At 45.9% G+C, this 144,179-nt stretch overlaps 1 long non-coding RNA gene across 1 annotated transcript; it reads left to right on the forward strand.

Annotated features, from left to right (window-relative positions):
* The first annotated feature begins 27,150 nt into the window (after window positions 1-27,150).
* Window positions 27,151-98,151, forward strand: LOC144828929 (uncharacterized). Its single transcript, XR_013610558.1, has 3 exons — window positions 27,151-27,346; window positions 45,388-45,611; window positions 97,977-98,151. It is a non-coding gene; the product is annotated as an uncharacterized LOC144828929 (long non-coding RNA).
* Window positions 98,152-144,179: the final 46,028 nt, after the last annotated feature.

Genomic DNA, 144,179 nt, shown 5'->3' on the forward strand with positions numbered 1-144,179 from the left:
GTTAATCTTCCCCAAGCCTCATGCTCCTTATGCCGTGGATCTCACCTGTTAAAAGTGTGTCATGTCACCTAGTATCATACACGTTTCTGGAGACGCATGTCCTTTTTTGCTCTTCATCCTCAAACCTGTCATTGTTGGGACTAGTGGGAGAGCCTGCAGCTTCATTCGTAATTTATAATCACATTACAGGCCAGATGTACAAATTTGCGACAAGTATTTTTTTGACCAATATGACGTTTTGCGAACCAGTCCATGTGCTAATAGGCAAGTTCTCAAAATTCCGAATCATGGTAGAATGCAACCTGCCTCATCAATATTCCTGTGGTAAGTGACAGATTGGCGATTCAGGGCGAGGCCTGCTGAGTCAGCAGACCATCATGTCATTGACTGCTTTTTAAATATGTTTTTTAATCACTGCCCTTTCCCTAGTTTTAAGCCTATTAAAAGTTTGTTTGAGAGAAGACAAGGATCCCCTGGACCACTGTCTACTCTCCCTCAAAAATGTTTTACATTCACAAATGGGACAGGAGTCCACAGGGCCTCATCTATTTTGGAATTGGCGAATCAGCCCATTTTGGGAGTCAATAACATTTCAATGTTTTGTGACTGGATTTTGGTTGCAAAACATTAATACATGCAATAATGAATCTCTGTTTGGAAGGGTGCCCCTCCCTTTAAATAATGATTCATTATGCTTTTCTAAACCATTTTGCAATTTGGTAACTTGTTACTGAATTGCAAAATGCATTTAGTACAATCCAAAACGCATTTACCAGTTGCAAACCCTGGCATTTAGCTAATGGCAGGGTGTGTGACTGCTAAGCAGCATATGTACAAGTACTTAACACCACCAGAACGTCACTTTTTAAGACGTTCTGGTGGCTTTAATTCCATCGCCTTATTTACAAGGCGATGTTAAGCCACATTAAGTGCATTTGTATAAAGGGAGGGGGGAGCCCGTGATTTTGACCAATTACCCTGCATGTCCAGAAAAGCTTGCTGATATCTATGAAAGCCAGACATATTTAGGCCACCACTAGTTTCGTTCAGTTTTAGGGTGGGACTGGCAATCATAGCCCTTTTTCATCTCCATATGAACTTCAAAATAGCCATGTCTACAGCCTTAAATAGGTGGTTTAATAGGTTTAAGGGCAGCATACTTGAAAAAAAGTTGACTGGGAGGGCTATCATCATTTTTGATGATTCCGTCATGCCCCACCAAGTTAAAAGTTTGGGGACCAGGAGGATAGTAGATCAGTAACTTCGGAGAGTGTTCTACTCTCGTTGATTGAGATGGAGGTGTGTAGGTCTTTGCCAACCCAGATGCCTATGTATTGTAGCACCACATGTTGCCATTTTAGGCCACAGTCACACAGGATCATGGGAGTACAGTTGATATTCATGGGGAAGATTTTTGCTATAAGGCAGGTAAGAGTTTAGCCAGATACACTGGAGTATTTCTAAATTTCAGTCATGTGTGGGATGGCTTTGTCTGCCTCTTCAGTAAAGATAAGGACATCGTTGGCGTACGCTGCAACTGGTTACATGCCTGATTGGAATTGGACGCCTTTGATATATTTATTCACTTTTAGGGAGTATAAGAAAGGTTTTATAACTAAAAGGAATAGGAGAGGAGAAAAGGTCATGCCTGTCTGATGCCTTGGGCTAAGGGAAAAGATTTGGATATGCAACAGTTTATCTTAGCCTTCACCACTGGAGCTGGGTAGAGGGCCATTACCATAGGGATAAAGCACTCGCCAAGTTAGAATTTGCAGAGAGCCTCATGTAGGAAGGTCCATGAGACCTTGTCAAAGGCTTTTTCCACATCGAGAGCCATTGCCATGGTGGGCAAGTGTGATGACTGAGATTTTTTAAGGGAGTGGCAGAAAACATGGATACTGTCGGAGCCTAGCTTTCCTTTCAGAAATCAAGTTTGGGTTGGGGCAATGAGTTTCATTAGCACTCTCTTTAGTCTTTGTGCCAGGAATTTGGGGTGTAATTTACAGTCAACATTGCTCGGTGATATCGGACTATAATTTTTGACATCCAGTGTATCCTTCCCATCTTTCAGAAAACACCTTTTGTGGCCTCAGCAGCTGTGCCAGAGATGCGGCCAGAAGTGTAAGACTAGAACAAGGCAAATAGGGGTTCTTCTAGGATGGTGGGGAATGTTTTGTAAAAGGTCACTGTGTACCCTTCTGGACCAGGGGCCCTTGCCTGATTTGAGGGATTTAATGGCCAAGTGGATATCCTCAGCAGAGATTGGATGTTAAGCAGGCATCTGTCCTTTGCTGAAGCTGATACGAGTGAGCAGGAGTTAAGGTATGAAACGCAGTCTTTGGGGACTATTGTATTGTTTGGATATAGCAGTTTGAGTAGAAGTTATGGAAGACCTCCAAAATTTCAGTCGGGGAGGTCATTCGGTAGTGTGATTTGTTTTTAATGGCCAAGGTGGTAGTTTTGTTTTTAGAGTAATTCAGTTAAATGGCGAGGGCCATCCTGGCTTTGCTTCGAGTGTTTGATTTTCCTCATTGGCAATGTCCACCCATGTCTGTGCTCTGATACTTAGTATTTGATTGTACTCATATTGTAGTGTGTGCAGCTTAGGGATGTAATGAGAATGAGCGGAGTGTCTGATGGACTTAAGGGTGCTTTCATCTCCGACTCGATAGACTCAAGACGTTTATTCATGGATTTGTTTCTGGAAGCTGCTGAGTTCATTAGAGTGCCCTTAAGAGTGACCTTTAGTGCGTCCCACCTAACAGAGTCCGAAGTGTCACCTGCTCTGTTTTCTTGCAGGAATTGTTATGTTAAAGGAATTTCTTAAGAACACGTACACCAAGCGGTTTCATGGCGGTTTCAATTGTTTGATTGTTTTTGCTTATTTTAGATTTGGATACTTCATCCTCCAGGAGTACGCCATTAAGGCGCCACACTTTTGAGGGCAACAGGGTATCTGTGAGTGAAATTTCAAGCAAATGCATTCATGGTAACTAATTAGTATTGGCTCAATATTGGGTTCTGTGCCACAGGAACTAGAGATTTTTCAACTCCAATGTAATAAAATCGCGTGAAGGTCTAATGTGGGTAGGGAGTCAAATATGTAGTCATTGCCGCTCAGGTTAAATATTCTCGATTCAATTTATGTTTTTGCAGCATAATTTAATCTGTTTATGAGACCTGCTGCAATGAAATATGTGTGTGGATATTCTATGCAGGACACCTTCCATTGGAAGGATGAAGTGCCCGTCCCGTGATGATACCAACATTTTCTAGGATTTCTCAGAGGCGCTTGTCCAAATCCTGTCAGAAGGTGACTGAGTTATCGTTAGGAGCGTAGATGTTCACAACTGCTATCTCTCTGTTATTCTTTAGTATCCTTGTGATTAGCCATGTTCCTTGGTGGTCATGTGAGAGGTAGAGGATGGATAACCCGGATTTTTCTTTGCGATTAAAGTAACTACACAGTTTTTTTGTTGCTCTGACCTAGGACAGAATTGTGCCCATGACCCAGGGCCATCGAATTTGGCATCTTTGACCATCTCAATATGAGTCTCTTGTAGTAGAATGATGTCTCCTTTCAGTTTGTTACAGTAATCGTGATTTTTTTTCCGCTTTACTGGGTGTGAGAGATCTTTAGTGTTTAATGATACAATTCTGATATCAACCATAGGATAGTGGAGAGACTGAGAGGTTGATGAAGAGTTGATGTTTGACTGTGAGGGCTGTTGGCAAGTGGCTCTTATAAAAGACCAGGGCCATGTCGAGCCGCCAGAGAGTGTATGAGGAAACGTTATGATTTGATGGAGAGGCGTGCTAGCGATCCGACTTAGTGCTGACACGAGTGGGGGACCCCGCCATGATAGTCTGCGGAGCAAGGTGCTACGATACAAGCCGTTTATTGAACTGTCAAAATGAAGTTGAAAAAGGAGCACAAGTTCTGGGTTAACAGTGCCGCTATTCATGTTTGAAATGTAAGAGGATCTTTTTTTGACGGAAATACTCCCACTGATTTAAGAAATCCGAGGGTGCGACAGTTGGTCTCCCAGGTGTTAAATTCTTCGCATCAAAGGAACGGGAGAAAGAAAAAAAATACTGTTTGTAGGACCGGGCAGACATTTTGAAAAATGTACAGAGTGTTGGGGCTAGCCAACCTATTAGTGATAAACAGTGTGCTCTGGGCAATATAATCCATTACAGTCATCCCAGGGTGTTGAGAACTCTTGGTGTGATAATCTGCGGGTCCTAATGAAAGTGGCCTTAGTGTCTTCTTATGCCACTGAAACGCGTTGACCGTGTCCTTTTTCAAACCTACTAATTAGCAGTAGCCCAATATTGGGCCATTGAGACTATAACCAGCTAAACGTGCAATTTGGGATAACCATGTGGAGTTTTGGATGTGTTATGAATGGAATGTATATATGTGTGTGAGTGGTATGTTTGGGTTGTTCTCGACCTGGGTATGAATAGAAAACTTCTTTTGTATATAGTATGAATATGTATTTTTTATAATGACTACAAAAGAACTTAGTAAATGAATCAAGACATAGTAAAAATAAATAATGAAAAAAAGTTTAAATGATTTTGTAGCAATATGTCATTGTTCTTTCGGTTTAATAGCCTAGAATCAAATGTGTTGTAAAATGGAAAATAGTACTATTTAGGTAGGAGGGAGATTTCCTTTTTGTATTGCTTGTCTTTTCCCCTCTTCTCCCTGGCCTTGGCAAAGTAATTTATGTGGAGGGGGTCCCTGTACTTGTTGCATCGGACCCCGCCATGATAACATAAGATCTGAGTCAATGTCCGGCGAGTGGGGGAATGAGAGCTTGGGTCATGGAAAATACTTATTTGTAAACCTACTTAGGGGATCGTGCACCCCGGAAATGCCATACGGAGGGAAGAGGGTTGGGATGCAGGGTATGGGAGAGAGAGAAAGGAAGAGAAGAAGAAAGAACAAAGAGATAAACTAAAAATAGAACCCGAAAACCGTTCCCGCCCACCATGCATCCCTTGAAATGCATCAAGCCTAATTTCCCCGCCATATCTTGAAAAGAGGAGAGGTAGGCCATGAAAAGGCCTTGGCAGTAGAGCTCCAGCCCAATGGTAGAGCATCCTGACGTAGAATGTACTTCACAGCATAGTCACAAAATAGACGCAAATTGTATTGACTTAACCATGAAGTGGTCCTATAAAACATAACCCAGAGGAAACAGTAACATGTGTGCGTAAGCAACCTATTCACAGTGTCTATAGTGCAGGAAAGCACTTTAGCCAGAAGTGGGAAGAACCAAGCTAAAGCATGCTGGTGAGTGCGAGCGACAGAACATCGAAGCAAGTAACCATGCACATAAGCGAGCAAATGCAGCAGGGTACTCAGAAAAGAGTAGTGGTGTAGGGTACCTTAGCTAAAAAGGGGAGTAACCGTGCTAAACAATGCACAGGAGTGTTAGAACGTTATATCAATGAAGTAAGAAGACAAGCATCTAAGCAAGTGTATGTGACAGAGTGCACAAGAGGCATAGTGGTGCAGAGCACCCAGAGGTCATTATAGAGATAAACAGGACAGTACTGTTAGTCAGTTTCATGACAGCTTTCTCTATGATGAGCAATTCAAATAGCAGTGGTAGAGACTGTGTAGCAAAAGGTACTAGCAGTGCGGCACAATAATGTTTGTTAGTGGGAATTGAAGGACACCTGCGGCTTGGGGTACACAGACAAGTGATAGCACAAGCACTTGAGTATGTTAAAATCATAAAGAATACTCAGAGTGACTGGTATGATGTGAGAGGCCCAGCAGCCTGTACAGACACTTAACAGGAAGGAATGTGCAAGCGAGATTGACGCAGGGGGCTGAAAGGATTTTGTATTCTGCTACAACTGGGTGAGGATACAGAGATGATCAGGGCACACCGTACAGGCAGTGTGAAGCAGAATGAGCACAGGCCGGGCTAAAAGCCATTAAAGTATGGCAGCCATTTTTGCTCAGGCACCGTGTGTTGTGTAACATATGGCCTGTACACATGGTCTTCAAGATACAAACATCCGATTGTCTCTATTTGAATTCAGCCCTAATCAACCCCATACAGTCTAACATCCAGAATCAGGAGCGCTTGCTATATCAGAGTCTTCATTGTTTTCATTGGTCGCGCAGGTGGCCCAGCGATCAGGGCGCCATGGAATGCAGACATTGTGAAGGATTTAAATGGTCCCCACGTGGCCAGAGTGAACACTGGAAGTAGGGAGGCAGAATCTGGGTGTTGGTGGACTTCAGGGCTCGTGCGGGGGGGCTAGCAGATCGATCCCTGTTCTATATAGTGGTTGAGCAATTCTCTAACATCCATGTGGCCGATGCCGCAGTGCATTCTCTGGGGAGCAGGTACTGGGTGCACAGTCCCATGGCACACAGTTGACAGCAGGGATAGCAGAGAGGCACTACGTGAGGCAAAATTTGGAGCCCGCTACTTATCTTGCTAATTTAAAACAAAATTTAGGACAAAATCCTAACTTAGGACAAAATCCTACCTTAAGACAAAATCCTAATTTAGGACAAAATCCTAACTTAAGACTGAAGCAAGGGAAGAGGATGGGGGAGTACACATTGCAAGGATATCTATTTTGAAAGGAAGCCCCCCCAGCACATTTGATGCATTTCCTGCTTCTCGCAGCTATGAAGCCAGCATTTAAATAGTTCGGACAGACGTGACTTTTCGGCTTCGCCCCTTAAAAAAACACTGTCTAATAAGGCGACCAGCAGGGCAGCAAGGCGGGCCCTTCCTGCAAGCTTATAGTAGCCAGAACTTTAAACATGATCCTTTTTGAAAACTGACGTGAAAGGATATTTTTTTTTTGTATTTTCTAGCCGTCTGGGCAGTGGACTATTAGTAGCGCACATTTATAATGAGATGCACGTATGAAGATTCAGAAGAGCATAACAACTAGTGTGGGTATAATAGCAAGTTGCCCACAGCCTGGACGCCTTCTGCTACTGGTGAACAGACCATGTGAGGTGGCATGGAACAACCGGTAAAATGTACATTCTGAGAAAATTCACCTCAAAACTACGACTAAACGTGCAGTTGAGTTCCCAAAGCTGATCGATGAAATACCTCCACAAAAGCGCAAGTGGAGGAAGTCATAAAGGTATATTTGCCAATGACTAAATACAAATAAACGTGTAGCAGCAGGGGAGGCAAACACGCAGCATAATCACCCTGCCATGTGAGGACATGGAGACTGCCTGGGAGCTCTTACATGTGGTAAACCTGAAATGCTAGCTTACACTTTCAAAGATACCTGTTGAATTAAGCAGGTCAGAGGAACCTCAGCGAATCTTTCATTTTTATTTTGCAGTTTTGTATAGCATGGACTCGACCTGAAGGCATTGGAGTGCTATACATCAGCACTAGTTACATTACAAAAGGCCACATTCGTTTTCTTTTTAAGGCATGGGAAGATTACGTGATGTGATCAGAATCGCAGGATGTGAAGCCCACGCTGAGACTTCAACCTGGTTCCTTCGTTCCAGCGTCCACAGTCTAGCCGTAGTGCCACATCCCAGCACAATATAGTGTGAGAGAGTGTGGGTGGAGGAGGGCGGATTTGGCATAGCTTTAGGTTACTCAAGGTTCATGTGCAGTTGTGCGAGTACACATGTTCAAACAAATAAAAGGGATGCGCAATGTAATACAAAGGGTCCATGTGCCCACAACGGTTTTCAAAGTATTCAAGAAAAGATGGGAATCACATGGGGTCAAGCAAGCAGTCTAGCACCACTGGACAAAGTCATGAGGAGTCAAAGTGGTTGAGCCTCGGAGGGAGGGAGACCACCCCGGTACATTAACCTCCATAACTCCAACAGCCTTTCCTTGCATCCGCTGGAAGTAGGACTGCCCCAACTGTATTCCCCCAATGGTGTTTGTAATGCTCATAAATTACAGAGTGGTCACGTGCCCGTTGTGAAGCATGCTTCCGAAGCTGACCCCACCTTCCACTGCACATGCGTTGTGGTTTCAAGTTTGAGGAAGTGAAGGGAAAGGTGTAGAGACAGTGTTACCTGTTATCTATGAAGGGGCCAGTGATCTCCATAATCATACCTAAGCAGACCCCCCAGGATATTGAGTACAGGGAAACAAAAGGGAGAAAGGGGTTAAGGTTGGGTGCATGGTGGGTGGGTAACTCAGTGAGGGAAAAGGAGCAAAAATACCAAAAAATGCTGATTTTTTTAGAGAGGGGATGTGGCCTAACTTCTAGCACTGCCGAGTTTGGAACTGGGGGACCAGGCTTGAGTCTGGTGTCGCTCTCCCCATGCCAACAAAAATGCAGAGAGAAATGCCTATCTGAAAGATTTAGATAAAACAATGGCGTAAGCAAACAAAATGCTGTTTGCAAACTACATACGGAAAGGAATAAAAATGACAAATGACAATCCAGAAGTTTATTAGCACAATGGCAATCGGGGCGGGTGAACGCATACAGGAAGAAAAGCTGACATTTCAAACACACGCACAGAAATAAAATAAAAAATAGTGCATTTCAACAAACCCACGTTCACAAAAGCGCAACCCTACAAGTAACAGGGGCATGCTCCAGGGCAGGGGTCGACACACAAAAACACAAAAAGGAGGGACATATGACCAATATTAACCACACATAAGCAAGCCTTTGTGACGGACACACAAAGCAATACATTAAAAGCGATGGGATGGCTGTAAGTCCACAGAGTAGATACAGCATGTCTCGAAGAGACAGTGCGGTAAACAACGTTTACCACAAATTTTTTACAACGCGGTACCTTTACCACGCGGCCGTTACAACGCAAGTCGTTACCACGACTTGCGCTGGAGGGCGCTGTGGGATAAGGAATTTTATAAATTTATATTCCAACACCTTCCCTAGTATCCACGGGGACTGGTGTTGGAATATAAAATTATAAAAATCCTAAATCCGCGCCCTCCAACGCAAGTCATGGTAACGACTTGCATTGTAGCGGCCGCGTGGTAAAGGTATGCGTTGTTACAACCTGTGTTGTAACAACGTACATCCGACAGTGCATGTGCTGCCTAGGGGAGACCTAAAAAGGAGTCAAAACCTATAAGTGTGCCTGTTTGTCATTTGGTAACAGAGTGTGGCTATATTATATCCAACTTGCCTGTGCTTTCACATGTCTAGTTAAATGCTGAACAATATGGCTATCTACAGATCACAAGTTCAAATCATACCAGTACTAGCTCTGCCTTACAATATTCTAAATTCAGTCAATTGAGTACCATTACATTGGGTAAAAACTGCTTTTATTGCTTAGAAAGGGGAGTGGTGTGATGTGAAGAACTTTACATAAAGAAAGCTATTATTATTAACAGTCTGCAGAGAAGAAATTCTGCACTCATATGGTAAGCATAAAGTTACCTGCTGAGAGGGAGAAATGTCCCCTGCAAGGGTCTAGAAACATAGTGGCCCTGTCTTGATTCAAGCTATAATGTGTTGCCCCTCACCTCAGCACGCATAACAATCGTTTGTGCTCTGATGTTTTTTTGTGAGATGTGGAGAGATCTAAATGAGGGCTTTGTGGTCAGAAGAGCTCACAATGTGCGCCTTCCTTTTTGGAGAGAGCGACTACTGTCATCTCACTGGGCTGTAAAGTACTAACAGTGGTGGCAGGGTAATGATTATAATAGTAGGACAAGCCTTTTTACCAATCGCCTGCTTCATAGAGTAGCCTATAGGCCTCCCCATTGTTTTAATTTTTCTGCTAATCCCCTACAACCGGATCCTTCATCTATTCGGGTTGGAAATGTATGTGATGAGCATGTACATCACTTGTGTGTGAAGAGGATGCCTGTGGAAAGCATATGAAACGTGTCACTGTGGCCACAATGGGTTCCATTAGGTAGGGGCTATACTTGAGTGATGCCTACAATGGAAGATTGACGGGAGAGCCCCAGACAGCAGATGAGGATTGCAGGGCTTCCCACAGAACTTTCTAGGGATCCTTTGCAGGAAGTCGGACGACGGAGGGTGAAGAAAGGAGACAGCGGGCCCTTTGAAGCTAGAATTTTACTGCCAGAACCCCCTGCCTTCCTGCTCACACCGTGACAAAGACCACAGCTGGACCAGTATGCGTGGAAACACACAGAACTGATCATAACAGAACTGCAATGCTGGAATACACAAAGACTGTCAGCACCTAGATATGTGCCTAGATTTTCTGACCAGAAACCTAGGGTCCAACACCAGTGGGGACTAGAAGGTTCCTTAAAGTGCAGAGGCTGTGGTTTTCACTACCAAATCCCCATGGCAGGATGGGGATCACTATCCTGGGACAAACTTGTCAATTCTGTCAGGAAATGCTGCTATGAAGCTTCTTCAAGGGTGAAAGCTGATTGACTGATGAACACAGGCTTGGAAACAACCTTGGGCGCAAAAGACACTACTCTGAAGAAAACAGTGCTGAGAACGAGTCTAGACTAAATGACTCAAGCCTGTCGCTGCGATACTAGGAGGGATCTGCACCACTGTGCCTGAAGTGAGGTCTGGAAGACCCTGGTGCGCCTAGATAGCATGGGCAACTGCATTAACACCTGAAGGAGAAGGGTGCTGTGGAACTCACCCTGGTGTGAGTACCAGAGTAGGTATCTAGCTCCAAGAAGCCTTCGGGCATCGGGGACCAGTGATTGATGTCCGCAGTTGAAACTATGAAGAAATACCAGAGCAAAAAGACATCAGCAGAGACCAAAACTTACCAGTTACTCTTGACCATGACCTAAGGTGGGCACTGAACTTGTATGGTTGGCAAGTTTAGTGATTGGTCCTAAGGAAGAATCCTAGCTTCAGAATCACTGTGCCACTTGCTCTGCAACTTCAAACAAAACCTCCTGTCGAATAGTGCTGGCTCTGACTCTTCTCACCTTGTTGCAGGCAGTGGTGTTCATCTTTCCAAGCAAAAACACATGGGTGGGGCCAAAACTGACATTGGTCTGCTTCATAAAGTCCACATTTGTAAAGCGCACAATCACCCGTAAGGGTCTCTGACGCTGGGGGCCGTCGGGAAGATTAAGCGAGCTATTGCCCAGAGTCACATGGTGCTGGGCTAACCTGCCGCCGGAGCCGGGGATCGAACCGTGGTCCCCAGATTCCAGCGTCAGTCGCCCTGGCCGCGGCGCCACACCTCTTCATGGGTCATGCAGGGTGGTGTAGCCAGATCCGACTGGCTACCACTGTAGGTGGTGCCTGCAGATGAACTCTATTTGAATTACTTCACAGTACCCCTGTGTGAGAGACACAAGCTGACTTGAGTGAACCAAATTGCATCATCTGCCTAGCCAGACTCATTGAGACTTCCCCATGGGACCAGGGCAAATGTACCGTACCATTAAATACATCCCTGAAATTACCCGGGATACTGTTCCTATTAGTGTGTCATTAAATAGTGATTGCTGATGTTTGTTCAGTTCTGAGTCTCTAACCCCACAACACCTTCATGAGTTAGGTTTGGACTGCTAGTATTTGATACCTAGACAAGCGGTAAAGGGGTGCACCTGGTGAGCAGATTTAGGTCTAATAGATTCAGGGGCACAGAGGCAGTTGAGTGGATTAAGGAGAAGTGGAACAACTGCTTTAGAAGTGGACACCGGCTTTGTGAGCGGTAGTTGGGGTTTAGGGTGAGATCTGAGAGAGAATGCCGATGGGAGTCATGGTCGAGGAAGTGCTTCATTTAAGTTTTAGTAGGCTTTAGCACGAGATAGCACAGAGCTATGTGTTGAGGACTGACAATAAAGTAGATTGTGCCAAAATGATGGATTTGAGGCAGAGGGATGGAAAGAGGATAATATTTTGTGTGCCATTGGTAAACAGATGGTAAGAAAAACAGAAACAGTAAATTATGTTGCCAAATGCACTGGTACAGAGGGAGAAAATGATTGGGTGAGGTTGCGGGTGAGACCCAAGATATGGCTAAATCTTCTCGGCGGGGTAGGAGACGAGCCAAGAGAGTGCTGGGTTCAAGGTCAGCGAGTGGTGTGAGAAGAATGTCATAATCCAGTGTAATTTCAAACCACTTGATATACCAGCTGTCTAACTGATACTGCCCTTCCCTGAGGCTTATACTGATGCAGAGGCTGCCACTTGTAAATGCTAATTATGGGCAGGCATCAAAAAGTGTTCTCAAGAGGTGCACCCTCCCTTGCTCCGACAGCAGCATGGGTAACCAAACACAAACGACTTTACTAGACACAGGGGGGGATATGTACAAGGAAGTGGAGGAGAGAGGTGTTAGCCTTCCTGGCTTAACGTTTCTGTCCTCCACTTCTGAAACGCAAGACTGCACCATATTTACAGGAATGTGGTGCAGCCTTGCATTTCCCCCTCCGATGGCCCTAAGTTTAGCAACTTAGCACCAACGCTGTACCCTTGCACTTGAGTGAAAGGGTGTCTGCATGCAGGAGAGGATTGTTTATGTGTAGGAAGGTGTCCCTTCCTGCACATAAACAATGCTAGAAATGCCATTTTGTCACTTTCATGTGTGTTGCTTAATGCAGCACACATGAAAGGCACAAAATAGCATTTAAAAAAAAATGTTTGTTTATGTACAGGAATGGACACCTTCCGGTACATAAACAAACAGTGGCATTTTGCTTTTTCCATGTGTGTTGAACAAGGCAGCACACATTGGAAAAGCAAAAACGAGGAGAAATAATGGATTTCTTCTCATTTTGCCATCTTAAGATCAGTTTTTACCTGGTCTTAATTTTGGCGCTGCCTCCTATGTACGCCACCCTTGCACATAGGGGGCAGCGTCTAAATAAATGGGTTTTGCGGTAGTACGCCTACTGCCACACCAACAGCCCACGCCTTTCACACTAAGTATAGCGTGAAAAATGGGCCTTCTATACAAGGCAGCGTTTAGCCACATTAAGTGGCTTAACGCTGCCTTGTACATAAGGCGCAGTCTCTATCGCCACCACAATGTCACTATAAGAGATGTTATGGTGGCGATAGTGGCTTAGACATACAACCCAGGATGTTAGAGTTTGCTGCCTCCTCGTACCTAAATTAAATGTAATGCTCCATCTGTTGGGGGAAGGGGAAGGGAGTTAACTGTTTATTCTTGTTCATTTGGGTCGCTATATATACAAGCTCACAATAGTAGGCATTGGTATACTGTACTTATTTGATATTTTACCTGATAATAGACTGTACACAGTCGCGAGATTCAACATATTCCGAAGCATTTTCATGTGAGCTAATTCAAGACATCTGACTGGTATGGTAATTCTGTGTTCTATTTTCTATTTTATACCAAAATAAAACAATAAAATTTGTTTAAAAAAAAAAATCCATTGTGATGAAAGCTACAGAGAAATTTAGGAGTATAAAGATAGACTAGAGGTGATTGGGTGGGCTGAGATTATAAAGCTTGAAAAGTGGGGGGCATATTTACAAAGAAGTGATGGAGCGCGACTTTAGCCTTCTTGGCTTAACGCCGTGCTCCGCCACTTCTTAAACGCAGGGCTGCACTGTATTTACAATACAGTGCAGCCCTGCGTTCCCCCTGCGCTGGTGCTAAATTTAGCTGCCCAGCCCCAACGCAGGCACCCTTGCACCATAGTACAAGGGTGACTGCGTTGGGGGGAATTATTGTTTATGTGCAGGAAGGTTTCCCTTCTTGCACACATAAACAATCTTACATGACAATGTGTAACTTCTGTGTGTGCTACTTAATGAAGCACACATAGAAGTTGCAACTCATCATTTTTAAAATGATTGGTTATGTGCAGGAATGGGCACTTTCCTGCACATAAACAATCATGCATGGCGTTTTGTCGTTTTATGTGTGCTGCACAATGCAACACACATAAAAACAGCAAGAACGAGGAGAAATAAAGCGTTTCTCCTCATTGCGCCCTGTTAAGACCGGGTTTCCCTGGTCTTAATTTTGGCGCTGCCCCATATTTACGCCACTCTTATAAATATGGGGCAGCATCAAAATCAATGGGTGTTGCGGTGGAAGGCCCATTGCAACACCCATTGCCCACCCCTTTTACACTAGTATACTTTGAAATGGTGCCTTATTAACAAGGCTGCGTTACGCCACATTAAGTTAAGTTGTTTAACACTGCCTTGTAAATAAGGTGAAGCCCATACTGCCAGCACAACGTCAAAGAAAGTGCCGTTCTGGCGGTGATAGTGGTTTATGAGTATGCCCCTGAATGAGAACCTGTTCAGTTAGTGCCTTTCGCCTTGATTGTAGTGTCTGAAGAGACGGTTAGAGGTGCGATACAGGGTGATCTGGTTAAAGACCAATTTTTCAAGGACCTTAGAGAAGAAGGCATCAAGGACCATTAGTTAATAAGTTGAGCGAGAAGAGGTAAATCAAATGGTTGAGTGTTAGAGTAAGAGTTTGTGATTATTTGCGGGTAAATAGATCAGAGGTAGACGATGACTGCCAAATCTTGGCAGTCAAAACTGGATTATTGCAATGGACTCTACCTAGGTATGCAGAAGCAATATCAAAAAAAGCTTCAGACGGTTCAAAATACAGCTGCCCGGCTTTTGGGAAATATTCCTAAGTATGACTCAATGTCCAAGGTGATTTGTAGACTCCACTGGCACAGCAAATTACATTCAAATCTCTTTGTTTAGCATACAAGGCTTTGAACAACACAGAACCTCTTTGTCTCAAGAAATCACTTAGCCTGGTACCAACCGTCCAGACAGCTGCGCTCTACAGGCGCGAGACTGATGAAAGTGCTGAGAGTACGATCTACAGGTTGGGGTTGCCGACGTTTATCGTACGGCTCCGCAAAACTGTGGAACACGCTACCTGTTGAGCTTAGAGGGGCTACCTCCCTCATCATTTTCAGGAAGAAGTTAAAAACATGGCTTTTTCAGAATTAATCACCGGCCTGGGCGTACTGCATTCATAGCGCCGAGACACCCTTGGGTATTTGCGCGCTCAACAAGTTTCATTAACATTAACATCAAGAATGAGGTGGAAGAACATGGGAAAGGCATGTAAGCAAAGAGACAATGATGAGCCGAGGGTTTTAGAGTTTGGTGGTGAAACAGGTGTACCACAATCTCATTAGCATGCTCTCCCTTGTCACCCATCTTTCATAGCTCCAGTGCTGAATCAGCAATCAAGTCAGAGGTCCAGGGCCACTGTCAGAAATAATTGCTGATAGGACCTGTTGAAATCTGGCAGTTTTTTCTGCAGCATGATTACATTTTCTGAGCAGTGGGTCAGGCTGTTTTGGCAAAGGTTTCTTCATCTTTTTGCTCCTGACAACACCTAAGTGCCACAAGGCCAGCTGAATCGACTGTCCTTAGATTCTCTATACTGGAGAGGTTTGTTCCAGTGACTGGCCGGCCTACAATGTTCAGCAATGTGTTATTGAGAATTCCATTTTACGCAGCTGTCAACTGGATTCATGATTCTATTACACACTTTTGATTTTGTTGTGTATGTAATTAGTTTCTACTGAAGTGTTTCCCTCTTTACTCCGTTACCAGAAGAAGAACTGCAACAAACCGTTTTATGCTTGTCAGAATCACTGAGCTAAAATGTATCTGACTGACAGTAAAGTTCTTATGAAGGGAAAAAAAGCACTGGCTCTGGCAGAGACTTGTATCATGCACGGAAAGGTCATTTAAGCACAACCCATACACGTGAAGAAAGGGAAAAGAGGTTGTTACGAGCGACGTAGAAACAGTAGCGGCTGCTGCCAGGATGGGAGTGGTGAGGCGGGGAGAATGAAAAAGATTGAAAAAAGAAACACTTATTTGGAATCGCGCCGGCCGCCACCTCTACTGGTCCTCTTTATCTTCCTAGAGTCCGGCAGCAGGAAGCACCCGGGCTCCTAGGCTTTCCACAGCCAGTCACAATGCTGCAATGCAGCGTTGTGATTGGTCTGAGCGCCGTGGTTCGGTGCTCAGACAGGGGCTGAGTGCCTGGGCATTTTCTCCACCCAGGCTGTAATGTAGCCTGGGTGGAGAACATGCAAAGTGCGCATGGCTCTCTGGCTGGCCCGACCGGGTCGGCCAAAGCGTCATGCGCACTCACAGAGTGCGCTCACCACTCCTCCCCCTGTAGTGTTCTGGCATCACGGAGCCCAGCTCCACTCCAACTGAGCCACTGCAGTAGGAAAAATAAAATGATAATAACTCTACGTTATAATCATTATATTTTTCCTCTTTCAACTTCTCCAAGAGCAGTGGGGCGACTCTCCTACGCCTTAGCAGAGGAGTTGCCACTCTGTAGAAATAAGAATGAAAGTGTCATGAAATTTCTTAAAAATGTTTGCATTCTAAAGTCAAACTTGGGCACACAAACCCTGCTATCCACGTCGGTACATGTCAAGTCTTGATTCACAGAACGAGGACCTGTAGATTTTGATCTGAGCAGGGGGCACTTGTAATGTGGAAAACCGCAGGCCTGCCAACTCACGTGGTCCCACCGTGTGTCCCGTGATTTCGGTTCTCTTCACATGATCACACAGTGAGGAGCCAAACTCACACGGTTTGAGGCAATAGGAGCTGGGAACCACAGAAAAATGTGGATTTCCAGCTCCTATTTGGAGGCTGGGAGCAGCGAAAGTCTATCAAGAGGTGTGAAAATGTGTAAAATCACCCCAGGACACAGCATCAGCACCAGCAACCTTTGTGCTTATGTTTTTCAGAGGCGGTAAGAAGGCCTATGTGGGCATGACAAGGGAGTAGATGGGCATCAAAGGTGGTTTTCAGCATTAAGCCACGCCCACTCCAAGGCCACGCCCCCTACTCACTCAGAGAAGTTTATTTTCAAATTGATAGGTCTAACAACCTGCCATCTGGCACAGATTTAAGTGAGTGTGGGTGTGAGGTGTGGGAGCTGGGGAGGTGGTAGTGTTGGAAAGGAGGCGAGAAAATTGGTATTTCTATGGGATTTGCATAGGAGGATGCCATGAACAATCACAAAGTTATGACTTTGGGGGTGTTCACAAATTGTGGTGTCTTTTTCCACAAGAATTGTTCTTTTAAACTTACATCTACCAACCCATTAGTATGGCAACAAGATTGTGAAAGTGCACATACAACATAATCATTTCATGGAGTTTAGTAGTAGGAACTTTTATGGGGAAATAACTGAATTTCTATATTTTGCACAAGGAGAAAAGAACATTTTACAATGGTACTGTGAAACCTTTTTCAGGAGTCTTGGGGGTAGTCAAGGGATACTGGGGTTAGGGTGGGTGAACTAGAGCCTTTTACCACTGGCGTCCTGGGCCTGTATTACAGATAGGGCGCACTTTCCAAATGTGCGCTACGGTACACGTTAAAACAAAGCCGCCAGGAAAGTGTGCCCTATCAGGAAGAATACGCTGCCCTTGGGGCTGCTCCGAATTCACACTGCCCCAGGGCATCACATTCATGAGAAATACTGAGCACCTGTTTTAAAGCTATTCTGTGTTTCTCTCTGTAGGCGGCAACCCACCAGCACCCCTTACAAAGGGATTAAATATCCTCATGCAGGCGGGTGCAGTGAATGACTGCACCTGCCTGCAAGGGGATGTCTGGAGAGTCCATGGCACCCCTTTTCATCCCTATAGAGGACAGCATTTAGAAGGTGCACTGAAAGTGAGCCTCCTTTTTGGGGCGCACTTTCTATGCACCTTCTAAAGGCATGCTTGCCTCTGCGCCCAGGTCAGTAATACAGCGTGGGCACAAAGGCAAAGGAATTCTCTCATTTGCCTGGGGCCACACCCCCATGTTAATGAAGGTCGCCCTCTTACTATAGCACTGGCGGTACATGTGCTTCAGCGCTATCTGTATTACAGAACGTGTCGCACAAGCATTTGCAACCCTTTCTGTAATAGCAAAGTGTCCTGGTGTACACAAAGTGGTCACAAACACCGGTTGTGCCCCAGACGCACTTGCGTAATGTGTTCAGTTACCCATGCTGCTGTCGGAGCAAGGGAGGGTGGGCCTCGTGAGAACAATTTTTGATGCCTGCCCATATCTAGCATTTACAAGTGACAGCCTCTGCATCAGTATAAGCCTCAGGGAAGGGCAGTATCAGTTAGACAGCCGGTATATCAAGTGCTTTGAAATTACACTGGATTATGACATTCTTCTCACACCACTCCCTGACCTTGAACCCAGCACTCTCTTGGCTCGTCTCCTACCCCGCCAACAAGTTTTCGCCATATCTTGGGTCTCACCCGCAACCTCACCCAATCATTTTGTCCCTCTTTAACAACGCATTTTGCAACATAATTTAATGTTTCTGTTTTTCTTACCATCTTTTTACCACTGACACAGAAAATATATCCTCTTTCCATCCCTCTGCCTCAAATACATAATTTTGGCACAATCTACTTTGTTGTCAGTCCTCAACACATAGCTCTGGGCTATCTCGTGCTAGAGCCTACTAAAACTTAAATAAAACACTTCCTCCACCATGACTCCCATCAGCATCCTCTCTCAGATCCCACCCTAAACCCCAACTACCGCTCACAACGCCAGTGTCAACTTCAACAGCAGTTGTTCCACGTCTCCTTTATCCCCTCAACTGCCTCTATTCCCATTTCCACCTTCACAAGATCCTTCACTATGGCCAAGTTTCACCTTCAGAAGATCCCTTCCCAGAGCCAAGTGCCACCTTCACAAGACTCTTCACCGTTGCCCAGTTCCACCATTTCATGATTTGCTGCAACGCAATGTGTTCAAAGTACTGATCACCACCATAATACTAAGCACGTGTAGTGATCCTACCTTCCAGGTACAAAAGACCACAGATGATGCCGCTTCCCTGCATCTAAGCATTAAGGAAAACAAATATATAATTTGTCATTGACAGGTCGCATTGGAGCACTGTTTCTATGTGTGCTGCAGAATGCAGCGCACATAGAACAAGCATTTACAATGCAATGGTCTCGGCATCATTAAAGGTAGAGCTATTGGCATTGCTCATGACATTTCTTTTTTTTTCTTTAAATCATAAATAAATGCCATTGTCATTTACATTGCCAATACACAGCACTCTGCACCTGCACTCACTACTCTGCACTGCACTCACTACTCTGCACTCTGCACTCACTACTCTGCACTCTGCACTCACTACTCTGCGCTCGGCACTCACTACTCTGCGCACTGCACTCACTACTCTGCACTGCACTCACTACTCTGCACTCACTACTCTGCACTCACTACTCTGCACTCACTACTCTGCACTGCACTCACTACTCTGCACTGCACTCACTACTCTGCACTGCACTCACTACTCTGCACTGCACTCACTACTCTGCACTCACTACTCTGCACTGCACTCACTACTCTGCACTCTGCACTCATTACTCTGCATTCTGCACTCACTACTCTGCACTCTGCACTCACTACTCTGCACTCTGCACTCACTACTCTGCACTGCACTCACTACTCTGCACTGCACTCACTACTCTGCACTCAATACTCTACACTGCACTCACTACTCTGCACTGCACTCACTACTCTGCACTGCACTCACTACTCTGCACTCTGCACTCACTACTCTGCACTCTGCACTCACTACTCTGCACTCACTACTCTGCACTGCACTCACTACTCTGCACTGCACTCACTACTCTGCACTCTGCACTCACTAATCTGCACTCTGCACTCACTACTCTGCACTCACTACTCTGCACACTGCACTCACTACTCTGCACACTGCACTCACTACTCTGCACACTGCACTCACTACTCTGCACACTGCACTCACTACTCTGCACACTGCACTCACTACTCTGCTCACTGCACTGCACACTGCACTCACTGCACTGCACTCACTACTCTGCACTGCACTCACTACTCTGCACTGCACTCAATGTACTGCACTCACTACTCTGCACACTGCACTCACTACTCTGCACTGCACTCACTACTCTGCACTGCACTCACTACTCTGCACACTGCACTCACTACTCTGCACTGCACTCACTACTCTGCACTGCACTCACTACTCTGCACTCACTACTCTGCACTCACTACTCTGCACTCACTACTCTGCACTCACTACACTCACTGCACTGCACTCACTACTCTGCACACTGCACTCACTACTCTGCACTGCACTCACTACTCTGCACACTGCACTGCACTCACTACTCTGCACTGCACTCACTACTCTGCACTGCACTCACTACTCTGCACTGCACTCACTACTCTGCACTGCACTCACTACTCTGCTCTGCACTCACTACTCTGCACTGACTACTCTGTACTGCACTCACTACTCTGTACTGCACTCACTACTCTGCACTGCACTCACTACACTACTCTGCACTGCACTCACTACTCTGCCCTGCACTCACTACTCTGCTCTGCACTCACTACTCTGCTCTGCAATCACTACTCTGCACTGCACTCACTACTCTGCACTGCACTCACTACTCTGCACTGCACTCACTACTCTGCACTCACTACTCTGCACTGCACTCACTACTCTGCACTGCACTCACTACTCTGCACTGCACTCACTACTCTGCACTCACTACTCTGCACTCACTACTCTGCACTCACTACTCTGCACTCACTACTCTGCACACTGCACTCACTACTCTGCACACTGCACTCACTACTCTGCACTGCACTCACTACTCTGCACTGCACTCACTACTCTGCACTGCACTCACTACTCTGCACTCACTACTCTGCACACTGCACTCACTGCTCTGCACACTGCACTCACTGCTCTGCACACTGCACTCACTACTCTGCACACTGCACTCACTACTCTGCACTGCACTCACTACTCTGCACTGCACTCACTACTCTGCTCTGCACTCACTACTCTGCACTGCACTCACTACTCTGCACTGCACTCACAACTCTGCACTGCACTCACAACTCTGCACTGCACTCACTACTCTGCACTCACTACTCTGCACTCACTACTCTGCACTCACTACTCTGCACACTGCACTCACTACTCTGCACACTGCACTCACTACTCTGCACTGCACTCACTACTCTGCACTGCACTCACTACTCTGCACTCACTACTCTGCACACTGCACTCACTGCTCTGCACACTGCACTCACTGCTCTGCACACTGCACTCACTGCACTGCACTCACTACTCTGCACACTGCACTCACTACTCTGCACCGCACTCACTACTCTGCACTGCACTCACTACTCTGCACACTGCACTCACTACTCTGCACACTGCACTCACTACTCTGCAGTGCACTCACTACTCTGCACTGCACTCACTACTCTGCACTCACTACTCTGCACTCACTACTCTGCACTCACTACTCTGCACTCCCTACTCTGCACACTGCACTCACTACTCTGCACTGCACTCACTACTCTGCACTGCACTCACTACTCTGCACTGCACTCACTACTCTGCACTCACTACTCTGCACACTGCACTCACTGCTCTGCACAGTGCACTCACTGCTCTGCACACTGCACTCACTGCACTCACTACTCTGCACACTGCACTCACTACTCTGCACTGCACTCACTACTCTGCACTGCACTCACTACTCTGCACTGCACTCACTACTCTGCACTGCACTCACTGCACTGCACTCACTGCTCTGCACTCTGCACTCACTACTCTGCACTCACTACTCTGCACACACTACTCTGCACACTGCACTCACTACTCTGCACACTGCACTCACTACTCTGCACTGCACTCACTGCACTCACTGCACTGCACTCACTACTCTGCACTCACTACTCTGCACACTGCACTCACTACTCTGCACTGCACTCACTACTCTGCACACTGCACTCACTACTCTGCACTGCACTCACTACTCTGCACACTGCACTCACTACTCTGCCCACTGCACTCACTGCACTGCACTCACTACTCTGCACTGCACTCACTACTCTGCACTGCATTCACTACTCTGCACTGCACTCACTACTCTGCACTGCACTCACTGCACTCACTGCACTCACTACTCTGCACTCACTACTCTGCACTCACTACTCTGCACTCACTACTCTGCACACTGCACTCACTACTCTGCACTGCACTCACTGCACTCACTGCACTGCATTCACTACTCTGCACTCACTACTCTGCACTCACTACTCTGCACTCACTACTCTGCACACTGCACTCACTACTCTGCACTGCACTCACTACTCTGCACTGCACTCACTACTCTGCACACTGCACTCATTACTCTGCACTGCACTCACTACTCTGCACACGGCACTCACTACTCTGCACACTGCACTCACTGCACTGCACTCACTACTCTGCACTGCACTCACTACTCTGCACTGCATTCACTACTCTGCACTGCACTCACTACTCTGCACTGCACTCACTGCACTCACTGCACTCACTACTCTGCACTCACTACTCTGCACTCACTACTCTGCACTCACTACTCTGCACACTGCACTCACTACTTTGCACTGCACTCACTACTCTGCACTGCACTCACTACTCTGCACTCACTACTCTGCACACTGCACTCACTACTCTGCACACTGCACTCACTGCTCTGCACACTGCACTGCACTCACTACTCTGCACACTGCACTCACTACTCTGCACTGCACTCACTACTCTGCACTGCACTCACTGCTCTGCACACTGCACTCACTGCACTCACTACTCTGCACACTGCACTCACCATTCTGCACACTGCACTCACTACTCTGCACACTGCACTCACTGCACTCCTCTGCACTCACTACTCTGCACTCACTACTCTGCACTCACTACTCTGCACTCACTACTCTGCACTCACTACTCTGCACACTGCACTCACTACTCTGCACTGCAAGCACACTGCACTCACTACTCTGCACTGCACTCACTACTCTGCACTGCACTCACTACTCTGCACTCACTACTCTGCACACTGCACTCACTACTCTGCACTCACTGCTCTGCACACTGCACTCACTACTCTGCACACTGCACTCACTACTCTGCACACTGCACTCACTGCTCTGCACACTGCACTCACTGCACTCACTACTCTGCACTGCACTCACTACTCTGCACTGCACTCACTACTCTGCACTGCACTCACTGCTCTGCACACTGCACTCACTGCACTGCACTCACTACTCTGCACACTGCACTCATTACTCTGCACACTGCACTCACTGCTCTGCACACTGCACTCACTACTCTGCACTGCACGCACTACTCTGCACTCACTACTCTGCACTCACTACTCTGCACTCACTACTCTGCACTCACTACTCTGCACTCACTGCTCTGCACACTGCACTCACTGCACTGCACTCACTACTCTGAACACTGCACTCACTACTCTGCACTGCACTCACTACTCTGCACACTGCACTCACTACTCTGCACTGCACTCACTACTCTATACTCAATACTCTACACTGCACTCACTACTCTGCACTGCACTCACTACTCTGCACTGCACTCACTACTCTGCACTCTGCACTCACTACTCTGCACTCTGCACTCACTACTCTGCACTCTGCACTCACTACTCTGCACTGCACTCACTACTCTGCACTGCACTCACTACTCTGCACTCACTACTCTGCACTCTGCACTCACTACTCTGCACTCACTACTCTGCACTCACTACGCACTCACTACGCACTCACTACTCTGCACTGCACTGCACTCACTACTCTGCTCTGCACTCACTACTCTGCACTCTGCACTCACTACTCTGCACTCACTACTCTGCACTCACTACTCTGCACTGCACTCACTACTCTGCACTGCACTCACTACTCTGCACTCACTACTCTGCACTCTGCACTCACTACTCTGCACTCACTACTCTGCACTCACTACGCACTCACTACGCACTCACTACTCTGCACTGCACTGCACTCACTACTCTGCTCTGCACTCACTACTCTGCACTCTGCACTCACTACTCTGCACTCACTACTCTGCACTCACTACTCTGCACTCACTACTCTGCACTCACTACGCACTCACTACTCTGCACTGCACTCACTACTCTGCACTGCACTCACTACTCTGCACTGCACTCACTACTCACCACTGCACTCACTACTCTGCACTGCACTCACTACTCTGCACTGCACTCACTACTCTGCACTGCACTCACTACTCTGCACTCACACTCTGCACTCACACTCTGCACTCACACTCTGCACTCACACTCTGCACTCACACTCTGCCAAGAAGCGACGTGGCCGCCCCCCACGTGGGGTGCCGAGGCCATGGCAGCCTCCTCTGGCATTGGTAGGACGATCAAGGCACCCCACGGGACAGGTATTTCACAGCCCAAGACGGGAGGTCGGCAGCTCTTTAAATGGAGTTTCCTCGTTCAATAGGCAAAGATACAGGACTCCACGGGGTGAAACATGGTAAATAAGTCAGAAAGTGCTCGCTCATACACACAAGAAACAGGAGTTAAATACCACATAATCTCCGAGGAATCGGTGCAAGAACTTACTGGATGCCGTTCAAAACCCTCTAAATGATGTCGGCGTCCATTCCCCCATCCCTCCCTCCCCATTTTCAATAAAGCCACGGATAGGGTCAAGAAAAAACACCCTCTGAGATGGAGACGTACACAAACACCAGCCGGATAACAAATTTAATTTTATAACGCTATGGTAAAGTTCCCGCCTGCACGGCTAATTCAGTGGCGGAGTTCCGAGAACTTAACACTGGGGAAATCCATTTTTGCTAAAATAATGGCATGTTAGAAACTGCCCCACAACAATAGGAAGATAAACAACACGGATGAACAAAAATGCAACCTAATAATCAAGCGAATACTCATGCGCCCTCCATCCCTCCCTAAATATACATCCCTTTAAGCGCGTGGAAAAATAACGCCGGGCACATAAACAGTAACATCCTGGACATAACTGCAACCAGTTTATGGAAACAGACCCACGGCTGTGAATCTCAAGAAAAGTTCAGGTGACCCCGTTTTCTGATCTTCGTAAATATAATTAAAGTACTTTTTGTGGCATTAATAAAGACTTATTTGTATAACATTTCCACTGCGCTGCAATTACCGAGACCTAATAAAAGGGGCCGGACGCACACAAAGTGGCAATCGAAGTGTCACGCATTTAGCAATAGAATGTCACTAATGATTTAACTGAAAACAAACAAAATGTCACACGTAAGTAATGTGAAAAGTTAGCAGCTACGTAATCGAATCGAGTTTGCGCTGTACAAAGCTGCAAAAGAAAACAAAATAGCGATAGCGTACCATCAAATCTAATTTCCGTAAACATGGAGGTTCGGTTAGAAACAGCCGGGAGTCTGGATGCTAACATGGAGCAGCAGGAACAAGAAGCCGCACCGCTGCCGGCCGCGTTACGTGCGAAAATAGAACAGAATCGGCAGCGAGCGCTCATTCTCCGCCAGGCCCGGCTCTCCAGCCGGCCATACCCTGGCGCTTCAGAAGGTGAGAGCTCCGCCGTGAAAGCAAGGGTCTACGATTGTCAAGTAGCAGTTTCCTTGGCTGGCAGCAGTGATAAGGGAGACTTGCGTGCGCTCTAAATAGTTACAAGTCACTCCTTGTTGTTTTATGTATTGCTAGGGCTACGCACGCGCATAGTTATGAAGCAAGAAACAACGGAATAAAATAAGCATTGACAAAATCCGCAGTAACAGTTGAGTCAACTGAAGTTGCATGCTGCAAACAGTACATAACCTACCTCTGTGAGGTCTCGAGAATGCAATCATTTTGAATCTGAAATGACGTTTTACCCAATGTTTACAGCATAGTGGGTTTTGATGAATATGTTTTACTGTTATTGTTGGCGCATCCACGACTCTGGGTGCTATCTTCGCACACAGAGGCTGCTAGGTGGAGGAGGCTGCGACTTCTTGGGGCGGCTGTTGTTGTGAAATGGCCTAAAGAAAAGCGCCGCCATTTTCAGATTCGGGGGCGTGTTTTTTGCGCCCTGAGTGACAGACGACGTCACAGGGCTAAAGAATGCAAAAAATCACGCCCCGAATCCGAAAAAGACAGAGCTTCTTTGGAGGGACGGCTCTCTCCTCCAATGGCTGGCCTCCTTTTAGGAAGCCAGCCAATGGTGGAGAGACAGAGCAGGGAGGCGGGTTCTGAAGCCCCACTAGAGGACATTAATTCTCCGGACCGGAAGCTGCTTCGCAGCTTAACGGTCCCTCGACCTAAAAAGGAAAAACAAGGAGAAATACAAATATTTCTCCTCATTGTGCCTCCCTTACACATCCCCTCGGGAGGCGTAAGTTTTTGGCGCTGCCTCAAAGTTGCAATTTCTTGTAAATCAGAGGCAGTGTCAAAAAGCCATGGATGTTGCTGGGAACGCCCCCAGCAACACCCTATGCACGACCCTTTAATGTAGAAAACTGTGTTAAAGCAAACTATATGTACAGCGCAGCATTAAGCCAAAAAAAGTGGCTTAGTGCTGCCTGTTAAATATGGGGCAGAATCCTGCGCCACAGGAGCGTCACAAAAACGTACGCAACGGCAGCGCAAGGGGCCTATAAATAAGCCCCTCACTGTCCCCCACAGTCTGTAAGGTTAGTATATATGTGTGAGGTAGAGCTGTGTTCCAGTCACACTGTATATATAATGTGAGAAGATGCAGCCACAAACACATATAACCCTATAACTTCTGCTGGCACGATGTTCATGAATGAACAATATTACATCAGCTGTGGACTAAATATCTTTTTGCATGTAAATTCTAAATAAGTTCTGCAGAGCTCAGCACACTGCCAGGATTTCCTGGCTCCTGACTGAGAGCCGCGTGTGTACAAAAAAATGCAGAGCTGGCAGAAGCAGCTACCATCCAGATGCTAAAATAACCACAGTATAAAATATATGAGCATATGGGGATTAATGTCGGAGTCAAGGATGAAAAGAGCGGCACTCCATTTTGATGCTTTATAGTAAAGTGTGTGAATAGCGGTGCGTATCACTTTCCTGACTGGACGATAAAACGGCCGTGCCTGCCATCACAGCATATGCGCCCAGCGTTCACATGGATGCACGTGGAGCGCACGCCAACGCCGGTGCAGCAGTTTTCGCTCTCCCAGGAATAAGGGATTGGTATGCTTGACGTCATTGGAGAGAGCTGGAGCGCGAGCGTCAAAAGAGCCAATCCAGTGCACGCCACCATCTTCTTAAAGGAGCAGCTGATCCATAGCTTCAATAAAACAAAAGAAAATGGCGGGCAGGGGTTCCCAACGCAATTGATGTCTATGATATCGTTTTCGTGCAGCACTTAATACTGTGCGTCTGTCATTTCTATGGACTGTAAATAGGAGGAGTTACTATAACCCAGTTAAATGGTGTTCAATTTCTGGTCTGAGTTGACCAGCCTTACCAGGAGTCACACCCTTGACTGGACATCACAACTTATTTGAAAGGTAAGAGTTATGCTCACTGAGCTATCGGCCCATGAAACATGCAAAAAATATTCACCCTGTTGTGACTATATTGTGAACTGAAGTTCGTAATTTAGAGCTTTAGTTTTGTATTCCCCAGTGCTAATAAGCCAAGCACATTTATAAGGGTTGCGCTAAAAATAAAATACACAACCAAAATAAGTGTGTGGCTATGAGTGCCATCAGACAAATTGCTTTAGGCAAAAAAAATTGAAAAGATGGCAGGATGACATCAGGCCGCTTGACATTTATGGAACACAGTCACTGGTTTCACACTGGATAAGGTCCGAGGTAGCTCCATATGAAAGTCTTATAAACCTCGGCTGCCTAAATGAAAAGCATGTTGTGTCGGGCCACCCTTGCGCGTGTGCTGTGTGTGAGCAGACTGAGAAAAATGGCACCACGCAGTTATCACTATATCCTTTGTATGCCAGGTTAATTTCACACAGGCCAACATATATGCTTTTATTAGTTTCAACATTTGAAGGGATGTATCATGACTAGTGATAACCATTGTGGGTGTTTGTACAGTGCAACAGGTGCATGAAATATCATCCCTCCCCAAAATACGGTAAACAAGTCCAAACACAATTTCAGCCTAAAAACTACGCCATTACTAATTAACTGTACATCAAAAATCTATGTGTCTCTGAGAGGCGCCATTTTGGAAAGGAACTAGTATTGGGCCCGAGGTGCTCGGTCAGAGAGGCTACAAGGAAGGAATGAACAAGATCTGGCGCCAGTTCATACTGCGCAAATTGCTGTTCAGACACCAGTTCGGAAGGCCTTTCTCCCACAAATTGTGTAGGTCATTTGCACACAGTAGCATTAATTAAAACGTGAAGAACGTTTCCCATTACCAGTTGCACCAAGATCTTGTGGAGGTGAAAAACAATGATTGAGTAATTGGTTGCTGAGGATGTTATCAGCAGATGATGTTGCCAAACATCTGAAATTTTATTAGGTCGAGCCTAGGCAGCGCATGAGCATGCACTACTCTAAGAGGCATGCTATATCTGGAATAGGGGCTTCAAGCGCATCTCATCTTTTCCATTGGCTTCTGTTCATGCCCTTCATAAATACCTGCTTTTGTTTGGTCAGTATGCTTAGTTAGTCCTGCCTTTTTGGTGTTTCAGAAACTTCCAGGAGACTGGCCCAGTTACATGTTAGCCTACTCTTTTTTTTATGTTAGGTCTCTTTGGGTGCACTCCTATGCTTATTGTTTGCCTCAGCTCATGTATCAGCATAGTGTCCTTATGTTTCCGACGGCATTTGCATTTTGTTAAAATGTGGGCTTTTATTTGTATACGCACCTTCACCCGAGCCTATAAGCATGACAATGTGCTGCTTTGCTAAATACTTATTTTCCATTGACACCGAGCTCTTCCAGCGTGGCACACCATGCTTTTGAACACTGTGCACCCCCTCACGCACAATACGTGCTATCATTCACAGTGCTGTATGAAGTTCAGTGTGCACAGTACACTCTTCATTTTAGAATACATCTGATTTGATGCACTTAACTAGTATTTTTTTGTTTCCCTCTCCCAATTCATGTTTGGAGCCCTCCACCCACCCTCCGAGAGCAAACACAGTATTTCCCTCCCCCACCCCCCTCCCTTTCCGTTTGCTTCATGAGAGACATCAAGAGGCAAGTGCAGCCGCTCAGCCCTGTATCACTTTCACTGTGCTCGGCCGCCCCCTGAGACGAGCTTCTTAGCCTCACTCATTCGCTGCACCATTACTTATACCCTATCCTTCCTTTCTGTGCTCCAGTATAAATAATGTGATCTTTACTTTCACCCTTCTTCTCCTCAACTATATCTACTGATGTTCCTCCTACATTGCCCTGGATGCTCTACTCCATTTTTGGTTTTGCTTACTTACCCCCTCGAGTTCTAACTTCTGCTCACTCTTTGAGAATTCCTTCCCTCAGTTGTTGTCTCCTTTTTAGGTCTCGTGGCATACTGCCCACATGTGCAGTCGAGCCCGCGAGATTTTATGTTTTTAGGTGGGTTACACTAGCGGGCTTTAAGTCCCACCCCTCTTTCCCATTGGCCGGTGTCACCATTTAGGCTAAACGGTGGCCGGCCATTGGGAAAGAGCTTGTGGTGACGTACAGTTTTCTCTATTTCTGCTGTCCCACTTGGACTGACTGGCTTGACTTCCTTCTGCCGTGAAAGCTTTGTTATCTTTATGGGGTCAAATAGATGACCCCATAAAGATAACAAACCAACGGAAAGCAGGCAGAGGCCCTCCAAGTGGGATGACAGAAAAACAGAAAACTGTACGTCATGGCCGAGCGCTTGTTTATAGTGTCAATTGGGATTTACCGCATTTTCTAAAACTGATTCATTTTTTTCCAGATCCTGCGACTCGAAAGTGTATTTTCATGTCTGCCTGTTTAAATGCCCATTTGTATAATTTCTAAGGCGTCCTCAGTTAGGCAAATACCGATTTCGATGCACATGCAGATGAAGTGTTTTGCCCTAGATCACACGATGTTAAGTAACAGACCGTTTATATGTCAACGTGAAGCGGAACGATTCTGCTTAACTGTCATCCCAGGCAGACTGTTTGCAGACCAGTAATTGGCTGCACGGAGGCGTGTTTCATGGGCATCACGGGGATAAGCAGAGCAGTGGACAAAGGAAAAGAGTCAGCGATATCTGGCAAGAACGAGAATCGAGGAAACAGGTAAGGGGGAAAATAAGATGCAAGGCCACGAAAGTCATTAACAAAGTTATTTACAAGTCGCAAACTGGAGAGAGCAAACGTGTGGGTCTAGTTTGTATTAGGCCCTGTTGCCGCAGCCCCCCCCCCATCCCTCCATTTATCGGGGGCAATTCAATGAAAAATGAATCTTGAATATTTATAACAGCCTGATGCCTTCCTTTGTCGTATTTCATATCACTCCCCTTGGTGCAGGCTCAGCACGGCTTTAGGGAAGTGGTACAGCGGGTAAAAGGAGATGACAGAGGAGAGATGGGAAAGCCAGCAGTTGTGGCTGCAGAGAGAATGGTGAGGTAGTGAGTGAATAGATACTGCGAGATTACTGACTGAAAAAGGTGGTGACGCAGTTAAAACTGGGCGACACCACCATGCGACCTCTGCGGCTTGCCAGTGGTGCACATGACCCTGCAGCTGGTGCTCAGCTCACTGAGCTATCCTGCTCTCATAGCATTTGCACTTCAAACCTACGAACTCCCGGCCAGCCAAGCCCTAAGCAGGCGCCTTACTACGACCCTGCAGTTATAGTGAACAGGTTGGCGTGTTTCCGGCCGTGGCCTTTTGCATAACGATCTGTTTTTCATTTCTATCCAGTGCCTGCTGCCGAGGCCGATCCAATCAGCTGCACGCTACAGATGGCGCGACAAACCCGGCCACCCTGGGTGACAAAACCAAGCTGGCTGGCTACAATATTTCTAAGTCGCCCCCGCAATGAGTAGCACCATCTTCAGAATGTAACTACATTTCAAAGCACTAGTCAGGGCATGGAAGGGGCGTATGATGGACCGGGTGTGCTAGATGCAAAGAGGTGGGTGCAAAGCTTGGGTGCACAAGAGGCCGGTGCCTCGACTCAGAGTGAGGAGGTAAACTCGGGCACATGCCAGAGAGTGCCACAGAGCCAGGGCAGCAGCTGAGAAGCTACACCCCCTCACCTCTGCCAGGGCAAAGGCCGGAGTGCTAGTGAGACATTGGAAGAGGGGTGGGGGAGGGGAGGGGTAATCCATAGCTGGTGTAGACGGTATTATCAGATGAGGGCTCCATGAACAACAAAGGGTTTTAATTGTATATGGTCCCTAGCCAGCAGACTGAATCTTTCTCAAGCAGGGTTGGCACTTCCATAAGGTGAGGTGAGATAGTGGAAAATAACAAGAAATGGCCCAAAAACCAGCACTTGGTGGAAGGGAGGGCTCCAGTGGCAAAAATATTTAGCCTGGATCATTGTAGACTGTTGAGAAAAAAAATGCCCTTGGACTGGTTGTGAACAATGTAAATTCCAGGACCCGCTGAACCAAGAGATGGGTGGGGACCAAAGAATGTCTCTGGACTGGAAGGGGACAAAAGTTCCAGATTTAGGACCGGGAGAGGACAAAGGATGTCCCAGAACCAGAGTGGGAGTACCGGGAGTGGTCAGATGATGTCCCAGGACCGGTGGAGGACAAAACTCCCACAACCTGTTCCGGGAGAGCATGAAGAGAGTCCCAGATCTGGCAGGGTTCACAACCGTGGTTCGTGAAGGACTAGAGTTTGAGAAATGAATTTTTAAGAGATTTTGGAAGCCTAAAAACAATCTGAGGCTCTTAACCCGAAGTAAAGACCCAGAACCTGGACACCTGGTTCAGAATTAACTTTTGAGCTGAAAAGAAGTCTTGATCCAAATTTTTCTTCGGGAGTATTCTTCCAGAACTGTTCTATCTTCAAAATAGTGAATATCTGCAATGGACAATTATTATTGAAGAAAGTGAACTCTCTGTTTCTGTTTTTGGTGGCCACAATGATGGAGCGTAGAGGGTTGACTTGCTCTTCTTTTTTGTCAGTTGAAGGGGAGAAGGTGGTCATAGTGATCTTCATCTTATTTCACTTCTTGATCCTGTTTCTCTTTTCTCCCTGTTCTGGAAGTTCAGGAGGTCTTCGACCTCCTAAGTGTTATACGTTTTCTTCTTCGTGTTTTCCATGCTTCATCTTCTTATGTGTTTGAGGTTTTCATATGTGTTTTGTTTGTAAGGGGGGAAGATGTGTTGTAAATTCATTCTTAGCTCTATATGACTTCTTGGTCTCTTTAGTCCTTTCTTTGTGTTTCTATCTTCTTACCTAGCTGTGTTCCATCTGGTGTGTGGGGATTCTAACCCTGGCAGTTGGTCTGGTCAGCTGTGAGGCTTACTGCTCTGCTGTTTATCTTATTCCTTGTAACTTAATAAATCCAACTTAACTACTGGAAGACGTGTCTTGCTATTTACTTAATTTGTTTACTACATAGACCCTTGCACCATTCCCACTTTAAAAGAAGCCACGGGGACAGAAATGAGACCCCACTGGTGGTTAACAAGCATTTCTGCTTCGTTTACAGTTAACATGTTTCTTCAAGATGACATGAGTGAGGCTATCCAACTTATCGATTATAGGGCTTCGAACTTAATGAAATTTCTGACGCCGAGAATCGTTTGGTATAATCAATGTCAAAAATTGGGTTTCTGGTTCGCCGAGGTCTGCACCCTGTCCAAGTAGAATCACACTCTACTCTTGGTAAACTAGATACACACTAAAAGATAACCTGTGCTCACCCTCTGGCAGCTTGGCAGAGAGGAGTCAGGCTTATCTAAAGAGGCAATGTGTAAAGTATTTGTGCAACACACTCCGAGTAACACAACAAATACACCACAGAAAGATTCCACACAAGTTTAGAAAAAGAGATTATATTTTGAACGAAACAAGATCAAACTGAACAACAATCCAATCAGCACAAGTCGAGATATGAATTTTAAAAGAATAGGTGCAAAAATATCGATCAGATGCAAATAGCACTTATGGGGTTACTTGAGATTGGGATGGACCGATGCAAAGTCAACAGGTCAAGCTGACCACGATGTTGCACATGCCAGGTACAGGAATCACACAGGCCCAGGGAACAGAGTATCTTTATCCTCGTCACAAACATGAGATGCGGGGTCAATATCGCTCCTGCAGTTGAGGGGATGCATTAATTTCACTCATGCGTTGATGGAGATGCGTGGGTTTCCGAAGACGAGCAGCGAGGCCGCGATGTGTTGATTCCGAAACTGATGTGCTGGGTGCCTTACGCACCCCCTATTCCTAGCGGGTGAATTTAATGTGACATTCGAACCCTTGGTGTGGGAGGATGCCTGCGAGGTAAGGGAGGAAGATGATCTGTGGCTAGTTTCCCCAACTTGACCTACCCCCTATTAAAAAATGGTCGCCAGTGGCACTACAATTGAATGCCGTAGTTCTGAGGTTTGGGCTGAGGGCCACAAATAGGCGGACCAAGTCAGACAAGCTAGGTGGCAATACTTTAAATAGATCTAAGGGTATAAGCCACATCGATTACTTTCTTGAAGATCCTGAGGTCCCTTGTTAATAGACATGAAAATGGGCACAAGTGTTGACAGTGACCACAACCCTGTATCCTTGAGCCTAATGTCCCCCTAGGGCAAGCCTCGTGTCTGGTCTAGAGCCAATCTAAGAGGAGAGTTCTATCCCATGAATAACAATCGCCACCTTAAGCGGCAGAAGGTGATCCTGGATGAGGACAAGCTCCAGTTAATTAAACAAGAACTGACTGGGTGCACGGCGGGATTTACACCCCAACTTTAACAACCAGGAGGGCTGGATGCCATTACACACAGCCACTCCTGTTTCATCAAACAGTTTGCCGCTCATTTTGTTGATCCCTCACCCCGACTGAAGTCTAGTTCTAGGGTAACTCAGCGGACAGCATGGTTCAACCTCGAGTGCAGGCAGCTAAAACGATGACTATCGTCCGCACTCGGACCCAAAAACACTGACCTAGTAAGAGACCTGAGAAGGTCCTACAAAAAAGCCCAAGCTGGATCAAAAAGGGAGTGAGATGAGAATAAGTGGAGGCTGTTGGACCTGGGCCTCTTGGCAGGGTCATCCCTAAACTTTTTGCCTTCCTCCAATACTCTCTCTGACCTGTTTTTGTTGGTTTAATGACTCTGGGCACTTTGCCACTGCTGACCAGTGCTAAAGTGCATATGCTCTCCCTGTTGTAAAGTGTACATGTGATTGATGTCCATGATTGGTTCATTGGATTTACTGTTAGTCCCTAGTAAAGTGCACCAGGAGTGCCAGGGCTTGTGAATGCCAATACTGCTAGTGGGCCTGCAGCGCTGGTTGCGCCACCCACAGAAGCAGCCTTAAAATGTGTCTAGGGTCTGCCATTGCAGAACCTGCGTGCAGTCTGGTACTGTCACCCTGGCTGGGCAAGTGCACACACTTGCCAGCCCCTAAACCTTCCCTTAAACTTCATATTAGTCACCCCTATGGTAGGCCTGAGGGCAGGGTGCATTGTAAGTGTAAGGTAGAACATGCCCTGATGTGTGTGGCATGTTCTAATAGTGAATTACTACCAAATTCGTTTTTCACTATTGTAAGGCTACCTGTTCCCTTCTAGGCCAGATGGGCTGCTGGAATTATTACACTCTATAACCCCAGCAGGCTCAGGGAACATGGTAGAAATTCATGTTTAGTATGCCTGAACTCAGAATAATAAAATACTTCTTTTAGTAAAGTTTATTTTAATATCCTGTGTTTGCAAATGCTACTTTTAGAAAGTTAGCATTTGCTTGCCTAACCATTTCAGCCCGCCTCTGCTTGGATGTGGATCTGACTGTCTGGTGTGTGTGAGTGACAGGGCTGGGAGTTGACAGGTAGTGAATAGCCAGATGACACCTTAGTGGGTGGTGGGAGTTTCCCCTGAATGATGCATCAGGCTGTGCTCTGCCACCACAATGCTGGCTCCGCCCTCCTGGGGAGCGACTGATGACTCAGCCTGCACCTGGCCCAGGAAGGACCGAAGCCTGTCAACAAAGTGCTCAGGCTACTCCTGTCCTCACAATGCCGGCTCCGCCCCCCTGGGGAGCGGCTGATGTGCCTGCCCTCACACTGAATACAGAAGTCATAAGTACCCACAACAAGTACTCAGAGACTGGAGCAGTTATGCAGAGGCCCCCCTGGCTTGCTAGAACAAAAGAAACTGGGTATAAAAGAAGGAGCCCTGCTCCTTGTAAATTAGATCCTGTTTGTGCTACAAGAGAAACTCTGCCCGAAGAGAAGGACCTGGAAGGACTACAAGGAGGAGTGCTGACTCTGGCCTGTGTCTGGTGCCTTGCTGCCAAAGGAGAGGAAGAGAAAAGACCACAAGAGACTTTTGCTTTTATTTTGAACTTTGTGCCAAACTCTGCTGAGAGATCTCCGAGGGCTTGCCTGTGAACTTGCCCCCTGACCAGCGCCCCAGGAACAGTGGGCGCTATCCCCTGACAGAGGAACCACTGCAAGACGCTGTTTTCCTTTTGCGAGCCTCTCCAGGAAAAGCAGAGCGCGCTCTGACCATCGCGCTTTCTAGCACCCCTCTGGGAGCTGCCCTCGCTCTAAACAAAGTGACTGCCGCCTGCCTGGCCCCGAGCATCGTGAAGACCAGCCCAGCTGATCCAAACACCGTGACTGGCCCCGAGCTGCAGCTCGCATCGTGAAGAGAAGGTGGCGCCCGGTGCCTGCTTGCACCCCTTCGAGTCTTGTGCCCCTGAACGCGCCGCCGCTGAAACAGCTGTTGCGTGGGGCGCCTGATCGTCGCCTGGGTAGAAAGAGGCCCGCGCCGAGGATCGCTACCCCGTTTGCGTGTGCCCCCTGTGTCAGGAAATCTCAAGGCGCTTCATCAGCCCGGCCCGCGCCGCAACGCCAACCCCCGAGCCAGAGCCGAGCCGCCGCTCGCTCCAACGTCGGAAGGAAGACACCGCGACGCGGATCACCGCGCTGAACTGTGCCCAGGCTGCTTCAACAAGAAAAGGTACTGTGTCCTGCCCCGCGGTGCGAGCATCTGTCTTGCTTTGCTCGCACCGCCCGCTGCCTCGCCTCGCCCCAGGAGCCGCGTGCTGAGCGCTCCCAGGGCCCCCGCTCTCTCCCCCGCCAGCCGCGCACAGCCGTGCAGCGCGCAGAGAGAGGCGGACTTTGACTCCCCGGCCGCCGCCCCCGCCAGAAGCGTGAGGGTGGGTAGACCGGGCCCGCTTTTCCAGCGCGGAGGAGCCGAGGGGCGCCGAGAGGTCCACGGACAGCCCGGGGTGACCCTGGCTGACAAGGAACAGCGCCTGCAGAACCACAACGATACATTGAAGAGCCTGACCCCCCTTTTTGTGTAAAAGGAACTTAAAGAACTGTTTGGGAATAACACTAAACAAAGATTGCTTATTGCTAAGAAAGAACTGTGGCAACTTAACCTAAAGAGTAACTGGAACCTGCATTTGAAGCAACCAAGACTGTATTTACGAGCCTGCTTGAAATTTATATAAAGAGAATATATTTTTACAAATACAGTTTGGTGTCATTGTGTGGTGGGTTGGTTGTGATGGTGTGATACTGCAAATGTTTAACCCTACATGCCCCAGAGATTAGCCTAAGACTGCTTAAGCCACACTACCTAGAGGGTAAGCAGAGGTTGTCTTGAAGGTAACCCTCAGCCCTGACGAGGAAGAGAGAGGCCCTGATTGTCGCCAGTGTTGCACTGCGCCAACCAGAGACTCCCCCTTCCTACATTGGACGCAGCGGTGAGGATAGCGGATTTATATTTGCAGTGTTCATGCCTTAACTATTGACCATTGCACAGTGATGACAGTCCAGTAACTAAGCCACAGACTTTGTTTTTTTTGGATTTATGATTTGCGAGAAGAGATCTCCATGTGTTTTTGAAGTCATGCCTGTGTCAGTGAAAATGGAAAAGGCAGCATCCATTTCTTCTATTGACTGTGATTGGGAGAAACTAGAAAACTACACCGGGAAACAGCTCAGGAGCTTCTGCAAAAATTTGAACATTTCCATGACCGGACTCTCCAGAAGGGAGCAGTTCCAAAAGGCGCTGAGGGCCTGGGTCAAGGCAAGGAATGCCCCTGGAAAGGATTTTGAATTTGAGGATGCAGAACAGCAGCTGGAGGGACCCCTGACTCCAGAGTGTAGGGGTGCAACCTCCCCATTGGGTAGCAGTGTTTCTGGCCGAGGTCTGTCGCCAGAGGAGCTGGCGGACAGACAGGCAACCCGAGATCATGAATTGAAGTTGGCAGAGCTGGAAATAAATGGGCAACTGGAGCTAGAATCTAGGAAGTTAGCCCTGGAAGTAATGAAAATGGAGCTTGCGCATGACTTAAGAATGAGGAAACTTGACTTGGAGCTCGAGGCGCTTGAGGCCAGGAGGGCTTCAGCCCAGCAACAAGAAATGTGTGTAGCTCAGAGATTGAGCTTTGCTGAGTTGGAGGTGGAGTCCAGCTCAGATGGTGGCAGCAACATTCAGGTATCTAGTGCAGACAGCATAGCGCGCGCACCTAGAGATATGGCACCTGACTTGGAGGGGGTTAACATACACCAGGAGGTTCAAGGGCATGAGGTAGCTCCAGTAGTGCGCAGCGTCCCTGAAGGGAATAGGGTAGCTGGCGTAGGAGTTCATGGTCCTAGTGGTGGGAGGGATTCCCCCATGGTTGAGGTCCTGGTGGGTGAGTGTAAGGACCGCCCAGAAGAGTGTGGGTTGTGTGACAGAGACAGTTCGCTACTGTCTGGCCAGTCTCAGAAGAATGGTGTGGAGTATGTGTGTGAGGCGCTGGATGGTGAGGTGAAGGATAATTTGGTTAACCCTACTAGGGGGCTGTGTAATCCAATTGTGGGAGAGCATACTTTAAGTCCCAGTTTTCCAGAGCTATGCCAACACCTGTTTGAGAGTGAGTTCTCTGGCCCCAGGGAGCTCACATTGGAGGCAGACCTTGTGGTGGATTCCCGAGGGTCTGGAGAGGCATTGGGGTGTGATCCTGTGGGGAGTGTCTCAGGTATCTTCCAGCCCAGAGTGGTGGAAGTGGCGCAGAGTAGCCCAGCTAGGTCCTGTAGTAGTGAGATAGGTGTAGGGCCTCACGTCCTGTCCTTAAGGGGAAGGAGTGAGAATGGGTTTTGTCCCGGTAGTGCCCAACCTCAGTCTCAGAGCCTGGATGGTTCTTTAAGGGAACACCAGGTGGGGAGCCTAGGCTGTCCGGATGAGTCACCCGCTGAGGGGGATCCCCCAGTGGCTAGAGAACGTGGAGGCTCTGTAAACAGGGCTCCAGTAGTTCTGGTGACTGGCAGTACCACTCCAGTTGGGAGGGTGCAGAAGTCCAGAAAGAGGGGCGAGAGGGGGAAAGAGTCCCCAGTGGAAGAACCAGTGGGTCAGGGGCCAGCCAGCAGGGCTGCGTCCCCAGTGAATGACCAGGGGGACACCACTTCTGTCCTGGGGGATCTTCCCGCACTGTCAGAGGGACAGGGGTTGGGAGATCCGCGCCGGGCAGGCTGTTGCACGACACATGAGCTATGTGCCACCCTCAGGGGGGGCAGGCGTGCTCCCCGGAAAGTCCTGGTGCGCCAGGCAAGTGTTCAACTGCAGGGTTGGGTCCCTGAGTTGAGAAGCCAGGGTCAGGTGTTGTCTGACCTGGAGGGCAGGGCCACTGTAATCAGTGTCCTGGCCCATGTCACTTCTAGGGGTACCACTCCAGTTGGGAGTGGGCAGTACTGTGGAAGGGGGTGCAGAGGGAGGGAGTCCTCGCCTCTGACCCCGGTGCAGTTTGAGGGTTTAGACCCTAGGTTTAAGGGCCAGGTGCAGGGTGTCCCCCCTGACCTGGTGCCCCAGTTGCAGGATAGCACCCCTGAACTGGTGGGCGAATTGTGCAGGTCACCTGCCACAGGTGCCCTGACAATTCTGGAAGGGGGTACCACTCCAGGTGGGAGGGTACAGAGCCCCCAGGAGGAGGACCGGGTGTGGGAGAGGCCACCCCAGTCTTTAGTACAGCCGTCAGGTACAGACCTGAGGCTGGTGGGTCAGTGCCAGGATGGCATACCTGACCTGACAGGAGGGAGAGTGGACCAAGGGTGCCAAGCACCTGGGGCTAATGCCCCCCACTCTTTAAGGCCACAGAGGTTTGAGAGCCCTGAGAGGCGTAAGGCTTGGGTCTCATTCCTGACTACTGTCAGTGGCCACTGTGACATTTTTCTGTCTGCCTGTTGGGACACACCTGTGAGCGAATTAAGGTTCAAGGCTGCACAGGTGGTGTCCACAGGTGTAGAGAAGGGTTTCCCATGGATTGGCTTGGTGGACCCTTAGAGTATGAACAGAGGATTTGAAGGAGGTGCAGATTGGCGTAGAACTGGAATGTGCCCCTGCTGTTGCGGGCCAGGTCCAGGTTCTATCGCCCAAAGCAGGGAAGCCCATCACAGTGGTGATTGGTCTACCCTGCGTTTTGGCTGGAAGGGGGTTGTGTTGGACCTGGGCCTCTTGGCAGGGTCATCCCTAAACTTTTTGCCTTCCTCCAATACTCTCTCTGACCTGTTTTTGTTGGTTTAATGACTCTGGGCACTTTGCCACTGCTGACCAGTGCTAAAGTGCATATGCTCTCCCTGTTGTAAAGTGTACATGTGATTGATGTCCATGATTGGTTCATTGGATTTACTGTTAGTCCCTAGTAAAGTGCACCAGGAGTGCCAGGGCTTGTGAATGCCAATACTGCTAGTGGGCCTGCAGCGCTGGTTGCGCCACCCACAGAAGCAGCCTTAAAATGTGTCTAGGGTCTGCCATTGCAGAACCTGCGTGCAGTCTGGTACTGTCACCCTGGCTGGGCAAGTGCACACACTTGCCAGCCCCTAAACCTTCCCTTAAACTTCATATTAGTCACCCCTATGGTAGGCCTGAGGGCAGGGTGCATTGTAAGTGTAAGGTAGAACATGCCCTGATGTGTGTGGCATGTTCTAATAGTGAATTACTACCAAATTCGTTTTTCACTATTGTAAGGCTACCTGTTCCCTTCTAGGCCAGATGGGCTGCTGGAATTATTACACTCTATAACCCCAGCAGGCTCAGGGAACATGGTAGAAATTCATGTTTAGTATGCCTGAACTCAGAATAATAAAATACTTCTTTTAGTAAAGTTTATTTTAATATCCTGTGTTTGCAAATGCTACTTTTAGAAAGTTAGCATTTGCTTGCCTAACCATTTCAGCCCGCCTCTGCTTGGATGTGGATCTGACTGTCTGGTGTGTGTGAGTGACAGGGCTGGGAGTTGACAGGTAGTGAATAGCCAGATGACACCTTAGTGGGTGGTGGGAGTTTCCCCTGAATGATGCATCAGGCTGTGCTCTGCCACCACAATGCTGGCTCCGCCCTCCTGGGGAGCGACTGATGACTCAGCCTGCACCTGGCCCAGGAAGGACCGAAGCCTGTCAACAAAGTGCTCAGGCTACTCCTGTCCTCACAATGCCGGCTCCGCCCCCCTGGGGAGCGGCTGATGTGCCTGCCCTCACACTGAATACAGAAGTCATAAGTACCCACAACAAGTACTCAGAGACTGGAGCAGTTATGCAGAGGCCCCCCTGGCTTGCTAGAACAAAAGAAACTGGGTATAAAAGAAGGAGCCCTGCTCCTTGTAAATTAGATCCTGTTTGTGCTACAAGAGAAACTCTGCCCGAAGAGAAGGACCTGGAAGGACTACAAGGAGGAGTGCTGACTCTGGCCTGTGTCTGGTGCCTTGCTGCCAAAGGAGAGGAAGAGAAAAGACCACAAGAGACTTTTGCTTTTATTTTGAACTTTGTGCCAAACTCTGCTGAGAGATCTCCGAGGGCTTGCCTGTGAACTTGCCCCCTGACCAGCGCCCCAGGAACAGTGGGCGCTATCCCCTGACAGAGGAACCACTGCAAGACGCTGTTTTCCTTTTGCGAGCCTCTCCAGGAAAAGCAGAGCGCGCTCTGACCATCGCGCTTTCTAGCACCCCTCTGGGAGCTGCCCTCGCTCTAAACAAAGTGACTGCCGCCTGCCTGGCCCCGAGCATCGTGAAGACCAGCCCAGCTGATCCAAACACCGTGACTGGCCCCGAGCTGCAGCTCGCATCGTGAAGAGAAGGTGGCGCCCGGTGCCTGCTTGCACCCCTTCGAGTCTTGTGCCCCTGAACGCGCCGCCGCTGAAACAGCTGTTGCGTGGGGCGCCTGATCGTCGCCTGGGTAGAAAGAGGCCCGCGCCGAGGATCGCTACCCCGTTTGCGTGTGCCCCCTGTGTCAGGAAATCTCAAGGCGCTTCATCAGCCCGGCCCGCGCCGCAACGCCAACCCCCGAGCCAGAGCCGAGCCGCCGCTCGCTCCAACGTCGGAAGGAAGACACCGCGACGCGGATCACCGCGCTGAACTGTGCCCAGGCTGCTTCAACAAGAAAAGGTACTGTGTCCTGCCCCGCGGTGCGAGCATCTGTCTTGCTTTGCTCGCACCGCCCGCTGCCTCGCCTCGCCCCAGGAGCCGCGTGCTGAGCGCTCCCAGGGCCCCCGCTCTCTCCCCCGCCAGCCGCGCACAGCCGTGCAGCGCGCAGAGAGAGGCGGACTTTGACTCCCCGGCCGCCGCCCCCGCCAGAAGCGTGAGGGTGGGTAGACCGGGCCCGCTTTTCCAGCGCGGAGGAGCCGAGGGGCGCCGAGAGGTCCACGGACAGCCCGGGGTGACCCTGGCTGACAAGGAACAGCGCCTGCAGAACCACAACGATACATTGAAGAGCCTGACCCCCCTTTTTGTGTAAAAGGAACTTAAAGAACTGTTTGGGAATAACACTAAACAAAGATTGCTTATTGCTAAGAAAGAACTGTGGCAACTTAACCTAAAGAGTAACTGGAACCTGCATTTGAAGCAACCAAGACTGTATTTACGAGCCTGCTTGAAATTTATATAAAGAGAATATATTTTTACAAATACAGTTTGGTGTCATTGTGTGGTGGGTTGGTTGTGATGGTGTGATACTGCAAATGTTTAACCCTACATGCCCCAGAGATTAGCCTAAGACTGCTTAAGCCACACTACCTAGAGGGTAAGCAGAGGTTGTCTTGAAGGTAACCCTCAGCCCTGACGAGGAAGAGAGAGGCCCTGATTGTCGCCAGTGTTGCACTGCGCCAACCAGAGACTCCCCCTTCCTACATAGGCTTATGGGGGGCATATGCCTGTAAAAAATCAAACGTTCTGGCTCCTAGTGACAAGGGGAAAAGCTAAGAGGTCTCTCCAACCAATGAATAACATTACAATATCCAATTGGTATGACCATTTTAGGTTTTTGTATGTGGGACGGAGCCTGCTTGACCCGGCAACAGCTCAGCTAGAATTATCCCAAACGTATTCTAAGGAGCTCTTTACGAGAAGTGAAATCCTGCCCTGTATCAATTAAATTGCCCAAGCGAAGGCTCCAAGCCCTGATGGCATCCCTGGCGATCTGTTCCTACATGACAACAAAAATTGGTTGGCTTATATACTTACCCTGTCCAATGCCATTGCAGGAGGTGCCTCAACTCCTCTGTCATGGAAGGGTGGCGGGTGATTCCTATCTACAAACAAGCATTTGCAATGCAATAGGTCTCACATTTACGCAAGTTTATGCTATTGGCATTGTAAATGACATTGCCTTTTATTTAGGTTTTAAAAAGCAAAACATAAATAAAAGGTATGGTCATTTACAATGCCAATAGCTCAAATTTGCGTACATGCGAGACCTATTGCATTCCAAATGCTTGTTTAGCAACAGTCGAGCTTCTTTCTTGTGAGCCATTGCCCTCTTTCCCTGCTCACTCCTCCAGTGTGCTGCTGCATGATTATTGAGCCTTTCTCTTTATTATCCGGAACAATTATGACCACCACCCACACCCTGCATTGTGTGGTTACTCCTTCTATCCCCTGCTCCAGTATGTAATCTGTTCATCATTTGGGTAAGTTCATGCACATGCATTCACTTAGTAATTTTGATTTATTACTCAAATGTGTTTATTATCTAAATGTTCCATGTAATGCACTTGAAAGAGCTATAATACAGCACTATGCTAGTCCTTTGTTAGTGTTCCTGACCCTCCGCCTATATACGCACATTACTAACATCCAGAAATTCATTTGTCTACCATGGTTGCGAACTTGAATGCTTGAATGACCACCTATGCTCTACGCTTACATTATATGCATACGCACGGTGAGGCTAACTTTTTTGTAACATTTTGTTTCCAGTGCTTAATTTGTAAAATATTAAGTGCCAGGGCTCTGACCCAGAGGCCACTGCAGCTTACACCACCCATCGCCCCTGTCATCGCTCACAAAACAACTGCTAACCATCTCTTGTGCATGTAAATGCAACAGTTCAGATTATTCCAGGTCCCCAAAGCTAAAGGAATTGCAGGAGAGGCAAGTGTTAGGTATTTTTTAATTCATATTTTTTTCCTAAACAACTGTTACACTGTTCATCTCTAAATTACATGAGCAGCGCCACCTTGTGGCAGACTGCCCTAAGTGTGGTGTTGACAATTAGGTGCTGGCACCAGAAACCAATTAAGTGCCGGTTGCTCAGCACCCGAAAGCTCCTGCTCAAATTAAGCACTGCTTGTTTCTGGTTAAACTCTGGCACAGTAATGAATGACAGCGCTCGCAACACGGGATGTAATATTATGTCTATGGTAGCAATCACAGATTGATGAGGCAACGATTTGGACTTTTAAACCCTAACAGCATGGTTAGCAAGGGCGTACCTACAATACATTAGGATGTATAAATACACAACACTTCTTTATTTTACCTTTCGTCACAGTGGCCGGCTGAATAGGATTAAGACATCCGAATATTTTCCTTATTTCAGCTCAGCTACTTACATACCTTGACTTTGTATGTGGTTGTGTTATCACATTGTAATTAAGTACAGGTGTTTTCATTAAGTGTACTCAGCAGCACTTTTTATCAATCTCTGTAAGCCCTGATACGACATTCCGTCTGTTCAATTATCATTCACCTACTTACTCCCTTTGCTCATTTAACACCCAGCGCATGTGCTTTCAAACACTTTCTAATAACCTTCGTGAACACCTAATGCACCATCATGGTAACCTTAAGGACACTAAATGAACCACTCATTCTCGAAGACCAACCTGAAGCTCCGTTCTCATTTCTCCTTTTTATTACCCTACAGAGTTATATGTCCCTGATGAAGGGCTTTCAGCGAGAGCCTGGCTGTGTAAAATGGCAAGAGGACTGCATACTTTCATACATGCACATGAGACACACGTGCACACAAAGCATCACATGCCACACAAAAGGAGTGGTAATATGCTGGGCAACTTGAAGTGATTTTGCAGTTGTAAATGGCTAAGCGTGGCCTATGTGGCTTCGTGTGATACTCAATACGTTACGTTCTAAAGCTTCCCTTATTAACCATGTGGAATACATGCTCAAAGTGTGGTAAAGCATTAAAATGTCTGGCGTTGATTTACATTTGTTTTTGTTTCCAAATAGCTACAGCTTTGCCTGTCACTTACTCCCTCTACCCATTCCGTCCTACCCACCACCACCCCTCCAAGGTCACAGCGTGTTTTAATGTACATTGGTAATGTGCAAAGTAGGTATCAGAGCACCATACGTGAACACCAGTGTCCATGAAGGGCTTGTTTTTTTTGTTTTCGTTCAGCTTCACCCGTCAATTTCTCTCACCATGCCATCCCTAAATGATCACTCCACTGCAAGCAAAAATAAAAAACACTGTATTTTACAATGCTAATAGCTCCAACTTTCACAAATGCAAGACCAATTGCATTGCAAATGCTTGTTTTAAAAAATGACGTGTGCCTTGTGACAGGGTCAACCCCACTACAGGCAGTGGCAAGATTACCCAAGGCAACAACTCAAAAGCCAGCCATAATTTGGTAACATTATGAGAACTTTTGGAGTGTATGCTTGTGGAATAGCATCATTTTTGCTCCATCCATTTACATTTGGTTAGGCCACATATATGTTTACATTTGACCTTATCTACATGTGTGATGCACTAATACTAATGAGCAGGTATAGAAAGTGCATCTAGTGTGTGTTTTTGATACATATTAAAAATAAATCTTTTTAGAAACATTTGGATTGATGATATTAATCTTCGATATGTTTAGATTGTAAGGTGGTACGGTAAAATGCATTTAATGCAGTGCCTTCACCAGGGATAAGTGCAAATGAGTCATATGTGTGTTCAATGCTTTCTTTATAAATTTAGAATAGTTGCGGTTTTTGTTTAATAGCACGTAGTAGTTTATTGTGCCACATATAAGAGCACTGTATAATATGGTTTGATTCCTTCATTGAAGATTTAATTCATGGGATTATATGTAGGTTGTTGAACTAATGTGCATTTAAAGAAACTGTGTAGTTAGCATGACTGTGGACCTTAAGCTTACAGTTGAGACATTTGATATTAACGTTGAAGTTATATTCTGCCTGTTTTCTCCTCTGCAGGTGCAGGCCAAAGGCATTCACTAGTTAGTGAAAAGCACATTGTATTTCTGAGATAGTGAGGTGAGGAAGACCTGGCAAGGTCGAATGAATGTATTGAAGAACAAAGGGAGTGTTACCAGTTGGTACTATAAGACAAAGGAAGGAATCCAAGGACGTTTTGGAAGCGGAGACTGGAATATGGGAATAGTGTTCAAGCGCCAAATATATTTCTGAGAACTGGAAAGGTACTGTGATGTGTATGAGGTCATATTTCTCAAATGTGCTTTGTGCATTTTAAATAGAGAAACCAACTTGGGGTTAGTCAGATTCCCTTTAGACTTAGAGAGATACAGACCTCTCTTGAAATCTCAGATTGTGTGGCTTATGCTATTCATGATTCCATACCTATATAACTTCTACAGAGGTTCTGATGCTGACACCGCTCTTGCTTCCTTGATTTAAAAGGATTTCCCCTATTCATAGTGTAGTGTAGGGTTTAGTAGATGTAGCACATCTTTTCCATGTATGGGGAGAATAATCTAAACCATTTGTTTAGTCGTCAAATATTTTTCCTTATCTTTTGCATTGCAGGTACAGAAATTCTTATATCCCCTTTGCTGCTGAGTAGCAATATTGTACAGCGCTTCAGTCTTCCTTTGGTAATCTTGTGTTTTTTTACACTATGTTTTTAGACTCATATATATCGGTCTGGCTTTGAGTTTGTGTTAGAAACTGGGGTTCCTAATTGGCAGAAGTATGCACCTTTGTCCACGTAGCGACCCTTGTTTCTGGTCAGGGTAAAGGGATACACACTTTAGATAACCCCTGGTCACCCCCTTGGTAGCTTGTAACGAGCAGACAGGCTCACCCCAAAGGTAATGTGTAAATAATTTGTACTCAAGACACACAGTAACACAGTGAAAACACCACACCAGTTAAAAAATAAAATATCTTTATTTAAACCAATAAGACCAAAACGACAAAAATCCAAAATACATGTATCAAGATATCACTTTTAAAATGGTTACTTGCACAAATAGCACTTGTAGAAACAAATAGCTTCACCTGGGGCTATTACGAGGTTGTGACAGGCATAAATCCAAAGTACGGCGCCGACCTCGAGGAGAGTGGCGCCGGGCACAATGACACACGGACCTCCAACTATAGTACCTTGGAAAACAAAGTCTATGTTATGTTATGTTAATTTAATTTGTAGCTCGCACAGATACTCAAGAGGGGCAACCATCGAGATTTATGTAAAGAGATATGTTTTCAGGTTCTTCTTGAAGATCAGGGGGTTCTGACTGTTCAGGAGGGTGAGAGGGAGGGCGTTCCAGGCAACAGCCGCTTTCCGAGCTAAACAGCTGCCTCCAAGCCTTAGTCATTTAAAGCGGGGAACCTGGGCAAGGTGCTGGGACAAGGAACGCAGCGGACGCGCTGGAGTGTAGAAAGCGAAGTATTTTTGCAGGTAGGTGGGGCCACGCCCATGAAGAGCGCGGTGGGTCATGACCAAAGATTTAAATTTGACCCGCTGTAGATGATGTACTGTGTCGTGAAGGTGAGACAGCGACGAGGTTGAGGCCGGTTCCCGAGGCCTCGTATCTGTGAGTAGTCGACGTGCCGAGTCCAGGACAGGGGAAGTCGGCGGCATCGGCGGTGAGATATCGGTTCCAGTAGGGAAATGCGAAGTCAAATAGTTCGTGAAGTCACCCTTGTTGGTTATCGACTCCACGATAACGGAATGCAGGCGCTGGCAGTGACGGTGTTGGTGTGAGCGCTGGCGTTGGGAAGGTCGATAAATGCAGGCGTCGAAGGTCGTCAGAGTTGTGGTGCAGACAGGGCAGTGCACCATGCACTTCACGAGTGGTATCCCTGGCCTAGGTGCAGGTCACGGCATTACTGGCAGTGGTGCTGACAGCATTGGAGTTATTTTTCTTGCTTTCTTTAAGGTTTTTCCAGCTCCCAGAGGCCCAGAACTGGAACAAGGATCTCCTGGAAGGTCATAACTCCCATCAATGGAGGTCAGGGGAGCTGGTGGTGAAGTCTTCATGTCCCTGAGACTTCAGAACAGAAGGCCAGCACACACAGGCCCTTAGAGATTCTTCTTCAAGCAGGTTCACAGCAAAGTTCCAGTCTTTGTCCTCTCCTCGGCAGATGCAGCAATTGAAGGCCAGCCCCTCTAAAGCACACACAGCAAAGGGGTAGTACTCCTCCTTACAGCTTTCCAGCTCTTCTCCTTGGCAGAGGTTCCTCTTGAGCACAGAAGTGATCTAATTCCATGGCAGAGGTTCCTCTTGTAGTTACAAAGAATGGTCGGTTACAAAACAGTGTTCATTACATTTGTTTCCTCAGTGAGTAGTTAGAAAGGTACACATCAGTCATATCAGATAGAGACTGAATTTAATTCAGTTATAAGCAGTGGTATAAACACAGTTATTTAGTATTTAATTCATACATTGCATAACGGCGAGTTTATAAGTGTATAAATCTTCCACAAATTATTCTTGCATCATCTATGTTGAGCTCCGAAGGCTCCAAAGCCGGTCCAGTGGAACCTTCGGAGCTCAACATAGATGATGCAAGAATAATGCATAACATTGCAGGTCCAGTGGACCGGCTTTGGAGCCTTCGGAGCTCAACATAGATGATGCAAGAATAATTTGTGGAAGATTTATACATTGAGTTGGTGCTTGACTGAATCCCCACCTCCTTATACAGAATCAAGACACTTTAATGCTACGCCATTTCCCATTCGACCTGGGACCCCCTACATCTATCCAAGGCTGACAACGCCAAGAACTCAAACATCTACTACGGCGCGAGTCTTCAACTGAGGTGGGACTTTCTGATACGCCGGAATTTATGCAGGTGCTCTCTCACACTATCTTCACTGTCCTGATGAAGACCCTAAACTGAGGAACCACCCGCCCTTACATATCGGGGTCGAAACGTCGACATATTTTCTCCAACATACACGTTTTGCCAGAATCTGCCATAAATGGCCGTCGTGTATTGATTGTACAGGGAACTATGTGTTCTATTCACAGAAAGGAAATGCTTCGTTATTAAATTTGAACTGTCTAACAGGACACAATTCCTTTTCTTTGTCCCTCCATCTATTCCAACCACCCCCTACCCTACTGAATCTGGAATCCCTCCTTTTTGTCACCCACTGAGCACTATTTTGCACAATGATTAAACTCGCCGTTATGCAATGTATGAATTAAATACTAAATAACTGTGTTTATACCACTGCTTATAACTGAATTAAATTCAGTCTCTATCTGATATGACTGATGTGTACCTTTCTAACTACTCACTGAGGAAACAAATGTAATGAACACTGTTTTGTAACCGACCATTCTTTGTAACTACATGCTGACCCAGGTCGGTGTACTAAGGGTTTACCCCATTATCACCTACCACAGAGGTTCCTCTTGAGCACAGAAGTGATCTAAATCTCTGGGGTTTAAGGTCCAATACTTATAGCCCATTTTGTCTTTGTTCTCTTTGTGGCAAGGGTCTTTGAGACCAGTCCAAACTAGTTCTGTCCTCCATGGTGCAGCATCACTATATGAGGTGGGGACAGCAGTGTGCAGAGGAGACACTGCTTATTCAGGTGCAGGTGAAACTCCTCCCACCACTCTAAATGTAGCCAAGGTCTATTCAGCTCAACTATGAGTCACCCAGGAAAGGCAAGGCACACCTTAATCCCCCTAGTGGCCATATATAATGAATGTACATCCTTGGTCCCTGTCACTCCAAAACCAGACAGTCAATACACAAAAAATCTGAGGCAATCAGAATGCTACATAAGAAAATGCCTACTTTCTAAAAGTGGCATTTTCAAACACACAATTTAAAAAACATCTTCCTAAAAAGAAGTGTTATTAAATTCTGAGGTCAGAGAGCCTAAACTCAACTTCTCTATCTTGTCCCTATGAAATGTTATTCGTGTAAGATGTTACAAATAGACTCCCATGTTAGCCTATGGGACAGATAGCCTTTCAATAGAGAAAAACAAAATACACAGTAGTTCCCTATCAGCACACATCACAAAAACCAGTACTAGTCCTACCTTTCACATACACTGCACCCTTCCCATGGGGGTATCTTGGACCTACCTTAGAGGTGCCTTACATGTAAGGAAAGGCAAGGTCAGGGCCTGGCAAGTGCACTTGTCAGGTCAGCATGGCAGTTTAAAACATTCGCACAGACACTACAGTGGCAGATCTGACATACATACATAGCATGGCTACTCCTGTGGGTGGCACAATCAGTGCTGCAGGCCCACTGGTAGCATTTGATTTACAGGCCCTGGCACACTCAGTGCACATTACTAGGGACTTAACAGTAAATCAAATATATCAATGATAGATAACAAATTACCACAACAATTTACACAGGGAGGACTTGCACTTTGACACTGATCAGTAGTGGCAAAGTGCACAAAGCATCTAAGCCAGCAAAAACGAAAACCATCATACCATCAAAAATAAAGTCAGGGGAAACCATGCCAAGGATGCCAAGTTTGTAATAAACCTTTTAACAAGATACTGATTCAGACTTTTATTGTGTGGTCTTAATAATCACACTGTACTTTGAGATTTAAAAAGCCGTTTACCCCTTTTCTTCTCAGGCTACTGAAAAGGTCTATTCACCTATCACCAGAGTAAACTGGAAGAAGTCGTCCACTTGTGCTTTATAAATTCACTATAAATACATATATGCATATATAAATAAAAATAAATCTATATATATATATAAAAACAAATGTATGTCTGTCTGTCTGTTTGTCCTTTATGCATTACTACACCATTCATCCGATCGCCATGAAACTTTGGGAAGTTGTTGAGTACACTCTCGCGAAGGTTTCTGGCATAAATTTGTTTTAAATATCAGCCCCCCAGGGCCCTCATAATCTATTGAATACTGATGTACGCACCAGACGGAAAAACAACAAATCGAGTATCCACAAGCACTCGAATAAAAAAATAGAATTAAAACACCATTCATCTGATCGCCATGAAACTTTGGGAAGTTGTTGAGTACACTCCCGCAAAGGTTTCTGGCATAATTTTTTTTTTAAATATCGGCCCCCCATGGCCCTCATAATCTTTTGAATACTGATGTACGCACAAGACGGAAAAACAAAAAATCGTGTATCCACAAGCACTCGAATAAATAAATAGAATTAAAACAGCATTCATCCGATCACCTGGAACTTTGGGAAGTTGTGGGGTACACTCCCGCAAAGGTTTCTGGCATAAAAATTTGGGAAATATCGACCCCCCAGGGCCCTCATAATCTTTAGAATACTAATGTACGCACAAGACGGAAAAACAACAAATCGTGTATCCACAAGCACTCGATTAAATAATTGAATTAAAACAGCATTTATCCGATCGCCAGGAAACTTTGGGAAGTTGTTGAGTACACTCCCGCGAAGGTTTCTGGCGTACATTTTTTTTAAATATCGGCCCCCCAGGGCCCTCATAATCTTTCGAATACTGATGTACGCACCAGACGGAAAAACAAAAAATCGTGTATCCACAAGCACTCGAATAAATAAATAGAATTAAAACAACACTTTGAAATGTTTTCCATATTAAAATGAATAAGTTTCAATAAAAATGATACAATATAAATTGAATGTTATCATGACGAGTTTCCTTGAATTTCCTTTCTTATGGAGAAGTGTGGCTCACTGGTTAGAGGCGGCAGACCCGTAAGCAGAGAACGGCCCGGGACCAGGGTTCGATTCCCGACGCGGCAGGGTCGTGGACAAGGGTCAGCGGACTCGATAATTCTCGCCTCGGTGCCTACTCTAGTCAGAAACCACACTCGGCAACTCTGGGCATCAGCTTGCCTCATCTTCACAACGGCCCCCCCAGACCGCCGGGATGCTTGGTCGCACCTTAGAGATACCCATCAGGGACCATCTCTCAGGGTGAGCCAGGATGGGTTCCCTAGCGGTCGAAGCGTGGAGATACTCCTCCGGGAGTCGATTCCTAGCGCTATATAAACCCACAATTAAATTAAATTAAATTCAGAGATCGCAGCAACGCGCGACGGGTAAGCTAGTAAATAAATAAATTTGCTTCCATTTAGTTCTCTTTGGCATGAATCACATCTACTGTGTCTAGCTTGGGGTTTCGGGAATGGCTCTGCTGACTTTTCTTGTGGTTGTTGCGCGTCCTACGTATCAATGTAGCAGCGTCATTCGGAAGAGCAGATTTCCATGTCGAGTGAATAAAATGGCGTCAACAATGCTCCTTCCCATGTACATCTGCTGAAGCGAACCCAGCAATCATATGTGGTGTGTTACAAGAGTCCCAAAGGAAAAAGGAAATGGATAACTTCATGTTGACATCCAAGGCACACGCCATCTGGATTGTTTTATTCAGCCCATGCATAAACCACTAAGCTTCCCCGATGGGTTGGACCCACTGAGGGATGATCTTGATATATTTGATGTGCAGGGACTGATGGTAGTCAATAAATCCTGGTCCTAAAAATGGAGGCTACTTATCTGTCCCCAGTTATTGGATGATTCCGTGTGTTGCCAGCAATTTTTCAGTATTAAGATTACCTCTTCTGCAGATTTGAATAATCTCAGAGTCATGACATTTGGAATAGTTGTTAATCATGATTAGAAAGTGGTGCCTCTCTGGAAGGTTACTAAAATCCAAAGAAAAAATCCCAATGTCTGTGAATTCCCGGAAAATCACTCAAATGTCTTTAGCGTCCATATCAACTTAGAGATTGGTGAGCCCAGGGCAAGACTGGAATCGCAAACCAGCCCTGGCAATTATGTTCGACCAGACCCGGGGGAGAGGGGGTACGAGTAGGAACACTGCTGCGCTTTTGTTACAAGGGACCGATTTTGCAGCACTGCTGCAAAACTGGCCCCCAGTAACAAAAACTGCCCACACCGGTCCAAAACCAGCTCCCACCCTTTCGGCCCACCAGGGAAACTCCCGGGTGCCCAATACGGCCAGCCCAGCCCTGGGCGAGCCAGGATCGGGCCCAAAAAGAGCCAAGCTTTCACGTGCCTTCGGCTCGTGAACATTCTCTATCCTAATGCTCTAAGAACTGACAATAAAGGACAAACTTTTGAAGTTAAAAGGGAGCGAAAAAGGTAGCCCTCTAGTGGCCGAATTAATTGCATAATGTGAATCCAGAAAAACTGAAATCAATCATGGCTTTCCTTATGGATCAAACTGTGTGATCCTGGAAAAATATTTCAACTCACATCTCTTTAATTTTCGCTATCACACACGCAAGCTCCTTAAAATACATGAGTTGAGGGTGTACTATGTACAAAATCCTATTGTGTTTGAAATAATAAAATAGAACGCTGCTCCATGTGTAATACACAAGTAGGCCACATGAAGGGCACAGAACATATGAATTGCGGCTTAGTTTACTAATGAGGCTATCTGGGTGGGAGGCAGGAATGTACAAATTAATTGTTAAAACTAATCCCTATTAATGATCACCTATCAATGCAGTGATATAATCTGATGTGCTAATGTGAAACGCTTCTCCATGTTAAACTACTATACTTTTTTGTATTTTAAGAGATTTCTTCATAGTTTTACATCATGTTTGTTGCATAATTCACATGGAATTTTTTTTCTGGGCTCTTCTCATGCATTGGCTCTTAGAGCCGAGCCAGACCCTTGGCTCGGCTCAGCTCACTTTCCCTGTTAATTTGTTGGCTCGCCCACCTCTCCATAAATTATTATGGCATCTTAATGCTCCACGCAAAACATCTTGATCATTCACTACAAACATTATTGCGATACACTTCTTCATAATACTTTTGGATTTTTTTACTCTCCTTTTAAAATATTTTGATGGCTGTATTCCCCTGATACAGTATTTAGAGCACAAATGCGTGTAGAGTTGTTTGGCTGGTAGCCCTCTGACACGGAGCATAAAAAAACATAAACGTGAAACACAACTCAAGCTTTTTGTGCACAAAAGTTCCGATTTCTGTGGCGTATCTTGGCCATAGTGATAAAAAAAAATTATGGAATGAAGTTTTGTTGAAAAAAGAATCGCAATATATGTATATATATATATATATATAGTTAAAAGCATGTTTTTTTTCTGCGGAATACGTGTTGTTTGTTGATTGTGGAAAGCATTTAGGGGCATATTATCAAGGACCGGTGTTAAAATTATCGCCGTTTTATCTGCAGTTTCCTGCCGATAAAACAGCAATAATTTTAACACTGGTCCTTGATAATATGCCCCTAAATTGGTTCTGTGGTGTAATTTTTTTTTTTTTAAAGAGAGAAATATAGATTGGTTCTTCGTTTCTGTAATGCAGAATGTTCTCAGGGAGCCCTGCCCCTGTGAAGCTCTTTTCTTAATGGTGGCTTAAATACCTGATGAGTTCGAGCTGGTGTTTTTCCTCACATTCCCCAGTGATAAATGGTAGGCTTTTACTAGAATGTTAAAGCAATGTGGTCACTTTGACTGTAAATGTGGCAGCATTTGTTGGCATCTCTAAAGTACAACAGAATCCAGCACAATTACAGAATACACCGCTGAATAGCAATTCAATAAAAAGATAATAGAGCATATCCAGTCGAAACAGAATGCAACACAATAACCAAAGTACAAAACAATGCAAAAAAGCAGCTCAAAAGCACAACAGCGCAAAAAACAACACAACACATCAACACCACAACAAAATTTCACATAATAAATATGCACAAACATTCTGGCCAAACTTTGCCACCTCCACAATTCTGATTTCATATTATTGTGGTAAAATAGGTTTGCACCAAGCACTGCTTTACTTAGCACCAAGGACCTGTATTAGCGCCAGTCAAAATTGCTTTGTTATTTGGGTGTATTTAATAGCTGAAAGGTGGATCAATAAATCTGTAGTTGCTAAGATTGGTTGAGTGCTTGATACCAACACAGATGATCAGTTATTTACTGTCAACTTTACAGCAGTGGGAATTACTGCCTGTCCTTTTAATCAAGTCAGGTACAAAAGAAGGGAGTTCCTTTAAAGGGGTCATCCGGGTATGATGTCACAATATGTCGCAAAACCCAAGCAGACATCATCAAAAAAAGCAAAGCAACAAGCAAGATTCCAGAAGACTTGTGGTTGGTGATTTTTGTTGGTGCAGGGCTGGGTAAACAGAACTGTGTAACTGTGTTTTACCTCTTCAGTGAATGGCCCCTTTAAGTGAAAAGATATATTTTAGGACATGTCGTGGGAAGCATGACCTGACTTGGATCCAAAAGCAGTGCTACAAATTATGTAACCCCAACTGTAGAGTCCACTAAGCTCAGTTGTTTGTTAGTGAAGTCCCTCGAATTCGCATTTAAAAATAATTGGGGCAAAACCCTGCAGTTTTACTTGCAGCACCTAGGGCCATTAGTATTCTCCACCAGCAATACCAGCCCATTTTGTAGCAGAGCAAAATCTCCCTGATCCCTTGTGCCCCACTCTAGCCATGACAGGAAGCCCAGAGGTGTAGGGAAGCAGAAGTAACAGGGTGGAGCTAGCCACCATGCCATGAGGAAGCAGAAGGTTCAAGCTCCTCGCCAACCGTGAACCCCCAGCCACCACCAGCTACTGCACACCTTCCGCTCACCCTGCAGCCGCACCTCCTGATTGCCCCAAATCTGGTGTGGGCCCCGGGTACCCTCCGGGGTGCCTGCAAGTGTTAGGAGACAGGGGTGCAAGGACACGGGCAGCATTGGAAGAGTTACAAGATGGCGGACCCTGATTGTTAGCAGAGACTGCATAACCAGCCGCGTGGTCTTGCCGTAATGGAGCAGAGTTCCCCTGGGCCTGATGGATTACTATCTGAACCTGGGCCTCGGCGGAGACCCTTAACTGCCTGGGGGTCAGATCACCTTGCTGGGAGGCGGAGGAGCCCTGTCCAGAAATGTGGCCCACTTCAACCAAGATGGCGGCCCGCTGGACTAGCGAGGGCCACAAAGACATTGGATGCAGGCCCTGGATGGGACGCTACACCAAAAGGCAGTACCGGGTGTGTTCGAAGCTCTGAATGCCCCCTACAGGGGGCCCCACACCTTTGAGGTCTCTAGGCAGAACTCTGGGGTGGTTTGGCAGCATTTTTGTCCCCACATGGTGGGCAGAGCCACCCCGGCAGCCTCAACTTCTCTGATACAGATTTCTGGGGATTGCACCAGAGACCTGCCCAGATGCTCTGTCTGTGAAGTGGCTCCAGGAATAGCCCCGGTTACTATGGCCTTCTAGGGAGCAGGCAGTTACCACTAATTTACCTCGACTGGGCTTTGGTCTTTCCCTTCACTACTGCTAACGGATCCAGTTTTACCCCTGCATGGTCCAGGGCTCAACTCCTCATGGTGTTGTAAGCCTGAACCCTGTTATTGCTCTTAATTGTCCTGTTGGTAACTGTTCTTTTGGTACACAGATCGTTTGCTGTGGCATCATATACTTTGTGGTTCTCTCTTTCATGGCGTCCTACCCCCCATTCCCATGTTGGATGCCTGGTGCTGGGTATGTTAGGACTGTCGTTGTCCCCTGAAACCTTGGGATCCTGGTTGGTGGCAATGGATACGACCATCTGAACACTTGCTGGTGGCTGTTGGGGTGCCACTGGTAGCCTTTTCTGCTATAGAATCACTGTTGGGTGGTGGTCTCTAAGTAGCCTCTAGCTTGTATCCTACGGCGGCTCTCCTTCCTTCATGCCCGGATCTACCATGGGTTGTACAGTGTGGACTAAGGAGGATGCGTCCTTAAGCGCCTCCCAGGAAGGGATCAACAGGGTGCCAGTGTTAGTTACATGTCGCATATTGACAGCAAGTTCGATAAACTCCTGGCCACAATCGATGCTTCTGGGGAACGCCTGGAGGGTAAGATAGATTCCATTGCAGCGGAATTAGGCCTCATCCTAGAGGACTCTAGGAAAATATCTGATAGGGTTAATACTTTGGAAGACACTGTGCAGTCACTGGCATCAGATGTTGAGTCCGTAGATCACCCCCTTACCAAATTTGAGGCTCAAACATGGAGGTTGGCCGAACGGCTGTATCGCGGCGCCATGTGTCACTGCAAACACTGCGATTGCCAGTGGCTGATGGCAGCCAGGCTGCTCCTGATTTTGAACTTTATTATTCAGCAGCCCAGTTGCAATAGGTGATTCGCTGAAAGTTTACATTATGGGATGGTGTCGGCCATCGGGCTTGATGCCTGCCCTCTAAAGACCTATTAACTAGCATTTTGATGAAGCCGACACACTTCCATGGTTCGGAATATGAATTGATTGATTCGAATGGCACACTTCGTTTGGGCTAGGATACTCCAGTGGATGTGCACTAAATTACCATATGCACGCAAACTGCTGTTGCTGGCGGCGGTTGCGGTGTTGGTCTGGGCTCCACCAGTGGACAGAGGAGGGGATGACTATAATGGGTGATTTATTTGTGGGGGGTGAGGTGTGTCTTTCCTGGAACTACAGGAGACATAGGACCTCCCAATGGGGCACTTCCTGATTCTTGGAGCTCTATTGCGTGGGGTGTATGAATGGTGGGGCCAAGGTGTTGTGGCACCACCAGAACATGAATGCTTGCATTGCATTTTTCTCCTCATGGCAGGATGAGGCCGGTCACATTGTTACACGAGGTGCTGTTGAAGGTGGGCAGCTGGACTTTATGTGTCTCCTTCAACAATGGGAGGAGGACTTGGGGACACTGCTGTCTGACTCAGCTTGGAAAAAGACCCTGGAGCTCATCCCTAAGGTATCTAGAAATGCTTGCTTCAAGCTCATTCAGTTCTAATATCTACACAGAGCCTACCACACCCCCGTCGAATACATGCCATGTACCCTGGTGCTGTGTCGGACTGTCCTAGGTGCCATGCATTTGAAACAGACTTTTTCCGCGGGGTGGGCCTACACAACTTTGCTCCCATACAAAACCACCCTCCAGATCGTTTGCCGGGCTTCATACAGGAACTTTGAAACCACTTTCCAAATGTGTTTGTTGGGCCTACATGATCGGAGTGAGCTTGAAAGGTGACAGATTTACAGACTTGGCACTTATTCTTGCCCGTAGACAATTGGAAATGAGATGGAAATCGGCCTGCAGCCCTGATGCGTATAGATGAGGACTAGAGTTAGTGAAACGGGCAGAGTGCAAGAGGGAGCCGATCTGGAGGGAAGTAATTAAGGGTGTATGCAAGGCAAGGTGCTGATCCTACCTGCTTGGGATGCCATCTTGATGGCTTGCCCCAGGTTGGGCCCTGACGGATGAATCGTGGAGGACGAACCCATCTCGGGAGCTCCCTCCCAGCTACTGAATCGCGGGGAGTGGTCCTAGGCCAACGGATATCTTCTTGATTTGTTTGAAGTGTGATGATGTGACTGGCTCTGGGCACCCGGATGGGTACGAATGTGAGGATGGGTATGTGGGGTCCAAATCGCTGGGATAGAGATTTCACGCACTGCCACTGTATATGGTTCTGTCCGCTGAGACTCCCCCTGCGGCTTCCCTTACTACCTTTGATCAGTCAGACCCTATATCTCCGGTCACACTATTTTAATGTGCACTGTTCTTACTCAAGCATCTTCATACCTGCGATACCCCACTGTGTTGTTTTTTTGTTTGATGAAAAGACAAATACAAATTTTTACAAACTTTTTTTTTCAGAGGAACAAGCCTTATTTAAGGTTTGGAGGGCCAGGAAAATCCTGCAATTTCTGGACGAATCTCTAAATACAGAGGCATCACTGGCTGAATGTCCTCCTCTGTATATATCTGATTGTTGAGGAAATTCCTCTCTAGTTTCTACTCCATATATACAGTTTCCTCCAGAAATAGGAAGATTCTCTGTTCCTCCACAGTCTAAATGAAGCCCCAAGGCTCTTAGTTACTGTTGTGTGTGGTCCACAGTCTCTCAAACTGAAGGCCTAAATGGGTGCTCTCTGATTTCACGGTGATGGCGGGAAGAAAGATAAGCAGACCTAGAAACCACAATCAGCAGTGCAACCAGGGAGCGAATGCTAATGGTGTACTTTCATAAACTAACAGTGCATTTTAATTTCTCTATTCACTTGTTAATATTTTCGAATTATGTGTGCTGTCTCTGCTTATCTCGGAATTATGCACACTGCATGTGCTTATTATTGTTATTATTTGATATAAATGCAACAGGAGCTGTTCTCCTTGAATAAACCGCATGGCTAGGACGGTTGTTGTGTGCCCTAGTTGATGAGGGAGAAACACTTGATAATCCCGGAGCAGATGGTGTGCAATGGTGAATGATCACCCGGGGACTTTTTATTTCTATTTTTTATGATCGCGACAGATTTTTGTAATAAAGGTTTATTGTCTACGTGAGAAAAATCAAATTTTCTTAATCTGTGTGTATGCTTAGGGAAGAAAGCGTCCCTACAGCTCTTGGGAAGTGTTCAGTTTTTCATCACAAGCTTGCAATAGGGTGGGGGCTGTTAGTGCACTCTTTCTGTTGGAAGCTCTATGTTTCTGGCGGAGCGTGTAAATTTAGTGACAGTGGTTTTACATATCCCAAAAGGTGGTACTTGTTTCTTTTTGATGACATTATCGGATTATCAAGGTCAGCATCTTTTTTAGGCCTGGCAGAGAGAAAGCTAAACTGTTTCACCAGCCTCATGTAATAAAAAAATATATTAATAAAAAAAATTTAAATAAATACATAAATACATAGAGGTTCTGCAGGCAAGGCCGCTTCGTCCTTTGACGTGTTTCACTCAAGTTTTACTTCTTTGACCCCCTAATGCAGCATTCAGGAATGGGTCAGCCTACTTGATGCACTGGCTTTCTTAACCCCTCCCACGCTTATGACGGAACCGCTCCGTCACGCCCCTCGGGTGGGCTGTGCTGGTGACGGAGCGGTTCCGTCACGGCCCGCTCGCCGCGCCTGCGCGGCGCGTTCTATTGAGCGGGCGGAGCCGTGACGGAACCGCTCCGTCACAAGCACAGCCCACCCGAGGGGCGTGACGGAGCGGTTCCGTCATAAGCGTCAGAGCGCCGCGCGCCCCCCCCGCCCCTTAGCGCTGCGGCGGAATTGCCGCCGCAGCAAAAGGGTTAATCGGTGACAGCATTTGCCTGATTACATGTGCACATCACTTTCAAAGAAGCGCGCTTTATTGCTGGATAACGGGCAATAATGTACTTGCCAATGATTTTTTTCATTTGTGCTTTTTTTCCAACAGTCTTTTTATTGAATTTTTTTTTTCAAGGGCATATCATTACATTCATTACATATTGCTGTTCTAAACCCGTGGCTCGCTTCATACAATCTTAGTCTATAAGGAGGTGCAGTTGCTTCATTTCAGAGGAGATGAATGCAGACATATTTAGAATTAACAGCGAAATAGCACTATTGGTCATCCTTGTACTATAGTCAACAAATACCTAAGTCCATCTTGACTCCCTCCTTTAGGCTTTTTAATATGTATTGTGTCCTTGTGTGTGTAACCTATATCTTTAGTAAGTAAAACGCGATAGTTTAATTTTTTTGTGCCAATTAAGAGTTTTTTTTTTTTCTGATGTGCAGGAAAAATAATAAGGAATTTAATACCTGTTCTAGGAGCAGAATGCAGCACACATGGAAATATCAAAAAACAAAGAGAAAATAATGATTTCTCCTTGTATCACCAGTCTAAGATTAGGTATTCCCTGGTCTTAGTTTTTGGCCCTGCCCCAGCCTTGTAAATCCGGGGAAGCATCAAAAGCAATGGGTGTTGGTGCGGAACGCCCACTGCAACACCCATTGCATGCGTCACGTTAAGTGAAACGTGAAAAGGGGCCTTATTTACAAGGCAGCGTTAAGCCACGCTGCTCTGTGCACCAGGTGAAGGGGCTAGCACCAGCAGAACGTTGCTATAAGGGATGTTCTAGTGGCCATACCCCCTTGTAAATATGCCCCGCAGTTCCTCCTCATGATTTTGCTCCGATAATTAGGTTTCATCTCACTGGTTTCTAAATCACTATCATTTGAAGAAGAACTTTAAGTGAAAAGATTGTGGCCATTATTATGTATGTAGTCAATCTTTAATGCCCTGAGGTAGCTTTGCCTACCATATCACGCTACAGGCAGCTCTTTATGCAATATTGGATGGTAACAGTCGGGGGCACCCATTGTCAGGAGCCTGTGGCCGCAGCCAAGAGTTAAGGGGTGAGAGGGCATGGTTGTGTGAACATTGGGATTTACCCACACAAATTGGATGTGTCCTCATTCACTGCCTGGCGCTAAAGGTATTCAGCATTTTACTCTAGGCCCAGATGAAATTTCAGTTACTCTGGCATAATCCCATCTAATTTCGTGAATTTCGTGTTACACTGATTATGCGAAATTCCTTAAATCCAAATTACTGCATGAAGTCTTTTGTGATTTTCTTTGCATGAAAAGCCTTCTCACATAGAAAATGGATATGAAGACGCATTTTGCAAATAAATATAGCGCTTAGTGCTGGTTCTACAGTTCGTACAGTTGTTGCAGAATTTTTTATAATTATGTAAAAGCAAATTATGTAAATTTCCCTCACCCCTTATATATACCCAATGTCAATTGGGTAAAGACCACCCATATTTAGACCAACATTTTGCTGGACTAAATGTAGGCAGTGTTTATAGGGTCTTTGTGGGCCTCTACAGGAAGCGCAGCAGTGGGATGCAGGTTCCCAGAAGACCATAGTCGCCTTAAGGGGGGGTATCCTCTCCACAGTAGTACAACATTTGGCTACTCTACACTAGGTCATTACGGTCAATGGATTTTAAATTTAGTATTTGTTTCATGAATCATGGGCACCATCTTTTTCACACTGCTCTGAGCCCTATGCTATTATGTTATATGAGGTCCCCAGGAAGCAGAGAATGGGAGGCCTAGACCAGGTTGACTTATTGATTTATTTAATCTATAAAGCGTGCCATGCAGCTGCACCCTTCCTCAGAACATTTTGATGTTACATGACAGGAGGTAGTGGGAGGAAGAGGGGTTCTCAACGAGAGAGTGGTAAGCGGGGACTATGAAACAACACCCGGCGACAGAAGGCCTCATGAGAAAACCTATGGTCAAATCAATACGTTCATTCACCAGCCACTGCTTGGAAAAGATGTGGGTCCGCTCTTACTCCCAAGGATTCAGGTACAATGAAGGTCCTTAGCCGAAGTTGGGCCAAAGTGGATCCTCCGGGCTCTGGCAATCCTGCATTTTAGGGAAGCAGCCTAGATATCAAGTGATATTATAATGGGGATCCTTACTGCTCCCTTGTAGCTTGCACCACAAGTGAAACCTCTCCAAGACCTGAACTGGAGATGTTGTTGTCATCCACTCTTTATTAATCCGCAAATTTCCAGCCCAGGTCCCCAAAGTCATCTCTGCATAGCTCGAGCACACATTAGGATTTCCAAGGAAAGTGGTACCCTGTTAGTAGAACAGAACCACCTATCGAGGAGAAAAAAACTTGAGTTCTGCAAGAACCTGCTCCATGAACCTTTTCTGGCTGATGAGCAGTAGGGAGAGCTTGGAGGGAGGTGCTGATTTCTAAATGGAATCAAGTATAAGTGACCTTATTAAAGATCGGACACACTTTCTAGATCTGTGCCGTGGGGCAAATAAATCGTATGTGCCTCGCACAGAAAAAGACAGTGTGCCCACCATGGAGGGAAAAACCCATGTATGAAGCCCTTCTACAAAGCCAAAGTACCGCAGTGGGACAAAAAGCAGGTGCAATGGTCAGCTTCTCCAAGGGGCCCGTTGTGTAACACAGACCCAGATCTCAGCTCTTCTTTTGAAAAGGGCCAGTGGGAACTAGTAGATGAACTTTAAATGAACATCAGATTAATGATTAAAAAATTATTTTTCGGGACCGGAATAGTAAGCGATTTACCCCAAATTACAGGATGTTGAGGTTAGGTCAGAACGTGGTTCCCCAGCTTCAAATTCAGAAGCTTTGACGGTTAGGCCACACCACCTCCCGAATTGTGCTGAATGAAATGTGGCATCTTTTGGATGGGTTAGAACTGTTCAGCGGGTCTCCCTCCAACTCAGCTGGTACTGCATCATATTCCAGTGGACCCACGGTATCACTGGTCACCACCTCGACTTCACTCACCTCCTTTTTCACACTTACAATGTTTAAAATCATTCATTTCCAGTCTTTCAGCGTTTCAGCACCTACAGCCAACAACAAGGCATCCCCATTGGTCTGCCCATCTGCTACCATCACCTCCTCACCACCCCACACCCCCCATTCCTTTGTCACTCCCCTTTCTTCATTTGCAGGTTCTCTGCACCAAACCTACCACATTCTGCTCCTTCCTGCCCCAAACCGTAGCCGTCTAAGACATCCTTTACCGGGGAAACCCGAAACATCCACTCCGTCTTCCTAGCCCAAACCCTGCCAATATTTCATTAAATCCCAGATTCCAACATCCATAGGCTCCCTTCCCACCCATAATATTTCCTGCCACCCCACCCCGTCAGCCCACCACCTTTAGCTTCACTTTGCCTCTGTGGCCCCAATGCACCCATGAAGCAAGCCACCCTCGCCCTTCCTTCTTCCACCACACCCAGCTACACCTGCCACTCTTCCTCCCCTCACACAGAGCATAGCCCTCTTTGTTCTCTCCCCACTGGCTATTCATCCCACCCCCAGGGCTGTAACTTCTCGGGGACAAAGGAAAGACTCTCACCCTCTTTCTGGTTCTGAGGAGAGTTCGTGAAATGACCAATGTTTCAGGACCTGTTACCAGGGGTGTAGCGACAAGGGGTGTTTGGGGTTAAACAACAAATAAATGCATTCTTGTCATAGTACTTGGGACTGGGGGCCCTTATTCGGCTCTGTTATTTCTGTTTCGGGGTTTCTGGTCATGCATCAAGAATAAAAGACTAAAGAGTGATCTTTGATATAAGACAGGAGAGTGAGTGAGGCAGAGATATACATCTGGTGGCTGAAACTAGATAACCTAGAATCAATTACGGCTTCCCTGCTTGTCCAAATTGTGTGATCTTAAGCAATGGTTTTTATTTCACAGTGCCTCGTTTTTCTTTCTTATCAATTATGAGAGCTTTTTGAAATACTTGCTTCCGGATGTGCGCTGTACAAGCCCCTCTTAGGTTTGTTTTAATAGGCTAGATTGTTGCTCCATCTATAATATGAATCTGGGCCATTTCGGTATTACATGACTGCAGAGTAGCCTCTTGATTCACTAATGGCATTTTCGTGGGAGGGCAAGCCATTATTGCTTCTAAGTTTATGTTTGAAAACTATAACTTTTAATAAGTGTCTGTCTCTGCAGTGCTATAATCTGAGGTACTAAGGTGAAATGCTAATGTATGTTAAAGAAATGCACTTTTTTGAATTTTGAAGAGACTGTATCATATTTCTACATTATATTTGTTGCACAAAATACATGCCAAATGCTTTTAAGGCTTGGCTCGTGCATGGACTTTTGGAGCCAAGTCAGACGCTTGGCTCGGCTCTAGCTCGGCTTTCCCTAATAATTTGCTGGCGCGCCAACCTGTTCGCAACTTGAGCTTAGTACATGAGCCCGCCAGTCACTTGATAAAATTATCTGTAATAGGGCAAGGACTGCCTTCAAGCACTAATTTGGCAACTCTACCATTAAGGCTTCTCATTGCAGAGACGAAAAAGAGTGCTTGCAGTGAATATACATTTAAAATAAGCTATCTCAGGACAGAGTCGCCGGACCTTTGTGCAGTATGTGACTGTACCAATGAGTTCCCAGAAGAGCTACCAGGCCAAGAAAGAGTGTAGCTTTAGGGGTGGTGTGTGGAGTGCGAAACCCCTAAATACATTCTTGGCTTCGTGGTTGAGACTGGGGGTCCTGAACAGGGCCAGACTGGGAACCAAAACCGGCCCCGGCAAAGTGCTCGGCCGGCCCCCCCAAGGAGGTTGGGGAGGACCGAGCTCTTTGCCGGGGCCGGTTTTCGGCTGATTTTGTTACAGGGCCGATGCTGCATAAACGGCCCTGTAACAAAAACGGCCCCCAGTGGCCTAAAACTGTCCCCCACCCTTGCGGCGCACCGGGGGATTGCCCAGTGCCCGCAACGGCCAGTCCGGCCCTGGTCCTGAATAGAGTCTGCTAAGTCTGTGCCAGTTTTTCTAGTCATTCTCATTTCAATAAGATCTTTTTACTTGTTAACATTTTGAACTGGAAGCATAGATATATATACATATAGTGACCGGTTTACCAAAAAAGTAGTAGATCTGCAAGCACAGAAGTACTCATAGAATGAGTTCAAATTTACTACTTGTTAGAATTCACAAACATTGGCAGTAGTAGGTTTGGAAAGCTGTACAGTCTCTGGTATCAAGGCATGCTACTGGCAATTAAACCCCCAAAAGGTGATGGGAGGAATGCTTGCAATTGAATAAAAGAGACAATCTCTCTGTGGTAGCATTACAACCCACTGTTTCTTGCCCACTGTGCCACTCTAGACTCAGGCACAGCTAAAGCAAATCAGTATTGACGCTGTTCCTTATGGTAACAGTCCATTAAAACCTTGGCCATCTTACTCTCCACACTGCAGCCAGCTGTTTTTTTAGTTGGGAAATTCAAGAGTCACCTCCCCCCCCCCCACACACACACACACACATCTCACTGACTAAGGTACGCCCCTGTTTGTGACCATATCCAGTAGGGAAACGTTGTTTACAACGCGGTGTTTACACCGCACGACCTTGTCCACGCAGCTATTACAACGCAAGTCGTTACTACGACTTGCGCTGGATGGCGCTGTGGGATAAGGAATGTTGTAAATTTTATATTCCAACACCTTCCCTACTGTTACGGGGACTGGAGTTGGAATATAAAATTATAAAATTCCTAAATCCGCGCCCTCCAACGCAAGTCGTTGTAACGACTTGCGTTGTAAAATCTGCGATGTCAAGTACCGCGATCTAAAAGATCGCGTTGTACTGACATACATCCTATCCAGTAGCATTACAATTGAGAAAGAAAATACTTTTACCACAACAAATGTAATCTCCAGTGTTCACTGGCACACATGGGCATACTTCTCAGAAACAGGACAGGCTGTGTCTGGGACAGGTACAACATTGGGCATACATGTGAAAATAGTGCAGAAACTCAAATGTTGACTATTAGAAATCGAGGAAATATGCCCCCCGCCCATGCAGCCTGTCACAGGAGATTTGGGCCCAGATTCACAAACAAATCATGGCATGCAGAGCAGCAGCCAAAAATGCTGTGCTGCATTGAGTGCCAGGGCAGCAGCAGGAGAGCAACATATCTACAGAGGTATGCCACTCTCTTCCCCTCTCCCTAGCCGGGGCGCAGCTTTTAGCTGGGGTGCAGCATGCACACACCTTAGTGCCATAGTGCTACAGTGTGTGCCTGAGTCTACAATAGGTTTTGTACAGGAAGGGTACCCTTCCTGTACAAAACTCTCTTGCTAGACAAGTTTAAAACCTTATCCTACTTATTACGTGTGCTGTACAGTACAGCACACATGTAAAGTCGGAAACGCAAGGAGAAATGAAAACATTTCTCCTTTTAACATCTGCTTTTCAGCGGCGTTGATTTGGCTCCAAACCCTATCTTCTAATGTTAGTATATAGGGTTTAGCATCAAAAAGCATGGGTGGTTGCATGGGAACGCCCATGTATCCCCCATGTAACGCCCCCTTGAGGCAAGGTAATGCAAAGCAGTGTTTCGCCCTGCTTAGCATATTTTTCCATACAAACCCACGCAAATACCAAATCGCGTTGGTTCGTTGATCCCCAAAAAGGTTTAGCGTTGCCTTAGCTTTCAACAAGTAATGCTTAACCGACGCTAAGCCTTTGTGAATCTTGTCCAGAATGTCCATCAAATCAACTGGGCTATCAGAAATCACAAGGCACAAAATATGTGGAGCAGAATTACTGGGTGACAAAAGAATTAAGCAATGGCAGTTCCTCTGCTGTTGTCATGCTATTCTGAGCGCACTGCGGTAGCACCAATCAAAGATGAGAGACTTATATAAACATATCTCATACACAAAAAATACTAAATGAGCATACTGATTCAAGCTACTATTCCTAGAGAGTATGCTGTATTGGCTCATCAGCTGTGGCGGCTCCTCCGCTAAGGCGGAGGATCCCTGCTTTTAAGCAGCCACTAAAGGAAAAATAAAATGATAATAACTCTAAGTTATTATCATTTTATTTCATTAGCTTTGTGGGCGAGGCAGGGCTGCTCTACTGACAGGGCAGGGGGGGGGGAGGAATGGCTTGCACTCCCTAAAGCGTGTTTGAATGTTTGGCCGGCCCTCTAAGACCGGCCACACATTCATCACTTTCCATCTTCTCCACCCAGGCTGCATTACAGCCTGGGTGGAGAACAGAATTGGAGAACTACAGCGCTCAGACCAATTACAACGCTGCACTGCAGCGTTGTGATTGGCGCTCAGGGGAGCCTGGGTGCTCCTTGGATACTCTGTTCCAGAGTTGAAGATGGAGAGAGCAGCAAGACGCGGCGAGGAGGTACGTTTTTTATTGTTTACCTCCTCGCCAGGCTCCCCCCACCTTCTGCTCCCCCACCCCCGATCTGTGCCAGTCACCGCTGCCCATCAGATACTGTAGCACAACATGTCGGGCCATCAGGTACTCTGCATCTAACATTAAAAGGAAAAGTATCCCAGTGCAGTTCTACTTCTTCTATTTCCCAAAGAGGTTACTCTTTTATTTGAACAATAATACATATTATCCTCAGCTGACACGTTTCGCGCCAGCAGTTTAGCTGGTGAGCTTTCACCAGGTGGACGTTATATTTACATCACAGTCATTGTTGAATATACATGGTGTTATTTCATATAATTTTGGTGTCCATGACACTGAAGGTGAGTAGTTTCAGAAGTACAGAATGTCTGTCTACACGTCATTCGGTTACAGTACCACAAGGATGTTTACCTGTCAGTTAATCTGCCTAGAAATGGCAATCCTTTAACATTTCATATACATTATAAGTTGTACTTACTCAGAGGATGCTTACCCTATGACTTACTGTGTCACAACATGTTTTCCCTCTGTCCCTCTTGGTCCCCTGTACTTCTTAATATCCGCTCTGCCTCTTCCTCTGTGTTTCCTGCCCATTCCTTCTGTTTCTAACCACCTCCTCCCTTATCTTCTGTCTGTATTTTTGTGCCCCTTCACAAAAAACTCCCTCTTTCACGTTCTCACACTCAATAAATTACCCACTCACCATGCAAAATGTACTCGAATTCACTCACTGTCTCAGTCACTCTCTCATCCACACTCGCCCGATCCTTGCAACTCTGTTGCTCCAGGATGGCTCAGTGAATAAAACACTCTTTGCTTACAAATGAGTAATGCAGAGGTCACACGTTAGAATCCCAACAAGGACGATTCAGTGGGGCATCTTTCTGAGGTCAGTAAAATGGGTGAGAGTGATATCTGGTATTTTTTACCACCTCGAGACGCCAGAGGGGGCTATGAGGGGCTACTCAAAAAACAAGTCAAGATTATTCTTTCATGTCCCTAAGAGGGGAGTAAGCGCTGGGAGTGTGGGCACTATGCCGCTGGCCGCGCGACGCGAAGGGGAGCTAAGCGAGACAGCATCTTAGTCCCACATTCCGCGCGCACGCCAGCTCTGGCCCGCCCCCTTTCATGCTTGTCCTATGGGCGCGGGCCACCAGGTGCGAGGGGCGGCCCCTAAGGGGTTTAAATCTAGCGCGGCAGCGAGGCTCGGCCTTTCCTGCCGTCGCGTTCCTGGCTGCTCTGCGCTGTTCCCTCCCTGACCCAGACCCAGCGGCAGAGCGGCAGGCAGGCATGTTTTGAACTGTTAACGGTCTAATTTTGTGTTGCAGGCGGAGTCACAGGGCGATCTGGAGGCAGATGGACAGTAAGGGTACCTCTGCGGCAGAAGGACACAGTCAATACCTCTGCCTGGCACAGTAGGGGTGCCCGAGCCAAGAACCTGGAGCCGAGGGGGTTCCAGCGAACAGCGTCGGCGCCCCGTTAGTCCTTCGGGCGGTCGGGGGGCCTGAACCGACCGGGGGTGTGCCTCATCGCTCCGCCCTGACAGGGGGGGCGGGAGTGAACGAAAGAAAGTGACAAGGGACTGCACCGTCAGAGCATCGACTCGCCGTGCAAGAATGGCTCATTAGGCATGCGGGACAGCGAGGGGCTGCCGCATTGGATCGCCCGTAAGATGACCCACCTTATGTCCACTTGTTGTGCAAAATAAACCTGCACCACTGCTTTCCCACTAATTTGTCTCATGGTTTCCTTGGTATGTGAGTTTATGGGGGCAGAGGGGAGTAAGCGCTGGGAGTGTGGGCACTATGTTGCTCCAGGATGGCTCAGTGAATAAAACACTCTTTGCTTACAAATGAGTAATGCAGAGGTCACACGTTAGAATCCCAACAAGGACGATTCAGTGGGGCATCTTTCTGAGGTCAGTAAAATGGGTGAGAGTGATATCTGGTATTTTTTACCACCTCGAGACGCCAGAGGGGGCTATGAGGGGCTACTCAAAAAACAAGTCAAGATTATTCTTTCATGTCCCTACTGACTCATCCCTCTCTAACCCAATTGCTCACACATACATACTTTATCACTCCCAAGCATTCACTATAATTCACTGCTGCTCACTCGTTATAAGTTTCCCTCTCTCTTTGCAACTTTCATAATATTTCATGCTCACTTTCTTTGATAGGTTTTTCTGTCTCACTCTATTCTTCACTGGCTCACTCTGTCTTTCTCTCGCTCACCCTATAAGTTATTCACAGAAATTCTCTCACACTTTTGCTTACTCACTCACAGGTTCTGTCTCTCACTAATTCACTTAGCCACCCCCTTTGTTCCCTAACTCATTATCCCACTCACTCAATGTAAAGTATTTATTAATAAACATGTAACTTCATCAGCCAGGATAGGAATGGTAAGGTCATGTGGGAGTGTGACAGAACAGCGGCAGAAATTGAACGCAGTATGCTAAAAGTCTGCCTTCCTCTGAGCGATCACAAAGTTGAACAAGCATTGGCAAAGCAAGTAATCTGATCTTAACAGCTGGTGCAAAGAATAATTAACATATGTATATTTATATACCACCCTCTTTTTGTTTTGGAAAGGCTCCATTGAGCTATTAAGCTGAACTGATTTGGCTAATTCATCTGCACCCAGTTAGTGGTACAGGGACATGAGAAGAGTTTGGGCAGCATTCCCACACCCACAACATGATTTTTTGCTCTCTACTGAAGAAGAACAACTATCCTGAAACATGTCTAGAGATACACAGCACTGGCTGCACCAACAAGGGTAGAAAACTAAAGACTGCCACTGAAGCAAGTGTTATAATGCATTGCATTTACCATGATCCATTGAGACAAACTTGAGTCAAACTGAATCCTGGGATGAGTGACGGTGTGCTCACACACCTATATATATAAATATATATACATATACACACACATTGGGGCCTTATTACGATGGCGGGCGGTCCCGACACCACTATTACAATGCGACTGCACATACTTCCATTTCTCTATGGGAGCATGTGCTGCAGCCGTAATCTGGCTGTAATACAAGCTCCCATAGAAAAATGGGAGTTTCTGTTAACCCCTGCACTGTGTGGCAGGCCCCTCACGGTGCAGGGATTAACAGGGACACCATAGGTGCCCCCTTGGTCCCCAACTGGAGGCCGCTGGGAGAAAGGGGCCCGACTAGAGGCCCCCAAAGTCCTTTTCCAACAAGCTTTCCATGTCAGTAAGCCTGACGTGTAAAGCTTCTCAGAAACTGACATTGTAATCTTGACGGCAAAAACCCCACCCATAGAGATTACGGTGAGCCCTCCGATTGCCCGACGGGCTCCTTGAGCCAGTCAGAATCCAGCCGGAATGACTGGCCGGTTTCCCTTTCGACCACATGCATTGTAATGCGGCAATTGGAAGTGCAATCACGATGTGGCTCGGAAAGCCTCCGACGGCATCGTAATGAGGCCCTATGTGTTTCCTAGTCAGGCAGGTTTACTTCAACCAGATGTAGAAACCCTTTTACATTTGAATGCACTTTGCAGGACAGTATGATTCCTATTGGTGCAAAGAAAATATACCATTGGCTTTGAATTACTGTAAACTAAATACACAAGGATGGTAAAAGATTTGTATTTTAAATTATAATGAATGAGAAGATAGAAAGCATAAGTCCACTTGCACTACCACTGAATTGAGCTTCTTTTTCAATGGCTCTCTGAGTGCGATCAGGCAAAATACAATCACGCACAGAACATATAGCCAGCAGTTGAAGTGCGGCGGCCCATTGCTGTCTGCCGTTGTGGGTGGTAATCCCATGTCAACCATAAACTTTAACGCTGAGACTCTGGCAAGTGTCCTTCCTGGCGCACCCTCTGTTTTACTAGAAAATACTAATGGAATGCATAGATATGATTTAAGAGGTGTATGTCACTAGTGATGCTGGCAAAGCATTTTCATCACCAACATTAAAAAAGATGATGCTCCTTAATAGTTTTTGCATTAAAGCCTGCTCCTAAATTCTCCTAATTTGATAGCTAGAAAGTGTTCTGTGTGAGTGATTATTTAAAAACATATTTAATTAAATAGGAGCAGGGACCCACCATTTGTCTCAAGAACCTGCTGAATACCAATGACACCTGGCCTTGATTCCAGCTCATGCTGCTTTTTTTCCCTCACTCTATACTTTCTGTCTCTTTATCACACTCTTACAGGTTCTTTTTCACCTCTTTGTCTCCCTTTGTCTCTATTTTCCTTGTATAAACACCAGTCGCTCAACCATTATGTTATCACAGTCAAGTTCTGACGTCACAATGCCAGAGCCAGCCACCGGGTGAAAGCCTGGTCAGGTCCAGTGGCGTAACGATAGCCGCCGCAGCCTCCATGGTGTGGGGGGGGGCCTGAACCAGGGCCGGACTGGGAACGAAAACCGTCCCTGGCAAAGTGCTTGGGCCCCCCCTCGTTGGGGGGAGGGTGGCGTTGGGGGTGCGACCGAGCTCATTGCCGAGGCCGGTTTTCGGGCGATTTTCTTACAGGGCCGATAACAAAAACAGCCCCCAGGGGCCCAAAACCGGCCACCTCCATTGCGGCGCACCGGGGAATTACCCGGTGCCCGCAACGGCCAGTCCGGCCCTGGCCTGAACTCTTGGGGGCCCCCTTCGGCACTGTGGACAGCAGGGTCGTAGCTACGAAGGGGGCAGAGCAGGGTCGGATCAGTTTATCTTTTTGTTTGACTCCCACCCCCTAAAATACAAGCTTAGCCCTGGTTTTTCGTTTTTCGCCATATTATTATTGGAATGTGGGCCTTTTTTTAGAATGCTCTGCATAACAGATTGCACTATCTGTCTTGACTGAGGAGTGGAGGCTGGACGGGGGCTCGATGTTTTCCTCGGGAAAAAATAGACTGAAAAGAGAAGCAGAGGAGAGCCCAGGGCTGTGGGGCATGCCCTCCTTGAACCTTGCTCGACTGTGTCAGCAGTCCGTGGCGTAACGAACCTTGAGGGGGCCCCACTGCAGGGTACGTGAAGGGGCCCCCTCGGACTCAATCTAGAGCCCCCCAGCAGAAGTGCGGTGCTGACGGGGCCCCCTGGAGGGTAAGGGCCCCATCGCACCACGGGGGGTGCAGGGGCCTGTGTTACACCCCTGTCAGCAGTGCTTGGAAGTCTGCACACGTGTGCTGCACAGCTCAGGGAACAGCTTACGTTACTTACACAGGCAGTGCAGGGCCCAATGGTGCTGAATGTACTGCACCTGTGGCCTGGCCCACATTTGCAGCATGCCATTGCCTGCCAGTGCAAGAGCTGCCTTACCCTGTAGCATGTGCCACAGGATTCCCTAAGGATCCTTGGTGCTACAAGAGCTGCATCTTAATATTTACATGGGGCAACATCACAGACTATTGAATCGAACACAAGAGGGTTTTGCTCAAGATGACGTGCACATCCTAAACTCACATATTTGTAGGTGTTCTGATATGGGACACTGAAGAAAAAAGTAACATGAAGAAATAAAATATTTGCCAAGGATCACACAGTTTGTCAAGCAGGGAAGCCGGGGTTGGTCTCATGTTGTATAGTTTCCCAGTGTGCAATTTGAATCAGTCACTATATAGGAATCTCTTTATCTCCTATTTTAGATCAAAGGTTAATAGTCTGACTTTAATTCTGGAACGCGGAAGCATTTCCTTTGTACCTTAAAATATCAGATTATTATGACTGCATTGAGAAGCATTTATTAAAACTTAAGTTAAAAACATTCCTGATCCATCCAAACTGACAAAGTCATTAGTGAGCACTAAGAGGCAAGTCAGTTATTATGCATGTCCTATATTTTAAAAGTACAGCAACAGTTGGTGTTGTTTTTTTGCAGTTTTATATAGCACAAACTCAACCTGAAGGTATTGGGCCACTTTACATGAGCACCAGTTACTTTACATAAGGACATATATATTTATTTGTAGGCATGGGGAGATTAAGTTATTTGGCCAGAATCACAGGCTGAAAAGCAGATGTAGAGATTCGAACCCTGTTTCCCAGTTCCAAAGTTGGCAGCTCTGGTTGTTATGCCACATCCTCTTCCCAACGTTTACATTATGGCTTAGCATATCAAACAGAAGAGATGTTTGTACTGTGCACATCCTAAACTCACATATTTGAAGGTGTTCTCATATGTGATAAGGATGAAAAAGGTGTTTGGTTAGAAATAAAATATTTGCACACAATTTGCTCAATCAGGGAAGCCAGGATTTATCCCAACTTTTATAGTTCAAATTGTGCAATTCATGTGCTAGATATGAATCTCTTTCTCTCATCTGTCTGTTTTACATCAATGGCAAATGATTTGACGTTGTATTTCTAATTCCAGACAGCAGAAGATTTTTCCTTTAAAATATCAAATTATCATCATCAAAAGAATTGTATTCAGGTATATAAACCATAAAAGTGCAAAGCAAGCACACAGTTCAAAAATAAAAATAAATCTAAAAGATCAAGTCAGTAAAATGATAACATGCAACATCTGCGATCCATTATAAAAATTTGATACAAACATTAAAATCACTTGGTGAATAAAAAGGAAGCACAAAGGGCCATCAGGCAGGAATCACAATTATAAAGAGTTCACAAAGACCTTATAAAAATTAATTTTCAATCCCCGACAGATCATAATGGTACTACTACCCAAGTGCTCTGGCTGTAATGCTCCAACTCCAGGGCAGGGATTTGGTGACAGAGCAAGCAATAAATTCTTTAGTGTCAGCGCGCAGCACTTTAAGTGCAGTTGAGCACCGCTCAACCCCCAATAATCTGATGATCAGGAGGAGCCAGACCTTTCTCGGTCTGGCATACACAGGGCAGAATAAGAAAAAGTGGGGTAGATTCTCCTTAGCACACTGGGCAGATTGTGCTTTCAGTAGGTTTTGATTTCCATCTCGAGAAAAATGTCTAGAGCGGTAAATAACTTAATATTCAGAGGTCTAGCATCATGAAGTGGGATACAATCTAGGAAGCATTCAAACTGGCAATGTGGTTTGAAGCCTAACAATTCAAATTATATATCCCTGCATTGAGAGGTATTTATTAATAGGTTTTAAACTTCAGCTTATAAACATTCTTGTCCCCCTCAAAGACGACAATACCATTAGTGAACGACAAGAGGCAAGTCATTTGTCATGTGTGCCCAAAATTATAATCTATTTAACCAACACAGTACGTTTTTGTACAGCACACACCATGAGCTCACCTATTATAACTGTTCTCATATGTGATAATAAAGATAAAGGTGGCACATTTAAACAGATCATTGCCTAGGATCACACAATTTGGTCAAGTGAGGAAGCCAGCATTGTGCAATTTAGTCTCTGGATAGGAATTTCTTTATCTCCTGTTGTACAGCAAAGGTTAATACTTTGACTTTAAATCTTGCTGCCTGGGGGTTACAATGTGGGCGGAGGCAGAAGCCACATTAAAGACCCTCACATTTTGATATCAAGGGCCCACGAGAAACTCAAACTAAGCTAAAGCACACATCTGGATTGACCATTCAGTGTCTCTGGCAAATCTACTTTCTCACCACCACAACCTAAAGGGGCACAGAGTGTCACTGAGTTGGTTAACTAAAGTCAGTCTCACCACGCCTTACTCTGATGTTTGTTAAACTGCCACCACGGCCGGACTGGGAACCGAAACCGGCCCTGGCAAAGTGCTCGCCCCCTCCGCCCGGGGGGTTGAGGGTGCGACCGCGCTCTTTGCCAGGGCCGGTTTTCGGCCGATTTTGTTACAGGGCCGATTTTGCAGCTATGCTGCAAAAAACGGCACTATAACAAAAACGCCCCCCTGGGGCCCAAAATTGGCCCCACCCATGCGGCCGACCGGGGGATTGCCCGGTGCCCGCAACGGCCAATCCGGGCCTGACTGCTACCATCTTCAAAGTGCTCAGAAGATATTATGTAGTGTGTAGAGCTATAAAAGTGTGGCTACACAAACAAATGTATGGGTTCAGTGCTTAATTTTGTTAATAATATGTGCTAGGGCTCAAAGGTTTGATCAGGAGCTCATGTTCGGCACCATTAAAGGTCAGGGTGCTAAGTCTTAATTATACCTCATGCCTCTTTCATTCACCACCAGACACTACATGCCTTGCTATCTCACTCTTGTAGGATCTTGTCATCCCTGCTTTTCCCTTTGTCAATGTTTCTCCATATTTTTCGTCATCCTTCTTTCCCCCTTTTGTGATTTTTCTGTCTCTTGCACTGGGTCAAAATCTGTTGAAGGTAATGAGGTGCCAGTCCCCAGATATGGTGCCGGTGGGCCCTGCCTACAACCATCGGCTTCAAAAATGCAGTAACTGAATCATGTCTGTGTCTAAAAGGTGGTGGACTGTCAGTTCACCTCCGGAGAGAAGCCCTCTGCAGGGGGTAAAGGGGGTCCTATGGACCCCCCAGACAGGGAATAGAGATCCCCTTACTCTGACTGCACCCGCCTGCTAGAGGACCTCTATTTCCCTTTAAAAGTGCAGGCGGCTTGCCACCTGCACAGTAAAACACGGAGCAGCTTTAAAGCAGCCGCTCCATATTTCAGGTGAATGCACTGCCCCCAGGGCAGCACCAGTTTGTGGCTACCCTGGGGGCAGCACATTCACAATAATACGGAACATTTTCCTTCATTGCGGCTGGCACACCATTTTAAAGGTGCGCCTGGCACAATGAAGGAAAACATTTGATGCATGTGTAATGTGGCCCTAGATGTAATAAAAAAGGCACTATCCAAGCAAGTCCACAACATCTGTTCACCCTAAACATCCATTTGCAATAGTGCACCATGAGGGCTCCTTTAAAACTACCCTTTGATCCTTCACAGGGCATAACCATTCCTTTTTGATATGCACCAAAAATTCTCAGGGAAGTTTATACTATAATCATCAAATGCAAATACGCTGTCTAGTTTCTGATTTTAAATCACGTTAATACAGCAGATATTTTTCAAAAATATTAAGGCAATAAAATCTGGATGGAATCTTGTATCGAGGTTGTCATTACAGACGCCATGCCCCCTGAACCAAATATTCCTGGCTAGGGTCCTGGTGCACGAGCAACAGTCCCCCTGGACTAAGAGATCCTGAATGGGTCCGAAGCGTGTGGGCCCCCTCAAGTTTTGTTACACCACTGGGCAGGTCACAGAGCAGCAGTTTAAAGCAATGAAATTAAACTGGTGCTTTTTTTCTGTTGCTTTATTTTTTAGACCACAATGGCAAGCAGAGAGAAAATGCTTGTGCTTAGATAGTTCGAGAAAAGCTAGAATCTTTCGGCATGTCTCCTCATATTCCAAGCTAGTGCAGCTTTTGAAAAAAATATAAAATAAAACTGAATTCTGAACTGTTTCTAACATCTGTTTGCAACAAATAAGTAGCAGGTTTTTGATGTGTTCAATTTTCCAATGCAGGTTTTATTTTTATTCTTCATGTTTGCAAACATGCTCGCTTTTTCATATGAAAGAGCTAAGCACAAAGGTTTTAAGTGGTTTGTAGGAAAGATGATGGTGTGACCATGTATTATATGGGATAAAGTTGCCCCTGGCATGCATGCATGCATGCAAGGGAGTACATAGAAAATTAAAATACAGTGCGAGCGAGCTGAACCCTCACCAGAACAGCTTTCCTTTCTCTTACAGCCATACATCTATCCATTCATTCTGTCACTGTTCCATCCATCTGCTGATATCTACTATTTCACCTTTACAGTCTGCCATCCATTCATTTTCTTATCCATTATTTCCCCATTCCATCCATTCAACCATCCATCCAATCTTCCATCCGACATACATACATCTATCCATCCATCCAATCTGCCACCCATCCACTCTGCCATCCATAAGTCCATCTATCCCTGCACTCTATCATCCATTCATTCTTCCATCCATCCATCCACCCACTCTGCCATCCATCCACTCACTCTGCCAGTCATCCATCCATCTATCCACCGACTCTGCCGTCCATCCATCTGCTCTGCCATTCGTCAATCCACTCTGCCATCCATCCATTCATCCACTGTGCTATCCATGATCTATCTATCCATCCACCCATCCAGCTATCCACTTTGCTATCCATCCACCCACCCACTCTGCCACCCTTCCATCCATCATTCACTCTGCCATCCATCAATCCACTCTGCCACCCATCCATCCATTCTGTCATCTATCCATTCACTCGGCCATCCACCTATCCACTCAAACATTCATCCATCTGCTCTGCCAGCCACTCGTTCACCCATCCATCCTTCACCCTTTCATTCTGCCACATATCCATGCATCCATTTGTCAGACACACCAGGATATCGCGATTTTGCGATTTCGCAGTTTGCCGGGAAATCAGCACTTTTGTAAAAATCCCGCGATTTTTACAAAAGTGCACGCGAAATCGGCAGTTCTGCTGTGAATCACCCTAGGTTCCCAGAAGCGGACTGGAGGCGCGCGCCGGTATTTACCAATCACGGAGGGGGCACACGTTCCAATGATGGGATCATATAGTGGAAGCCCCTTCTGGTTTACGGTGTAACAGCTTCAGAACCCAGTTAATTGCTGATCTGTCAGAGCAGTCAAAAAAGGAAGGTCAATATTTTTGCACTGTTCTGACATCCGAGTCTATTTGGTGTTTTTGATGATAGCTTCCCATGGAAACCATGCACAGCAAACGTGTGTCTTTAAATTACAGTTCAATACAGTAACAATAAATATCGCACCATTTGGGGCCCGAAAAAGCTTTCCAAACATTTTTCAATGTGCTAGGCAGCATCCTGACAGGTGGGCAGAAATTCAGGACACAGACCCAAGCCAACAATAAATATCAGAAATACCTGGATCAATGAATATCTAGATGGCACCTGTGTAGGCTTAATTAATCACAAACCAGTAATTCAAAGGCCAGGTGCATTGTAAATGATTGTACGTTTTTATACAGATTGTTCACTTGGCTGAATTTTGGTTTCTTGTTATACTTCATCTTCTTGAACAATATATATGAACTATTTCTATAATGCAAAGTCAGCCATATTGACTGCCTACCTATGATTCGGTCTGAGTTTCCTTTAATTTTGCTTAACTTATAACATTGCCACTATTTGAAACATCTGCAGTACACTATTCATTCGAATAATGAAACTAGCCAAGTTTTGGGATGTCAAGTTTCATAAAGAGCTGTTTGGACGGTGGCTTACATAATGAGTGCTCCCCATATAAATTCCCAAAGTAACTTTTGCTCTCTACTAGATTAAATCTAGTGAATGGAATTACCACAAATATAGCATGAGTGAAGATATCCTTCTAATTGATTTGGTGTAAATCCGTTTAGTAGTTTTTGAGAAATTAGCATTGCAAAATAGTGTTGGGCAGCTTCGAAATGGTAATTTCTTTTTACATCTTAACAGTTGGGATGGTGTTGGTCTTAATTGCACTATGACAAATTTACACACCATTTGGCAGCCACTTGATGACTTTTGTTAATGCTTGACATTTTCTTATTCGTGCAGTTCCACCACCTGTTGAACACAGTTAAAGAGGGGAAGGGGGCACGGTGTTGATTTAGAAATCAATATTACATATACTGATTAACCTGCATTACATTTGGCAAAGTCTTAGTATATTTTGTTTTGCTGTGTCAAGTTATGGGCAGCTCCATCAATGGAGGGCAAAGTTGGGCAGAGCGGAAATGCCTGGTGGTGGTGTGGAAGGGGAGGCGGTGGTTAAGGAGCCTTCACCTGTGCACTGCTTCCTCTGTTCCATAGCCTAGGATGCCTATTCAAAGTGGAATACTCTGCTAAAACAGTTTCCATTGATTTAAGGCTGGAAATGAATGATTATGAGTAAAATAAAGGGCCGCAAAAATGCCGCTAAATTTCCATATTTGTGCCGCTAAATTTGCTAATCCATGCCGCTATATCCTGGGGGGTCTGATTTGTCAACTCTGCCATATTGCCATCTACTCTGCAATCCATCCATGCATCCATCCACTCTGCCATCCATTCACTCATTTTTTAATACACGCATCCATCTATCCTTTTACTCTGTAATCCTTTCACCTGTCCATCCACAAATTCACCAATTCCTTTACTCCGCCACCCTTTCACCTGATCATCCACATATCCATTCATTCATCCATCCATCTATTCATCCAACCATTCCTTTACTCTGCCATCCTTTCACTTATCCATCCACCTATTCATTCACTCACTTGTCCACCCACCCACTCCATTATTTTGCCACCTGTCCATCTACCTGTCATTCACGTATGCTTTCACTCACTCATTCACATTCTCATTCATCCATCCAATCATTCATCCATACATCCTTCTTTTCTTCCTTCCAATATTCCTTCTTTCTTTTCCTGTTCTATTTATGCAGTAACATTCTTCCCTGCTCCTTCTTGCTCTTCTATTGGCCCTGTATTCTAGTGTTAATGATAAGCGATTGTCTGCCGAGTTCCAGACAGAAAAGGCCTAAAATGAGCCCCGCCCCCACCATGCCCCTGCGTCCATGATAAGGATATTAAACATCACCTAGGAGTTCCTTGACGTTACAATGGAGCACGGCCTTCTGACGCGTTCCTCTCTAGGATTATGGAACTCCTGGAAGAAAAGCTCATGACATTACAACGTCCAAGCATATGCGTTAATAATTGAACAGGAAATTGCACGACCCGATGGTTACATTTAGATTGACGAAAAAAGCTAGAGATGGATAAAAACATTTAATTTGGGGCGTGGCCAAGATGGCGACGGAGTGAGACGCTCTCTGCGTTCCCTCCGGCGCCGAATTTAACAAAGCACCGAATAGCACCCCCGGAACCGTGCTTTGACCGGTGGTTCTATTGCCAAAGGGCACCGGAGCGTTGTGGCTGAGTGCTGGTGGCGGCGCTGGTCCCTCGAAGCGTCCCGAGAGGAGAGGCGCGCTCTTGGAGCGGAGGCGGCGGAGGGCCTGTCCGACGCCGGGCTGCAGTAGACGGGAGGCCGACAGGAAGTGCAGGCAGAGCGGTCGCAGAGAGGAACTGCAGGTCGGCCCGAGGCCTGGAGAGGCACCTCGAGAGCTTCAGCAGCCGACGGGATCCCCGGAGGTCGGCGTTTGCCCCGCTACCCCCTTCCCGTGTGTCGAGCTGTGTGAGCGGCGGCGGAGCCGGAGGCTGACTGCGGACCGGCGGAGCAGAGTCCCTGCAGACCGGAGGGAGGTGAGCGCCTGGAGGCGGCCGGGGGGCTCGGGGCCGCGATCTGGCCCGTGAAGGGCGCCGATTGAGCCGGACTGCTAGGCCGGCCTTACGAGGGGGCGACATTGAGCTCTGGCCGGAAGTGAAGACGGCCTGGTGCGGGCTAGGCGGCCCCCTTGAGTGGGACGATTGAGGATTGCGGCCGCAAGTAGCTTCCGCTTACAAGGCGACAGGGACGGCGGCGGTCTGTAGTGGAGGGGGAGGCGAGGCATCTGGAGCCTCTGCTGCGTCCTACAACTTGAGTGAAGCTTGACCTGGAGGGCCTGACCGTGCAGCGCCCCGGGCGCCATTACCTCGCGGAGCAGTGGCCCGAGCGTGTGAGACGTTCCCTGGTCTTTGGGGGCACGCGCACAACTGACCTGTGGCCTGGTGGGGGCTGCCGCAAGATCTGGAGGACTGGCCGTGCAGAGGAGCGGACCTGCGATAGCGGCCCTAACACATCGAAGAAGGTCCCAAGGGGGCCCCGCCTCGGTCGCCCCATCTCGTGGCCGGCGATTGACTCTGTGGGTTGTGGTCGCCGGCGATTGGTGGTCGGACTGGGGAGACGCACACGGCCGGTCTTGATATGGCGAACAACCAGAGGAGGGGGAAGACTACCAAGGATGGCCTGTCCAGGGGCTCCCATCTTCCGCCATCGCCTGGGGGGAGCTCCTCCTCCGCGTCGGGAGACGGCGAGGCGCCGGTCACAAAAGCGTTCATGACGGAGCTATTTGCTTCCATTAAAGATGACATCTCAGAGCTGCGGTCCCAGCTCGCGTCGGACCTTAGGGAGGTGAGGAGAGACCTGGATGGAGTTGGCGAGAGGGTAGCCACCCTCGAGGACCATGATCTTACCTTGGCTAATGATGTACATCAGCTGCAACAGGATGTGCTGCGTCTTAGGGAACAGAATCTGGACCTGCAGTCCCACGCGGAGGACCTGGAGAATCGCTCCAGACGGAACAACATCCGTATTAAGTCGGTGCCTTGGGACGGGGAGTCCGGCGATCTGAGAGGCTATGTACTGGAGCTGTTCCGGCAGATCTTGGGTGACGAAGAACTAACGGATGTTAAGATGGACAGGGCCCATAGGGTTGGTCTTCCTAGGCGCGGGGGGGGCCCTCCGCCTGACATCCTTGTTTGCGTCCACGATTTTCAGTTGAAAGAGCGCATTCTGAAGAAGGCCCGGGAGGCTACGTCTATCCAGTTTCGTGGGCACCACCCGCAGCTGTACCAGGATTTGGCGGCTTCTACTCTACAGAAACGGCGTGAGTTTAGACCAGTGACTGCCTTCCTGCGGGACCGCAACATTGCTTACTCCTGGGGCCACCCGTTCCGCATCATATTTCGTTGGAACAACAGGCTTGAACAGATCAGGTCCCTTCAAGCGGCCATGGATCTACTGGGGATCGACGGCCCGGATGCTTCACCTGGCGATAGGAGTCCATCTGCTAGGGGCCGGCGACGGTCCCCCTCCTGGCACAGGGTGGGCGGGGAGGGGGGGAGGAGGGTGCCTGACAGGCCCACCAGCATGCAAGAACGGGTCGACGCGGTGGCCTCGGTTGCCACTGTCACGCTGTCAGCCTCTCAACTTGGTTCCGGGGCGGCATGATTTCTGACGAGGATTCTGGCTGGCGCCGGAGGGGCGCACCCCTGCAGGTACCGTGGGTTTGTGTGTACTTTGTGAGAAGACACCCAGGTACGAGATTCGTGGGGGACATCGGCCGATGTCTCCTAGCCCTCCCAAGGAGGGCCCCTTTGGACTTCTGATGGTTTGTGAGGGGGTTTCCGGGGGGGGGAGGGTCTTGGGGGGGTTGTTTGGGGTGTTGGGGTTGGGGGGGGGGGTTGGTGGTGACGCAGTCGTGCTGTGGATGGTGTTGTGTGGTGCTGAGAGGGAGAATGGGAGGTGCTGTTGGTATGGGGGATGCGAGGCGGGTGGGCCTGGGACTCGAGGTTGGGACAGTGGGGCGGAGGGTTGGCGGGACCCTGTTCTTACCATGGGTTGTAACCAGGGCATCTTACGGCAGGGGTGGAGGGCCTGCCCCCGAGTTATACAGGATTCTGGTTTTTTGTCTCCCGATGCCTGTTAGCATAGGAACCTGGAACGTTAAGGGACTGAACTCTCCACAGAAACGGCAAAGGGTGTGGAAATATATAACGGACCACCAGTTAGATATAGTGGGTCTGCAGGAAACTCACCTTACACGCGCAGATGAGCTGCGTCTTAAGCATAAGGCATACCCTCTGATATACAGATCCTCTGCGTCCACAAAGCACAAGGGGGTGGCCCTTCTCTTCCGTGCTTCGCTGCGTTTCCAGCCTGAGGCGATTCGCACAGACAGGGAGGGCCGCTGGTTGATGGTGAGGGGGCTGGTTCAGGGGCGGCTCTGTACCTTTATTGTGCTGTATGCTCCTAATACTGGCCAGAATAAGTTTTTGCAAGGTTTGCTGCGTAAAGTGGGTGATTTTGTTGAAGGGCATTTGTTCATCATGGGGGACTGTAATTTGGTGTGGGACGGAGAGCTGGACTGTTCTGGCTCTCGCAGGGCGGATACTGGTGTGTTCTCAGAGGTGTCACGGCAAACGGTTGAGGGCATGGGGTTAGTTGATGGGTGGCGGTCTCTACATCCAACGTCCAGGGATTACACGTTTTTTTCTCATGTGCACCGCACGTATTCACGACTGGACCATATATTCCTTAGCCAGGCTCTTAGAGGAGATGTCCTTGACTCCACCATACTGCCCCTCTCGGTCTCGGACCACAGCATGCTGGTGCTTACACTGCGCTGGTTGCCGGCAGGCTCCGGGCAACGGAAGTGGTACTTCCCGGCATCGGTGCTTCGGGACGAAACTTCTAACAAGGCGCTGCGGGTGGCCATTAGGGAGTTCTTTGCTCTCAATCCACCGTCTGATACCTCGGTGCCCAACACGTGGGATGCCTTTAAGGCGTCCATCAGGGGCACTTGCTTGGGCCTTAACGCTCAGCTCAATAGGATGCGACGCAAGGAGAGGGAGGCCCTGGAGGCTGAACTGGCTACTCTCGAGCAGGCACATAAACTCAACCCCTCGAGGGTGACCCTCCGGCCTCTCACGGCGGTACGGGGGAAACTGAGGGCCCATTACAGTAACAGGGCGGAGTTCACCCTTCTGAGGTTGGGCCGTCAGTCCTACTCTTGTGGCAACAAGGTGGGGAGGCACTTGGCCCGACAGCTTCGTGACAGGCGAGAGCGTGAGTACATTGGAGGGATCCGCGACTCTGCTGGACTACTGCAGCATCGGGACGAGACGAAGGCGGCCATCTTTGGTCGCTTTTACTCGGACCTATACAAGGGGGAGCAAATAGGAACGGCTGCCCAAGAAGATTACCTGGGGCGCCTAACCCTTCCGCAGGTGTCTAAGGAGTGGAATGAGCTCTTAGGGGCACCGATTACCAGGGAGGAGGTGCTAGCGGCTATTAAGAACTTGAAGCTTCACAAGGCGCCTGGCCCGGACGGGTACACTGCTGTGTTTTATAAATCTTACGCCTCCGAGCTCTGTGACTTCTTGGTCGCTCTTTTTAATGACATGGCCGCCTCTGGTTCCTCCACTGGCTCCCTGGCGGAGGCGATGATTACGGTCTTGCCAAAGCCGGGGAAGGATCCGACACAGTGTGCCTCCTTTCGCCCGATAGCGCTTCTTAATCTGGACGCTAAACTGTATTCGGCGATCCTGGCTGGTAGGCTACAAGACCTTATGCCGGCGCTGATCCACCCGGACCAGTCTGGCTTTATCAAGGGGCGCCAGACGCATGATAACACACGTCGGGTGGTGCATCTGATAGAAAAAGCGGAACGCTTTCGTATACCGGCGGTCCTAATAGGCCTGGACGCCGAGAAGGCCTTCGATAGGGTGGATTGGGGGTTCCTCTTCAATACTATGACTGCCTTTGGTTTTTCGGAGACCTTCATCGCTATGGTGAGGGCTAATTACTGCTGCCCCCGGTCCCGGGTTGCGGTGAATGGTCATATGTCAGCATTCTTTGCTCACACTCGCGGCACTAGACAGGGTTGCCCTCTGTCCCCTCTGCTATTCGCGCTGAGCATCGAGCCGCTGGCGGTGGCGGTGCGGGAGCATGAGGGGATCCGAGGTTTACCATTCGCGGGGGAGCAGCATAAGATTTCGCTCTTCGCGGACGATGTCTTGTTCTCTATTGCGGATCCGGAGGGCTCGCTTCCTTACGTCAGGGAGGCATTGCTGGAATTTGAGGAAGTGGCGGGCTTTAAGGTCAACTATAGCAAGTCGCACATCCTGAACCTTACCCTGTCGCAGGTTGAGAGGGACCGGGTGCGGCCGCTGACTCCGTTAGCCTGGGCCGCAGGTTCGATTGTCTACCTGGGGGTCCATCTGACACCGACGGTGGGCGGGCTGTTCCAGGCCAATTTCCCATCCTTGCTGGCGAAATCTCGGGCCGAATTGGACAGGTGGAAGCCGAAATTTCTGTCGTGGCTGGGCAGAATCCATGCCGTGAAGATGGTCCTCCTCCCTAAATTCTTATATTTATTCCAAGCCTTGCCTATCCCCATGGGCAGCGATTTCTTTCGGCACCTCAAGACTTCCTTACTGCGTTTCGTGTGGCAGGGGGGTCAGGCACGGGTGTCATATGCAGTTCTCCGTCGACCGAGATCAGAGGGTGGGGTTGGGCTCCCAGACCTGCAGTTATATTACAAAGCGGCGCAACTGAGAGTTTTGGTAGAGTGGTCGCAACAGACCTCCGAGAAACACTGGCTCCATATGGACCGATGCGTTGCCGGTAGGTCAATTTGGGACTTGGCCTGGAAACCAAAGAAGGACCGCCCCCTCAATGCATATATCAGCACCCCCACCAGCACGGTGTTGAAGGTGTGGGACTCGCTGGCGGGAGATGACCGTTGGACCACATTCCCTTCGCCGTTTACGCCCTTGCATTACAACCCGGCTTTCCCGCCGGCGCTACATGAAGGACCGTTTGCGGTGTGGAGGGAGGGGGGGTGTCGGGCGTTGACCCATTTGTTCCATGGCCTGGACACCCTCACTTTCGCTAATTGTATGAGAGATTATGGGGTCCCCCAGACTGAGCAATTCCGGCATGTTCAGCTGCTTCACTGGGCTACGTCACCTGGAGTGGTGGAGGCGGCTACGAGACCGCCGACGCCGTTTGAAGCCTTTATTTTGCGGACGTCTGCCATGAAAGGGGCCATCTCCTTCATTTACCAGCTGTTGCTTCAATCGACGATATCTCCTCGACCTCGTTACATGGGGCAATGGGAGGAAATGCTGGGGCGAGAGGTCTCGGACGCGGAATGGTCGGCGCTGTGGCGCGATTTGACGTCCTTTAACCATTCCTTGCACTTGAGGGAAGCCCACCTCAAAACGGTCATGCAATGGTATATGTGCCCGACTAGGCTTCACCGCATTTTCCCGGGGACCTCGGATAAGTGCTGGAGGGGTTGCGGACTTCTGGGGGATTTCCGCCATATCTGGTGGGACTGCCCGGTGATCCGTCCGTATTGGGAGGAAATCCTTTCCCATATGAAGGACATTTTGACTTATCCCATTGATGACTCTATGGCTTGCGTCCTGCTAGGACTGCGTGATCCTGGCCTAGTCTATCAGACCAGGGCAGATAAAAAGATTTTGTGGCTGTGCCTCGGCGCAGCGAAGCTCACACTAGCAGCGGCCTGGAAGAAGAAGGAGGCCCCGGCGGTCTCACTGTGGCATGCGCGGTTGTGGAGGTTGCTCAGTTTGGAGAGAGTGGCGGACATCTTCTTGGGCCAGTATAAGAATTTCCGGTATCAGTGGGGTCCTCTGGTTACGTTTCTTTCTAAGGGGTTGCCCTCGGCCGTATGTCCGGCCTCGGTGAGGTCGATGCACCTCTTTCAAGTGTGATGTGGATCTGTTTGAGTGTTGAGTGAATGGCGTCACCACCGGGGGGGAGGGAGGGGGTGGGAAGGGGATGTTGGTTGTTTGGGTTTTTTTGGGCTGTGGAGGATCCACGACTTGACTACCTGCATTGCTTGTATGGAACCTGGAGGTCTGGGGTCCGGCACATTGCGGCACTGGTCGTCTTAGCTGGCCCGGCCTACTGATACGCTGATAGCGCACTGTGTACGGTGGTCCTAATTGCTCTGTTGTCTTGAGCCTGGTCTGGATATGCGTTTGCTATGGCTTGGGTCACTGTTGATGTGCGTACAAGGCTCTTACCTTGCTTTTGGGTACTGTGCGGTTCCCCCGCAGCCCTTTGTTTATTTTTCTATGTAACTCGAAATAAAATAAAAATTTTACAAAAAAAAAACATTTAATTTATGCATGTACATATGTAAGTGGTATTTGTATGTCACCGACCTGGCTGAAAACCAATGGTGCATTGTAGAGGGTCAAAGGCAGAGATTCAATCCCAGAATAAATCTAGGCGGTGGGTGCTGGCCTTTGAGAGAGGAAGTGGACTCTTACTGTGTTAGGATGATATAATGTTCTTCAAAGAGGTGCGTCCTCATCTCTTTCCAAAATTGAAAATGTGTAGGGACACAGCGGCTGGCTGTCAGTGCAGGTCAGCGCGGCGGGGAGGGGGCGGTGGGGAAAGTCGACAGACAGAATAAGGAAAATTAAATAAATAAGTAATTCCTATTCCGTCATCTGTTGACATCCCCCCTCACCCCATCCCACCGCGCTTACCTGCAGGGACCACTGATGATCCACCACTTGGTGGAGGAGACCTCTCGCCTTGTTTATTGACTTATAAAAAGATCAGGCATCCCATGGAAGATGTCCGCTATGTGGCGACGTGTTATTTCTGGAGGTGAATAACTCTAAATATGTGGCTCGTGGACATTACTTGAAAATACAAATTGGGCCAGCAGAAATCAAGCCATCTTTGTTCATTGTTAACAGCAAAAGGAAATTCACGCTAGTGAAGAGAAGCCTTTTCAATTTACAGTGCAAGTGATGACAAGCAGGCCCTGTTTTACTCTATAAAAGATCATGCACTATCCCATCTGAAGTCCAAAAAGACCTGTAGGCTTTATAGAAATCAATAAATAGCCAATGTGCCGCCTAGAAAATAATTGATCAAGTATATTAGAACCCTTTATCACAGTATTACTCCATGATCATGTTAATATCAATCCATTCGATGCTTGCACTCGACATGCAATAAGTCAGAGCTTGCGCGTGCTATGGCGAGTCACTTTATTTGAACCTTTTCCAACACACGCTGCCGCTGAGGGGTGTTTTATCTGGAGAAGATCCCCCACCTTGTTATCCTGTTCTTTACAAGTGCGTCATGCCAGCACACTCCATCATGCTTAATTATAGCACCCCTGAGAACAAAAAACACGCGCGGCGTGCTTACGTTAGGAGCTAATTTAATGGGCTTTAATGAAGATTGGAGCCGACGGTACCGACCCCCTACACGGCCACCCCTCAAGTATTAATCTCCCGCCCCAGAGAGAGGGCGGGGCGCGGGCGCGTGCACTCCCTCATTCCTTATGTGTGCCCGCGTGCTCCTCCAAGCATAGAGCATTGTGAGGCAAGGAGAAGGGCTATATCTCACAAATAAGCTTTTTAAATAATTGGCGAAAGTTAATTAGGAGCCGTACTTCACAGAGCGCGCGGCATACGTAGGACTCTGGCAAGGTTCCTGTGCCTCGCGGCGGCTCGCGCGCCTTGATTGAATTGCATTGATTTATATGGTAGAACGCATTCTGTGGGAATTAAATGAAGCAGACTGTAAATATCGAAGCTCTCAGTGGAAAAAAAAATGTTTTGGGAGCTATATTCTTGAGCATAAATCTCATATTACGTGCGGATTAAGATGCATTTGTAGGGAGTGGACAGGCAAGGTTGTTGGAATATAGTTTTTAAATTGTGTACAGTAGCTGGCAGATGCTTACGGTTTAATATTCATGAGCCTGGTAGAGTCTGGCATTGGCAGCAGACATGGGAACTGGGCCTGAGCGCCGCGGTCGGAGACCAGGGCCGGACTGGCCATAGCGGGCACCGGGCAATCCCCCGGTGCGCCGCACAGGTGGAGGCCGGTTTTGGGCCCCTGGGGGGCCGTTTTTGTTTCGGGGTCTTTTTTGCAACATAGCTGCAAAATCGGCCCTGTAACAAAATCGGCCGAAAACCGGCCCCAGCAAAGAGCTCGGCGGCACCTCCAACACCCCCAAGTGTGGGGGGGCGGCCGAGCACTTTGCCACGGCCAGTTGTGGTTCCCAGTCCGGCCCTGTCGGAAACTAACAGCCCAAGTGAATGCAACCGGATAACTGTGGGGCATATGTACAAAGAAATGGTGCAGCGCGGTGCTGCAAGCAATTTAGCTGCACAGCCTTGTCATTTTAAAAATGCAGGGATGCACCGTATTTACAAGTAAACTCTGCACTCCTGTGTTTTTTCTTGTGCTGGTGCTAAAAAAGCTGCCTAGCGCCAATGTGGAGACTCTTGCGCCATGGTGCAAGGATGCCTGCGTTGCAAGGATGATTGTTTATGTGCAGCAAGGGACACCTTTCTGCACATAAACAATCTTTAAAGGCAATATGCTCCTTCTATGTGTGCTGTGCAGCACACATAAAAATCACATAAGAAGAGCAAAAACGAGGAGAAATAAAGTATTTCTCCTAGTTGCACCAATCTAACGCCTGCTATTCAGTGGCATTAGTTTTTGGCACATCCTTGTAAATCTAGGGCAGCATCAAAAAGCAATGGGTTTTGGGGTGGAACTCCCACAGCAACACCCATTGTATGCCCCTCATGCAGATACCTGCATAAAAGGGCAGATTTTCTCTGGTAGGCCCACCACGCGGATGTTATTGCGTCTATTTCTGCCTTCCGCGTCTTCAGCCCATCGCTCCAGCACCATGAGACGATCCAGGACGCCCGCCATTGTCGCAGATAGCGTGGTCTGTGCAGGGCCAATCTCCTGAAGTGTAGTTTCGGTCTGCTTCACCCGGTCATCAAGTTTCGAGTGATCCGCTCGCAACAAACCCTATCCTGCTGGAGGGCAACTCAAGAGTCCGCTATGGGCGTCAGTATTTTATCCAATTGGAGTTGGATCCCTGGATCTTGTGGCAATTCCTGCTCACCCCTATTCTCCTGAGGCGGGGAGTCAGCGTCAGATGGCGGTGGGTCTCCTTCCTTCCGTCCCCGAGGCTTGCCCATGGCTGCGGCCGTTAGCGCACTCCAATCTTGCGTTGCGGAGCCCCCAATGCCCTCCGATCTATTCTAATGGGCAGCACCTCCCACACTTCGCATAGTCTCTAATGGCCGCCTCTCACTTCAGAAGCGCCGCCCAGGAAAAGCCCCAGCCCCAGCGTGCCGTCCAGTTAGGGCTATGCGTGGTCGTACAGGTTCCACCGCGCAAGTTGCCAGTCCTCTCAGCTCGCCGCCGCCCCCACAAAGCTCCTCTCGCTGTTCTCCAGGCTGGGGTGGCCCCGATTTGTCGCGGTCCTACACTAGAGGGCAAGCCCAGGTCCGCCGCCCGTCACCGCGTTGCTGCGCTCAATCTGCGGCCCCAAGTCCATCCAGCAGCCTTGCTGCAGCTTCCTCCGGGGTGTCATGCGCTCAGCAATATGCTGCTGGGCGGCCGCCTGCACCCCCGCTCAGCATCTCCTTGCAGGGAGGGCGCCGTCAGCCCAGTCACCCCTGCACAGTCAATGCAGCCCCGGGGCCATTCACAGCTGTTCTCAGCGGCACCGCCACCGACCTCCAGGGCCCCCCAAGGCGATCCTGCTCCCAGTCCGCGGTTCACGTCGGCGAGCGGGGGGGGGGTCAAAGGGAGGAAGCCCCAGCCTCTGCCGACTTCCTGTCCGCGGTGGGGCCCCCGATACAGCTCCCCCCACAGGGTCCAGCCACCTCGTGTTCACCCCCAATCAGGTCCGAGGAGACGTCGTCCGGTCCTCAGGCTGGGCGCACCTCCTGCCCAGTTCCGACGCCTCTCGGGGCCCTCCGCGATCCCGGAGGGCCGAACCGCGGGTCCCAGTCGTCCCGTGCCCGCGGCGCTCTCGGCACCCGCTCACCGCGGTCTGGGGCACTTCACCGCTCAGCAGCGCCACCGCAGTCATGCCAGTCTTCCTCGGGGCTCTGCGCTTCACTTTCAGCGCTTCCCCGGTCGCAGCTCTCCGCACCCGATCGCGGCAGTCAGCGCCGGCTCCGGCACCCGGAGTAGGTGACGGGGATTGGCGCCATCTTGGATCGTCCAGCGGCCGGCACCTTCGCTCAAGCCAAAAGCCCCCGCAACCGTTTCGTGCCTGGACTCGGGCAAATCTCAACGCCCGTCAACTCCAGGTCGCCCCCTGCTCAATTGGCTCCGCTTGGGGGACTGAGAGATGCCGGAATCAGGATAAAATTGGGGATCGGGCGCGGAGCTCAGTGCTCACGCAGCCTGTCCCATCGGCTCCCAAGCCACGCCCCCGTGAAAGGGTACGATATTTACAAAGTGGCATTAAGTCACACAAAGTGGCTTAATGCTGCTTTATAAATATGGAACAGGGCATTGCACCACCAGATCCTCATTAAAAGTAACACTCTGATGGCACAATGCCCTTGTAAATATGGCCTTGTGTTTTTTACGTGGTCAGCCCGGGCAAAATACAGAGCCTTTTTACTATATTTTGATGCACAGCAGAGCAGCAAGCCTTCCTGCAGCGCTGCCGAGCTTCAAAGTAAAAGGGCAGGAATTTACTGTATCTACAAGATACAGTGCTTTTCTGTCCTTCTCCCCTGAGCCGGTGCACAAACAGCAGCCATGCACCAATGCAGATACCCTTGCGCCATGGTGTAAGTGTCGCTGCATTACAGGGATGATTATTGTTGTGCAGGAAGGGACACCTATCTTGACTCGCTGCAGTGACAATTTGTTCTAATTACAAGAGAGCCGTTGTGCTCTATTTTACAATTCAATTTATGGTGGTTTCAGCTGTCTTAGATGATGTACCAGGGCAATGTAATGGCGCTTTTGAGAAATATTCAGCAGGATTCCGATCTTTCCCTGGACGATGAACTATCATGTAGTACTATTCGTGTAATCTCAGACCTCAACGTTCTGTACAAGGAGGCATCTTGGCTTTTGAATTGCCAAATATTGTTAATAGTGCTTGATGATTGGTGACTACTGTGGACGGCTTTCCATATAAGAACACATGGAAATAGTCACAAGCCCACACCACTGCCAAGCTTTCTTTCTCAGGTTGTGAATAAGCATGCTCAGTTTGTCACAAGCTTTTACAGGAGTAAGCCACGATATACCTTAGGGCATTTGGCTATCCATTGCACTGCACAAGGATTGCACTTAACCCGATGGGACCAGTATCAACTACAACCTATGTATGAAGCTTGAGATCAAAGTAGGCCACCTCAGTGGGACTCTCAATGGCTTGCTTGATTCTTTTGAAACTTGCCTTGCACTCACATGATCACTGAAAGACAACCTTCTTTTTAGTCAGTTCTTGTAACGGTGCACTGACCATGGCAAAATCTTGTATGTATCTAGAACTGAAATTGACCATTTCAAGAAAGGAACGTAACATAGAAAGGTCCTGTGGGGGATAAGCAGTAGATAATGCTTGCACTTTAGCTGGATCAGGTGTCATACCCTCATCCGCAAAGATGTGGCAAAAGAAATTACATTTGTCTTATGGAATTCACGCTTGTCAGCATTCAATCAAAGTAGCATCATTTAGTAAACAACATACTTGCTTGAGAGTTTTGTCATGCTCTTTCGGAGTCCGAAGACTAATATTTCATCACTATAGTTGAAGGCATTTACAAACGGCTGTAAGATACATCGGATGACGTCTTGGAAAAGTTCTGCAGCAGAGGTTATACCAGAACTCAGCCACTTGTAGCGAAACAGACATTGTGTGTACAGAAGGTTGTAATGTACCTGCAATTCTCTTCAAGTTGCAACTGGCGATATCCTTTGTTTAAGTCGTATTGAGAGAAAAACTTTGCACAATTCAGTTGAGTTACCATATCCGCAATGTGCGCACCTGGATGTCGTTCTGTCTCGATTGCCTTATTGGCCTGACGTTTGTCAAGGCAAACACGTACAGCTCCTTCACTGTCTCTTTTAGGCGCTATTACTATGGGAGAAACCCATGGCATTGGAACAGTGAATCATTCAATTATGTGGTGTTTGAGCAACAAGTTAAATTCTCTTTCAACAGCTTTTCACAAGTGAAATGCAATTTGTCTATGTCTTTGAGTAACAGGTCTAACATCCTCATTTATATGTAACTGTACTTTCATGGGTTAAACGTTAATAACCTATGAAATAATGTTGGAAATTGACTTACTATTTCATGATGAGTATCCTTTTTGTAGTTCACTGATATCATCCCACACCAGCAGTGCAGGTAAAACTGAAAAGAGGGGCACTTGAAGCCGTACCTTGAATTACATGAATGGGCTCTTTTACCACCGTTTTCATGTGTTTCATCGTAGCTACAAATGACCCTTGACATTTTAATGGTATTGATGCAGCCCATGTATATACTTAAAATTTTGATGGGATAAGTTGTGGTAAGGGAGGCAATTCACAATATTTCTCCTAAGCCATAATATTTATCGATGCACTGCTATCAATAATAAAGGTATCAAACACCCACTTATTTTCAAGGTAATCTTCAGACAATGTTTGTATGTCTTTGGTGATTTTTCATGTCGATCATTCGTTTGTCTGTGTTTTTTCTCACATTCGACCAGTCCCACATGTTCATGCTTCTCTGAAGTAAACATCAACATTGCAGAATTATCATTGTCACTTTCACTTGAAACTGACACTGAGGAACTCTTTGACGATGATTTTAATGATGATCAACTTTGTTTGGTGTTGATTTGCCTCATTTAAGGATCGCATGGAGTGTTGTTGATGTAGCGCTCGGTTGGCCACTATCTCTTCACGCTGGGACCCACTTACTTTTCACTTCACCTTGCAAAACCACCACAAAATGGTTCGCCTACCACAGCCTTTGCAAATCTGTCCAATTGCGGGACATCTACTGTCATGTGGAAATGACAACACACATCTGAAAAACATTTTCTTCTTCTGTGGAGACATCACTGCGTCCCTCAGCTTTATGTTTTAGCTTACTTTTCATATTCATGACTCACACATTCTGGACACCTCCTGCCTCTAGGTGAGCCACTTGTCGATTAGCACGCTCCTCAGCACGGGCAGCCGTGATTACTTGCTATAAGCTCAGAGTTTCATCAGCATTCATCATCAAAAAGAATCTGACAAATATCCGTCTAAAACTCCAAGGTGTATAGCTTCCTCATCATTAATCTCATTGAATTTACAGTGCTCTATAAGGAGGTCTAGCCTCTCAACAAACTCATCAATGGCTTCTCCCACTCTTTGGCATTCTTGACTGAATATGTAAGTTTCGTAGTCTACATTTGGTACTGGATTGAACTTGACATTCAAGGCTGCTTTGATTTGATGTTACGTCATTTCACCAACTTTTTTATGGGTTCTTTTACACCTTCACCAGCCATGTTCTTCAGATAATTGATACTCTTTTTGTAATCTGCTTCATATATTGCATCTATGAAATCCTCAAATGTCTCTATCCAAGCAGTCCATTGATTTCCAACAATGTGTGTTTTGGCAGTATCAAATGATGATGGCCGTTTTAAGAAATCAGCAGCAGTATAACCATTGATGGACAGCAGGTGTCTCTCTAACACTTCTTGGTAAGCTTGCTCATGCAAACCATTTACAGAGCCTTGTGACATGCTGGCTTCAGGGTCAACCTTGACACTTTGGAGGAGTTTTGGCCTCACCTTTGCTCTCCATTGGAGCTCTTTATTTTGATGGAGATCTGTAGGGTTGTTCTGAGCCCTTACTCAGGAGCTTTAGTGGTGGGCTTCTTGGTTTATGGACAGCTTTGCAAGCAAAACCCGGCCCTCCCTATGTGGCCACTTCACTGCAGGCTATGGTCTGATGTCTCTCTTTAGTTGTTTCGGTAAGTAAACAAGTCTTTTCGTATTCAAATGATTTTATAAGCGAATAACATTATGACTTTTAATTAGTTTTGCACTTAAATGTCTCTTTGTAACCACCTGGTTGCTCTCTGCGTCTTCGCATGTCAGATTACAGCCTTTCATGCACTGGATTATCACAATACACTGCTTTTCCAGACCTGGTTGCCTCCGCCTTTAGCACTATCACTCCATATGACATATAGCATTAATCTGTGTAGTGTTGCGGTACCACTGTTTGCAACCTTTTCATTTGATTCTCGGCCACCGATGTGTAGATTTTCAATGATGATTTCTTTGTCCTCTAAAGATTTACACAGGCTGATGTTGCACTGAGACTCCACAGGTGCCAGCGTCGATTCTGCACTTCGACAGCAGCACTCGTGGCACGAACAAGCAGTGAGCTGGACCATGGCAAACTCTCTGTGAGAGCGATGTCGATTTATGAGTTACTTATCCTCTACTTGTCACCAGTTGTAGCGTCCTACCCATCCTAGGCATTCGTCAATGACTATGCCACAAATGGAGAGTAGTTATACATGTCTTTATTCTTCAGCGTTTAAGCAAGAACTCAACGTTCTACTGCTGCATTCACTTCACCACGCTCCAAAGCCTACGGCACAGGTTTACAGAGTCCATCAGGAGCCAAAAGAGTTCCGTCATTCTTGATTTGCACAACACTATGAGGTGGAGTGGTTGTAAGAGCATTTTCACAGAAACCCAACAGCTTAGTCCGTAGAGATATACATATGCATAAGGAGCAGAGAGAGACAGAGACTGATGTCCTTTTCATTGCTCGAAGATCTCCGAGATACTTATCCAGTCTGCCTAGTGGGGCTAGGCACAACTATCCATAATCAAGGTACTCAAGTCTGCCAGAAGATATATACCACCATATTGAGGTGGAGAGAGCTATAAATACATATCTCGGAAGAAGCTAACTGTTATTTCTCCAATTGTCTAAAGCAATTTATAAACTGACAGAATTAACCAAGCGAACCCCATGAGAATGCCACGATGCTTTAACTTTATGCCTTCCCACATAAAACAGGGAAGTAGTTTGCATTCATTTACGCAAGGCATAGGTGTGAAACTAGCTATAACATTAAAACCGGCATTCTGGGCCCAATTCACAAGGGTAAACTTACACTTTTGTGTAAGTTTCCTACTTTTCGGTTTTCACAAAGGTAAACTTGGACCAAAAGTCTAACTTTACTACTTTTCGGTATTCACAAAAGTGAACTTAGACCAAAAGTCTAACTGTACTACTTTTCGAAATTCACAAAGGTGAACTTAGACCAAAAGTCTAACTGTACTACTTTTCGGTATTCACAAAGGTAATTTACTACAAGTAAAGTTAGACTTTTGGTCTAAGTTTACCTTTGTGAATACAGAAAAGTAGTAAAGTTAGACTTTGGGAGGCTAGGTCCTAAGTTGGTGGCGTGACGACGCTGAGGTGACTGCGAAGCAGCGTCTCATCAACCTCTCTCTTTGCCCTGCAGGACAGATCAACGCTGACAATTAGCAGCAGACACGGGCTATCGGACCTGTATCGAGAGGCGCAAAGGGGTTGTGTCTCAATAGATATGGCTAAGGCGTGGGATCATGAAGTGGATTGCCTCAAAGAACCCGAACAAGTAACCCCTGATCGTTCCCATTGCATGAGAGTGGATCGAATGAGGAACAGAACTAAACACACATACTGTTGTCCTACCGTGGGCTGAATGGGACTACTTCTGTGTGATGTTCATATGTGAGGAGTACATAATGTTTAATGGGAAAATTACGGACCAGCACATTGGTGGGGGGAAATTGGGGTGAGAGGAGTAACTGTCAGGGCCGGACTGGCTGTAGCGGGCACTAGGCGTTTTCCCAGTAGGCGGGAAGGGTGGAGGCCGGTTTTGGACTCCTGGGGGGAGGTTTTGTTACAGGTGACTGGTTTTGCAGCAGTGCTCCAATATTGTCCACCTGTAACAAAAGTAGCAGCGGAAGTGGTGCTTCCCACTCGCAGCCCCGCCCCTTGGGGGCCTATTGAGCTGATTGCCTGGGCTGGTTCCAGTTCCCAGTCCGGCCTGAGTTACAGTGTGCATTGGAAAGGGAATGCTTCCATTATCAAATGATGTGCCTCAACTAAATATCCTTCAATAGCTTCAATGTGATACATGAAGACTGTTACATGCCACACATTGACCTAACTGATGTAACAGTTTCTGACCCAGACGAGTAGTGTTTGTAGTGTTGGAAACTTCAAAAATATGCTGTTTAAAAAAAAGACACATTTTTTTGCAAGAGTGGCTACATGGTATACTTGTGCTGGATGTATGGAATGTGTTCTGTTGATGTGTCTATGTGTTGTTTCTTTCTCTAAAGTGTCGTTTGGAGCTACATGATAACAGACAGCACGCATATAGGTGATTTGTTTGGTGTACGTTCTGTCCAATGTATTCAGCCGGATGCTGGACTGTCCTGTGGGAGCAAGACATATAATACATTTTTTAGGTTGCTTACATGTGATAAGCATTAGTTAGTTTTCACATACATTGAACGAAGACATATTATTGTTCCCAGACTTTTCACATAAGAGAAAAGGAAGATGTATGAGGTCTTAAATGCTTGTATCCAACCACAATTCCTGGCTGGAGTTGTACTGGAACGAGGCCCTTAGCATGCATCTATCGAAGTGCAGTGTCGCTCGGGGGTTCAGATGAAGCCACGAGCTACAATGGGAGCAGGTGTTTTACCCCTCTGGTTCCAGGAAAAGCTATATGGGTAACTAGATGGAAGGGGAGATGGGTAAACTCCCTTAAGCAGGGGCATATAGTGAGGAAAAGGGAGAGCTGCCATAATAAATCCATGGCCCTCTGGAAGGGGAGAGAGGATTCAGAGGCCAATAGGAAGGGAAGGAATGGTGTTATACTGGACTCAATTTTTGAGCAGCCCGGGGAATGGGGACCCCCACTGCCAGCTGGGACACAAAATTGGTGTGCACCCTGCCAATATAGGAAGTAGTGGCAAAAAATGACATATAGCAGAGCACAACAGAAGAGCAGGTGAAGGACCCATGGCTCCAACAGACAAGAAGTGGTGCAGAACTAACATTCCAGGAGCTTAGCTACAGCCAATCATAGCACAGAAGCAAAGAAAAGGATGAACCAATGCCCGCTCTGGGATCCACCGCACACGTATGATTATGCGAGGTCCTGTATCAACCGTTAAGGAAAGTGAAGATCATTAGAGGTGAGGCCCAACAAGGGACAGACATATGTGGCTATTTTTAACCTTCTTCACCACATAGAAAAGAAAGATCATTGTCCTGGATGGCCAACAGCCCGATATGAAACTCAGATCGAAGCACAGACACAGGCACACACAACCAACCACCATAAGAACACCAAGGCAACAGACAACCATACATAAAAAAAAATCGGTATTTGCTGTGTGGAAGAGCAGAAGAAGGGTGATGGGGAGACGGATAAAAGGTCAGAGCCAGTGGCTCAGCGCTGTAGGAGCTTATTTGAATTTGCCAATACAGTGTGTTTTAGGAAAAAGGAAGAACCCCCCCCCCTGCTGATTGTTCTTGTCCACTCTGTCAAAATGATTTTCAAAATGTGAATCATATTTTATTTGCTTTTCCAACCCTTCACATGGCATGATTACGATAACTCGAGAATGGCAAAATAAGCCGTTTATTTTTTCATGGATCTCCTTCCACCGTCTAACAGTTACGTTTTTAATTATTTTTACAATCACTTTTAAATCTGTATTAATTTGTATAATGTTGTATAGCTTCCTCTTGTATCTTATATTTATTGACTTTCTGAAAAAGTCATTAAAAATGTTATATTAAACTTAACTTATTTTAATCTAGAAGCGGAGGCGGGCAGGCGATAAGGTGAAGGTAAACAGTGTGCTCTCCAACTGGAAGAAAGCTGAGGGGAAGAAAGGCTAAGAATACTGGGGCCTGCACCAGCCACAATGCAGACAGTGCCAGCTCTACCCACCGCGCAAAAGGCTGAAAGCCCACCCTGGACAGAAATACTTGAGGGAGGCAATGAGCAGGTGCAGGAGGGCATTTGAATGGATTAATGGAACTCCTCAAGGTTAGCCCAGCCCCCTACACCTAAAGAGGGAGTTTGAGAGCTAACTACATGGGAAGGGGAGAGGCCATGAAGTAAGAAGATCAAGGACTTCAAAAATTGCTATGGTGACGGTGTGAAGCACCGGGATCCATGTAGCATCAAATGCTAATATGTTATTCAGCTTATATCAATATTTGTTCATTCTTGGTCCCCTGAGTGGTAATTCTGCTGCTGAAAACCAATGCCTGTAAACTGTATGCAGCTTGACGAATGTCTCTGCGGTTTAAAGCCGAATCCAGTAATGTATAAGTAATTTGTGTGATAGTTCTGCTGTTTGAAGCCTGAGACTGCAAGTTCTGTCTCACATTGGTGCTTGCTACCAGCTGTCGAATGCGGGTGCCTGTAAGTTTCGAATACGTTGAGCAATAACTTCGGTGCTGAAGGCTGTACATTCTGTGTCACATGAGGGATAATTCAGCTCTACAAGAGCCCAGTGGTGTAGCTAGACCTGAGACAGCCCGGGGCGGTACCGGCATTTGCTGGTACCGCCCCGCACTCGCACTCCTTGAAGGGGGGGTGCTGGCGAATCCACTGATTGCCGCCCGCGACGGTGTCACACTGAAGGCGGCAGGTGAGAGCTGGGAGAACGGAATTTTGCCATTTTGTCACCACCCTCGGTGACATTTTGTCACCCCCCTCAGTGATGACACCCGGGGCGGCCCGCACCCACTGCACCCCCTTCCTATGCCACTGCAAGAGTTGGTAAGGTTTGTGAGCATGATATATTGCTCTGCTCCTAAAGCTAGATCTAGCAAGTATTTAGGTGCACAAATTGTTTTGTGAAGTGGGCTGGAGGCAAAACATCTGGACTGTTCTAGACCAGACTTTCTGGAAGGCACTGGATGCACCACAGTGTAAGGCAAACCAGTGGCCGTAACCTGTATAGGGCACACTTTCCGTATTTGCACCACTGTGCACCTTAAAACAGGTGCGCAAGGTGCAAACAGGGAATGTGTGTCCTATTACACAGAATGCTTTGAAGTAGCTGCTCCATGTTTCACTGTGCAGGCGGAGCCCGCCTGCAAGGGGATGTCTAGGTAGTATACTTGTCCCCCTTCCAGAGGGCTGTTATCAGGGGACGCACTTACAGTGTGCCTCCTGACAACTTATTTGCCTCTGCGCCCGCTTCTATAATAAGACGCAGGTGCAGAAGCAAAGGGATTCCCTCATTTGCATGAAACCACATGCCCATGGAAATGAGGGAACACTCTCTGGTGATATATATGTGCCAGCGCCATCTGTATTACAGAAAGGAACACTCAAGCATCTGCGTCCCTTTCTGTAATACCAAGGTGCCCCATGGACTCGCAACGCGGGCGTACATGCCCGTTTCACAACCGGGGGTACTTTCCATAATACTATCTCAGGAGCGCATGTCCTCTTTCTCAGGCATGAACTCATGTGGAATGTTCTCTCGTCTTTGAAGCCCGTTGGAGCAAAGCTCCTCATATCATTTATAAGGAGTAACAGACGATTGAGTCAATCATAAATTTTGGAACACACTACTATAAAGACGTAAAAGCATGCCTTTATGAACATATAAAAACATCCCGGTTATAGATGAGCGCTAACGATGTTCAGAGCGCGAGGAAAACGCTTGCAGAGTTCACCAGTGGTAGCTCCTCTGCTTTTTTGCAGTGACACAAAAGGAAAATAAAATGATAATATCTCGCAATATTATCACTTTGTTTTCTCCTACTTCCTCCCGCCTTGTGTTTTAAGGGCGGGGGCAGGGCAGGAGATGTAGCACCCTCCTAAAGTGCCCAGTGACTTCTTGGCTGACCCTCCCGGGCCACCCTAAACAGTCTTGCGCACTTTGCATACTCTTCATGCAGGCTGCATTACAGCCTACATGGAGAACATGCCCAGGCCCCCAGTCAGCGCCTGAGTGCCAAAACAGGGTGCTCAGACCAATCATAACGCTGCTACGGCAGCGTTGTGATTGTCTGGCTAGTCACCTGGGTGTTCTTCCAGTAAAGCCAAGTGAGGGAGCATGGACGTAGGAAGTGTGGGGGACGCGGGGGACATATCCCCCCAGATTTTGGAGTGGGAGGGACACAGGGGACAAGGGTGGGGGGACGAGGGGACAAAAGAATTTGCCCTCTCCCTTATGTTATTCGCAGGGCCATTAGCGCGCGAAAGCGCTACCTAATGGCCCTGTACTTGACCCTCACCTGCCTGCAGTCAAAGAGGCCACCCGCCCTCTGCCCTTTGTTATTCTGCAGTAAGGCTTGGCCAGTCTGGGAAGGGCAGAGAAAGAAAAAAACTCTTGTTGGCAAGGACAATGTCCGCTTTTCCTGCTCTGCCTCTGGTAGCTTCCCTCCTCCCCCCTCTCTCTCTCTCTCTCTTTATTCCTCCATCTCTTTCTGTCTCTGTCTCGCTTATCCTTAAGTGCTGATTTCAAAAGACAGCTGATACATACTCTCTTTTGCCTCTCCTTTTCTTTATTTGTTCCCCCGTGAAATGGATCCAAAAACGGGCAGAACACTTTGGCTGGAAATGTCCTCATTTTCTGACAGGGTTCTATTCCAAAGTACAACCTCGGGACGGAGAGAAAAAAGTATCAAAATAAGAAAAATAATTAAATAACCAAATAAAGCAATACAGAGTGGTCAGCAGACAGGTCAGATTGTTATTTACACCCCTGCACCTTAGCGCTGTTTTACAGAGCTTTCCAGTGAGGCACTACTTTCTTTTTAGCTTCTTTCTTTGAACAACATTGTTTTCCCAGGGTGGGGTAGTGCACCATTCATAAAGGGACTGCAATACCTGGTTGAAGGGTGGACTGGAAAACGTTTAATATGAGCGTTTTGTATACCGCAGCTCTGTGCTGAGGGATTTGGGGGCATATTAGCAAGGGCAATCTTGCAGCTTTAGCTGGACTTTTTGCCGCTAAAGCGGCGATATTTTTATCGCCCTATTAGCAAGATATCTCTAACAGCAGTTAGCAAGAGCTCATAGGCAATAGCTACAGGTTTCGGGCCCGCTTTGCATGTCAGCGATATTTATCGCTAATGACATGCAAAGTGGGCGTACCCAAACTGTTAGCGACTGAAAACAGTGGCTAACACAGCTATCGCCTATTAGCAAGGCAGGCGAAACGCTAAAAAAATCGTGCTAAGCGTGATTATCTCTAGAATCTAATGCCTGCTAAAAAGTTGACTTAAATGTATGGTCAATGGGGGGTGGATTATCACATTAAGCCCCCATTGGCGTTAATGCGAGAATATCGCTGGATTTCCAGCGATATTCTCGCATTGAGTCGCTATCGCCGGATATTTTATCGCATTGGAGATAAACGTTGCTAGTAGCACGTTATCTCTGCGATAATATCCGGTGATAGGCAGCAATAAAAAAAGTGCGCTAAGCTCATTTAGCGATAAATATCGCTACTCCTTGCTAATATGCCCCTTGGGCTTTTTTAAACCAAACTGCTTACATTTTGTAAGGATATAAGCATTGGACATTGAAACAGGTCCCTTCCTGGCCCTGTAGTCATGTCCTGAACTTTTCAGGCAAAATCACTTACTGATATCTGAATAATGAGTTTAAAACCGTTGAGGTAACCATGTTGTTCCTGCTTAAATTTCACATGCTTTGCTCATCCTTGCATTCAGTGTTTGCTTTTTACAGGGTGTTGTTACTTTTTTTCAGGCAGTATTTTACTCTTGTCCGTTGCATAATTTGAATTGAGTCTCAGCACAATTGGATTGTAGATGAAGGCAGTGCCAGTTTCTCTCAGTGGGGCAGTACGGTGTTCAGTGGGGGAAAAGATGTGGCACTCTGGCCAGAGCTGCCGTATTTGGAACTGGAGCACCATTTTCAGCCTTCATGACCAGTCCACCAGACCACACTCCTGACAGAGCTCATTCCGTTGCTACACCTTAGAAGGCCCAATAGACCTTAGAAGCCCTGGTGTCTTAGCACCAGCAGGTGGACACTAACGGTGGCAAGTGGGGGTTAACCTTGAAGGCCTGTCCACCACGATCCATGCAGTTCACCTGTAGTCTTGCGAGCAGGCATATGAAGAAGCACACACTAGAGCGACAGTGACTATGTCACTGAGGTCACAAGACCCTTGAAGCCAGTCCACCTCGTCCTTTGGTACCTCCATTGGACTTTTTCAGCACTAGTAGTGCAACTTACCAGGGGTTGGTAATGTTGGATTTGCATGCACATTAAACTTAGGCGGTGACTATAATGGTGGTGGGACTGCCACATCACCGCGTTGTTGACAGTCCCACCGCCATTGATGACTGCATTACTGCCCGCCATATTACAATGGCGGGCAGTTCCCTGGCAGTCGGAGAGACCGATCGCCACTCACACTTCTCCCTTCCATAGGGAATGGAGAAGGCTGGGATCCTTGTGTCTTGCAGAAAGGAGAAAAAAGGGTGTATCTGCTCTTCAGGAAGGATATGCAACGCAGAGAGGGCCAGACTAGCCACTCTGGCATTTCCTTTGTGGGCTGCAAGCTAATAATGCTTAATTTAAGTTGGTGTCTGCAGGTGTGGCATAACTGTATTCTTTGTTAGAGACTGGTACATTATTCAAACCATCAGATTGTAAAACCGAACAAGAGAAAGGCATCGAGAGTTGTTGGCAGAGGGAGGACGGGAAATATGGAAAACAGAGAAAAAGGAGAAAGCAATGATGAGAAAGAACCTGGAAGAGTGAGATAATGTGGAGGGAGAGTATGTTGGTGGATAAACGAGGCAGGAGATGAAATCAGATAGACAGCCTTGGTATTTAACAACCCAGCTCCGCCACGGATTCCCTCACTACCACCCTTTAATAGTGCTGCCCAAGTCTCCATACCCACTCTCTCAGATGCATTTAATTAGTTATATAGCGCCACTCATACCAGTGCAGGGTGTCAACACTTCACATCATTCACACTAAACAGAGGCAGTCAATCATAGGTGTGTAGATCTGTGTATAGGAAATGTTAAATAAAACTACAGGGTGTAGGAGTCACATGTCATCCATACTTGTAGACAGTATTGTTTAAGAGTGCTTGGTCTGGATGTTGGAAAGTGGGTTATAGTAGGGGCAAATGTGTATCTGTCCCCGGCAATAAGGGCACTACCTCAATATATAGCTCCGTACCGGTCTTCGAAAATTATTCTCATGCTCAACCCTTGCTAGCTTGGCTGTGAGCAGGTATGTAAAGCATTTAAAGTCACCAATTCAGTAAATAATTAAGACACAACACACAATAAAAATCCAACACCAATTTATAAAAAGACAAAATATTTTTTTCTTTAAAATGAAAAAACTCCAATGTAGGGAACCGGGAATATGACTTTTTAAAAATTTAGCACGATATAGCACATAGAAAGGTATATCCCCTTTTGGGACATCTGGTCACGCTGTACCTGCTCAAAGTCAAAGTTTCAGGCTGACCATGATGAAACCCTGCGGGGCTACTCCTTGTGGTAGGTCTCGGTCAACGTTTTAACCTTCTGACTTAGAAACTTTTCTGGAGCTTTTCTTCACAGGGTCCGTCGAAGCTCTCAGCCAGCCCTGATTTGGTGAGGGTTCGCTGGCTTGTCTTGTAACAAACTCCCGGTCAAACGTATGGAAGTCCCACCTCTGGAGCTTTCCAGGGGTAGGAGCCAGGGATGCAGGCTGGCACACAGTTGATGGTGGGTGGCTTGGCTGTCATGGTTGGCCCTGGTCACCTTTTCTAAGTTCGGAATTAGAAATGTTTGCAGAGCTTTTTCTTGCAGGGTCCCTCAATGCTTTTCCCTAGGCCGGATTCGGTGAGGGTTCGCCATCTTGGGTTTCCGCCTACGCCCGATCAAACTCTGGAAGTTAGACCCCTGGAGCTTTTCATCCGGAGGAACCTGGACGGCAAGCCAACTCATGGTTGATGGTTGTCGGCTTGGCTGGCCAGAGTGAGTCGGTCCACTTATGGAGCTTTTTACCAAAGTTGCTCCAAACTTCTCCAAACCTCGGGAACTTCTTCCTGAAGTTTTCCAAAGGGTCTCAAAGTGTCCAAAACTTACTCCAAGGGTCTGGAATCTCAAAGATGGTCCTTAAAATGGACTTCAGTTACCACAATCCACTTGGACAAAACTTTTTCAAATTCACTGGTAGTTCTCCCGGCTGGGGATTCTTGGTGGTCCAGGTGTGCTCTGTTAACCTTCAGCTTGCAGGGAGTCCACTCTTTAGTCCTTTTGAAGCTAGGTAGTCCATAGGACTGTAATTCCAGATTGTGCAACAGGCACAATCTTCAGTCCAGGGCCTGGTTGGTTCAAATCAAACTTCTCAGCAGGGACCCTTCTCCTCCCAAGTTTGAAGCAGCATCACCTGAGAGGCTTTATCCCTTTCAGATACTTATTCCAAGTTCTCTGGGTCAAGAAGGAGGACACTCCTGTCCATTGAGGTGCAGGGCAATGCTCCAGGGTATGACCACACCCTCTAAAGTGTGGCATTATTTTCCCAAAGAGAGCACAATTTCTCAAAAATTCATCATGGCTGATTTTCCAGCAGAGGGAGCATAACTAACTAAACCGGCCACCAGGATGGCTTCATCTACCTAGGTCCACTCCCCTTACATCTGGGAATGCCTCCTTAATCCCCCCCATCCGACTGTGGGAGAGGGAGAGGTGTAAATGAAAGTGATTTTACCAGCTTGTCTCCTTCTCTTGAAGAGCATTGTTTACCAGCCCTCCCCCTGGCCCTGGCATTCCTATGCCCAGCAACCTCTACTCCCAGACAGGCCTCCTAACTCCAGGGGTAATTTATCACCTCTTCAAACAGCCAGTCCAATCCACTTACCTCTGACAAATCAAGGCAGGGCACTAGAGGGCTGAATTGTGGCTTGCAGACAAGAAAGTCTTATAACTTCTTGTCTGTACATTTTAGAATAAATTCACAATACCACATTGTTGCATTTATCATTAACATTCCTTTAATCCTAGTTGTGTGGCTGGCCTTACTCCAGTTATTAATTACTAACCTCTTGCCTTGTTAACCTATGGGCTGGGGATCTGCAATGGAAAAATTAACTGGTCAATTTCTCCAATACCAATGCCTATATAAGGATCCTCCTTATACCTACAGGACCCCCACACCTAGAATACATAGGAAAGACTTTAGGGGTTCTGATTATATCAAAATATTGCAGATCCTCACTTCACAGTGCTCCTAGCACAAAAGCCGATTTTGGGAAGCACTATACTACAATATAGGCGGTGAAATGTGCAATTTCACTAAACCTAGGGCATATAACACTCATTTTATAAGGGTCCTCCTTGTAGATACCTGACCTCTAACTCCTGGCTGGGACACCCAGGGGAACCCCTGGGGATGCCTAATATGCCCCAACATTGTGGTTAATCAATTTGTGAGTTCCCCAAAGCCAAAAGTCAAGATTGGGCACTATTTGCATTTTAAAAGCAATCCTCCAACACGGGCCTGCTTTTAATCTGACCTCTGGCTACAGCAGTGCACACATGCAAGTGCAGGAAGGGCTGCTGGACCCTAAACCACTATGCCCTAATATATACTAGGGACTTAAAGGTAGTTTCAATCCCCATGCCCTATTATGTACTAGGGCCGTAGAGTTCTTGTCAATCATGGAGGTACCCTAACCCATAGTGCACCCTAGTGTATGTAGGTGTTGTTACTGTATTTGTAACTGTCTCTTTCAACACAGCACTGGCCCTGGGCCTGGTTAGTCAAAGGCCAGGGTCAGTCAGAGTCAGGTACCACCAGTACCACTCAGCAAAAAGTTGGGGAGTGCCCAGGGCACAGATGGCTTTGCAACACTAGAGAAGCACAAACCCAGAATTTAAAATATAACACCATGGTTGGGGGTTCTCTTTAACCCCTTCCACACTCATGACGAGCTGGGCTCGTCATGCAGTAGCCTCCCAGCACGCTCATGACGAGCCCAGCTCGTCATGAATAATGGGTTTTTGCATATTCCAGCACAGGGCTGGAACTCATCGAGCATCGATGTGGTTAATAATAAGAATTGATTTCCATCCTAATGAACCAATTTTCCAACCTTAGGATAATGAAAGACTGGGTAAAAATCATAACGTTCTATCTATACCTTGCAGTTCTCATGCAGCTCTTTGATGACGGTTAATAGCTCACTGTTCAATGTTAGGATTTTAACTTATAAACTGCAAATAGCAAAAGAATCTCAGACAAAGGCAGTAACTCACTGACCTATTTACATTATATGCATTTTGTGATCTGCATGGTACACGTTCTTTGCAGCAGGCACATAAGCCCTCTGCGCTACCTTTCCATGAGTCAATCAATCAATAGAAAACTTTATTCGGTTTAAAATGCAAACCATAAAAGTTACACATCAAAATACAATATGAGTGACAGTGCATTGTTTAAAATGATATCCAGAACAGCAAGAAAGAATGAATAAAGAATTAAAAAAACCTGGGAGAAACTAATTACAGATCCATATAATTTCTAGAATTAACAGTTGCTTTTAAGAATCCCACAATAAAAAATAAACAGTCCTCTTTCAATAGTTGGAGATACATCAATGCTGGTCGAGCCTGCCTAAAATTCAGTCAGTCTACCATGAGTCAAAACTTCCAGTAGTCAGACCTCTGATCTTTCTCAATAAAGAGCATTAATCACCGAAGTTATCTTCACATTTTTATTGTTGCCTGAAAATTGCTGGAGGCCAGGAATGCAGCAGCAGGTACTTTTCAAACCACAATGCACTTACAAACATGACGCCCTCACCCGAAGTCAGCGACTTTTTTGCTTGGTGCATGAAGCTTCATATACATCTTTTTTTAACATTTGGTCTGATTACTATATGAATGTAAATAACAATAAAGCATACATGCAAACTGTGACTACATGCCTGCTTTTCTCAATATTTCACTTCAAAACTATGCGACTGTATTTGTTTAACGGGCGGTGATTTGTATAGGGTCAATGGAAAGTCCACAAGGTTGTTCCTGTCTCCCCCAGAATTTTAGTGTATCCTACGCCCCTGTGAGGGAGGACTACAGAGGCAAGAAAGTGGCGAGAAGGTAAGTTAAAAAAAATGTATTCCTGCTTCCCCTCGCGTCCAACTCCCTCCTGCCCCCGCCCCCTACCTCCTGCTTCTTCCCCCGTCCTACCCCCCTACTTCCGATCAGTGCTGACCGTCGCTGGAGTTCACAGGAGTAGATGATTTTTACAAACAATTCCTTGACTTTTTATCATGACAGAAAAGCATGTAGTACAGCAGTTTTGTAGGCTGACTAAGGCAAACTTCACAATGGAAGTATGCTCTGATTGGCTTAAACTGTTGATCTCTAAAACGGCTAACAACAATTACACCACCACCAAATGTCCCTTCTAAAAACAGTTTCATGTATTCAAAGTTGATTATTACAAGAGAAAGAAGCCTTTATACACCTGTTCCATTGAGGGAGTCCATTTGGTATAAATGGAAAAACCGAGAATGTGAAAAACCAAAATGGGACTAGGTGAATGATTCAGACAAGCCAACAACAAACAGTATGCAAAGAAAATTGACAGTGGAAGCAAAACAAACAGTGGAGAAAAGAACATTTCGGTTACAAATGGACAGCTTTTCTGTGGTTTTTGTGAACATTTGCAGAGTGTGATTTCTAAAACAGAACAAGTCATGCATTTAGTTCAACAAGAGAAACTATTATGTAGGCTATTGGAAAGACGATTCTTTCAACTACTGTCACTCACTCCATTTTAATTATATAGTTGCGAGATTGCTGTATAGCAGTTTTCTATTCAAAACAGAACCCTTGTGAGCAGACTCGATATCCAAAAGCTTTTATTTTCCTGTTTGTCTTTTTGTTTATACACCCTGTTTGTCTTTTTGTTTATATACAGCCACAGTCATTTTTATAAGGTTGACACCAACCTTCCCTATAGAAGTGTCACTGAATTTGTTTTTGCTTTAACCAGTCACCTAGTCCAGTTGAGAGTGGAAATGTACTCAGGATGTTTGCCTTAAAACTGTTGGCAGCAGTGGTTCCTCCTGTAGGGCAGAGGAGCATCGCCCCACTTACTGCGAGGGTAGCAGCTGCAGCAAAACATACTTTAAATAAGATGGTTAATGGACATGACCATTTTCGTGAATTGTATGCCGTGTCTAGGGCTTGGCGCCATTCCTGCTGCTGATTGGCAGCAGGAATGGCTTTATACCACAAAAATACAAAGTTCCCCGGGGTAGAGAATGGCAATAGGTGTGTAAATGGGAGAAGAGCAAAGGCAGGAATGACTTGCCTAAAGTGCTCATGTAGGATTGGACGGCTGTCTTGTGATGCCAGCCCGACATGCGCACTTCAGCCCGCACCAATACCAGCTGTAAAACAGTCAGGTGGACTGCAGACACAGGCTCCTAACTCGAAAAGGAGCGTTGTGTTAGCCTGCTCCGACCAATCATTGCACTATTCTCATCGTAAAAACGTCACGAGAGCAGCTCCAGGATTGGTTAGGGTTCGTTTGGCCTTCACTGTTGAGTCAGGCTCCATGCTCCGTGGTTTGAACAGTGTAGTGCCTTTCGTAAAGACACCAACTGGATGGTGGTCCCCATCTCATGGGTCTTCCCTGCACGTGAAACGTAAGTACTTATGTTTTTATTTAGTTCATCCCCCAAATACATCCTTCTACAAAATGGCTGCGTTCCAAAAACACACAGATAATTAACTAGCTCTGTGAGTTGAAATACAAATGCAGAGAGCTATGCCGACACAATGCACAATACTACTTCTGGAACATCTGGGCAATCTTTAAGGGCCAAATATGTTCGGATATAACCAAATTAAAAATGTATTGTATTTTTACCCTGATTGTGTGGATGAAAGACTGCGCGCTTTCACTGGGCCCAAACCTTGCACAGTCAGAGTCTGCTCACACACAAATCTGGTCAGCCGGTGCATGAACACACAGAGTTATCTTTCCGCAAAGGAGAGTGTGTTCAATGAATACCCTTGATTTGGTTAAGTATCGGCACATAATATGGGAGCACCATTAAGCAATTCTGTGTGTGATGTGCTAAATAAACGGTTATTAATATTGAAGTGATGTTTCAGTCCCAAGTGGTCTAATGCATATTCATGGCTTATGTCCTTTCTCTGTCAGTGAAAGAACACTCCTAGTGCTTGACAGGGGTGAGTACAGGCCTATTAAGTTGTTGCCATGAGTACCGAGACCTGCGGCTCTTCACCCTACCACTTTCACATGCCACTAGCCGCCACTGGTTGTTGGAGAGTTATGTGCCTCTAGATGAAGTACTGTTGCAAAAATCTTACATTCCCTGCACCCTATGTAATATGTACAGTGCCACCCGTCAAATCTTCCATCAACTAGAAATGGAAGCACTTGTAATTATTCAGGGCCTCGTTTATGATGTTTTGGCGGATCACTGACAGAATATCGACAGTCACAATATCGAGATGACAAAATATCGAGGTCAAAATATCCACTACAAAATATCAACTTCCTATCTTCAAACAGGTAAGTACAAAAATATCGACTCCAAAATATCAAGTGTAAAAAATATAGACTGTCAAAATATCGAATTTTTTAAATGTCTTAAAAGTAATTTAAAAGTAATATAATAATATATAAAATTATTTTTAACTTATTTAAAATACTTAAATAAACGTAACATAAAAAAATAATTAATATAACTTTAAAAAAAATATTATTTTTAATACACCTATATATATATATATATATATATATATATATATATATATATACATATTATTAACAAAACATATACAATATTTTTACCGTAGGATAGCAAGATGTTTAAATTTACTGTAACGACTCCAGTGAGTGTAACAGAAGGGAAAGCGTTGGATAGCGTAGGGGTAAAAATTACTATTCCCACTCCAGAGAGTGCAACAGTAGGGAAAGCGTAGGATAGCGTAGAGGTAAAAATTACTATTCCCACTCCAGAGAGTGCAACAGTAGGGAAAGCGTTGGATAGCGTAGGGGTTAAAATTACTATTCCAACTCCAGAGAGTGCAACAATAGGGAAAGAGTTGGATAGCGTAGGGGTAAAAATTACTATTCCCACTCCAGAGAGTGCAACAGTAGGGAAAGCGAAGGATAGCGTAGGGGTTAAAGTTACTATTCCCACTCCAGAGAGTGCAAAAGTAGGGAAAGAGTTGGATAGCGTAGGGGTAAAAATTACTATTCCCACTCCAGCGAGTGCAACAGTAGGGGAAAGCGTTGGAAAGTGTAGGGGTAAAAATTACTATTCCCACTCCAGAGAGTGCAAGAGTATGGAAAGCATTGGATAGCGTAGGGGTAAAAAATACTATTCCCACTCCAGAGAGTGCAACAGTAGGGAAAACGTTGGATAGCGTAGGGGTAAAAATTACTATTCCCACTCCAGAGAGTGTAACAGTAGGGAAAGCGTAGGAAAGCGTAGGGGTAAAAATTACTATTCCCACTCCAGAGAGTGCAACAGTAGGGAAACCGTTGGATAGCGTAGGGGTTAAAATTACTATTCCATCCCCAGAGAGTGCAACAGTAGGGAAAGCGTAGGAAAGCGTAGGGGTAAAAGTTACTAGTCCCACTCCAGAGAGTGCAACAGTAGGGAAAGCGTTGGATAGCGTAGGGGTAAAAATTACTATTCCCACTCCAGAGAGTGCAACAGTAGGGAAAGCATTGGATAGCATAGGGGTTAAAATTACTATTCAAACTCCAGCGAGTGCAACAGTAGGGAAAGAGTTGGATAGCGTAGGGGTTAAAATTACTATTCCAACTCCAGAGAGTGCAACAGTAGGGAAAGAGTTGAATAGCGTAGGGGTTAAAATTACTATTCCAACTCCAGAGAGTGCAATAGTAGGGAAAGTAAATTCTTCATATATACATATAAATAACATAAATAGTAATACCAATTACAAAATAATTAAAATATTTTCCAATTGTATAAAATATAGTAAATAATTATTTATAAATACAAATTAAAATTATTTAAATATAAAGTTACCTACTAATACTAATTAATTACCTATTAACAATAAATTAATTTACAATTTAAAAATTAATCAAGTAATTTTAATTACCAATTATATTTTAATATATTAACAATTAATTCTAAATAAATACCAATAAATTAAATTACATATTTAATTAATTATAATTAAATTACTTACCACCCTATTCCCCTATAAACCCACAACCCGCTACAGAAAATAATTTATTGAAATTAACATATTTATCAATTAATCAATTAAAATTATTTACCAATTATGTTTTAATTAATTACCAATTATTATTTAATTAACAATTAATTCAAAATAATTAACAATAAATAAATTAACATATTTAATTAATTATAACTATATTACTTCCCACCCTATTCCCCTATAAACCCACAACCCGCTACAGAAAATAATTTAATAAAATTAACATATTTATCAATTAATCAATTATAATGTATTACCAATTATATTTTAATTAATTACCAATTAATAATTAATTATCAATTAATTCTAAATAAATGTCAATAAATACATTACACATATTTAATTAATTATAATGAAATTACTTCCCACCCTATTCCCCTATAAACCCACAACCCGCTACAGAATTATATTACACAACAAATAAAAAATAATATTAACTTACCTTAAATTCGATATTTTTGTTGTCTATATTATGTCTAGTCGATATTATGTCCATTCAATATTTTTGATTCGATATTATGTCCATTCTATTCGATATTAATTTTTTCTAGTCGATATTTTTGTTGTCTATATTATGTCTAGTCGATATTATGTCCATTCTATATTTTTTACTCGATATTCTGTCCAGTCGAAATAAAAAACTCGATATTATGACTGCACACCGTTTTGGCACATGGCAGTGACGCAAGGAATCTTGCGGCGCTGCCCTACATTAAAACAGAAGGGCAGGAATGCGGCTTATCCATCAGCGGCCGGTTCAGGTAAGCACAGTGGTAAGCACGGTGGGGAGAGATGTCGACAGACAACGGAATCCATTTTATTTATTTATTTAATTTGACCTATTCCATCGTCTGTCAACATCTCCCCTGCCCCACCTCACCGCCCTTACCTGCACCGGCCGCTGCTGGCCGTATCTATGAGATGCAGTCATTTGCCCCAACGCTGTCGCACAATGGGCTGCCATGACCCAACGCAGGCACCCTTGCGCCATGGGTCAAGGGTGCCTGCATTGTGGAGATGATTGATTTTGTGCGGGAAGGGACACCTCACTGCACAAAATCAAACAGTTCCGGCGATTTCATCTTCTATAGCACACATAGAAAAAGGAAAAAACGAGGAGAAATTAAAACATTTCTCCTCGTTTGTGCCTCCCTAACGCCACTCCTGGGTTGGCGTTAGATTCTGATGCATTCCCAGGTTTACGATTTCCGTAAACGTGGGAATGCTTCAGATTCCATGGGTGTTGCATGGGAACACCCACAGCAACACAAATGGAACTCCCCTTTTCCGCAGTGTTCTGAGTGAAAGGGGCACATATTTACAAAGCCATGAAAAGCCACGTAAAGTACCAAAACTTCAAAAAAGTGACGTTCTGGAGCCGCAAAAGTGCAGCAAGGGGCCTCATAAATGAGACCCTCAATTGCATTCCCCTCGTGGTCTTTGAATAATCAGATCTGACATTACCAATGGTTTATTGTTGGGCATTTGTAAGGTAGTCCCTCTTTTATCTCTAATTGGTGCTTTCTGTTTGCGGCTGACAGCACCTTCAAGAAATGTTGTTTCCTAGAGGTGGTGCAAAACCCACTTCCAATTAATATATCAACAGGGAGCAGTTAATATGGGTCTAGGGGGTAGTTGCAATGGTACCCCGGCTGCCAGACAGGAAACTACCTTGTTATAGTCAATAGCAAAGTGAAATGGCAAAGATACAACCTCAGCCAAGCCACGATTGATGTGCCCTCACAAGACTTACCCAAGGTCCACCTATCATCTACCAATGACCATCTATTGGGATTACTGAGACTTGCTGCTTTCTATCTCAGGGCTGGTGACAAGGAGTCCTTTTTTTGTTTATTGTGACTCAGACTCTGTTTGTTATCTATGTTGTGATATCACAGACAATAATATCGGCCAAGAAGACTATTTAAACTAAAATTCCAACTTCAAAAATATCACGAAGGTCGTATACATAGGTAAGTGTGCATTTACTTCTCTTAACTACACATTGATGTATCTTGAATATGTTTATATGAACAAGGTACATACATATGGAGTTAGGTACAGTAAACATATACATAACTGTATATGCTTACCTTGATGATATTTTGTTGGTCAGTATTTTGGCTATAATAATTTTCCAGGATAAAACTGAATCCTCATTATTCTAGTATTATATGCTAGCAGTTTGAATACATCACAAACTTGGGTCCTGGATTATTTATCTGTTGGCCCTACATCAACAGCACATATCCATCCAATCCCTGTTGGCGCCTTGGTTTGCCCCACGTCAACAGCACATATCCATCCAATCCCTGTTGGTGCCTTGGTTTGCCCCACGTCAACAGCACATATCCATCCAATCCCTGTTGGCACCTTGGTTTGCCCCACGTCAACAGCACATATCCATCCAATCCCTGTTGGCGCCTCAGGTCCCTCTCTGTCATGGCACCCAGCTGGCACGCTGCAGCCAGAGCCCTTGCATTGAATGCCACTGTGCACACCACCCCTCTTATAAGTCCCAGGTAGACAAGAAACCCTAGGTCTCTGATGAGTTAATGAGGATTCTTCAAGGATGAAGAAGAGAGCTCCAATGGAAAAGACGGGAGAAGGTTGCATTTCTCTTATGTCACTATTCAGAGGACAAGCAAGGAGCTCAGAGGTCGATTTGTTCCTATTATTAAGAAATAGCCAATGATATAATGCAAAAGCAGTCTGTACATCAGACAATCAATACAAAACAGGAAAGCAGTAAAATGTCGAATAAATAGTACGCAAATGCATTTAATATAACTGGAGTAAGTATAAACGAGCCCCAAATGCCAATAAATATCAACTGTCTGATAAAAACGCTTTTAGCAAATAACGATGCACTAAAAATAAATTCACAAGCTACAGGTCCTATGGAACTGTATGAGATAGAAAGCTTGAACATTGGCTCTGTGTTATAGGGCTCCACTAATAAAAGGTGAGTGGCTGTTCGTCATCATCTCGAAGGACGCAAGTTCCTTAGGTTTACAGCCATGAGCTTGCCTGATCAGACCAGAACATATGTACATGGCCGTCGTTGAAGTTCAGCAGAGAAGTCTTTAAGTTCAGTTGTCTGCTCCTGTACAACTGACCTATTAAGAGGCTTCTCAGAGCAGAGTCTAAGAGATCCACCTTGTCTTTCCTTGTCTAGTTACACTATTGAGCGCCCACCACTATGGGTTATTGAATGGACCAAGCACAATCCCAATGCATTTCTCATCATACAGTAAATTTAATTGGAAGTACATGGTTGCACAGATAATCTGATTCTCAAATTGACGTCTCATGAAGCCCTTCAAACTTGGTTACAGTTAGTTCCAGGAAGGATTTTTCCAGCAGGAACCATGTTCTCCTCTTGGGTCCGATGAGGCTTGTATCCAAATAATGCTGCGGGCACATATGAGACTAAGGATCCTACAGTCATTCCTCAAGAGACCTGACCATGGACATCAGTACCTGTTCGACTAAACTACCAAGAAGTCGTCTTTGTTAGTCATTCCTTCCGATAATGAAAGAAACCTTCACACTTTTATTATTGCTTCATCAGACTGGTGCTGTTGACAGACAGGTGGATTCCTTAGTATCAGTGATCCATGGCCAATTGAGGAAGCCAATCCCAGACCAGTGGCTTGGTCCCCTGGGTAGGGTGGGGAGCAAGCAATATTTTGTGGAGGCGTATCCTGAAGTTGAGAGTAAAAAACAATGCAGTGAGAAGCAGGCAAGACAGAGTTTTTGTCCATTCTGCGAGCAGACGTAAACATTGATTGTTATGGCAACACCTAGGTATTTGGAACACAAGTGCAAATGAAACATGCCATGAAAGTGATTTTCAAAATGAAATGTTTCCAGAGATGTATCTCATTTTTTAAAGATTGAGTCCCACAGTCCTCATGGTCCACGCCAGGAAGCAGCAGATAACACTCTCTAGGGTAAAGACCGGCCATCGACTTGCTCCTCTCGACCTCGTCCCCACAAACAACCAAGCTAATCTTGCACACAGACTATAATCCAGTCTACTCGCTTGCCACACACAGTGATTCTCTACCCATTCTGCCTATGAACAACAGCTATTTGAACAACTTTGCACATCTTTTCACCCTCCTTTATCATATCTGAACATCTACACAAACCCCCTCTAATTACTGAAAGTAGTCTCACTTTGACCATATCATACATACTCACTTTCTTGACCTTTACCCCTTTATTACAATCCTAATTCTTTTTTAATTTAATGTACTTCCTGTTCATTTAATTATCATATTTCTCTTCACTGCACTCTCTGTTTATCCATGATGATCACAGTCCGGAATTGTGTGCTGTCCCTCACGGGAGTCTGAAATAAGCCAACATTTTTATGTTATGGGCACATTTCTGTAAGCATATAGCCTCTCCTTTCCTTCACTATCACTATCACCCCCCTATACATTTTACATTCATTTGCTATCATAACACCATAGTTGGGTCTCATCACAAACATTTCCACCACACCAGTGGTTTGTTAGTGAGTCTAAGGCTTATTTGTTTATTGCCCCTGTACGTCAGGCAATCCATCATCAAGCAGGTGAAATCTCTGGAGGTGACATTGGGGGAAAAAGTGTGGAAATCAACACAGTATTTATGGTTTCTGTGTGTTATTCTGTTATCAACCAAATGTAATAATACCTGTTTTTAACACCCTCAGCATTGCCAGAACTCCTAGTAATGGTAATTGTGTGTGTTTGGAGGGGGGGGGGATTAATTGTAATCCTTTATCAGTTTAGAATACCTTTGGTAACATTTTGTTTGTGAAAACGTCTACCCTAAAATCAAATGACTATTCTAAAAGTACTTTGACAGATGATCGGTCAGTTCAAATTTAGTCTTTAAAACTAAGCAAATACATTGAAATTCTCCAGTTGTAGTTTACTGAGCTAACTCAAACATGTGCCCGCCATGCACTGCTTATGACCTTAGATATTATGACATTTTCAATGACATCATTAATGATATCACTGATGACATCTCAAATGACATCATCAAAGACATCACTGATGGCATGATTGGACGAGTGTGACACATTTCTGACACTGGAAGGTATTTAGGGAGCTACATCTAGCTTCTGTACTGCTGATAAGTGGAATCTTTTGTAAAATGTTTGGCCCCTTAAGGGAGTTTGCATGTGTCGAGGGTGTGGACTCTCCGTGAAGACGAAGACAAAGGTTGTGTGAACTGTAGAGCCTTCACCACCTAACAGGGTTTGAGAGTCTGTAGGTAGTAGGCTTCCAGTGAAAACCTGTGCACAGGGCAATGGCTGTGCATAGTAGGGGCTTGGTGACCTAATGGGTCTTGGTTGTCTGGAAGGCGTGAGCGCTCTATGAAGAGCAGTGCACAGCACAAAGGCTATGCGTAATAGGGGCTTGCCCAACTAATGGGGTTTGGGTGTCCTGCAGGGGCGTGTTCTCCGTGATGAGTTTTGCACAGGGTGAAGTCTGTTTGCAGGAGGAACTTGGATACCTAATGAATCACGTATCAGCAAGACTAGAATGGGAGGATGGTCCTTGTACCTCGCAGCCAAAGCCTGGGACACCCTCCACCTCCTGCAATCTCCCACATTGCCCCAGTTCAGGAAGGGCCTCAAGACCTGGCTTATCAGATGACCCCAGCACTCAACTGGGCCGCCCCCATCAGCCCCAGCGCATTAAGTCCCTCACGGGTGAGTAGTTGCGCTTTACCAACCCTGATTGATTAAATGGATCTTGAGTGCCTAAAAGTAGTGGAATCTCCATGAAAATGTGTGCATATTGCAAAGGTTGTGCATAGTATGGACTTGGCCACCAAATGGGGCTTGTGTATTTAGATTCAGTGGACAACAATGTAATTATTTTATATAAGTACATATGGGTATTTAATTTATGCTTCACGTTATTCTGTGCCATTTAGTACTTATATACAAGTACTGCTTTGTAGAGTAAATGGAATAGCAGTATGGTAGATGATGTCACCAATGATGTCATGAATGATGTCATTGAACATGTCGTGAGTGATGTAATATGTGAGTGTTGTGCATGACGGGAGCACAAGTTATAGTTAGCTTGACAAACTATAACTGGTGAATTTCAGTGGTTTTTGAATTTAAAATGTTATGTTTTAAGTGACATTTTCACCAATCTATGACGTCCCTTTAACCTTTGTTTGTTTGGGGAATTTCTGAGGTTTCTTTGTAAAGAAATCCAATAAATTATTACCAGATCGAAATATAACGTCCCTTTAACCCTTGGTTTTCATCTAAATTCAGAGTGTTTTTTTTAATGCAAAGTAAAAATATAAAAGCTAGGCTTCATCTAAGGGTCTGAAGTTTGACATATAAAAGGAAGGCCAATTGGCTCTGTCAATTACTCATCACAATAATTTATCAATAACTATAATCCTATATATTCCTCTGTACATGGCTTTGATTCATGTTAATTAATGTCACAAAAATATTATAAATAAAGCATTTTTTATTCAAAGCAACCATGAACATGGGTTGAGTCTTTTTTCACACTACTCAGACCACAAAATGCAGCCGCAGAACCAACAACATGGTATCCCCACACTCCAGGTTCAGCTTGGAGTGCTTTAAAAATATAGTAAGCTCTCCTGGACCATGTTTTGTATGCCCAAGGAGACTTACAATGTTTATTCAAATTTTGTTATGGGAGCTGCAGCTCTCCCAAAAGCTCCTTTTTGAGGCACCACAGGGAACCACAAATATGTATTACAAGCCCTGGCATGGCTTAATGGGGTTGTTCTACTGGCAAAAGCAGCAATATAAAATGAGCAGCTACTCTTTTCTTCAATGTTTATTTGTGGTACCCAATAAATATATTTAACTGCAGAAATATATAGAAAGTGGTGGCTGAGTAAATTTGGCACACACAAACCCAGTAGTAAAAGTAACAATAGCACAGTTAGTTACAGAATTGTAAATAAACCAATGGGTGACGAAAAGCCACCAAATTTTCTTCAAAGAGGACAGTTCTGTGCAGAGAAAGGTTAATCCCTGAGCACACTGATACAAAAGGCTCCATACTGACGTAAAAAAGTCTTCTTGTGTACTTTATTCGAGTACCATAGTCTGCAGTGCTGGAGTTACTTATTTGTTAAATCTACAGATTGCATGACCACTTCGAATTTTGTACCCACAACCAATTGTGTTGGAAATCAGATGTTGGCAGTCTGAATATCTAATCTATTGTCTGCCTTAAGGAATTCAGCTGGAATATTATTATTCAGAGACGAAACATGTGTTTGGTTAGTCTGTGGCGAAAATGACAACACAGATACAATGACTGTGGTTAATGGATAAAGAATACAAGAAAAGTGTTTTGTGGGATCTTTTGTGTTGGAATTCTTGGAGATAACCTTTCTATGTTTAACTTTTGGGGGCTGCAAGGGATGGCCTAAGTCCCCCGCAGACACCCTAGATCCCAAGCCTCCACCAAGCCTGAGTTGCAGGCAGGAGTCTGCAACATTTTTCTTTTTTTAATTCGGTTGCCTAGTCCCACCTGAACCACCCACACCACTGCAGGCTGTTGTGGGCCATGAAAGGAGGTGGCACATGGCCCGAGTGGCCCCACGGGCTCCCCAGCCGGCACCCATCTCAAGTGCCGGCAGGTCCCGGCATTGCTCCCTCCCCGATGGAAGCATCTTTTTTTCTGCTCAGCAAACCTTTGTTCCCTGTCCCGGAGGAGTTCTGGCAGGGAGCAGAAATGTTCCCTGTTGAAATGTAGGCTAACTGCGCCTCTGAGATGGACTTGAACGCAGCTGTTCTGGCAGGCTACCTTGTAGCTCATGTAGATAGGTTAGGGGCAGAAGGGGGGCGGTATAGCTATGATCTACCGGTCTCACTCCACGGTTAGGATCATGCCAGCACCAACGTTGGAAGCTAAGGCAATGACATTTAGTGTCAAAAACAACAATCTCAAAACAAACTTTTCTCAGGGCTACTTATCTATAGGCCTTTGGGGAAGAGGCCCTCATTCACTAGCTCATTGCAGACCTTCCTGGAATCATGCTTAGATACTGCCACCTTCACGGTTTTGGGTGATTTTAACTTTCACTTAGGAGCAAATAATGACTTTTACACCTCTGGCCTGATGGATATCCTGGCAGGCTATGGGTTGAGTCAGATCGCATCTGAGCCAACGCACCAAGCGGGCCACACGCTGGATGGCATTTTTACCAACAATCAACACATTGAAGTGGTGAATGTGCCACCAGTACCCTGGTCAGATCACTCCACAGTCTATTTCAATGTTGAGATCTCAACAACTAGTGGCTGTTGCAGGAATAGATCTTCCTTGGTCAACTCACGTCCTTGGAAACTAATCCAAAAAAACGATTTGATAACAGCTTTGGCGAGGAACCCCTCAGCTATAGCAGATTCCAATGCTGCAGCTAGAAATTTTGAAGACTGGCTAGGTCTAGCAGTGAACAGGCTGGCACCGGAAGTGACAAAGCACCCCAGGAGAAGACAAGCTACGTCACTCTGGTATTTGGCTGAGCTAAGACAAATCATTGTCAAATGCAGACGTAAGGAACGTATCTGGAGATCGGATTATAGTATGGAACATAAAAGGACTATGACACAGCCTTAGAGGAGATCGGATTATAGTATGGAACATAAAAAGGACCATGACACAGCCTTAGAGGAATATAAGACTTCTATAAAACAGGCTAAAACAGTATATTTTACCACTAAAATTTAGGAGGCCACAAATTCCTCAAAGGAATTATTTAAAACTGTGACAGCCTTGTCAAAGTGCCCGCGAGACACTTTATTTGCGCCTGTTCAAAACTTTGTGCTTATTTTTTTCAAACAAAGTTCAAACAGTCTACAACAAACTCCTGAACACTGCGGATGCCCCTGGGGGGAACTGCAAAGAGGTGCTGGAGGATATTGCAACTCAGTGTAACTTATCACGGTTCCCAGTGTTAGGGAAGGAACAAGTTGCAGACCTGCTGTTACAAACTAAGTCTGGCTCCCCCCTAGACCCTTGCCCCCCTTACATATTGCATCTGGCGCCTGAGGAGGTTAGTGCATCCGTGACCCCCCTATTAAATGAGATTACGAGTTCAGGTGTCTTTCCACTTGGGAAAAGGATTGCATTAGACCCATTATGAAAAAAGCCACATTTGATCCCTTGGAGGCTAAACATTATCGCCCAATATCCTGTCTCCCGCTACCCTCTAAGATCCTGGAGAAAGCCATGAATCTGGAATTGACTGAGTATCTGGACCACAATAACATCATTGATTCCACCCAGCATGGCTTTAGATCTCAGCATTCTACTGAGTCCGCCTTGATTATGGCGACCAAAGAGATCCGTAAGGTGATGGATGGAGGGGTTCTCATCCTGCTTGACCTGACCACAGCATTCGATACTGTAAACCATGCGGTACTGTTGCGGTCGATAAAGGCAGCAGGTATCAGGGATAAGGCGCTAACCTTACTTACATCCTTCCAGGCATGTAGGGAACAACTAATTCACTGGGATGGACTTCAGTCAGGAAAGTTCTACCTCCAATTTGGAGTTCCTCAAGGGTCGGCCTTGTCCCCGACAATGTTTAATCTGTATGTCACACCACTAGCTAGGCTAATAAAAGATCATGGTCTAATGCTAGTGTCGTACGCGGACGACACCCAGATAGAGGTGTCGGTTACGCAAAGTGTGGACATGACGGCTGTTCGGTTTCGCAAATGTCTCACGGCAGTGATGGCATGGATGAATTCAATTTTTTTAAAGCTTAACACTGAAAAAAATGTGGTTGTCGAGTTTGGCCAGAAACCCTCTGTATGGAGCCAACTATGTTGGCCCTCGAGGCTGGGACGTGCCCTGTCCCCGTGCCCAAGGCCAGGAATCTAGGCTTGCTGATTGGTAAAGATCTAACGCTCGCTCCACAAATAAATCAAATCTCCTCTGCCTGCTTCTTTATGCTGAAAGTTCTGCGTAAAATTCTTCCATTCATCTCATTTCCACTAAGGAAAACAGTAGTCGGAGCCTTAGTTCTTTCTAGAGTTGATTACTGCAACGCTCTATACTTGGGAGCTGGCACTGGGCAGATTATCAAACTTCAGTCACTTCAGAACGGGGCAGCTCGGGTACTACTTGATTTACACAAACATCATCCCATGTCCGCTAGTATTAAGCAGCTCCACCGGCTTCTAGTTTGACGGCGAGTGGATTTTAAGGCCCTCTGCCTAGTGCATAAAGCTTTGTATGGAGGAGGAGCTGCAGATATACAACTCCTATTTCCCCGGTATGTGCCACTACGCTGTCTCAGGTCCACTAATGCTGAACTGGTACGTATCCCTAAGATAAGAAGAGTCAGATGGGGAGGAGAGGGTTTCTCATACCAATCGGCCAAATTATGGAACTCCCTCTCCATACAGATCCGACTACAGACCAACAGAACTCTTTTTCGAAAAATGATAAAAACATGGCTCTTTGCCAAGCTTTAGATCTGTCAGCGTTTGCCTGTTTTTTATACACCTCAGCGCCAAGACGCCTCTGCAATAGTGCGCTTTCAGTCAGTAATCTTGAGGCAGGAAACAGCACAGAGTCCTAGTGGATGGAGTACCCGGCACACTGAAATTGAAGCCCCAGAGTATGGGGTCCCTAGAGCCATTGGATGGATTGGGGAGGGGGGTCCTATGCTCCTCCTCCACAAAGTAATGCAGCGGGCCTCGGGGGAGAGAGGTAAATGGGGCCCTTACGTGGCTTGGGGAGAGGAGTCCAAGGGATGGGGTCCAGGGGTCCATCAAGTGGCTCAGGAATGCGGACCCCAAAAACCTCTCCCCCAAAAAAATGCTTCAGCCTCAGGGATGGGCTCCCTGGGGCCATTACATGTCTAAGGGAGGGAGGCGCACACCCTCCACTTTTTATAAAATGCAACAACCCCTCAGGGTCCGGACAAAATTTAATATGACTCTGTTAAGCCATTTTTTCTGTATTGCTGTTTAATTTTACCATGGAAAATTGGATGGAGAATTAGCATTTTGGGGCTCCCTCTTCTTCTTCTTGGCCCCCACTTAAAACATCACCCAAAAACCTTTAGTGGAAGGAGCTGAAGGTGGAAGAGACTTTTTGGAATGTTTTGTGATGATTCATCAAACATTGCCAAAAGTTATTAGAAAACCAAACAATCATTTTTTTATGGAAATATAGTACTAAATAAAACTAACAAAATATATATCAATATGTTTATAGTTATGTTATATTCCATATAGGTACCGCAATATTGGCTCAGGTACCATCTCAACTTTCACCTATATTCTCCTCTACATTACATACATAACGGTTCTTGGGGGATTTATCTTTTACCTAGATACAACACTGTACACAGAACGCAGGATTTCCCCAGTAGCAGCCTCATACATTATGCATGAGGATTCTTGGAAACCCTGCAGGGCTCATCTCCTGCATAATAACTATGTATAAAGTTATTTACCGACGTCATCCTAAGTCCGACACTGACACAGCAAAGTAGAACCCCTGGAGAGACCTTTGGGTATGAAAACATCACATCTTGCCGAGACAAACACTGGTGTGAGACGCTAAAGCACCCTGCATGCACATACTCCATCTCGCAGTGGTCTGACATCCCTTGCGGGGTGTCAAATCCGAAACCATACGGAGTCCCACAGTCTTTCACTGGGGGTTGACTTTTTTTTAGAGGGTTTCTTGGCTTAACACCTACAGACATGCTAGGTACACTTACGTACATCTAATTAAGGTGGCATCGTAGGAGTACGCATTTTATTGTCATTTATTGTCATATATTTAATATACTTACCTATATTCATGATTATATCAGAATCGTGGAAATCTACCATCCTTTAACTTTCTTAGTGCTTCTAGTCATTTATATCTGCTACTGTCTAATGATCGTTACAGCACATCTATTCTACACTAGAATAACAACCGTTCAAAAAATACTTATTGAAAACGTCCCTACCGTTTATTCTGTGTAACTCTCTGAGACTAAGTGAGCACGAGTGAGTGAGCAAAAAGTATTACACTGTTTCCACGATCTTGAGGAATCAGGGTTGTCATGTTCGATGGTTGCCAAGAACTATTCTCTCCTTGGTAAGAGGAGGTTCTAGTGGCACTGTGAGCTAGTTGTAACCCTGGGCGTAGTTTGCGAAGTAGCGCTACGCGATGCTACGCGAAGTGCACTTCGCACTACGCGAACTTCACGTAGCACTACGCAAGTTGCGTAGTAGCATGTTCGCACTGTGCAAGATGCATTTTCAATCATTGCACAGTGCGAACAAGCATCCGGCACTGTGCAATCATTGAAAACGGCATCTTGCACAGTGCGAGCTATAGTTTTCTGCCGCTCGAGTAGATTTTTACTCGAGCGGCAGCTTTCTCAACGCGAACTGGTAGTTTCTCATCACGAGCGGTCACGAGCATGCACGACCACTCGCAATGAGAAACCTGACCTCCCCGCGTTGAGAGTCTCGCCGGGATGTCATTTTGCTTGCTCGCGGTTGCCAACATGACGTTGAGGACCGCAAACAAGCAATAAATGACCGCTGCACTACGCTATGCTGCGCTACGCGTGTTCGCACTGTGCTACGTGCAGCTCGCGTAGTGCGAAGTTGCGCAAACTTCGCAAACTACGCAAGCGTAGCGTAGTGCTTCGCCCAGGGTTAGCTAGTTGGCATACAGGCTGACATACCCGGTGGGGGTTCTCAGAATAAGTCTGACACCAATTCAACAGTGTATGTTGTTTAAACGCGCAGATCCTATACAGGTCTTATCGGAACTACGCAACAGTTATTGAAATCAATCACAATTAAAATAGTTGGTAGATAAGCCAAGATTAAAAAAGATAGAATGTTTTAGCCTTTGGTTTACCTGACAGTCAGATGGAAGAGGTGAGATCTCTTGTTTGCAGGATTTCTCCTGATGTCAGATGAGTGACCAGTAGTGTTGATACCAGGTCCCGAAGGACCACTGAAGCTATGTAAATCAATCTGTATAAAAGAATATTTTAAAATAATATTAGTAGACCATAAACCGTTTCAGTATATTTTTTAAATGATGTCAGGCACAAAGAACAATGTAAAGATCTGCTGGATCAAAGGTAATGGCATAATGTTGATATTAGCGGACACAGACTGACACAACTTAAGATTTATTAAAGTAAGACGAATATTAAAAAACATTGAACAAATAAATGTAATCAGTAGAGAAATGCATGGCAGGAAAGGGTGATAATTGCAATGTATGCACCTTTACCAAAACAATTGGAATCCGTAAGGATGTATTTAGTGGAATAAGAAAAAAAGATTATTGATATAACTTCACACTTCCAATTTAACATATAACACTTGCTGGTAAAGGGAACTAAGACTGATTTTACGAAAGTTTATAAAATGTCAAGATAGTTATGCTACAGCGCGGCTCCAGAAATCATTTCTAATCATTACTCACCATTACCCTGAAACCTTTAAACACACAACCATTCGTCAGTGGGGCCCATAACACTGTAGGTTTACTCTTGTACACTTACACTTGGCTTCAAGGCTGTTGGTGAATCACACTGGAGAAATGTTGTAACATTTGGTGGAGTGTCTAAAACCTATTTAAATCAGTTATTATTTACACCTATAGATTATTACACTTTACCATGGTTTTATTCAAACATTTAATTATTCAGACGCACCACCATAGTGGCAATGGATCTGCCAGAAAGAAAATTAGGCGTAGGAAAATCACAAGACCAGCTTTTAAAATTCAATTTTCCCAATTTTATTAAAAGCAAAACTTTATTATGTCTGACATTTATGCATTAATACATTCTTTATTCAGTAAAATCTTAATCTTTATTTCAAAATGATCATTTTATTTAGAGTTCAGGAAAAATCGCTTATTTTAGAAATCAGTTAAAGTTTAGCAAAGAACAGATAGTTCCAAATTCATTCTCTCCTAACATTCCTAACTAACACCCTCATTTTATCCTTCAATCCTGCAAAGCAAAAAAAATAAAATCATAAGAGTCTTACATCCAGGAATCGGTCATCAGTCGGGCAGCACTTCCAGTAGAAATCGAAAAAGCGACCCCTTCTAGACAAAACCAGGGTTTTTTATATCTTAATTACCTAACTTAATCTATCTAAAAAGTAACTATCACTACTTATTCGAACTCTGATTGGACATATTCGGGGTGGGTGAGCATCATCTCACCATTACAACATCATTTTCTCGTTGGTTCAGCAGAAAAATAAAGGGTCTTTGTTTTAGGACAGTCCATAGCTTAGCTATTTCCTTTAGTTGAAACATCGCCTCCCATTCTCACGATCACAACATTCAAGCGTCCATGTCTGGCACCCATCCTAGGTTACGGGTCAAGGCAGCCTTGAACCTCCTCGAGCACAGCAGTTCACTCTGACTTGCAGGTTTTGGCGCGCATGCGCTGTTCAGCTCTTGCTCACTGCTTACCCGAGCGTCCATCTTTTATTTAGGCCTCAGAGGCCACTTTTGGAACTATCATAGAAACAAACACAAATTCATGTTAATTATTGAAGTAAAACCCATTCTGCTTACCTCCCACCATACTAATGTTTCCCATTAGTTGTTACCTAGCAAATAAGCCACACAAATGCGTTTTATACTTACATAATCGACCACTTCTTAGCACGCATTTAAGGTAAGTTGGGGATCTCCCCCCACAAATACATTTTGTAAAATATATAAATATATGTAAACAATGGGAAACGTCATTAGAAAGAAGCGGAATCTCACTGTGCCTTCACAGCTCTGGCAAAAGAACGAACACATCTTTAGTACGCATTCGTTCAGTCACTATAGGGACTGGCTTTAAGATGGCACATAGGTGGAATGGTGTTGGATTTAAAGTCCAACACCTTCCCTACTGTTGTGGAGACTGAAGTTGGAATAGTAAATTTGCCTATTCCAAAATCCAGCGCCCCCCCCAAGGCAACAACTTGCTTGCTGAACAAATGTGTACTAAAGACACATTTGTTCTAATGACTGCACTGGGAAGGCACAGCATGATTCTGGCTTGCAGAATACCGTCATACATTCATAAACAATGCGTGGTAATGGTATGCGTTGTAAAAGCATATGCGTACTAAAAAAATGTGGGATAAAAATGTGTTGTGAAGGCATGCAAAGTATTTCCCTGCATTGCTCCATCATACAACCCTCAAATAACCACCCTCCTATTGTGCTCTATATTGCTCAACAACCCTTCCAGCTCGTCTGTAAAAGCACAACATCAAGTATATTATTGCCAGGGTACAAATAAATATCAGAGTTTAAGGGTTGCCTTTTTTATCTCCTGCATTTGACATGTTGCCATAAAGCTCAGGCTTTGACACCTAAAGGGTTTTATGGTGCTAGGGGAGGGGCTGTCTGCTTGTACTCACTCAGTTGCCGATTGAGGTAGAAAGTGTAATTGTCATGACTGAAAAAGCAATCTCTCTTCTCCTGGAGGCGCGTAAGTCTACTCTGTAAGCTAGTGCAGAGAACCAAATGTCTGGAACTTGTTTCAGTTCTGAGTCATAAGGAAATCAAATTTGGACTTGGAAGCATTTTCCTTTAATCTTCCTTGTGCTTTTTAAATTCTGTTCAATGTTTCCTGAGTGAAATGTATTGAAAAATCAGCCATGCCATTTATAAATATTGAAAATATTAGAATTTATTCACAAACTGCATTTTGTAATATGTTTAGTAGCACTACAATAGTACTACTCACACACTACAAAATGCTGTTCACTAACCTACATGTGGAAGTCTCCACCTCCGCCTCTCCAATCTTTTCTGTGTAGGGATCTTAGTCCAACTCCAGTGATCTCCGCACACATATGCCTATGTTTTATTAGAAAATGTGGAAGTAACGGGGAAGTGGATGGAAAAGGGGGTGTACAACTACAAAATGAAAAGGGGTATAGGAAGAATAGGGTGGGGCTCAAGGAGCGCTTAGGGCAAGTTAAAGGTGGGACATATACCTCTTCACAAAAGGGTAAGCCCATTGCTATTAGCAAATTGAACTTCTATAGTTACTACAACAAGAAAAACACCTGAAAAGTTTTAAATGTAGTCTCAGGTCAGACATGAAGCATGTCCAGCACTGCACATGCAAACCACTGATACTGCAACACCCTCTCATACAAAACAATGGATGAAGGGACTTCAATTTCTACCCCATAGGAAATATGATTTAAATACATGAATTTAATTAATTTAACACTGTATATACGTATATTTAATGTTAAATAAATAAATAAATAAATATATATATATATATATATATATATATATATATATATATACATACATATACATATATAAATAATTGTATTTTAAAATATTTTAACTTTTTTATTTAAAATAAAAATAACCTTTTTTTAAATTAATTTAAATAACTTAAATCGATTCTGTACTTAATTTTTAGCAACTTTTAATATATAATAAATATTTCTAAACGTTTTAATTTTTAAGGGTATTTTTAAAGTAAATATTTGCAAAAACGATTTTTTATATTTTATTTAAATTTAAACAATTTAATTTAGTTAAATATTTAATTCGAAATTAAATTTATAGTTCTGTAACATTTTTACATTCTGTCCTACATAAAAAATAATTATATAACATTCATTTACATTAATAAGTAACATAAAAGTATTTTTTATATTTTATTGAAAGTTTAACAAACTTTATAGAATTTACTTATTCTTTACAAGATGAAATCTCCGCCCCAGTAGCAGAGACCTCTGCCAATGTGTGAAAATTACACTCGTAAATTATGCTCCACCCACTGAATTCAGGGGGCATAAAGGTCTGCACTTGCTAGTAACTTTACCCTCGGAAGTGGTGAATAGTTAGAAATAGTTAATTTACATGTGTAGATTTAGTAACATATAAATTTACCTTTGTGAATAGGCCCCATTGAATTCGGTGTACAATTTTAAGATACCTTAAGATTTATGTTTGCTTTTCCTCCAGTAATTTGAAATGATTTTAATTTTACTTTTATTTAATAATACTTTACAGACAAGGTTTGGCAAAACCAGTATCTAAGCACTCTCATTATAAAGGCGAAACCAATTAGCTCTGCAAATGCCTGCTTTTATTTCTGCTTGTTTTCTACCCCAGGAGAAACAAGTCTCATTATCTAGTAAGTTTGTTTCCTAGTCACATCCCCTTTTCTGTATTTCAGAGATACTTCACTTTCACCGCGGATTTGCATTTGCTACATAAACTCTGGAAGCCATCCAGAAATTCACTTGTGGACTTTTCTCAAAGCAGGAAAAAAACACTTATGTGCTGGGGAAACACAATGTCCTGAAATGAAACTGTCCACGTGGGCCTAAAAAAGGCCCACAACACAGAAACTCTAGGCAATTGTTGTACCATGTGGAAAGGTTAGCCAGGCAATTATCAGAATAAAACGAATGCCAGCTTACTGCAAAGAAGCACGGGACTTAGTGGAAAGGGAATAAACTGTGGCCTTCTGCTATAAATGGATGCGAGGATTAAATAAGAGGATGTGGTCCCCTGAAGAATTCCTTCTGTGAGGTAATCCCATGCGCGCGCAAGCTTTCATCATAACTGGAATTTTTGTATTGTTGAGCAACATTTCTTTGTTGGCGGCTGTCACCTTGATTGGTGGCCACTTCCTATAAAAAGAGGCTTTGATTTTTTTGGGTGAATATAGCAAGCTCAATACGGCATTGCTCGGCTAAATGTCTAGCGCGAGAAAAAAAATTATAAACACTATAAAACGAGAAATTATTGGTGAAAGAAAAGTGTAGAACTGTTACTGAGCCTGAGTTAAAGATTGGAGGGGGTAACACCAGCCCTGAGGCCTTGATAATAAGTGCAGCGTTTGTGTAAGATTCCTGCGCAAAAGTATTTGCACAGATATCACATGTAGTGCCGAGTTTAGCGCACCTATCGATAAATGTCACCAGGTCAAATTTACCTTAATTTAATTTAATAGTCAAAAAAGGCGCAGTAAATTCCAGGGGCCTCATTTATGAGAAATGACGCATTGCTGCGTAAAAGCAGCGATGCGTCACTTCTCAGCGCGCACTCGTTGCGACATACCTGATGCGCCATATTCAATGCATGACGCATCATGTCGCAAGGAGTTACAGATACGTCAGTATTTCTGACGTATCTGTAAGCGCAAAAGTGACGCATTGCTGGAGTGTGTCACAAAAGTGACGCAACTCCAGCAATGCGTGCCTGCTGTGAGGCAGGCGCAAGATTTTGACGCAACGGCGTCCTAGAAGAGACGCAGTGAAATCTCATAGATTTCACTGCGTCACTTATACGAGGCTTTTTTGCGGGGGAACGCCCCGCTTGCATGCATTATACCTGACGCAGGTATAATGTAGCGCAGGGGTTTACAAAGTGACGCATCAGCTTAGATGCGTCACTTTGTAAATAGCGCGCAACAGGAGACATGTTTTACGCCACCGATGTGTCACAAAAAGTGACGCATTGGAAGCGCAAAACTGACGCAAGGCCTAATAAATGAGGCCCCCGCAATTTAAGATTTTGGTGTTATATACACCAAAAATGTGCACGTCCTGGTATTCCCCATTCAAAGAGCAAAACCTATAATTGGAGGTCATTGTTGCACCTGAGAAATTTCGAACTCATGGTATAAGATTATATCAGTTGCAATAATTCTGTTACAACCACCTGGTGCACTCATGCCTGAGGCCTTCCTGACTTAACAGGAAGTTGTAACAAGAACTTGCCTTTTTTAGGTCTGTCCTACGAGACAGGGCAACCTGGTGTGAAAGACCAATTGTGAACTACACCGAGTTTTCTGTCTTTTTCCTTCAGGTGCTGCTTCCCCCCTTAAATACCCACCCCGTATTCCCACCTCTCCCATCTTGTCAGCATCCACAGCAGCAGTGCTATTTTTCATTAGTTGTGCCTCAAGAGCAGACTTTGAGGGTGTTTTTTATTTTATCATCTACATTTCATAATTTTGTATGAAAGCACAAGCTTTGCCATTAAAAGGCTGGGTAAGAGCCAGCGACTGTGCTCACTCCACTGGCCTCTATACCACAAGACATGCGTTGGCTTTTCCTCCAGTATTTAAAATGGTTTATTTTACTTTCTTTAAACAATGTATTACAGGCCAGTATTGGCAAAAAATAACAGCTCGACCATCACATCATTTTTTTCAGATTTTTTTTTCTTTTTTCCTGATGTGAAACAAGTCACTAGATCCGTCAGCAATGAGTTGACTTTGGCATATATGTATCGTACAGTATACAAATGTTCGTTAAGTTAAAAAACATTCAGAAATGAAACAAACGAATCTTGTTTTCATGACTCCCTTTTATTTTGCTGTCTAGTACACATATGATGTTACTGACAAGTTTTACTTCCCACACGTTCAAATGCACCTCTGTTGCAATTCCGCAAAGCAGAAAGGAAGGTGGATTTATGCTAGCAAAATAACCATGGTGACACCGGCGTGCAGGCTGCACACGAAGCACAGTGTGAGATAAAAGGAACATTTCTCCACAAATGCAGCTTGGCACATCAAAGGCCTTTGGCGTCTTAGAAACACAATGCTCTGCTTAAAGATGACATACACATTGTCACAGAAAGGTTTTTTTTCTTCATTTTCCCCAGTAAAACTTTTGTCTCTAGCTCAGTTAACCTAAAGAAACAGAAATGGTTTGAGTGCTGAATCAACTTTTTAAAATATGCGACTAAAATATACGACTAAATTAGAAGTGAGTGATTGTATGTTTTTCTACCTGCCTGTAGTAGGACTGGCTTGCTGATCCAAGGCCATGAACATGTAAAATTCATAGTTTCTGAGGATCACTTAAGCTCAAGTGCTTGGGGGCGCTTGTCTATGCACACTGCCTTGCAAGACAATCTGGAATGATGGAGAATGTGATGTCATCCGTGTGATGATTGGAAATGACATTTGGTTTGCTTAGAGGTGTGTATCACCCTGCCTCCTTCCAGAATGGCTGATGCTTTAGAGTGCCTGTGAACATTCAGTGTGTGATTGGTCAGAATCTTTTAAGTCCATTGTCTGCCTATTTGATACAGACGAGAAAGTGAATGAGTCTTGGACTTTGAAATTTTACTTTTAGATAAGAGGAGACCGCCATGCCAGTGTGAAGTAAGGTCTTTCTGGTGGTGTGTGTGGGGTGTTTCTACGTGACAGCTGTTTCTTACCTGATCAATCTATTTTTACATCTGGTTCTACAAACCATTAATTCATTTGCTTGGGTGTACTTTATTCCCTATAATATATGGATGCATTACTATCCACGGCAGCAAAGATAGAATCAACTTCTGCAGTTATAACAACAACCTACTCTCAAAAATCTTCCTTCTGGAACTTTATTTCTCTACAAGACCTCTGCATCGGAATAGCCATTCTGGCACCTGCTCCCAGCCAGCCGCCACAGTACCCTCAAAGAGCTCTACTGATAATCCAGCCAACTATTGAGAAAACACATCCTGACCCATCTGGTCCTCCCAAACGGCAACATCTAAATGCAGTTTATAAACATTGAATTAGAAAGAGCATGATTACCCAATGCAGATTAATCCCAAATTGAATATACAATGAGATCCCAACTTGGCAAAAGAACCTAAACTATGGGTACTTATTTTAAGCTTCTTTTCTTTTTTTAACGACTTTATTTGCATTTTGTGATACAAAACGAAGGAAAGGAATAAGAAAACTAGGGACACAGTCATCACACCTTTAACAATGCGATTGCCACATGTTGCCATGGGAAACCCTACATAGTCATCTCATGCTTCTTTACTCCATTAATGCAGCTGGTGATGAGTGGTCTGAGTCTGAAGACAGCGCATGAAAGCCTGCCTTGCTTAAAAGTTCTGGGACCCTTCCAGAGTCAAGGTTGTTGCCCCATTTGTGTTTCATGAATATCATAGAGGGGAGCCATTCAGCCACAAATTTCTCCATTCTGTTGTGGGTGATCGCGGTTCACTGCTTGGACCACACGTTTTCCCACCACACATGAAGTGGGAACGCTCTGTGTTGTTTCCACAACTGGGCTAACACTAGTCAAACTGCTATCAGGGGAGGAGTGATAAATCTGCCCTTGATCATAGCTAATGGATACTTCTGTGTTCCCCTTTATCACCGAGTACTATCATGAGGGGTTGCATTGGTAGGGGGACTCCCAGAATCAATCGGATTTGGGAGAGGAACTCTAGACAGAAGCTTTGTATCACGTGGCAAGACCACCACACGTGTATGGAGGTGCCACTGTCCCCACAATTCTTTCAACATGTGTCTGCTGGGCTCCCAATCATTGCATGGAGTCATGTTAGGTGTCAGGTACCAGCATTTGAGTACTCCCTCTATGAGCCCGGTGTGGCAACGAGAGAAGTTCGCATAAGGGGGTCAGAGTGAGTGTGTTGTTGTTTCACCTGCCACCAACCTTTTCTATCTGTGTTATGCTTCCAGCCTAGGGCTGGGTGGTTTTGGGCTGCCTGGAGATTTCACCACATGTTTGGGAAACCCAAACCCCCTTCGTTGTGCTTTGGTATAGGGTAGCTCTGGTGACCCTAGGCAACTGCTTTTAACTTTTTATCTGTAATGCTTTTATGACTTGCATAGTCGAATAAAGTTTCTTTGACTGACTGACTGTAACATCCCCATTGTACGTTTCACAAAAACAGTGATTGAAGGCCTCCCATATACGACCCCTAACCACCAAGTCCTGAAAAAATATATCATTCATCAGCCAGGCTCGGTACTGCTGGTGAAAGGATTGCAGTATAACTATACTGAGGCATGGTCTTACAGAATGTTTGGGTCGATGTCTCTGGGGGTGATTTGTGGGTGATTTGTGGGTGGAGGTTTCTGAATGTGAGAAAAAAACTTGCTTTTGAGCCATGCAACAGGGTGCGAAAGTGACGCAACCCTTAAGTGCAATTGATCAAGCCCTGCAAGGCCACCTTGCATGGTCCTGAATGGCTTTATAAATCTGAAGTAACGCAACACAGCGCAAATGATGGTGTTTCGTTACTCAACCCCTGGGAGGCGTTCCATGGGTGGTCCTTGGATTTTTGTGCATGCCCAGATTTACCATTACTAGCACATCTGCAAATGTGCAAAAATGCTACGCATGCTCAGGGGAGGTGTAACGAGGAGAAACATCTTTATTTCTCCTCGTTATTTTCGTCTTTCTATGGGTACTGCATTTTGCAACACACAAAGAAAGAGGAAAATGCCGCAGTGGGTTGTTTTTGTTCAGGAAGGTGTCCCTTCCTGCACAAGAATAATTCTGCTTACAACGCAGGCACCCCTGCAACATGGTGGAACAGTACCTGCATTGGCGCTAGGGAGCACATTGTGCGCCAGCACCAAGAAAAGACAGGAATGTGCCATATAATGTTAAATACTGCACATTCCTGCCCTTTCCTTTTCACAAAATGCAGCAAGGTGGCTTGCTGTGCTGCATGACTTAATGATTATTAGTCCCCCAATGTGTAGGATCTAGGCGGAGTAGAGCTCGTTGGCATCTTGCAGGATATGTAATAAAAGGCCTTGTATGTGTTCCTCTAGGTTCTTGGCACGTAAGTCTCTAGGAACCCCTCTGATATGAATGTTGCTACGTTTTGAGCATTTTTCCAAGTCCTCCTGTTTATCTGTAAATTCTATATGGCGACCTTCCAAAGCAGACATATGCTGGGCGATAAACTGATTATGAGTTGTGGTTGCGATGTCTTTCTCAACTTGGTGAGGGCAGGTTTCCGCAGTTTGAATGCAATGTTAATGTTAATGTTAAAAATGTTTTATAAAGCGCTTGTTCACCGGTTGGCTTCATGGCGCTGGATCTAGGGGGTGCTAGTGCTGAATCGGTAACAGTTATTCATAGGCCTCGGAGTACAGCCAGGTTTTGAGAGATTTTCTAAATTTCAGTAACTCAGAACTAGACATGATTTCCAAGGGGATGGAATTCCAAAATCTGGGCGCTAACGTTGCAAACGGATCACTGACATAATATCGACTACAAAAATATAGGCATTTAAAATATCAACTCCAAAATATCGACTACAAAAATATCGAAGTGCTATCTACAAACTGGTAAGTACTAAAATATCGAATCAAAATATCGTTTAAAAATATGTACTAAAATATACTTAAAAATACTTAAATTACCTTAACATTATTAAATAATTAATTTAAGTTGTAACATAATATTATTAAAAAATATAAAATATTATTACCGTAGCATAGCAAGAGTGTTTTAAAATTACTATTCCCACTCCAATGAGTGCAACAGTAGGGAAAGCGTTGGATAGCGTAGCGGTAAAAATTACTATTCCCACTCCAAAGAGTGCAACAGTAGGGAAAGCGTTGGATAGCCTAGGGTTTAAAATTACTATTCCCACTCCAAAGAGTGCAACAGTAGGGAAAGCGTTGGATAGCGTAGGGGTTAAACTTACTATTCCCACTCCAAAGAGTGCAACAGTAGGGAAAGCGTTGGATAGCGTAGGGGTAAAAATGACTATTCCCACTCCAGTGGGTGCAACAGTAGGGAAAGCGTTGGATAGCGTAGGGGAAAAAATGACTATTCCCCCTCCAGTTGGTGCAACAGTAGGGAAAGCGTTGGATAGCGTAGGGGTAAAAATTACTATTCCCACTCCAGTGGGTGCAACAGTAGGGAAAGCGTTGGATAGCGTAGGAGTTAAAATTACTATTCCCACTCCAAAGAGTGCAACAGTAGGGAAAGCGTTGGATAGCGTAGCGGTAAAAATTACTATTCCCACTCCAAAGAGTGCAACAGTAGGGAAAGCGTTGGATAGCCTAGGGTTTAAAATTACTATTCCCACTCCAAAGAGTGCAACAGTAGGGAAAGCGTTGGATAGCGTAGGGGTTAAACTTACTATTCCCACTCCAAAGAGTGCAACAGTAGGGAAAGCGTTGGATAGCGTAGGGGTAAAAATGACTATTCCCACTCCAGTGGGTGCAACAGTAGGAAAAGCGTTGGATAGCGTAGGGGAAAAAATGACTATTCCCCCTCCAGTGGGTGCAACAGTAGGGAAAGCGTTGGATAGCGTAGGGGTAAAAATTACTATTCCCACTCCAGTGGGTGCAACAGTAGGGAAAGCGTTGGATAGCGTAGGGGTAAAAATTAATATTCCCACTCCGCGAGTGCATTAGTAGGGAAAGCGTTGGATAGCGTAGGGGTAAAAATTACTATTCCCACTCCAAAGAGTGCAACAGTAGGGAAAGCGTTGGATAGATTAGGAGTTAAAATTACTATTCCCACTCCAAAGAGTGCAACAGTAGGGAAATCGTTGGATAGCGTAGGGGTAAAAATTACTATTCCCACTCCACAGAGTGCAACAGTAGGGAAAGCGTTGGATAGCGAAGGGGTAAAAATTACTATTCCCACTCCAGAGAGTGCAACAGTAGGGAAAGTAAATACTTCATATATTATTTAAAAAAATATAAATTAATATCTATAAAAAATGTATTAAAAGTAATTACCAATTTAATATAATATAATAATTAATCAATTACAATTACAAATTTAAATTAATTATTACAATTAGTTACCTATTAATACAAATTATTTACAAATTAACAATTTATTAATTAACAATTAAAAATTAATTAACAAATAATTCAAATTAAATACAATTAAATAAATTGAATTATTTAATTAATTCTAAATAAATTACTTCCCACCCTACTCCCCTATAAACCCACAACCCGCTACAGAAAATAAATGAGTAAAATTGACATAATTAGCAATTAATCAAATAAATACAATTAATTGGCAATTAAAATGTAATTAATTACCATAAAAAATGTAATTAACAATTAATTCTAAATAAATACCAATAAATAATTTTACATATTTAATTAATTATAAATACATTTCTTCCCACCCAATTCCCCTATAAACCCACAACCCGCTACAGAAAATAAATTACAAAAATTAACGTAATTAGCAATTAATCAATTAATTAAAACTAATTGCCAATTAAAATGTAATTAAATACCAAATATAAATTAATTAACAATTAATTAAAAATGAATACCAATAATTAAATTTACATATTTCATTAATTATTAATAAATTACTTCCCACCCGTCTTATTTTCCTAATCCCTTGCAGCTGAAAAAAGCAGAAAGAGATCACTGAGCCTACATGAGTTTTCAGGGATAGATCGTTAGATATTGTAACGCCAAGGCTCTTGGCCTATGCAGGCGGGATAGGAAAGGGTCCTAATTCAATTGGCCAATAGTGTAGGCCCCAAAAAGTCTGTCTCCCACCTGTCAAGACTAGTTCAGTTTTCCCTGGATTTAATGTTAGATGATTAAAATCCATCCAGTGAGATATAAACTGCATCGTGGACTGGAAATGGGAGACAGATTGTGGCGAGTTGTCAATTGTAAAGAGCAGATGCAGGTCATCAGCATAGTTGAAAGTGATCACTTTCCTTTCCTTTAGAGACCTGATCAGTGGGAGAAGGTAGAGATTGAACAAGTGTTGAGTTTCACAACAGTGTTACTTATGTCCTTACGTTATATAGCCATATCTTTGCGGAATGTCTGTGGGAGTTCCTGGATATCTGCTTTAGAGGCTGAGGCTTGCATGTTCATCTCTACAGTGCTGATGAGCCAGTGTGAAGGGGTCGCCCTCATTTTTTTGGGGGTGAAGTAGGTCCTTAATGGAGGACGTTGTGGTCACTTTATTTTTAGCCGTGTTTGTCGTAAGTGACGGCTGGCAGAGATTATATGGTATCCTGGGGGTTACCAGTGTCTCAGAGGCGAAAAGGTGTTGGCAGGTCAACTGGGTCCTCCAGCCGAGTGTTGAAGAAAATCAAGCTTACTGTCGCGCTTTACTGTCTCCACGCCGTGTTGGGCTGCCAGGGCTATCAGGGTCCAGTTTGGCCAGGGGACAACGAAAAGTTGTGAGATCTAAGTAAGGTTCCTGGTGAGCCCCCCAATGCCGAAGCCTAGCGGTGCCTCTCCCAATCCAGCGGTATGGCCAAGGCCTAGTGTGGGAACTCCTGGAGGAGATGCGTCAGCAAGGTTAGCCCACGATGGTGACACAAAGCCCTCCCCAAGCACAGTTCACAGGTAGAGACCAGTTGAGTATAGTGCTGCAGAGGAGGGAGCACAACGTTGGCTGATGAAGAAGGGGTGCCCTAACAGGGCCTCAGAATTTCATTGCCAGGCCTTAGTCTATGCAGCAGTATTGATGTTGGCTGCTGGGGGTATCCCTAGGGCAATGCGCTTACCACTGTGCACAGGCTGTGTTCCCCCGCGTGCTGGAAAGTGATGACCACAGGTCTGCCAGCCCCTCTCTATGGAGCTCCATCCTTCGAGTCAGTGATGGTGGTCGCCATCTTGGCTGCTGCAGTGGATGATGCAGGAGCTGCTAACGGCTGGTGGGAAGGCAAAAAGACATGAAGTGTCTGTTCCCCCACTGTACAGACCCTTACTGGGCAGGTGCCTCCATCAGGGCACCAGTCTGATGCCACATAACTGCTTTATGGCTTGTGGTAGAGTCCTGGGTGTTGGAGCTCAGGCGAGACACATCGTCTTAAGTCTGCACCCTGGCCATTCCCCCGTGAACGTACTTCTAAACTTTTTGCTATTCACAAGTATTTTCATTAATACGCTTGGACAGCTGTGCCATGTGACCATTGCGAAGGACTACTCTTCCCTTTATGCAAAGTGCTAAATAGAATAGACCTCCGCAAAGTGGAAATGGAGCCTGTGGTACAAAATCACAAATTATGGAGCATATTACCTAGCAATAGCGATATTTATCGCTAAGCAGGGTTAGCGGGAATAATTTTATCGCCGCGCTACGACGATTTTTATCGCTGAGATACCTTGCTATCATCAAGGTTTATCTCAGAAATGATAAAAATCATTTCAAATGCGTGAATTTCGCTGGAAATACAGCGATATTCACACATTATCGTGACAATGCTCTTAGCCATGTTATCCACCTCCCATTGGATAACATGGCTAAGAACTGCTCTGGGCAGGTGTTAGCTTTTGGAGATATTCGCGCTTAGCGCGAATATTTCCAAAACTACGCCTTTGTAGGTAATAGGAGATAGCGATGTTAGCGACTGTTTTCCCCACAATTCAGAGGCCAACAAAAGATCCCACAGCCAGGTGGGTACATACAATGGGTGGGTGGGATTAAGTGGAGTGCTGGGCCTTTCATTGACTTTGGCATGGTTTGCTGGGTTTGAGCTTTAGAGAAATAAAGGGTTGCTGGACAGGGACAGACTGTGGACCAGTGGGAGGGACAGGCACCTTGAGCTGGGATCTGGCACCGAGGAGAGTTTCACTGCTTTTTTCCCCCGGTCTCTTTGCTATGGCCATCCTCCAATGAGTTACAAGCTTGCTGCACTGAGTGCCCACCCACTGTAAGGACTTAGGGCCCGACCTTCAGTTTGGCAGACAGGGTACTCCGCCATAAATGTGGCAGAGTACCCCCGTCCACCTCTCTATTTAGAGTTAGATGGAGCATTATATTTCCAACAGCAATGTCCATGCTGGCACTGCCATCAGAAAGCTTATCCAATTGAGGAGGGGCTGTGGGAATAAGAACATCAGACCACCCGCCCGATTTAGATCAGACAGCCTGATGAACTTTGTTTTCTGTCCATCACTGCCAGGAAAACCCTGGCAAACTCAAACAGTAAAAAAATAAAAATGACCCCTCACACTCTGGGAGAAAACTCTCAGGTTGTGTCTGACATAAAAAAAAATTCCATTAACAGGCTCCTGCAATGGGATTTTGTTTTAAAAAAAAAAAAACGTTTGGAGGACAGCTGCCTAAAAGTTGGTGGATGTGCACCATACTTACGATACCTTCAGAGGAATCACTGTGACAGCAGTTCTCCTGAAGGCACAGAGATCACTCTCAGTTCAGCAGTGATCTCTAGATATGAAATATGGTAGTCCATCAAGGTGGTGGATGTCCTCAGTCAACCTAATGGACAACTGGATACCCGCCAGCCTTTAGATCAAGCCCTAAGACTCTTAAACTAGTGACACTATTGTGTCACCTTAATGGTGCAGAGCAGAATATTGAGGTAAAAAAATATCGAATTGCACAAATATCGAGTTATAAATATCGTGGGTCAGGAATATCGACAGACAAATTAAGTAATATTGATGTAAAAATATCAAAGTGTTTAATATTGTTTGCAAAAATATAGTTGTTAAAAATATTGATTTTTTTTAATGTTATGTATTCTAGTATATATAAGCCACTTTCAAACACTACCACCACTACCTGAGGGATGCCAAGAAAAGGGCTCTCGCCTCAGAATCGAGTCAAGCTCCAACAACTGCAAGAAATATTTGTTGTACGCAGTGTTATTTAATCACACTGGGCATAGATCAGTTTATACCATCATTTAAATACTGTTACATATAAAGTGCCCCCTAGGAGGGAAAGGGAGGGACCCAGAAGTGAAGGTGATTGTGATTGAAGTGAGGGTAAGAAAGTGAATACAGGATCAAGTGTAAATCACAGAAGTCCGTTACTTAAAAGACATACAGCTCATATCTCAAGCCCGTTGTTCACAATGTATTCAAACAGTAGGTAGCCATGGTTTTAAACAATAACACAGTGCTGAATCGCTGCTGTTCAGGATGGCTGGCCAGTTACATACTCCCTTTCCCTCCTCGGGGCACTTTATATGCAACACTGTTTAAATGATGGTATAAACTGATCCATGCCCAGTGTGATTAAATAACACTGCGTACAACAAATATTTTTCGTGTTTTCCATGAAATTTCTTCTGATTAATGTATTTTGTGTGTTGCTAAATTGTTTTCTGGGACCACTGTTCCTATGTACCATTCCCTTCTTAGTAACACAATGTTTAAGTTGTTGATATTTCAACCCAAAACTGAATTAACTCCTTCGCTGCGGCGGCTATTCCGCCGCAGTGCTAAGCCGTTGGGGCGGCCGCGCGGCGGCCGCATGCTGGTGACGGAGCCGCTCCGTCACCAGCGTCGGCTGAGCTGTGCTCATGACGGAGCGGTTCCGTCACGGCCCGCCCCGCTCAATAGAACGCTCAGCGCAGGCGCGGAATTCGCGCCGCGCAGGCGTGCCGAGCGGGCCGTGACGGAACCGCTCCGTCATGAGCACAGCTCAGCCGACGCTGGTGACGGAGCGGTTCCGTCACCAGCACCGAAGGGGTTAAATGTTATACTCATTCTTCTTTGATTTTTGGAAATGATTTGATCACCCTGTAGCTCTACATCACGTCATTGCTCATCATTACATCTCTAACATATGAAAATACCTAGGTTGCTGCAATAAGATATAATTGAAGTTGGGCATGTAGCAAAACTTTTTTACTATCCTGAAGTGACTTCGTCTCTGCACTATTGCTATTACTTGCCATTACATTTGTTCAATAATTTCTGGAAAGTTCATTCTCTGGGACATTAATGCTAGCTGTACATTGAGTCCTGGGCTTGATCATTAGAATGTTCTGCTGGCACTGTTGGTCGGTCCTATTAAATATATATTATCACTTGAATTCTTGTTTAGCTGTGACATTAGTTCCCTCCATTTCATTATTTATTTGTAATGGTACCAATTTATTCCAGTCATCTTGCCAGAATTTTATTTTATAGTTTAAGAACTTGAATAATTTAACATTTTTTGCTAATTTAGTAATGTATGTGTTACCTTTGACAATTCATTTTCTGCAAAGTTTGGAATAAGTTGGCTTTTCATGTAACTCACACAGAAGGGCTAATCCATATGCAGAGTTCCTGCCAGGTTCTTCTTCTGTAGCTGTGAAAGGATGGCTCAGCCGCAATAGCCAGCACGGTAAAGGGCTTAATTTGTGCAGGTTGTGAGCACTAGTACTCACTTTTAGTGACCAGGGCTAATTTTATCATTAGACTTACATCATAGCCATTTCCTGGTATCTTGGGTTAGTTCAAACCTGGAAAGGCTGGAGCCTGGGCAACTCAGTACGAGGTGCACTACAACTACCTTCAGCCGAGGCCAGATTGCACACCAAAAGAAGTTCTGGCAAAAAAAAGTTTCAAAACAGTCCCACTTACATGTTCCTAATAGCCCCTGCTAAAATTTTCAAACCAGTCCCGCTTACATGTTCCCAATAGTCCCTGCTAAAATGTTCAGACCACCTCCCATTCTTTTCGTGTCTCTTCACTTTCAATCTCGCTCTTCCTCTTGCACGCTTTGTATCTTTTTCTCTCTATCTTTCACCCTTCTCTCTATATTTTTGCTTGCTGTGCCTGCTTCCTTTAACCCTGTTGAGCTGGAGACAGAGGCATTGGCAGTTATCTTGAAAAAAAGCTTTGAATGGTTCCAGGACAAACCCCTCTTGTCCACCAAGGGAAATGCCCAATGGAATAAATGGCCGATCAGGCACTGCCTACATCCCAACAAAAGTGCTGCTGTGCTTTTGGGTGTTGGGTGATTCTGCATTGTTTATTTATGTTACATGTGGTTTGGTTTGGTCAAGTTAAAAAAGGGAGTGTGGTTTTCAGCCACTGTAGAACTGATCGATTGATTTAGAGTTTGGCGGACGAGTTACTCTGTCTCAAACGTAACCAGTGGCGTAACGATACTTGAGGGGGCCCCCCTGCAATGTACATGGAGGGGGCCCCCCACACTCCGGACCCCAAGCCCCGCCCTGACCCTCAGTGGACTCAGACCCTCAACCATCAGCCAGACCCCAGGCCTAGCCCCGCCCTGACTCTCACTGGACTCAGATCCCTCAGCCAGAACCCCAGGGCCTAGCCCCGCCCTGACCCTCACTGTACTCAGACCCCTCATCCATCAGCCAGACCCCACGCCCCGCCCTGACCCTCACTGGACTCGGACCCTCATCTCTCAGCCAGACCCCGCCCCCCGCCCTGACCCTCACTGGACTCGGACCCCAAGCCCCGCCCTGACCCTCACTGGACTCAGACCTCTCATCCCTCAGCCAGACCCCCGGCCTAGCCCCACCCTGACCCTCACTGGACTCAGACCTCTCATCCCTCAGACCCCAGGCCTAGCCCCGCCCTGACCCTCACTGGACTCAGACCCCTTATCCATCAGCCAGACCCCAAGTCCCGCCCTGACCCTCACTGGACTCAGACCCTCATCTCTCAGCCAGACCCCGACCCCCACCCTGACCCTCACTGGACTCAGACCCCTCATCCAGACCCCAAGCCCCGCCCTGACCCTCACTGGACTCAGACCCCTCATCCAGACCCCAAGCCACGCCCTGACCCTCACTGGACTTGGACCCTCATCTCTCAGCCAGACCCCGACCCCCGCCCTGACCCTCACTGGACTCGGACCCCAAGCCCCGCCCTGACCCTCACTGGACTCCGACCTCTTATCCCTCAGTCAGACCCCCTGCCTAGCCCCACCCTGACCCTCACTGGACTCAGACCTCTCATCTCTCAGACCCCAGGCCCCGCCCTGACCCTCACTGGACTCAGACCTCTCATCCCTCAGCAAGACCCTGGCCTAGCCCCACCCTGACCCTCACTGGACTCAGAGCCCTCATCCCTCAGCCAGACCCCAAGCCCCGCCCTGACCCTCACTGGACTCAGACCCTCATCCCTCAGACCCCAGGCCCCGCCCTGACCCTCACTGGACTCAGACCTCTCATCCCTCAGGCCTTAGGCCCCGCCCTGACCCTCACTGGACTGTGACCCTCATCCCTCAGACCCCAGGCCCCGCCCTGACCCTCACTGGACTAAGACCTCTCATCCCTCAGACCCCAGGCCTAGCCCCACCCTGACCCTCACTGGACTCAGACCTCTCATCCCTCAGACCCCAGGCCCCGTTCTGACCCTCACTGGACTCAGACCTCTCATCCCTCAGACCCCAGGCCTAGCCCCACCCTGACCCTCACTGGACTCAGACCTCTCATCCCTCAGACCCCAGTCCTAGCCCCGCCCTGAACCTCACTGGACTCAGACCCTCATCCCTCAGACCCTAGGCCCCGCACTGACCCTCACTGGACTCAGACCTCTCATGCCTCAGACCCCAGGCCTAGCCCCATCCTGACCCTCACTGGACTCAGACCTCTCATCCCTCAGACCCCAGGCTCCGCCCTGACCCTCACTGGACTCAGACCTCTCATCCCTCAGACCCCGCCCTGACCCTCACTGGACTCAGACCCTCACTGGACTCAGACCCTCAACCTCTTAGACGCCAAGCCCGGCCCTGACCCTCACTGGACTCAGACCTCTCATCCCTCAGCCAGACCCCCGGCCTAGCCCCGCCCTGACACTCACTGGACTCAGACCTCTCATCCCTCAGCCAGACCCCCGGCCTAGCCCCGCCCTGACCCTCACTGGACTCAGACCCCTCATCCAGACCCCAAGCCCCGCCCTGACCCTCACTGGACTCGGACCCTCATCTCTCAGCCAGACCCCGACCCCCGCCCTGACCCTCACTGGACTCGGACCCCAAGCCCCTCCCTGACCCTCACTGGACTCAGACCTCTCATCCCTCAGCCAGACCCCCGGCCTAGCCCCACCGTGACCCTCACTGGACTCAGACCTTTCATCCCTCAGACCCCAGGCCCCGCCCTGACCCTCACTGGACTCAGAACTCTCATTCGTCAGCAAAACCCCCGGCCTAGCCCCACCCTGACCCTCACTGAACTCAGAGCCCTCATCCCTCAGCCAGACCCCGCCCTGACCCTCACTGGACTC

This window comes from Lissotriton helveticus, chromosome 4_1, assembly GCF_964261635.1.
Source record: "Lissotriton helveticus chromosome 4_1, aLisHel1.1, whole genome shotgun sequence".
NCBI lineage: Eukaryota > Metazoa > Chordata > Amphibia > Caudata > Salamandridae > Lissotriton > Lissotriton helveticus.